The sequence below is a fragment of the Cornus florida genome, unplaced genomic scaffold (genome assembly GCF_030987335.1).
Source record: "Cornus florida cultivar Cherokee Brave unplaced genomic scaffold, ASM3098733v1 CherokeeBrave_3.0.0_Hap2_Chr04, whole genome shotgun sequence".
In the NCBI taxonomy this organism is placed as follows: Eukaryota; Viridiplantae; Streptophyta; class Magnoliopsida; order Cornales; family Cornaceae; genus Cornus; species Cornus florida.
In genome coordinates, this window is record NW_026775574.1 from 15074159 (window position 1) to 15180294 (window position 106136).

General features: G+C 36.0%; 1 protein-coding gene across 2 annotated transcripts; it reads right to left on the bottom strand.

Annotated features, from left to right (window-relative positions):
- Positions 1–35720: 35720 nt before the first annotated feature.
- LOC132302833 (CSC1-like protein At1g69450) lies at positions 35721–87391 on the bottom strand. 2 transcript variants are annotated; one of them, XM_059799814.1, is made up of 11 exons: positions 87110–87391; positions 83962–84308; positions 80577–80732; positions 78498–78561; positions 77940–78149; positions 75289–75480; positions 67256–67554; positions 52244–52520; positions 50540–50815; positions 48753–48986; positions 35721–36239 (listed from the first exon to the last, which is right to left on the bottom strand). In XM_059799814.1, the coding sequence occupies exons 2-11, from the start codon at positions 84240–84242 to the stop codon at positions 36078–36080; spliced, it is 2151 nt and encodes a 716-aa protein (XP_059655797.1). In that variant the 5' UTR covers positions 84243–84308; positions 87110–87391; the 3' UTR covers positions 35721–36077. The 2 variants fall into 2 exon arrangements, with proteins under 2 accessions (XP_059655797.1, XP_059655798.1); XM_059799815.1 differs by lacking the exon at positions 83962–84308 and having other exon boundaries at positions 87110–87390.
- Positions 87392–106136: the final 18745 nt, after the last annotated feature.

The following is a 106136-nucleotide window of genomic DNA, read 5'->3' on the forward strand; positions in this document are numbered from 1 at the left end:
ACCAGTCCTAGCCATACACTGACTCCAAAAACTAATGCAACAACAACCTGTCTCAAAACAAACGTAAGCCCTTACCACGATGGTAAGACTTCTACAATCTATCTCTGAATCTAAGGGTGACACTAACAATGCAATGCTCTCTCTACTCGAAGCATCTATCAATCGACTTAACCCCAAAAGCGTCATCGCGCAAAGAGAACTCAAAGAAAATGGCAACTCTAGCCATACAATCAGACAACCAAATCGATCATTACGACTGATCCCCAAAACAACCATCATCATTATCGATCAAAAGGACTACACCTGTTAGAACAAAAACCTAACGCTGATTCCATCCGAACTGCACTCGTACCTTGCTAGTATGGTAACATGACAGTGCCATACACCCGCCCACAACGTACCCGCCCACGAAAATTGCAATCTCAGAGGAACCTTCCAAAACAACCAAGGATCCCAAAAGGTCCAAAACCTATCCATGGCCTAAAATCAACAAATACAGTACTACGGTTGTGCCTAATGGCTTATCCCATGAGAGCCTAAACAAAAGGTGTCTCTCCACCTACCTCAAAACTAACTCTAGGTCAACAACAACCTAAACTACAATACAACCGTGACTACAATCACCATCAACCTTAACTCAAGCCTCAATGAACAATCTCGTGTCATGTCAAATATGTAACACAGTTATGCATATACAAATCTGATCTAGAATACATCATATGTCATGCTCTTTACATAATAATTAAATCATGCTAAACAAACGGCATACCACATGTAGAACGTAAGCACATAATGTAACGACCCTGGATTTTTCAACCCAGTGTGTCCTGTGATGACCCAAAACGGATCCAAAATGTGGAAGAAAAAGATAGAACAATGGTCTTTAGAGATACAACACTCCTCTAAGACACCAATGTGACCCTCGACGAGGTCACAAAACCCAAAGGAGGAAAATGCGGAAGCAACGTTTCAAAAACGGAAAAGAATGAACCAAGGGGCAAAATGGTCATTCCATACTGAAATGGGTGCCACTGTGCACACCATTGGAAATAAAATGAAAAATTAATAAAGATAGACTCAAGAATCGCTTGATTCGGGGTCCGAATGGCAAAGATATCAAGTTCTGAAGTCGAAGGAAGGGATACCCTATCCCGGTTCGAACCAAAAACAGACACTACCTTACTAAAACTTGAATAACTTGAGGTACAAGAAGAATCTGAAGCTATAATTAGTACCATTGGAAAGCTTATTTCAACGCGATCAATTTAGACTTAAGAACGGACCAATTCAGAGTTAAAACGAAGAAGTTATGATGATTTGAAGTCGGAGGTGCAGTGCTGAACCAAGACACACACACCCGTGAACAGTACTTCGAGCGCTCGAACAAGGACTTCGAGTGCTCGAAATTTGCCCCAAGAAATCTGCCCAAAGTTCGAGCGCTCGAACTCCCTATTTAGAGCGCTCGAACTCCTGTAGGCTGCGCCTGAAATGCTGACTTGAAATGCAATTTTGAGGACTTTCTGGGATTTTTTGAGAAAAACACAAAGAAGAAACTACCCTCAAAATCATGTTTTCTAGCCAACCATACCAAAAGAAAACTTTGTTTTTCATGTGAAGACCCCAAAATGCCCTTATGCTCAATTTAGGCTCAAAACGGCAAAAAATGTAAGTTTGCACCAAACATACTTTTGACCCCAAATGCACTTCTAGGCTGAAACGAATATGCACGCAAACGTAATAAGTAATTTTGAGCGCGTGGGAATGATCCGCGGCTCCTGGAAACGATCGATGCAAAATTCGACTCCCTGACGGCCAAAAAGGGGAAAATGAATTTGAAATGGAAATTTTGAAAACCAAAATTAGCAAATGGTTGGAAATTACCATTTGGCCCTTGGCCACACTTCATGCATGATTAATGAGATCCTACGGAAGAATCAAAATGGAACTCCCACACCCGATGCAAACATAGTGAGACAATAACTTAACATTTTTCAATAATTCATAATATATCATGAAGTCAAAACTATATAGAATACAAATACATGCCATTGGCCTCTGGCCTCATCTTATACATGTTAAATACATTGTAAGGAGTGCACTCATGTACACATTACATGTTTAAATTCAAATATACATATTTTGACATATAAGGCTACAAATGGCTTTTCAAGCCAACCTTTACAAGAAATGAAAATCTTCAAGTCCACCAATCATCCAAGCATGACGAGAATCGCAACCTTGATTCTTGTACCTGAAATATGCCCTAGTATCGTAGGGGTGAGTGACATAAAGCTACTCGTAGGAAATGAGCATGCATCGACCTATGTTTTACAAGTTTGCATGATTTAATTATTGTGGTTCATTACACCTAACGTCTATGTCAAAGGTGAGACTCAAGGAGCATCCTAGCTACCTAGGATCATTTCTAGCATCAATCACCTCATTCATGCAATTTTAGCAACATAGGGTCATGCTTACACAAAGCAACAATATAGGAGCATGCTTACACAAAGCAACAACATATAGATTCTCAAGGTAATCAACTTGAAGTCTAAAATGCAACATCAACTAAATATAATAATTTAGCATAATTAGAATATCTAATAACACACATCAAGACATAGGTTCTCTAGGTTATCAACTAGAAATCTAAGAGTATGAAATCAACTAAATATATCAATTTAGTATGGATGTACTTAACGACATCAAAATGATTCATTAAAATCATAAATATAGATGTACTTAACAACATCAAAATCGCCAATAACCAAAACCACAAGTTATAATATAAACATGATTGTTAACTTGGAATTGAATGCGAAAACAAATAGTGGAAGACTTGGACATCTAAGCTCGGAATTCTGCCGAGACCTCAATGGTTATTCAGGGCATTAACCCGCAGGGAAGACCACCCTAAGTGCGCACTATCTCAATGACTTAGAGGACTCACGTCCCCGTACTAGAGCCAATCCTAGCCATCTCAACTCAACAATGTTCCAAGATTCCAAAAATAAATCAAATAAGTTCATAACTTATACATAACTTATATAATGCATGAAAACACTTTCACAATCCATGCCTTAGAGTTTCAATTCTAAAATGACATACATAATGTCAATTACAAAGTGTGCAATTCACTACACATGGCATCAATATATTCTATAAAGAAAACATGTTCTCATGAATATAATTATAACAACAAAGTTGTCCAATGCTCAAAACACAACCAAGTGAATACATAACAAGTTCAAGTCCATGATTTGAATATAGAAACAACCTCTAAAATACAATAGATCCATGGAGCCATTAGATAGAATTTAATTAAACAAGGTGATTAAATTCTCTAGATTTCAAATAACCTCAAATTAATATATGTTAAGCAACATATCATGGTCTTTACATATATCAAATCAAAAGTGCAAGATAAGCAAGATATCATCAAATAGAATTTAATTAATTTAAATCAATTAAATCTCTAAATTTCAAAAGTTATCCAAATGATCTCAAATTAATTTATATCAAGCACTAAGTCATGGTCATACCATATATCTAGTCTAAGATGGATTACAAGCAAAACACAATTTACTAGAATTTAAACCAAATTAAATCCATTTAATCTCTAGATTTGAAAACTCATCTAAATCAACCCAAATTAATATATATCAAAGATCAACTCATGGCCATGCCATTTACCAAGTCTAAAATGAGTTATAAGCAAACTACCATTAATCATAATTTCTCAAATTAATACACTACATGCATACAAGTTGTATAAGTATCAAAAACATGCAAGACAACAAACATATAACCCTATAACATTCCCTACCTCACTAGAGAAGTGTCTCTCTATAATCCAAGGCAAAATCAACACAAAATGGCAAACCCTTCTAGGGTTATGAAGAGGAAGATGAGGGGAACAAAATGTATTCCCAAGTTCAAGCTTGGAAATCAATGGAAGACTCTCAAAAATCAAGGTCAAAGCTTAAGGCTTTAGGCTCCATCCATGGAGGCTAGGGTTTTCTTTACAAGAGAGGAAGGAAATGAAAAATGATGAAGATGAAATGTGAGTGGAGGGGATAGAGATCCTCCACTCGCTATGTGCTCTTACACTACCTCTCACACACACACTAATGCAAGATTAAATTGTGAGCCTACACTTGTCACAAATCCAAGGCTCCACCCTAGGCTAAATCTCAAGCCTACACTTGTCAACCATTTAAGCCAACAAATGCACCAATCCTAGGCCAACAAGTGGTTAAATCTCCACCCTCCACATGTCCTCATCCAAGGCCTCAAAGTGTTTCCACACACATCACAACAAGTGGACCAATGAGAGTGTGACACTTGTCACACTTTTCGGAAATTGCAAAAAAATCCTTTTTGAAAATATCTTCCAAATTAAATTGCAAAATGGTCCCTAAGACGAAAAATAATTACTTTACAGTAATTACACAAAAACCCCTAAAGTTTAAAAAATTACAAAAAAGTCATGCATCTATACCCTTTACAAGAAAAGTAAGCACTTAGCATGCTTTTCTACAAAAGTGAAAATACACATAGTATGGAATTTAAATATCGTGGATGCATGCAAAACCGGAATCAAATCCGAACACGAAAAGTGAGGTTATGCCAACAAAGTGACAACCGAGAAAAAGACGAAAGTGAATAGTGTCACAAAAGTGAAAATGTGAAAATGACTCGGTCCTCAAAGGAAGTTGTCAATCCACCGAAAAGAGTCTCAGAAACCATTCCCGAGTACTCAAGATGACACTAAGTGACAAGAAACTGAACTCAGAAAGGAAAAGATCAACGGAAAAAAAATATCCGTGAAAATCCGAGAAAATGAAAGGAATGAAAATGACCGGGTCATTACACATAAACATGTTATCAAAGCAAAACATGTCATCATGAAGCATATAAACACATAGAGCATGGAAACATAAGCATGATATGCACCCAAAACCCATCGTCCAAGGTATTCAAACCTAGGAGCTCTGATACCACCTGTAACGACCCGGATTTCTCAACTCGGTGCCTTAGTGATGAATCGGAAGTTGACCCGATAACGGACCCGAAATGCAGAAGCGAAAGAAGCCAAATGACCTCAAGAGATGTACGTCATCCCTAAGGCCCCAAAATGACTCTCCATGAAGCCATGAAACTCAAATGAGCTAAGCAAATGAAGCAAGAATGCCTAACCCGAAAAGAGATGAACTAAGGGCAAAATGGTCATTTCTCACTGAAAAGGGTGCCACCATGCACACCATTGGAAGGACAATGAAAAATGAACAAAATTAGACTCAAGAATCGTCTGATTCTGAGTCCAGGCAGAAAAGATATGAAATTCCAACACCCGATGCGAAAGTTATGAAACAATGACTTAACATTTTCCAATATTTTCATAATAAACTTTGAAAACAAAAGTGCATAGAAATCGAGATACATGTCATTGGCCTCCGGCCTCATCTCATACATATTAAATACATTGAAAAGAGTGCACTTACGTACACTTTACATATACGAATCAACAAATACAAGTTTAAACAAATAAGGCTACAAAGAGGCATCTTATGCTAACACTTGCATAAAATAAAAACATAGAAACTGTAAGCCATCCAAGGAGCAATGGAATCTTCAAATCCTGAGTCTTGTACCTGAAATATGCCCCAGTATTGTAGGGGTGAGTAACATAAAGCTACTCGTAGGAGATGAGCATGCATCGACCTAGCATTTTACAATTTTATCACCTTCTGGTAAAACATGTTAAAGGGGCTCATGCCACCTAACGTCTATATCAAGATGAGACCCAGGAAGCATCCTAAGCTACCTAGATCATTTCTATCATAATCACATTGTTCATGCAATTCAAACAACATGGAAACATGTTATACAAGGTAACAAGATATAGATTCTCAAAGTCTTCAACTTGAAATCCAAAATACGAAAACAACAAGTGTGGGTCATGCCACCTAACGTTTATATTCAAAATGAATCTATAAGGTTATTCCTAAACTACATTTGAACATCAAAACACAAATTATGATATCGATGCAATTTAACCAATAATGGAACTTCCAATACAACGCATGAAGCATGGTTTCACAAAGCTACATCTTAAGCTCAAAATAGAAAATCAAATAAGGAACAACAAGTTACGATATCATCTAGTTATCAACTTGAAATGAAATACGAAATCAAACAAAGTGGATACTTGGACGTCACGCCGGATCAGACCGACAACATAGTTACTTTAAGGTTACTAGCCCATCGGTAACCTCCCTATGTGCGCACTAGACTGTATAGAGGGACAATCCCCGTACTAGAACCAAGTCCTAGCCGTAGCCAAACAACGACATCCCCAAGTTTCCAAAATCAACAAATTGTGCAACAACGTATATATATCAACATGTATATACAAGATATCAACTATTTACCAAGCACAATCCAAATTTTGGAAACTTATACAATACATGCTCAAAATTCACAAGTACTATGGCATGTAAGATGTCAAATATAAAGTATGCAATTCCTTACACATAGCAACAATATAACATATTCTCATAAATATAAAAGTAACAACTATGTTATCTAATGCTCAAAAGTAATCAAGTGAACATACATCAAATCTAAATCCATGATTTAAATATAGAAACAACTTCCAAAATGCAATTAAATCCATGGAGTAATAAAGTAGAATTTAATTAAACATAAATAGTTAAATTCTCTAAATTCCAAGTTAATCCAAATAACCCCAATTTAATATATATTGAAAGACATGTCATGGTCATCATATATATAACATCAAATGACAAGTTAAGTGATTAAAACACTTGAAATAAAATTAATCAAGCTAATTAATTAATTTCCTCTAGATTTTTAAACAATTCTAAATGCCCTCAATTTAATCTATGTTAGAGAACATGCCAAGGCCTATTTAAATGCCACATTATAACTTGATTTAATGCTTGATACAACCATGTGAATTAAACTTTCACTAAAGATAAATATTAAATAAAAGTTGTAATTCTTAATCAAATAATCCAAATTTAATATATGTTAACCAACATAACTAAGCATAATTTCCTAACATGTTACAATTCAAATCAAAGTTATACATCATCATATATTTTAAATCTTATACAAAGAAATAAAAATTACTAACTTTCTAGATTTGATACAAGGCATACATATATGTTGTATAATCATGGCAAACACACAATACAACACACAAATAATCCTAAAACATTACCTACTTCAATTGGAATGAAAATCCCAATTACCACCGAAATGAAATCGCTCCAAATTTTTGGTCCGCAAAACAGATTTTTCAGCTTGTTACCTTCAACTTGTACAATTCATAAAAAATTCAATTCTAACCCAAATTGAATGAATCCAAAGCCCAATGAAAGCTTAAACACTGTAATTTGATAATATAAATTTAGTTTAACAAAATATTTTCCCAATTGAAACAGTTTTGACCCACAACTTTGAAACAAATTCTGCCCAGAAAACACATTTTCAGCCTGTATCTTCCAACTTTGAAAATTCATAAAAAATTCATTTGACATCCAAATTGGGCAAACCTAATTTATTTTGGAATTAAACATAAGAGAGTGTAAAACTGAAAATTTAAGTCATGATCCAATGTCAATAGGTTAGTGAAATAAATCATCTAAAAATATGTTTTCCAGCTGCAATAAAAACATGGACATCAGATAGTTTCGGATTTTTAAAAAAAATTAGAAATGCTCTAAAATCGCGAAAAAATTCTGAGTAGTGTAAAACCCATGGGGGAAGTTCCAGTAAAATTTCAAGGCAATTGAAGCACCACAGCTCCATATAAAAAATTCATTTCCGGACTGAAAAGGAAAAGCTTCAAATTTCCAGCAACTACCTTGCAACTTCAAAAATTCATAACTAATTCATTTTAAATCCAAATTACATGAAACCAAAACTAAATGAAAGCTAATTGAGTATATTTTCATATTCTATATTTAATTTAATAAGATTAATTTCAAGTTAAAACATTTTATGGGCAAAATAGAAGTCCTTCTCTTTCATGCATGTAAAACACTCAATAATGACATAAAAATACTTCAAAATAATAGATCAATACCTCACTAGAGAATTGAATCTCTAGATACCAAAGCAAAACTAGGAGTTAGGCTAGATCCTTCAAGGGTTTTGAGGAGGAGGATGAGGGGAACAAAAAGTATTCCAAGTTCAAAGTTCCAAGGTGAGTGAAAGGGCACCAAAAATGAAGTCAAAGCTACTAGTCAAGCTTTTCTCCAATGGTGGCTTCCTTAGGGTTCTTGAGAGGAAAGTGATGAATGAATTAAAATGTGTAAACCCTAAGCTAAATTGGTGGGCTTCTCCACTCACTAGGTGCTCTTGTACTACCTCTCACACACACACTAATGCAAGACTAAAGGTGAGTCCTACACTTGTCATGAATCTAAGTAAGCTTCCAAGATTAAATATTAACCCTACACTTGTCAACCATCCATGCCAATAAGTGCACCAATCCTAGGACAACAAGTGGGTGAATCTCCAACCTCCATGTGTCATGAGATTAAGCCTCCAAGTGGTTCCACCACAAAATCAACAAGTGGCACCATAGGAATGTGACACTTGTCACATTTTTTGAAAATTGCAAAAAGGTCCTTTTTGAAAATATCTTCCAATTTAATTTACAAAATGGTCCCTAAGACGAAAAATAATTGCTTTACTTAAGTACCCAAAAACCCCTCTAGTTATGGATAATTACAAAAAGTCTTGTTTTCATGACTTTTGCAAAGAAAGTAAGCATTTAATATGCATTTCTACAAAAGTAAAAATGTAGATGTCATGGAATTTAAATATCATGGACGTATGCCAAGCCGAAATCAAATCCGAACACAAAAAGTGAGGTTAAGCAAGGAAAAATGAAAAACGACTAAAGGACGAAAAATGGAAAAGACGAAAAAATGAATAGTGTCAAAAAAACAAAAAAAAATGTGGAAATGACTCGGTCCTCAAAGGAAGTTGTCAATTCAAAGGAAAAAGTCTCAGAAACCATTTCCGAGCACTCGAGACGACACTAAGAGGCGGGAAATTGAACTCGAAAAGGAAAAGATAATGAAAGCAAAATTTGAAGAAAAAGGGAAAAGGAAGAAAATGACCGGGTCATTACAGCTATCTTAGCCAACTAAAGAAATGATCACATCCTTACCCTCAAATTAGCACACAAATCTAGTCACGATCATCAAAACAAAGAGTGGACCTTTTATTAAAGTTTTATTGTTCTAGGTGCGCTTATTCTTTTCACTCGATTTTTATTATTATTATTATTTATTTATTTATTATTTTTTTTATCCCTAAGGATCAAAGATGGAAGCATGGTGCAATGTGTTGATCTATTAAGCTTTCTAGCGATCCATGAGGTCGAACGTTAGGTCAATGACTCCCAAACCAGACGGCTTTAGGGCACTAGGTATTCAAACAATCTTAAGAACTTACAAGCTCAAATCAACTAGGCTACAAATCAAAATAACCTCCATCTAATCATTTTTCACTTCTCACCTTTTGGGAGAAGTCCTCACTTTTTATTACTTTTGCAACTTTTTTTTTTAAGTTATTATTAACCTAGAGTTTAGGCCCTCTACCTTTCGGTTACTCAATGAAAAGGGTTTGTTATCCACCTTTATCAAGAATGAAAATTTTCAGTGCACTACTAGCTCAATTGGGATATAACCAATTCAATAATCAACAAAGCATGTACCCCACAAATGAATGCTAGTGTGCGCCTGCGCTAGTGTAGAATCCTATAGTGAATCTCAAAACAATCACAAAATCAGGAAGATGTGGACCACAAATACAAGCAAGATATCAATCTTTCGAAAAATTTACTCCTAAATGGCATCCACAAGGCATACAAGGAGTATTGGACTCTCTAGTCAAGCAAATTTAAAATTTTAAGCAATATAGTTCTCAAAAGATTAAAATCATAGCTAGTTATGGACTAATCATAAACATTCCCTCAAATACACAAGTCATGCTTAAAATTTGAATTGAAAGTAAATACTGCAATTAACACCATTACTCCCAAACTTAAATGGCACAATGTCCTCAATGTGTAAAGAGAACAAAGGAAAGAGTATACCAGTGTAGCTAAGGCGAAGAATGGCCGGGACAAAAGTATCCAAAGTGGGTGGTATAACCTCCTCAAACTTGGGATTAACTGTAGTCCTGAAAAGATGGCACTTGGATAAAACTCATTAGATAACAAAATGAATAATAATAGTGTGCAGTGGACATGCAAGTGTAAATAGGATAAGAATTGAAGTAAAGAGAGAGGAAAAAGGGTGTTCTTGAAAATTTGGGCAGCACTCTCTTTCACTGAAGTCATTGGGATGCACCTGGTGGAGTCAATCACAGACAGATATATCAATACAAATATATGACATCCAAATTATAGTATGTATAGAACGATAAAAATAATGTACATCACAATGTCTGGGCCAATAAACTGGCTGCAAAAATATCATAACAGTAGCAATGTATCACAGATATATGAAATGAAGGTATAAAGATAGAGATCAGGAATATCATGCTGAGGAGGTAGGACGGGCAGGGCGCTTTGCGGATATCTCGGGATATGTCTCGTAGCGCAGTCATGACATCCGTACGAAGAAATGAAATGTCAGCTCGAATAGAGACACTGTCCGCTCGGATAGCGACTAAGGCATCCTCCAAAGCCTAGATACGCTATCCAAGGCCGGGTGTCTATGCTGGAGCCTCAGGTACCACTGGATCAGGAAAATGATGTGCATTCTAAGCCTGCTCCGGGAAATGTAATGGTGACCCCGCTGGATAGTGATGCTGTAGATCCTCTACTGGAGGCTCCTGCTCCAAGTCAATGTCCATATGTACTGCAGCCGCTGGTGTGACTGCTGGATCGTCTGCTGCTGGCTCTGCTACTGCTGCTGCTGCTATCTCCTCCTTCTCAGCTGCTATCACAGCGTCCTCCAGAAGACTCTTGATAAGAGCATTGTAGCTCTTATTCCAGTCCTTCTTGCCAAAGTGGCAAGCTCTTGTCTCTGGGTGCTCATCTGAACGGAATGGATAGCCTTGATCTCGCAAGATCTGAGTAATAAGGTGGCCAAAATGAAGGTACTTAGCCCGCTTAGGCTTGGCCTTGCTAATGTAGTCCGCGTAGAGCTTCATCATGACGCTCCAATATAAGGTTGGAATAGAAACCCAGTACCTTATGTAGAAAGCATATAGGGTAGTCAAATAGTCGCCTCGCCTCTGAATCTTGTGGCTGGCCATAAACACGTTTCGGTACGAGACCAAATCAAAGAACCACAAATCATCGGGCGAATAGGTCCGAGTAACAAATATCTCACCCTCACTGAAATGGCCTGTAAGTGCCACAGCCATGTCTACATAATAAGGCCTCTTCTCCAGAATTGGATAATCGAGCTCAAGATTAGGAGGGCAAACTTGTAGGCATCGGCAAGACCTGGCCAGCGTCTTCACTGTAATGCTGATAGGATGGCCATCGACCGTAGTGCACAGCTTCGCTAGATTACTTGGGGCAAGTTAGAGGTTCTGGAAGAACATTAGAACAAGCCTCTGGTAAACTGGGTATGTGACAGGGGCTAGAATAGCTGAAATGCCCCTTCGGTCTATATCCTCGTAGGCTGCCCGGGTCAGAATGTACCGGGAGAAGAAAGAGATGTCGAAAATTGACTCATATGCCACGGTAAGGTGTGAGTATCTTGGCAGAGGTCTATCTAAGGCCTGGCCTGGATGTGCATGAGACAGAGATGGAGAAGGTGATGGTGTATGCTCAGCCTCATCATGGGATGATGAAGATGCAGAAGCTAAGACTGTAGTCTAGAGTCAGCTGAGGGGGATTGAGCTGGATCTGCCTCGATATAATCCTCTAACTGCTCTGGCTGCTCAGCCTCAACAGGCTGCTTTGAATCCTGGACATGAGATGATTCTGCCTGATGCTCGGGCTACTCCTGAACATGAGAAGGCTCGCCTGGCCCCTCTATCCTGGGCCTGACTCAGCGTGGATGATGCCTAAGGGCAACAGTCTTTACCCTAGCCATGGTCTGCAAAACAGAAAGAAAAACACTTGCAATATAAATTAGTACCGTCATAAAGAAATGAAGCACAATATATAGAAACATGTATGTCAAATAAGATAGACAACACAGAACATGAATCTACGTAAGTGATGATGGAGCTAAAAAAACAGTGACATTAAGTGAAGCATGCTAAATAATATAAGTATAGAATGCATCCAATGTGGTAAAAATAGGTATTGGGCATGTATGAGATAGCATAGAATCACAAAAGAGAGTGTGTGAAGTGTGGGATGGAAATCTGCAAAGTTCGATCAATCACAAAAATGTGACATCGATCTCTATGAGATTGATCTGAGATAAGTTCAATCGATTTTTGAATGATCGATCGAAGAAAACTTCGATCGATCGAATTGGTACAGGAAATTCGAAAAGTCACAGATCTGTGATGTGGATGGCACGGGGGCACCCAAGCAAACTTGTTGGGCCCTCTCACACAACAACACAACAAAATTGGTCAATTGTTTGGCCCGTGACCCCCAAAATTAATTCAAAAATGAAATATATATACAAAACCATATATATATACATATATATAAAAGCTTGACAACTTCAAATATGATAAGAAATAATCATGGCATCTCAAGATCTAACAAGGAAACGTCAAAATCATGTAGATTGAGGCTCGAAAATGGAGATTAAAAACCCAACTTACCAAGTCTAGCGAGAAAAGTGGTTCGAAGGAGAGAGAGATGAGATCTAAGATAAGGGACGGTGGTCTCACCGGAGGTGAAAGAGGTTTGCAGCGGCGAGGGAGATGAGATGAGGGTTTGAGATCGATGTACAAATTGATCAAAATGACCATAGGGTTTTATTTTAAAAACTGGTCCTGACAAGTTCGATCGATTAGGGAAAATTTCCGATCGATCGAATATAGATCGATCTCAAAAATGTTGAGATTGATCTCCCCTCACTAAATGACAAATATATATATATATATATATATATATATATATATATATTTGAATTATTTTGAAAATTTTGAATATTTACAAATTAAAAAGTAAAAATTAAAATTCAAAATATTTTTGGATTTTTGGAAATAAAACAAAAGAAAATTGGTTTTGGGATTTTTTTGAAAATTTTAAAATGAAAATAAAATAAAATAGAACAAGAAATTGAAAATAAAAGTGAAAAATAAAATGAAAATATTTTTGGAGTTTTTGAAGATAAAATAAACAAAAAATATTTTTGTATTTTTGAAAAATTTGAAAACTTTTTTTTTTTTTGAATTTGAATTTAAAATGCAGTCAAAACAAAAGTCAACAAAGGGTACAGATTGATCAAGCTGAGATCGATTGAGAAAATGGTTCGATCGATCGAATAGGTAAAAACCTGCCGACAAGTTCGAACGATGCACAGAGAGGCCTTTTTCATGGATCTCAAAAATCTTCTAAGTGTGGAGTGAAGATTGATCCAAGGATAATTTCGATCGATCTTGGAGTACTCAGATCGATCGAAAGAAATTTTCAAACGATACACAGAGAGCTGATTTATGCAAGAAATTTCAGATCGATGGAACAGAGCAATGATTGGATGCTGGGATGGGTGTTCAATCAATCGAACCTCATTTGAAAGTGCATGCATACTCAATTAAAATCCTAGCCATATGTATAAATTCCAAAACAATCTAGACGACGCAAGAAATGAAAGATAAAATAGAAATAAGGGAGGAATAGGGTTGTAAACCCTACGAAACATTTACTAGTCTTTAACGTCTCTAGCAAGACATTGGGCTCTTTTAGCCTGGATCAAATATCTTGTTATGCAACCTCTTCTTAATGGGGTGATAGGTACTTTGAATTCCACCAAACAAACGGTTCTCTAAAGAACTTGTTGGATTAGGTTCAAAGGAGATTGTTGGTCCTTTGTCAATGTGATATTTGGGCTTCCATGCCCTCTCAAAGCAAGATTTTGAAACATCATTCTTTAGTTTCAAGGTCAAAGATGAACTTTTTGAAGTTTTGTTTTCAAGCAAAGATTCCATTCTTTCACATTCATTGTCTAGACATTTTTCTAAAACACTTACTTCTTCATGCTTGTCAAATGAATTTGGGATCGGATTGAAGATATTTAACTTCACTTTCATATGCCTAAATGAGATTTTCATTACCCCCGTCCTACAATTGATGTTGGCATTTGCGGTTGCCAAGAAAGGACGACCAAGGATAACGGGAATTTGGCTCTTGGGATTTGGAACCGATTCCGTGTCAATGACAACGAAATCGACCGGGAAGAAGAATTTATCAATTTTAATTAAGACATCCTCAATGATACCCCTAGGCTTTTTGATGGATCGGTTGGCAAGTTATAAAACTACCGACGTCGGTTTCAAGTCTCCTAAGCCTAATTTGACATATACCGAGTATGGAAGAAGGTTAACACTTGCTCCTAAGTCTAAAAGAGCCCGATTGATGACATGGTCACCAATGACGCAAAAAGTAGTAGGTGAACCGGGGTCCTTGAACTTTGGGAGGGCGTTATATTGCAAAATAAAGCTCACTTGCTCGGTCAAGACCACTTTCCTAGGTGCTTGGCTCTTGTTCTTCCTCTTTTGGGTGCAAAGATCTTTTAAGAACTTGGCATAAGCTGGAATTTGCTTGCATCCAAAAGTGGAAGATTAATCTTCACTTGCCTAAACATTTCAATGATTTCATTGGTCTTGGTCTTTTGTTTATCAAGATAAATGGATCCTTTTAAGGCATCCGAAAATTGAGCTCTTGGTTCAAAAGTTTTTTCAAAAATTTGCTTTGAAGAATCTTCAACACAAGAATTTTTAAAATCCTTTTTCAAAGCTTTGTTCACTTCATGTTTCAAATCAATTTTGAACTCACTTTTCAAATCAATTTTGAACTCACTTTTCAAATCACTTTCTAACACTTTCTCATTTGAATGATCATGCATATGCAATGAAGGAGGAATATGATGAGAAACGGGACGGGTGTCAACTTTTGGTTGCACCGGTTCACTCTCTTCATTGGGAATACCTACTTGGTTGTCCCCAATCTTCCCACTTCTCAAGGTTATCACCACATTGACATACTCAATTGTGGGACCTTCCGATGAGGAATGAGTCTCCACAACACATTGTTGCTTTGGTGGTGCATTCAACGGCATTTTCCCTTTCTCTCTAGCATTTAAGGTACTAGCTATTTGCCCGACTTGGGTTTCTAGCTTAGCAATGGATTGAGAATGGGAATGAAGCAATTGAGTGTTCGCCTCTAGAGTGCCTAGAGCCGTCAAAACTTTCTCTTCAAATGCGGGACTCCTAGAATTTCCTTGAGAATATGATGGTTGATTAGGGAAATGAGAATTAGAAAATTGATTTCCATGTGATTGAAATGATGATGATTTAAAACCTTGGAAACCTTGGCTTTGCATTGGTGGGGGAATATACTTCCCTTGAAAACCACCTTGGGGAGGGTTTGAGCTTTCCCCTTGGCTTTTCCAAGAAAAGTTCGGATGGTTCCTCTAAATTGAATTGTAATGAGTGCCATAAGGATTATTCCCTTGATTAACAAACGTAGCATTGACTTGCTCATGGGGCTCACTTTCCACATGTCCATGGGGATAATTGGAAGTAAAATGCAAGACACTTGAACAAGTCATGCAAGATTCATTAGATGCACGATGATGAATATAAATAGGGGAGGAAGATACTTGATTCGCCGAATTTTGGTTGATCAAAAATTGATCAAACCTTTGAGATAAGGATTTCATCTCGGCGGCTATATCATTGGAGTTGTCAACTTGGTATAAGCCAACATTCTTCCTTCCACTTAGGTTTCCACCATTTTTAGAAGATAAGGACCTATGCATTGAATTCTCACTCATGCTTTCATACAATTGCCATACATTATTTTCATGCTTATCAAGATAAGAACCACCCATGGATACATCAACCATACCCTTGTGATTATCCTGTAAACTTTCAAAGAAATATTGAACTAGTTGCCACTTAGGTATGTCATGATGTGGGCACTTCCTAAGCAAGTCATTGAATCTTTCCCATACCTTATGAAACATTTCCCCATCCCCTTGAGAAAATTCTCTAATTGAAGTTCTTATGGCATTGGTCTTAGAAACCGGATAGTACTTTTTCAAGAACTCCCTATTGCATTTCTGCCCAAGAGGTTATCGAAAAAGGCCTAAGGTTGTTGAACTAATATTTTGCCTTATCTTTAAGGGTGAAAGGAAAAAGTTTAAGTCTTAAAACCTCTTCCGGCATGTCCGTGTATTTCACGGTGGAACACACTTCAAGAAACTCATCCAAATGCTTATAAGGTTCTTCACTTGGAAGTCCATGATAGTTAGGAAGCATTTGAATGGTTTGTGGTTTGATTTCATAGTGATGTGCTCTAAATGGAGGCAATTGAATGCAAGTGGGTGCATTATATTCATTAGGCACATAATGGTCTTTTAAAGCAAGAGGAGATTTACAACCGGTAGTGCTACTCGAACACCGTGGTTAGCTTGAATCATGGGAGGTTGTGGAACAAATATTGGTTGAGGCATTCCCAATGAAATTTGGCCTTATTGTTGTGGTGGAATAAATGGTCTAGGCATGCCTAATGGTACTTGGATGTTTTCATGATACACATTAGGGTGGAGGATGCCTTGTTGGTCTATGTGACCAAGGTCCTCCACATGGTCATCATTCAAATTCTCCATTGGTGAAATGGAGTGATGAGAACTACCTCTTCCCCTAGGATTATGAATAACCGATTCAAGATGAGAATTAAGAGGGACAAGAGTAGGATTTAATGACCTACGACCATGCATGCACTAGTAAAGACAAATAACAAGCAAATAAGCAAGTAACAAACACTTCACCCCCACAACAAATCAATCAACAAATCTCCACATACAATGATCCCATGCTCCCATGCTTGAACAACATGTAAGGAAAAGTAAATTGCCTCCACGCGGGCTCACGATTTATCTAAGAAATGAAAAACAAGCCTCCACGCGGGCCCACAATTTAACAAGAGCTTTAGTTAGAAAGATCTCATAAAGGGTCCTTAAGCAACTTCATTTCATTTTCAACTTCCAAGCTTTGCTATGCTTTGTATTTTTTTTAGATTTTTAGTCCTTTTTATGCTTAGCTTAGCTCCTTGCTTTGAATTCTCCTTTGCTCAACTTCCTTCACTCAATTCACCTAGCCAAATAAGAACAAACACAATAAGTAACCAAAAATAAAAATAAAGTAAAGACACGATCAAAAGAGCACTAATTCCTAAATGTTTCCAAAACACGGTGTTGCCAATTCAATCCCCGGCAACAGCACCAAAATTTGACGGTGGCCGTTCCTATACGCAAAAATAATGTAGTGAATGCACGGTTCAAGAAAAGCCTTTTGGGTCAAGTTTAAATTTATAAAAACCACTACTACTAACATAGCAAGGGTGAGTAGGGATCGTCCCAAGGGATTGGAGGGCTACTAGTAATGGAAACAATGCTTAGGGTTAGTAGGTCGAGTGATCAAAGGTAAATTGTTTGGTTGATTAAACTACAATTAAGATTAAACAAGCTCAAGATAAAACAAGTAATTAAAGGATAGAGAAAACAAGAGAGAGAGGTCTTAGGACTTAGAGATCACCACTAAGTATCACCTTTCTATATACTCAATTCATAATTAATGAGGGAGAAAACATATGTTGCAACAATAGTGAGTGTGTGTGATTGTTTCAATAAGCATGGATGACCAATTAAGTATATATTGTTTAAACAACACAATGAATAGCACAATATATCAAACTAAGCCATTAATCCTTCTTTAAGCTCACAATCCAAACACATCACATAATTAGAGAAATATACTACTTGCATTCATAAGTATGGAACATCAAACAACAAGCATGGATTGTCCTCCCATTTAACAACTAAGGTAACAACACTACATCTAAGCTAATGACATGAAAATTAAACTAATTAAACTAAGGGAGAGGCACAATTCATCAAGAAATGAGTATAAACCATCAAATAAACCACAAGAGCATTCTATTAAGCACTATGTCTTGACAATCTCTAGATCTATAGCATCAACACACATAGACATGCATCAACAATACAAGAGATAGAGATAAACATATGAACATCTATTCTAGCATACATAGACATATGGATATAATGAAATGATCAATTGGAATAATTAAACCACACAAATCATTGAATAAACAAGATCAATGTATATAAAGATGTTAAAACATGTATTACAACACAAATCCCCTAAAAAAATACATAAATCAAGGTAAAGAAAGCATGCTTAGGGCTAACTCTAGCCCCAAGAGGATGTCTAGCCACTCATGAATGGTATCCTCTAACCCTCAAGGGCTATCTCCATGGTAGAAATGCTTTTCTTCTTGAGTTAGATGGAAGACCTCCTAAGAATGTGTTTCTAGCCTCATTTTCTCTTTTCTTCCTCTTTAAGAATAATAAAAAAATTATATCTATCAACTCCTCAAAGCATATGTGTAAAAGTGGCTCATAATCCTTATATAGGTAGCTCAAATGTCACACCCAATGGTCTAGGCTCGTCCACAAGGGCTCCTCCAATGATTGCACCATGAGACAACTTTTAATGAGCTGGAAATTAATTTAATTCGCACTTGAGAGGGTTCGATTGATCGAACCTATGCTGAGATCGATCAAACTTGGCTGAGATCTATTAAACTTTGGCTGGATCGATCCTCCCATGGCGGCGCCTTTTCGGATAAGGACAGATCTGAGATATTTTGGGGAAAAAGACAGAAGTGGTAGGTAGGGTGGTACAACAGGATAAGATGGAATCTTTTCAATCGATCTAAGAATTGTTAGATCGATCGAACTTTGTGGGATCTTTGGATAAGGACAAAAGAGCTTGGATCCATCTTGGAGAGTCTAGATCAATGAACTTTCGATCGATCGAAGTATTCTTGAGATCGATCGAACATGCTGATTTCCACACTTTGCTTCATTCTGCTTCCACTTTGCTCCTTTATTCCATCCAGCTTAAGTTAGCTTCTTTTAAGCCCTTATTTGGCTGAATTGGCTTATTTTGGAGATAAACACCTAAAAAGGACAACAACACGAAATTAGTCTAAAACGAGAAAGTAAGATAGATAAAGGTCCTAGAATACCTAAGCTTAAGGAGTTTAAATGTGCACTTTTCAGCGCTTAACAAGTATAATTCTCTAACTTGTTAATGTGTTTGATTGTGAGCTTAAAGGAAGGAATAATTGATTAGTTTGATATATTGCGCTATTCATTAGGTTATCTAGACAATTTATACTTAATTAGTCATCTATGCTTGTTAATTCAATCAATCACACATATTAGTATTACAACACATATTTTGTAATACCCCTAATTTAAAAGGATAGACCTGGAATTTATTTAATTGTTTACGTTAAGTTTTATTTATTTAAATGATGAATTGGTTGGCATTAATTGTGATTTAATTGTAACTCTTTTTTATTGATTTTGATTGTTTTATATTTATTTATATGTTTAACTGTTTATTTGCAATTTTACTGGTTAATTGTTTAGTTGTGGGAATTATTTGCTTTAATTGTTATTATTTATTTTATTTGAATTAATTGATAGTTTTAATTTTTGGGTTTAAAGTATATTAGGTAGCAACTTGTTAAATGAATTTGGTTTATTAAATTTAATTAGTTTCTAGTTTAAATTAGTTTCTATTTGAACGTGGCTGTTGGGAAGGTTGCACATGGATGGTTATACATTAGAATCATAGTTCACAGCCGACAGTGCATTTAACCTAGTTTTCTCTATGGGCCGAGCAAATCCACTTAGGGTTTAAGAGAGTCTAGGATTAATATGGCCTATAAATACTCCTCTAGGGTGTCTGCCTAGGGTTTTTAGAAGCATATTATGCCATAGTAAGACACAAAGAGTTTAGAGACGACTGGGAGGAAAACAGAGAGTAAATAGAGGATTCGCCGGACGATTTAGACGAACGTCGGTGTAAGGCAAGTTTTATCCTTACTCTCTCCCTTAGGTTTCGTGTTCTTTGCATTCTTAAACAGTTCTAGGATTAACTAAATCAACTAAACACATGCTCTGTTCGTGCTTAAACTAGAAACTGATCTGTATGTCTTGTATGCTTAAAATTCTGTTAAAACGTGATAGTTGCTTGCATATCTCTCTGTTTAAACATATGTATGTAATGTAATAAAGACTTAAACGGGACTGGGAATATGTTGAGATTGGGTTACAGCCTCTGGAAATTGTGACGGTGAAGTAACAGAGGCGTAAAACGGAGACAAATGGCGAAGAAACGGGACAGAGAGGGAGAGAGCCGGTTCTCCCTTGGAGAGAGCCGACTCCCTTTTTATGTGGAGGCGGCTCCAAAAAGTGGAGCCGGCTCCAAGGTCTAAAGGAGGTGGCTCCACTTTTTGGAGACGTCTCCTTTGGTGCATTTTTATTTTTTTTTCTTTGTTCCAGTCAGTTTTGCATGCGATGGTTGCTTTTGAAGTTTCCAGTTGAGTTCAGGATTTAATATGAAAGGTCTAATGGATGTATATGGTTAGATTAAGGCTCCAGATGTGGTATTAATTAAGTCTATGGGCTTAGAACAGTTTCGACCATGAGGAATTAATCAGACAGTTTCACTATGTTTAGGAATTGGAAAGTTAGTAATGTTTAACTCTCTGAATTAGTAGTCTTCTGAGACGAACGATATAATTGTAACATGCTTAACTATATATCATGATTATGTATCTGAATGATAACTGTTCTGAATGAGTTGGTGTGGAATAATACTAAGAATTAAACCAACTTGGAATAAATTAAGAATTATACCAACTTAGTATTACTGGATTTTGGGGAAATACTATAAATTAAATATGTCTATATGCTTACAGTATTTCTGTTCTTGATGTTTTCATGATCGTAGTTGTGTCAATTATTGGAGTTATGAACTTAGTTGATAGTTACTTTGAGATCTGTAATATCAACTGCTGGCTGTTGAATGTTATTAAGATTTAAACTTAATAGTATACCGGATTTTATGGAACTGTATGTACTGAGCATGTTTATGTATATACTTGTACTCTACTTATCGATGCTTACATTACTACTGTTGGTATCAAGTGTGGGATGTATGGATTTAGTTAATGTTTACTTTAATTGTTGATATTATCAACTGTTGGATGATTGGATAGTATACACCGGTATGGGACGGTGGTATACTAAAGGCGGTTTGGATTCAAAATACCAAAACCTACCTACTCTGGATTAAGAATTGGATTAACTAAGAGTTAACTCCTATTGATTGTAGTGTCATGGCAACAACTAGTTGAGCGGCACTACTAGGATTCGGGATGGACTTTAAATATATTATTATGGTACCTCGATATGAGCTTGAGTCTCAGGATCGACGGTTAGGGAGCGTATATGCATTAGGATGCATAGCTGGATACGATGGTTAGAGGTGTACCCTGTTTAGGTTTAGGTACACATGCCCACTTCATGTGCATTTAGGCATGTTACCTCTATTCAGGTTGAGACCGGCCTGTAGTCCAGTGAGAGTCCTTTAGTATGACTATATATATACCTACAGATTATTAGCTATTGTTGAATTGTTTAGGATGCACATGCGTATCGGGCCTCTGTTTGGATTGTAGAAGTATAGAATTTGCGCGTGGGCCTGACCCACTTCTATTTTTTAGGTACACGACAATTCCAGGCTTAGACGTGTTCGTGCTGAGCAGAGGTCTCTATTCACTCTTCCGACGATGTAGGATTCTCTCCGTAGTTTGTTTCTAGATGCTTATTACATTTGTTTTATTTTCGGTTGGATGTTTAATAGGGGTCCACTAGAGATGGATTCCCGAGTTGTAAACTGATAGAGTTTTGGAGTTTGGGTTTGATGGATTTTAATAATTATAATATTTTGCGGATTCTATTTTTAGTTCCTTTCAGCTTTAATTTTATTTCTTAATTCATTTTGCATTCCGTGTTCATTATAAGATATTAATTGTTTGATATCCCTCGGGTTTGGGCCTGGGCCTGATCAACCCGTGTCTCGGATCCGAGGGGTATCACATACTCATTCATTACATATCCATGTTTGTCAAGGCATAGTGCTTTAATGGAATACTCTTGTGGCTTGTTTGATGGTTCATACTCATTTCTTGATGGATTGTGCCTCTACCTTAGTTTGATTAGTTTAATTTTCATGTCCCTAACTTAGTTGTAGTGTAGTTGCTTTATTTTCCTAGATGGGAGGACAATCCATGCTTACTATTTGATGTTCCATACTTATGAATGCAAGTAGTATAATTCTCTAGCTTGTTAATGTGTTTGATTGTGAGCTTAAAGGAACGAATAATTGATTAGTTTGATATATTGTGCTATTCATTAGGTTGTTTAGACAATGTATACTTAATTAGTCATCAATACTTGTTGATTCAATCAATCACACATATTAGTATTACAACACATATTTTCCCTCATTCATTACACATTGAGTATCTAGAAAGGTGATGTTTAGTGGTGACCTCTAAATCCCAAGACCTCTCACTCTTGTTCTCTACCCTTTATTTACTTTAATTATTTTGTATTGATTTTGTTTTACATTGTAGTTTAATTAATTAATTAATCAACCCACCTTTTGATCACTCGACCTACTAATCCAACCTTGTTTCCCTTTCAAACACGCATCCGATCCCTTGGGATGATCCCTACTCATCCTAGTTATATTAGTAGTTAGAGGTAGTAGTGGCATTTTATAAATTCAAACTTGGCCACTCTTTAGCACGTTTAACTGGTTGTCCACAACACACACCAAGTTTTGGCGCCGTTGCCGGGGATTTGGCAACGCCGTGTTTTGGAAACAATTAGGAATTAGTATTCGTTTGATCGTGTTTTTACTTTTTTTATTTTGGTTACTTATTGTGTTTATTCTTGATTGGCTAGGGGAATTGAGCAAAGGAAGTGAAGCAAGGGAGAATTGAAAAGCAAGGAGCTAAGCTAAACATAAAAAGGCTAAAATCTAAAAAATTTGCAAAGCTAAGCGAAAATTGAAAAATGAATTGAAGTTGCTTAAGGACCCTTTGTGAGTTCTTTCTAACTTAATCTCTAGTTAAATCGTCAGCCTACGTAGAGGCAAGTTTTCATATTCCTAGATAGATCGTGAGCCCGCGTGGAGGCAATTTACTTTTCTTTGCATATTGTTGAAAGCATGGGAGTATGGGATCAATGTATGTGGAGGATAGTTGATTATTGATTTGTTGCGGAGGCGAAGTGATTGCTACGTGATTTTTGCTTGTTTTTGTTTTGTTTTGTTTGTGCATGCATGGTCGTAGGTCATTAAATCTTACTCTTGTCCTTCCTAATTTGAATCTTGAATCCATTGTTCGTAATCCTAGAGGAAGGGGTAACTCTCATCACTCCATTTTACCAATAGAGGAGCAACATGACGACTATGTGGAGGACCTTGGTCACATAGACTAATAAGGCATCCTCCATCCTAATGTGCATCATGACAACATTCAAGTCCCATTAGGTATGCCAAGACCATACATGCTATCACAACAACAAGGCTAAGTTCCATTGAGAATGCCTCGGCCAATTTTTGCTCCACAACCTCCCATTATGCAAGTTCATCAAGGTGTTCGTGTAGCACCACCGGTTGTGAATCCTCCCATTACTTTGCATGATCATTATGTGCCAAATGAATATAATACACCTACATGCATTCAATTGTCCCCATTTAGAGCACATCACTATGAAATTAAACCGCTAACTATTTAAATGCTTCCTAACTATCATGGACTTCCAAATGAAGAACCTTACAAGCATTTGGATGAGTTTCTTAAAGTATGTTCCACCGTGAAATACACAAACATGCTGGAAAAGGTTTTAAGACTCAAAATTTTTCCTTTTACCCTCAAAGATAAGGCAAAATATTGGTTCAACAATCTTAAGCCTTTTTCAATAACTTCTTGGGCAGAAATGCAACAAGAGTTCTTGAAAAAGTACTATCCGGTATTAAAGACTAATGCTATGAGAACTTCCATTCGTGAATTTTCTCAAGAGGAAGGGGAATTGTTTCATGAGGCATGGGAAAGATTTAATGACTTGCTTAGGAAGTGTCCACATCATTACATTCCTAAGTGGCAATTAGTCCAATACTACTTTGAAAGTTTGCCGGATAATAAAAAAGGAATGGTAGACGCATCTATGGGTGGTTCTTATCTTGATAAACATGAAAAATGATGTTTGGCATTTGTATGAAAGTATGAGTGAAAATTCCACGCATAGATCCTTGTACTCTAAAAATAGTAGAATTCTAGGTGGAAGGAAGAATGTTGGCTTGTATTAAGTTGACAATTCCAATGACATAGCCACCGAAGTCAAGTCTTTATCTCAAAGGTTTGATCAATTTTTGATCAACCAAAATTCGGTGAATCAAGTGTCTTCCTCCCCTAATCATGTTCATCATTCATCTAATGAATCATGCATGACTTGTTCTAGTGTCTTACATTCTACTTCCAATTGTCCCCATGGACATGTGCAAAGTGAACATCATGAACAAGTTAATGATGCATTTGTTAACAAAGGGAATAATCCCTATGGCACACACTACAATGCCGGGTGGAGGAACCATCCAAACTTCTCTTGGAAAAGCCAAGGGGAAGGCTCAAACCCTTCCCAAGGTGGTTTTCAAGGCAAATATGTTCCGCCCCCAATACAAAGCCAAGGCTCCCAAGGTTATAGATCAAATTTTTAATCACATGGAAACCAATTTTCTAACTCTCATTTTCTTAATCTATCATCTTATTCTCAAGGAAATTCTAGAAGTCCTGCTTTTGAGGAAAAAGTGTTGACTGCTTTGGGTACTCTAGAGGAACACTCAATTGCTTCATTCCCATTCTCAATCTATTGCTAAGCTAGAAACCCAAGTCGGGCAAATAGCTAGTACTTTGAATGCTAGAGAGAAAGGGAAAATGCCTTTAAGTGCCCCACCAAAGCAACAATTTGTCGTGGAAACCAATTCCTCATCGGATGATCACACAATCGAGCATGTCAATGCGGTGACAACCTTGAGAAGTGGAAAAATTGTTAACAACCAAGTTGGTGTCCAAAATGAAGAGAGTGAACCGGTGCAACCGAAAGTTGACACTCATCCCATTTTACATTTTATTCATTCTTCATTGCATGAGCATGATCATCTTATTGAAAAAGTGTTGAAAAATGATTTAAACAATGGTTTGAAAAATTCTTGTGTTGAAGATATTGTGAAAAATGATTTTGAAAAGGTTTTTGAGCCAAAGGCTCCATTTCCGGATGCCTTGAAATGATCCATCTCTATTGAAAAATAAAAGACCAAAGTGAATGAAATCATTGAAGTGTTTAGGCAAGTGAAGATTAATCTTTTGCTCTTGGATGCAATTAAACAAATTTCGGCTTACGCCAAATTCTTGAAAGATCTTTACACCCAAAAGAGGAAGAACAAAAGCCAAGCACCAAAGAAAGTGGTCTTGACCGAGCAAGTAAGCTCTATTTTGCAACACAACAATCTCCTAAAGTTTAAGGACCCCGGTTTACCTACTACTTCTTGTATCATTGGTGACCATGTCATTAATTGGGCTCTTTTAGATTTAGGGGCAAGTGTTAACCTTCTTCCGTACTCGGTATATGTTAAATTGGGCTTAGGAGATTTGAAACCGACATCGGTAGTTTTGCAACTGGCCGACTGATCCATCAAAAAGCCCCGGGTTATTATTGAGGATACGTTGATCAAGATTGATAAGTTCTTCTTCCCGGTCGATTTCGTAGTCATAGACACGAAATTGGTTCCGAATCCCAAGAGCCAAATTCCCGTTATCCTTGGCCGTCCTTTCTTGGCAACCGCAAATGCCAACATAAATTGTAGAACGGGGATAATGAAAATCTCATTTGGCCACATGAAAGTGAAGTTGAATATTTTTAATCCAACCCCGAGTTCAATAGACAAGCATGAAGAAGCATGTGTTGTGGAAAGGTGTATTGACAATGAATTTGATAAAAATGAGTCGTTGCTTGAAAATTGTATTTCCAAATGTTTGTCTTCTAATTTGATTTCAAAGAAAGTTGTTTCAAAAACAAGTGCTGAAAGGGCATGGAAGCCCAAGAATTGCATAAACCAAGGACCGTCAATATCATTTGAGTCAAATCCAACAAGTTCTTTAGGGAACAATTTGTTGGGTGGGATTCCAAGTGCTTTTCACCCCGTCAAGGAGGGGATGCACAACAAGATTTTTGATTCGGGCTAAAAGAGTCTAACATCTTGCTAAAAACGTTAAACAATAGTGTTTCATATTCCTCATTTCTATTTTACCTTTCATTTCTTACGTCGTCTAGATATGTTCTGGGTTCATACACATTGTTAAGGACTTTGATTGAGAATGCTTGCACTTTCAGTTTCAAATTAGACATTTAGTGTTTATTCGATCGATCTGAGAAGAAGTCAAATCGATTGAACAATCATCTTTGCATCCAATCATCTCTCTGTCCCATCGTGCGTAAATTTCCTGCATATTTCACCTCTCTATGTATCATGCAAAATTCTTTCCAGATTAATCCAATTCTTTCTCGATCGATCCAGATTTCCTTGGGATCGATCTTCATTCCATACTTAGAAAAAATTTTGAACCCATGAAAAATTAGCTCTCTATGTATCGTTTGAACATGTCTGCAAGTTTTCACCTGTTGGATCGATCGAGCCTCGATTGATCTATGTTAGATCGATCTGTGTGCTTCCTATTAACTTTGATCGATCTGTGTGCTTCCTGTTGACTTTGACTTCTTTTAGAATTTTTTTTTTGAAAAAAAAAAACAAAAAACCCAAAAATCCAAAAATATTTTTAATTTTGAAATTTGTTTTATTTTCAAAAATTCAAAAATACTGTGTCGTTTTGTGGATTCGATCGATCTGAGTTCCTTCATGATCGATCTGAGTTCGATCGATCTGATTTCCAAGTGATCGATCGAACTCATCGAAGATCATTTTTAAAAATATGACCCAAGGGTCATTTGGATCGATTTCAAATCGATCTCAGACCTTACCTCTCTTCCACCACTGTTCCATCTTCTTCCCAACCTCTGACGAGTCTCAGGCGACCTTCCAAGCTTTCCAAACTCGATCCCGATCTCATCTCTCTCTCGATCCACTTCTCTCCTCTCGTTTTGGGTAAGTTTTTGAGTTCTCTCTTTTGATTTTCGAGTTAATTTACATGGTTTAGATGTTGCCATGCTTAGATCTATAACTTCCATGTTTACTTGTTCCAATTTTTGAGTTGTTGAGCATGTATGTATATATATGTGTGTATATATTTTTGTATATATTTATTTTGTTCCGATTTCAATTTCGGGGGCCACGTGCCAACTTAAGTGACCAATCTTGACTTGTTGAGGTGTAGAGGGGCCTACGAGCTTACTCGGGTGCCCCCGTGTTGTACACGTCATAGATCTGCGACTATTCGAGTCTTCTTTAGAGTTCAATCGATCACAATCTTTCTCTGATCGATCTGATCTCGATCGATCTTATTCATATCCTGATCGATCCAACTTGGATCGATCTCATCTTTTGCATGATCAATCGAATTTTAATGTTTTGCATATTGATGCCCCTGCACCCTCCATAGTGTTCATGCTAGTTTAATTATGCCCAATGCATGTGTTTTCCACATTGGATGCATTCCATACTTATAATGTTTAGCATGTTTCATTTATTTGAACATTTGATGTCTATCCTTGGCTACATTATAACTTGCATAGATTTATGTGATTTATTCTGAGTTGTCTATCCTAATTTGACAAACATGTTTCTATTTATGTGCTTTCAATTCTATACCTCCTATACTATTTTCTATACTGACTACTATTGCAAGTGTTTTTCTGTTTTGCAGACTATGGCTCGAGTTAAGACTGTTGCCCGCCGGTAGTATGAGCGTAGAGTACGACAGTGAGTAGAGGAGCCAACTCCAGCTCTGTCTGAGTGTTCCGCCTCTTCTGCTTCTTCATCTTCATCTTCTTCATCAACCGATGAGGCTGAGCTTGTACCACCTCCTTCACCACCACCGGCACTGCCCGGCCAGGTCCGAGATAGACCTATCAAGAGATATTCACGCCTTACGATGGCACATGAGTCTATCTTTGACATTACTTTCTTCTCCCGGTCAATTTTGACCAGGGCAACTTATGATGATATTGACCGCCGCGACATTTCAGCTATTCTAGCCCCAGTGACCTACCTGGTTTACCTGCGGCTCGTTCAGTTGTTTTACCAGAACCTCCGATCGGCCCCGAGTAATCTATCGGAGTTGTGGACTACTATCGATGGCCATCTCATCTGCATTACTGTTGAGACATTAGCCATATCTTCTCGGTGCCTATACGTCTGCCCTCCTGACCTTGATTATCCTATTCTCCGGAGGCCATGTGACACAGACATGGCCGTTGCTCTGACTGGCAATTGTAGTGATGGCGAGACATTAGCCACCTGGACTTATTTGCCCGATGATTTATGGTTCTTCAATTTGGTTCTATGCCTAAATGTATTTATGGCGGGCCATAAGATTCAGCGCCGTTCAGATTTTCTTGCTGTCTTCTATACAAGCCATTGGGTTTCAGTTCCTGCACTCTACTGGAGTGTGATGATGAGGCTGTATGCGAGTTACATTAGCAAGGCCAAGCCCGAGCGGGCCACCTTCCTTCCCTTCGCACATCTGATTACCCAGATCCTCTGGGACCAGCACTATCTTTTTCACCCAGCGGAGCATACTGAGTCAGGGGCTTGCCGCTATGGCAAGAAGGATTGGAACAAGAGCTACAATGCTCTTATAAAGAGTTTAGAGAATGAGGCCATCTTAGCAGCTGAGGAGGCAGAGTTGGTAGGGATGGAAGCAGCAGTAGCAGCAGCAGATGATCCAGCAGACCCACCGGTGGCTGCGGACACACATATGGAGATTGACCTGGAGCGGGAGCCTCTAAAAGAGTCACCACATCACTCTCCGGCAAGGTCACCATTACATTCTCAGGAGCAGACTTAGGATATACCTCAATTTTCTGATCCAGTCCTCCCTGATGCTCCAACTCAGACACCCAGCCTAGGAGAGCGTATCCAGACCTTGGAGGATGTGGTTGTCTCTCTCCGAGCGGACATGACTGCTCTCCGCACAGACATCTTGACTGCGCTGTAGGGCATTTCCAGAGACATCCGGGGATCACGCTTCGCTAGACCGACTTCCTCTGCTTGATCTCTATTTCTCTTCCCTCATTTTATATATCTGTGATACATCACTGTTCTTTTGATACTGTGCTTATATTTTTGCGGCCATTCTGTTGGCCCAGACACTGTGTTGTACCTTATATTGCTTTTATTTTCTTTATCATATACATATTATTTTTGGATGTCAAGTTATTATATTGATATATTTATCTGTGATTGACTCCATTATCAGGTACATTCCAGTGATTTCAGTAAGAGAGTGCTGTCAAATTTTTTCAGGACCATCCTTATTCCTCTATCTCTTTACTTTATTTCCTATCCCACTTACACTTGCATGTCCACTGTGCACTGTTATTATCCCCTTTGTTATATGATGAGCTTTTATCCTAGTGCCATTTTTTCTGGACCACAGTCAATCCCAAGTTTGGGGGGGGGGGGGGGGGGGGGGGTTGTTGTACCACCCACTTTGGATATTTATGTCCCGGCCATTCTTTGTCTTAGCTGCATTGGTATACTTTTTCTTTTTATTCTCTTTGCACATTGAGGACACTGTGCCATTTAAATTTGGGGGTAATGGGTGTTCTTTGCAGTGTTTGTTTTCAATTCAAAATTTTGAGCATGACTTATGTATTTGAGTGATTTTCTATGATTGGTCCATGACTAGCTATGCTTTTGATCTTTTGAGGACCATGATACTTAGAATTTAAAAATTGTTTGACTTGAGAGTCCAGTACTCCTTGTATACCTTATGGATACCATTTAGGAGTACATTTTTTGAAAGATTGATATCTTGCTTGCATTTGTGGTCCACATCATCCTGATTTTGTGATTGTTTTGAAATTCAGTCTAGGATTCTACACTAGCATAGGCGCATACTACCATTCATTTGTAAGGTACATGGTTTGTTGATTATTGAATTGGTTATATCCCAATTAGGCTAGTAGTGCATTGAAAGCTTTCATCTTGACAAAGTTAGATAACAAACCCTTTGCACTAAGTAGCCGAGATGTAGCCTCATCAAGCACTGAATTTTTCATGCCAAAAGGTGGAGGGCCCAAACTCTAGATTAATAATTGAACTTGTTTCCACCAAAAAAAAAAAAAAAAAAAAAAAAAAAAAAAAAAAAAAAAAAAAGAGAATTGTAAAAGCAAATAAAAAAGTGAGGACTTCTCCCAAAAGGTGAGAAGTGAGAAATAATTAGATGGAGGCTGTTTTGATTTGTAGCCTAGTTGATTTGAGCTTGTAAGTCCTTAGGGGTGTTTAAACACCTAGTGCCCTAAAGCCGTCTGGTTTGGGAGTCATTGACCTAACGCTCGATCTCATGGATCGTTAGAAAGCTTAATAGATCAACACACTGCACTATACTTCTATCTTTGATCCTTAGGATAAAAATATATATATATAGATCGAATGAAAAGAATAAGCGCACCTATATTAATAAAGCTTTAATAAAAAGTTCACTCTTTGTCTTGATGATCAGTACTAGATTTGTGTGCTAATTTGAGGGTAAGGATGTGATCATTTCCCTAGTTGGCTTAGATAACAACATATTTGATGCCGGTCCACTGAAAAAGAATTTTAGAGTTATTTTGATTTGCGTGATCATTTTCTTGATGTGTGAAGGACCATACTTGTTTGCTTGATGTTGAGATTTTGGCAGATTGCTTGGAAATGGTTGAAAAATTGCATACTTGAGGTAGTTTTCTCCCAATGCTTATTTGCAATATTGGTGCCTCTTTTGTGATAATGAGCTTAATGTTTGTGGGTATCATTTTTGGAAACCCCCACGAGACTTCACTCGTCCACTAGGGGTAACCTAAGGGTTTAAAAGGCTTGTTGCATATGCTAAATGCAATCGTGTTCCCTACAAAAGTGGCGTTATCTATTTATTGCTTTCTAGTTCATAGTTGTATAATTGTTCATTTCATTCCTTTAATTTGTAGTTTATTACTTGAGACTAGCAGTATTTAAGTTTGGGGGTGTGATGAGCGCTGAAAAGTGCATATTTAAACCCCTTAAGTTCGAGTATTCTAGGACCTTTATCTATCTTATTTTCTCATTTTAGACTAATTTCATGTTATTGCCCTTTTTAGGCGCTTATCCCCAAAATAAGTCAATTCAGCCAAATTAGAACATAAAAGAAGTAATCTCAAGCTAAAAGGAATAAATGAGCAAAATGGAAGCAAAGTGGTGGAAAACAGCAAGCTTTGATCGATCAGACATATTTTCGATCGATCTCACAGTGATCGATCCAGCCTCACCAAGATGGATCAAACCCTCTTGTTCTTATCCTCAAGAATTTCCATCTTCGATCGATCCAACATTCTTCAGATCAATCGAACTTTTTTGATCTTATCCCCACCTACCACTTTTGTCTTTTTCCCAAAACATCCCAAAAATATCTCAAATTTATCTTATTCTAAAAAGGCGCCGCCAAGGTTTAATCGATCTGGCCATACATCGATTGATCTAGCCATAGTTCGATCGATCTCATCAGAATTCGATCGATCGAACCTCCTCAAGTCCGAAATAAAACAGAGTCCAGCTCATTAAAAGATGGCTCATGGTGCAATCATTGAAGGAGCCCTAGTGCACGAAACCTGACCATTGGGTGTGACATTAGAGCTACCTATATAAGGATTTTGAGCCATTTTTACATATCATATATCATACAACAATAGAATAGAGGAGAGAGCCTAGAAATTAGAGAGAGACATACACCATTTGGGAGTTCTTCCATTCATCTAGGGTTTCCATTAAGGAGAAGGAGATCATTCCTACCATGGAGATGGACCTTGAGGGTTGGATAACTTCATCAATGAGTGGCTAAACATTTTCTTGGGGCTAGAGTTAGCCCAAAGCATGCCTTTTAGACCTTGATGTTTTGTATTTTGAGGGGATTTGTGTTATAATCTTGTCTTGACATTTAATTTATATATGAATCTGTTTCCACAATGATTTGTGTTATTTAATACTTCCAATTGATTATTTCATTCTATTCATATGTCTATTTATGCTAGAATAGGTGTTCATGTATTTATATCTTGGTTTTATGATATTGATGCATGTCTATATGTGTTGATGCTCTGAATCTAGAGATTGTCAAGGCATAGTCCTTTAATAGAATACTCTTGTGGCTTGTTTGATGGTTCATACTCATTTCTTGATGGATTGTGCCTTTACCTTAGTTTAATTTTCATGTCCCTAACTTAGTTATAATGTAGTTGCCTTATTCTCCTAGATGGGAGGACAATCCATGCTTGTTGTTTGATGTTCCATACTTATGTATGCAAATAGTATAATTCTCTAACTTGTTAATGTGTTTGATTGTGAACTTAAAGGAATGAATAATAGCTTAGTTTGATATATTGTGCTATTCATTAGGTTGTCTAGACAATGTATACTTAATTAATCATCCATGCTTGTTGATTCAATCAATCACACATATTAGTATTGCAACACATATTTCCCCTCATTCATTATACATTGAGTATCTAGAAAGGTGATGTTTAGTGGTGACCTCTAAATACCAAGACCTTTCACTCTTGTTCTTTACCCTTTATTTACTTTGTATTGATTTTATTTTACATTGTAATTTAATTAACAAATCATCCCACCTTTTGATCACTCGATCTATTAATCCGACCTTGTTTCCATTTCAAACACGCATTCGATCCCTTGGGGTAATCCCTACTCACCCTAGCTATATTATTAGTTAGAGGTAGTAGTGGCACTTTATAAATTCAAACTTAGCCACTCTTTAGCACGTTTTAGCTGGTTGTCCACGACACACACCACTCATCAAACCGTGACACTGCTTCGGGAAACTTGGAAAGAGAGCATCTGTGCCAGGCACCTAGGGTCGGATTGATTTTTTCCTTCTTTTTTTTTTCTACTTCAAGGCATATGATTATAATGCATCATGCATACATTCTGGGTTTCGTTATCAATTAAAATATTTACATTAAAATTTAATTATCCTTTCTTTTTTTAGGGCCTTTCTTTCTTCAGAAAGTTTGTCGTACTCTTCCTTTCATTTTGTACACTCCCTGATCCATGGCTCTTTATCAACAGTAGACATTGCATTCCATGTCTGTCTAGCAGATTTGTGCACCGCATGCATCACTGCCTTCGGTAACCTGTCATGTTTTGAGTGCTCTATCTGGTACTTTCTAATGCAGTCGGCCCTTCATATATGCATTGCATATTATCACAACTTATTTTTACATGTATTATGTATGAATTGCATATTGTATCAACATATTTTTCTAACACGTTAAAACAATTAACTTCCCCAACTCAGTTTCACAATTCATAAATTAATAATAAGAATCACAAATACTTTCAACATATATGTAGGAAGATTTGCATATTTCATCACCTATTATTTGTAACGCAATACAATACAAAAGTTGGACAGATCAATTTATTATGCTCACAACTTATCTAAACATGTATCATGCATGAAATTAACTTGTTATTTATATTGCATCAACATATTGACCTAACAACTTAAAAAAAATAACTTCCACAACTCAATCTCACAATTCCTAAATTAATAATAACAACCACAAACACTTTCAGTATATGTAGGAAGATTTCATATTCGGAGATAACAAATTATTATTATCACAACTTTTTAAAACATGTATCATATATCAATTGCATATACCATCATAATATTTTCCTAACACGTTAAAAAAATTAACATCCAAAACTCAAGTTCACCATTCCAAACCCAAAAATCTGAAATAAATTTCTAAACCCTAAAACAAATCGATACATAATCAATGTTTACCTATACATTAAGAACACTGTGGGAGGCCGGTTCACCAATTCCTGCTCACCATCGGAAATAACAACACTGCTTCGTCGTTCACGTGAGGTTTGTCCTTCATGTGAGACGTTTTCTGTTCTTGTGTCGTCGGTAGAAATTGACTTCTTCTTCTTAGGTAACTGGAACGTACGTTTATTCATTTTCGTCCTCGCTATAGATTTTAACCTAGCCATTAAATTTTGAAATCTCGAAGTTCAGACGAAGACGAAGAGGAGAGTACAGGAGTTGGAAGGAAGATGAACAGTGGAAGGTTCAGACGACGCGACGAAGACAAAGAGCAGAGTAGAGGAGAGATATTAAGATTCTGTAATTTTACCCAAAGGTAAAGTTAAAGGTAATTTTTAATAAAATTAAATTAAATGTAATTGTAAATTATGTATTCTTATACGTATAATGTATAAGTGTATAGTGTATTAGTATAAGTGTATGGGGTATTCGTACATGTGGTAAATGAAAATAGTACATTAGTAACTTTTTTGTGTAAATGCTGACTGGATGCTGACTGGATGATGATGTGGCAAATGGGCTGGTTTCACCTCAGCCCTTGGATCTACACTGGATCTGCTCCGGTGAGAGGTGCACCGGAGCAGATTCGCGTCCCCAACGAAACTGGCTGTTTACAAAACGCTTAACAACACTTACTTTACATGTTATAACATCAATGTTCGAGTTCTATTTAAACAATGATTGTAATTTGTAAAAAATTGTATATATCCAAAGTTTATCTTATAACTTTAAATTTAAATGGTGGTTCCTTGTTACCCAAAATATATGCAAATGTATTTGGTTGTGAGGTACACAAAATAACAACAATTTTTCCTTGTTTCATACATGAACATAGACCAATTAACAAGAGGGAGATAAATGAAAAGTGATAGCTAATGGAGTAGAGAAGAGATGAGCATGGTGAGAATCTCAGCTTTTTGCAATGATTATTATTTTTACCAAGAAACTCAATAGTGAATACTACCGGTTCTTACATGTCAACTAAATTCTTTAAGAGTACGTATCTTCTGGTGTAACAGTACCATGTTGTACAACATAAATGACCATATCATCCACGTGTAGATAATCTAAGTCATCCCCTACCGTACAACATCTTGTCCTTACAACACTCAGTTTCCTTCTTCAGTGCATGCATGTTTTGCAGCTCTGGGACAATACCCTCTAATTTTCTGAGTTTTTTTTTTAGAACGGAGTGAGGGCATTGTCAAATTACCGACAATAATTGAGTTGACCATTCATTAATTTAGGGAGTAAACATAGCAAAACAATGCTTTAATAGTTAATCATCAAATTGAAAAGAACAAAAAAAAAAAAAAAAAATTACAGAAAAGTTTGTGGCAAAATCCATAGAATTCAGACCTACTAGATGAAAATGTTAAAACCTGCTGTTTGTTCAAACTTCAAACTGTTTGTATTTCAGGAAAGTTTCAACATGGTATCTGTGTTATAATTCATTTGAATTTTAGGTAGTCGAAATACACTTAAAAGTAAAAAGAAATAACTAGTTTGATTCCTCAAAAAATAAAAAATAAATAAATAAATTATTTGATAAGTTTTGCTCATCATCTTTATCCCCATCATTGTTATTTTCTCTTGTTTGGGAGGAGGGAATGAAAGAAAAAACATCATTGCAGCAATCACCAACACTTGAAACTTCGTCCCTCTGACCTATAAGACTACACTTTTATAAACTTGTGAGGTCCTGAACATACATGAACAAGATTCCATGGTTTTTACAAGCAAATTTGCCCAGAAATAGTACTTTTGAACAGAAATTTTGTTCCCTGAAGGCAAGACTGACAATCTAGCATGAAAACGGCTGTATGAAAACTGGCATTACGGGTGACCTCAACATGGTAAATAATGACATATTTTAGCTTCAAACTTCAGCAGAAGATAGAAGGGGAGAGCTACGGCCGTCGGAGTTCTTGGAGTAGTGGATTGGCACCAAAGCTGGATCTTGATAGGCGGTCACCAGCTTATCATAAAATTCAGTCATTGTAACATCATTGCAGTCTTGTCTGTCCTTCTTAATCAAACTCTGGAAAAAAAAAAAAAAAAAAAAAAAAAAAGAAGATAAACACCATCAAGGTAATAAATTGAATGGAAATAAAAACTCAGACAGGATGGATGGTGGTGGAGGTGGAAGGAATGCCACAAATTGGATTAAATGAATTTACTTTGGACATGCTTGCCAGGAGTTATTTGATACTGCTGTGAACTCAAACTTACCTTTCCAAAATTATGTTTTTGAAGTTCCAATTACCAAAGAGGAAGTATAAATATCTCATCTACTAATCTAATTTTTTTTACCCAGTGACATTATGTTCTTGCTAGCTGTCAAGAAAGTAAAATATAAAATTAAAATCTACCAATGGCGGAATGACCACTAAATCTCTAGAAACCCTTCCAAACACATAAGAAACAGGAAAAAGAAACAAAAGGTAACATATCTTAACCCTAATTCTCTAGAGGGCTATGGGAAGTTTATATTACAGAGAAAACTGTGGAAAAATACGAGTTAGTATCCTTGATTAGTGGTAGGTTAGCACTAGAATTGTGTAAATATTTGTTTTCTAGAGTTTAGGGATTTGTGTAAATATTTGTTTCCTAGAGTTTAGGGATTTGATTGATAGAGAATCAGGGATTCCTGATTATAGGATTTTCAAAATTTAGTTAGTTGTTGATTTTTCTCTCTGTAATTTCTTATATATAGCCCAACAAAGGCTCTTGTAAAAATATTAACAGATTCAATATAATTGAATTCATTTCACCACATGGTATCAGAGCCGTAAGGCTTGGATTTCCTGTAAAAAAAAAAAAAAAAAAATCAGTGGGTTTTTTTTTTTTTTTCTGGTCATGCTTTCATAGCCAATTTTCTCTGTGACTTGCCTTCATCGCAATCATTCTCTGGCAATTTCTTTTGCCAATTTTCGCATAACCCTTCTGTCCGGCCTTCATAGCCGATTGTTGAAGAATGTCAGAAACTACTGTTCAATCATCCCAATCACCCGAGGAAGAGCAGGTTCAGCGCTCCATAAGTGAACTGCAGAATATTCACCGGTGTACCGACTTAATGGAAGAAACTACTTGCAATGGTCTCAATTGGTTCAAACTTTTCTGAAAGGAAAAGGGAAATTAAGTCACTTGCTGGGAACCTTGAGAAACCATCTTCTGGTGCTTGTTCTTTAGCCCTCTCAGGTGAGTCTTTATTCTCCCTTGGATTAAATGTTTCTGATAAATTGTTTGTGGATTCTTGGATCATAGACTCGGGAGCGCCATAGACCACATGACACATGCCTCAAACCAGTTCAACACTAATACCCCATGTCCTAGCAATAAGAAAATCACTGTTGCTGATGGAACCACAACCACGGTTGCTGGTGTAGGAGATATCCATATCACTTCTAGGTCTTGTTCTTAAAAATGAAACTTTAGCATGGGCTCATGAACGGACACCTTTGGCCAATTTGATTCGATGGAGAGATAAACCAGTGGCCCTTTCCATTGTGCAAGCAAGATTGGTTGGATTAGCCCACTTTTCTGTAGGTTATATATTTACGTATGCAGCTTTCTTGATTGCCTCGACATCGGGTAAATTTACATGTTCCTAAATTGTCCGCTAACCTTGTGTCCATTCAAAAGCTTATTAGAGACTTACATTGTCATGTTACGTTTTATCCCTCTTACTGTGAATTTCAGGACCAGGATTCGGAGAGGAGGATTGGACGTGCTAAGGAAAAGGAAGACTCTACTACCTTGAGACACCGAGCCTTCCGAGTATGATCAGGACAAATTTATCCTCTTCGTTTCTCTCTTCTTCCAATAAAGATGTCATATGGTTGCATCATTTTTGTCTCGGACATCCTTCTTTTGCAATTCTAAAAATCATGTTTCCTTCATTGTTTAAGGGATTAAATATTGGAACATTTCATTGTGATATTTATGAGTATGCAAAACACACTCGTGTAGCTTTTCCCATTAGCAATAAAAGAAGTTCCTCCCCTTTCTATTTAATACACAGTGATATATGGGGACCCTCCACAGTCCCAAATGTTTCTGGTTCACGGTGTTTTGTGTCCTTTATCGATGATTGCACTAGAGTCTCTTGGATATTTTTACTCAGAAACAAATTAAATGTGAGTAATATCTTTCTCAATTTCCATACAATGATCCGCAATCAGTTTGGTACCAAAATAAAGAGGTTTAGGTCTGATAAAGCGAAAGATTATTTCAATCAAGTCTTGTCACCCTTCTTTCAAAAGGAAGGAATTATTCATGAGTCATCTTGCATTAATACTCCACAACAAAACGGAGTAGCCGAAAGGAAAAACAGTTATCTCCTAAACACTACTAGAGCACTCTTGTTTCATCAAAATGTACCAAAACACTATTGGGGGGAAGCAGTACTTACATCTGCCTACATCATAAACAAACTTCCTTCACGGGTTTTAGGGTCAAGAAGTCCAATGGAAGCCCTTTCCAAATTCTACCCCGACCTTAGTGCCACAAACAACCTTACCCCTGGGATATTTGGGTGCACTTCATTTGTTCATGTCCATAGCAACAACCGGGGCAAATTAGATCCTACAGCCATTACGTGTGTGTTTGTAGGATACTCGTCCACACAAAAAGGTTACAAATGTTTTCATCCTCCTACCAGGAAACTCTATATCTCGGCTGATGTCACATTTACAGAAGGGAAACCGTATTTTATTGAACCTTATCTTCAGGGGGAGTCGTCTATCATGGAAGATAAGGATTTTTTCCAGCTCGCTTTACCGTCTTCGTCTCGTTCACCATCTCTCTTACCTGTATCAAACACTCAATCCAACTCAGTACCTGAGCCTGAATCTCTTGTTTTGTCACCTATGTCTCCTATTGTGTTTCCTGTGAAGGATAATATGACTCTTAATCACGTACGGTATGAGAAAGGGAAGGTGTACTCGAGGAAGCAAGGTCCAGCTCCTGATCCGGTGCAGGCCCAAACCTCCAACTTGGCTCCTGAGAATGAGGTAATTGTATCTGAACCTACTCCACTTATAGAACACCAGCTCCCTGGACCTCAAATAACTGACCAAGATTTGCCCATAGCCGTGAGGAAAGGAACTCGAGAGTGTACCAAACGACCATTATACCCTTTATCTCATTATGTATCCTTCAAGAAATTCTCACCAACCCATAGGAGTTTTCTCACGAGTCTAAATGAAATCTCTATTCCAAACACTTTATCTGAGGCATTATCCAATGAAGAATGGAGGAAAGCAATGAGAGTTGAGATGGACGCATTGAAAAAAAATGGGACATGGGAGGTGGTTAATCTACCAAAAGGAAAGAAGGCAGTAGGGTGTAAGTGGGTTTTTACCTTGAAATATAAAGCTGATGGATTATTAGAGCGCTACAAAGCACTAGTTGCTAAGGGGTACACTCAGACATATGGAATTGATTACCAAGAGACCTTCGCTCCAGTTGCAAAAATGAACACTGTAAGGATCTTGTTGTCATTAGCAGCCAATTTTAATTGGGAATTACAGCAGTATGATGTGAAGAACGCATTTCTACATGGTGACCTGGAAGAAGAAATCTATATGAGCATCTCGCGATGATTTGGAGGAGTTGAAGGGAACAAGGTATGCAAGTTAAGGAAGGCCTTATGCGGTTTAAAACAATCGCCCTGTGCCTGGTTTGGGAGATTTACTAAGGTGATGTTAGTTACAAGATACAAGCAGAGTCAGGGAGATGACACTTTTCATCAAACACTCGGTTCCAGGGAAAGTCAAGGTCTTGATAGTCTACGTGGACGGCATAATTATGACTAGTAATGATGAGAAGGAGAAGCAAGCCTTGAAACAATGTTTGATCAAAGAATTTGAGATAAAAGATTTGGGGAGATTGAACTATTTTCTAGGGATAGAAGTGGCTCATTCTAGACAAGGTATCTTCATCTCGTAGCAAAAGTATGTCGCCGATCTTCTTAAGGAAACAGGAATGCTCGCAAGCAAACCAACTGCAACACCTATAGAGCCGAACCATAGACTTAGAAAGGCTATTGGAGATCAAGCAGTAGATAGAGAGATGTACCAGAGATTAGTTGGAATATCTTGCCCACACCCGGCTGGACATAGCATATTCTGTTAGCGTCATCAGCCAATTCATGCATGACCCCAAGGAGATTCATCTTCAAGCTGCCTACCGTGTGCTTCATTACTTGAAAGCTAATCCTGGGAAGGGGATAATGTTCAAGAGAAACTCTGAGCTTGTCCTTGAAGCCTACACAGATGCAGATTACGCAGGGTCCCCTATGGATCGGAGGTCTACTTCAGGTTATTGTACATTCCTTGGAGGCAATTTGGTAACATGTCGAAGCAAGAAGCAAAATGTTGTAGCCCGGTCAAGTGTAGAAGCCGAGTTTAGAGCAATGGCACAAGGTGTCTCTGAGTTGTTATGGCTGAAGATTATACTGGAAGACTTGAAGATTAAATGGAGTGGACCAATGAGACTCTACTGTGACAATAAATCAGCAATCAACATTGCACATAATCCAGTGCAACACAACCGAACTAAGCACATCGAGATAGACAGGCATTTTATCAAGGAAAAACTAGAAAGCAGATTAATTTGCACACCATACGTTCCCACGGGAGGTCAAATGGCAGATGTTCTTACAAAGGGGCTCAACCGTGTTATCTTCCAAGAAATTATTTCCAAGCTGGGAATGGTTGACACCTATTCACCAGCTTAAGGGGGAGTGTGGAAAAATACGAGTTAGTCTTCTTGATTAGTGGTAGGTTAGTACTATAATTGTGTAAATATTTGTTTCCTAGAGTTTAGGGATTTGATTTATATAGAATCAGGGATTCCTGATTATAGGGTTTTCAAAATTTAGTTAGTTGCTGATTTTTCTCTCTATAATTTCTTATATTTAGCCCAACAGAGGCTCTTGTAAAAATATTAACAGATTCAATATAATTGAATTCATTTCACCACAAAAACTGTAGAGCAGAATAGAAGATTTTTTTTTTTTTGGTTATCTGACCTAAACTTACTGTATTGCACGAATCAAGATCCGAGTGATTCCCTTTCAATTCAGAAAGATCAGTTAAGATTCTCTACAATATGGAATTCGTTAGCAGTTCTTATTTGAGACTGGAGAGGATCAAATCAAACACTGGGATTAGAATCATAAATCATAAGATTTTAACAATTACAATTATGATTGTGAAAAGATTTGATCAGCCAACAAATCAATCATGATTGTCATCCCATCAATTTGAGGGGGAGTGTGGATAATATAAGTGTCAGCAGTGATTGTCTTGGATACTAGTTTTCAAAGCCAGGATGCTAAAACTTGAGCAGACCATAAAGCTAATAATCTACTAATCTAGTTCCTTAAAACTACATGGCACTACGCTCATTTTGAAGCAACAATGTAGCAAAAAGAACATATCTATTATTATTTTATTTTAATTTATTTTAGTAAAGTTATATAGTACTAAAACTTAAAATATAAATTCCATTTGTTTAATGCATGTCGAACCAACATGTTGGACACGCGCCTAGCAGGCATATATACAAGAGTCTATGTAATATAGATTGATATGGACAGACTGAAAAGATCTTAGGGTCCATTTGGTTCTAAAATTATGTGGCTTCAAGAAATGGGTTGTTTTAGAGAGGTGCTGGAGTTTTTTAATTTTCCAAGGTGTAACCAAGTTTTGTATTCACAAAAGGTAAAAATCTCTAGAGGACAATTGAACGAGTGAAATAGGATGGTTTCATTTTGGGATTGTGGACGTGATGACCGTTTGATGAAATGATAAATATGAATAAGAAGGAATGGACGGTTGGCTTATTAGGGGAGGAAGTGGACAAAAGAGTTCAAGAAAAAGAGGGTTCATACAACTAGAGTCCTAAGATACTAGTTAGAGATTAAATTCAAGAGCTTTGTGGTCAAGGGTATGGTGTATTTTATTTATCAAAAAAAAAAAAAAGGGTATGGTGTATTTCTGGAGATTTCATATAAGGAGATTGAGATATGACCTCTACTTGTTGGGATGTCTTTCGAGTGAAGATGATGGTAAGACCCTTTCGGACTTTGAAGAGGTAAGATTTTGAAGATTTCTAATGGAGATCAAGGGCATATATTTTAAAATTTTATACCCTCTTTTCCTGATGCCCTTCCAAACACTATAAATGCAGTGATTATTCACCTTTATCATGCACCACCATCCCTTGTACTGATTGTATTTAGTAGTCGCCACCCTTACTCCAAAAAATATACTTGTGCTCTGCACAAAAATTTCCCAATGAGGCCTGATTGAACACGCTCCAAATCTCTACACATCAGAATTGCATTTAAGCCTCTTTTAAATCCTTGACATAAAGAAGAGTACTGTAAATCTCTACACATCCTTCCCAACCACCCTCCAACATTTCTTAAGAAACAACGTAGTTATCCATCCAATCTCAGAGCCTTATTTCTAATGAGCAACTTCGTCCTATATAGGTCCTCCTAGCCACTCTGTGTCCTCCCCATCAATGCTGTTAAATATCATACTGTCCAATTTTGGGTGTCTTCCACTCTTCCTACAGATTTAAAATACAGTCTGTAATAGAACCAAATGTACTTTCCGTAATCTCCTTCCTCTAACCTTTCTACACTATATGCTATGTAATCTGTAAAAAGGAGCCACTATCAATTATCTTAGTGCAAGTGAAATCAAACTAAAAATAGAAAGTAAGAAGGATTTTGTGCTTGCCACTGTCTTAACACAATTGATTGCAACTTGCAAGTATAAAGTGGCAATGACATATAAAGTAGGATGGTGATTTGGTATCTGGTGATATGGCGTGATCTGCAAATTAAGATTAATCTTAACTATCTTAACTATAATACTAATAAATTAATTAAAGCAGACAAATATTGATATATCGTAAAGACAAAGATTAATAAATCTGTTCTTGGAAGGAATATTCAAGGACCCTAGATTGAAGACAAAGCATGCTAACTCAAAATCGACCAGTATAGTGATTGGCAATGTGGGGGGTTCTATTGTTTTCTGGTTGAAGGAGATTCTGATGGGTGGTGGTAGGATGGACAACGAGTCGCATTGTTACTTTGTGGCAATAGTATTTGGTTGTTGGTTGAGAGAGATCGTCGATTTTTCCTCTATCTTACAGATAGCAAATAGATTGAGTCCTGAGAGCAGGGGATGAAGAGGCTGAATTCTTGTATACATCTGGCTTTCTCCTTAACAAGTTAGGGATGTCAACGGGGCGTGTTCGGGATGGGGGCATCCCTATCCCAAATCCCACAAATATAAAGCTCTTCCCAAACCCGTCCCACCCCATCCCACATCAGTCGGGGTGGCTTCGGGGATACGTATACTTTAAGAAAATCAATTCAAACTGGAACAACTTTAAGATAAATTTGTAAAAAAATCAAAATATAGACAAATACTAAATAATCATCATAGCCAAAAAAAAGAAGTTAAAATTTAATATTTCCATGAAAATGAACGAAAAATAAAACATATAGCTAATAAAAGAATATTTATTTATATATTTATTATTACTTGGGGCTCATTCGGGGAGGGACAACTTTTAAAACTAACTTCCCAAAACCGCCCATAACCCTATTAGAATGATCCCAAACCTGTCTCAATAGGGATGGGACAAGGCGGGTAATAATGCTCATTTGTAATAGAAAACAAACAAATAAATGCGCATTAAGTATTACTAATGTAGAAACTGAAGGAGAGAGAGACTGATGAAGGTTGCAATATACGTATTCTCATTCCATTACCCTAAAATGAAATAAGGAAAATATATACAAACATAAGAAAGGCCTAATTACATAATGGCCACAAACTATAATTACAGTTTGGTCTAACATAAATATATATATATACACATAAATATTCCAACACTCCCCTTCAAGCCGGAGAATATATATTATATAATCCCAGCTTGGAACAAATAATCCTTAACCGATTATGACCCAACGCTTTTTGTAACATATCAGCTAGTTGATCTTCAGACTTTACAAATGGCGTAGAGATGTCCCCACTTAATATTTTTTCTCGAATTAAGTGACAACTTCAATATGCTTGGTCCTCTCATGGAACCCAGGATTGGATGCAATGTGAATAGTCACTTAGTTATCATAAAACAATGGAATAGGAGCTTTGACTATCAATCCAAGTTCCTCTAGAAAATGTTTTACCCATGTCAACTCACTAGTGGGTATGGGCCATTGCCCTGTACTAAGCTTCAGCACTAGACCGATCTACCACTGTTTGCTTTTTACTTCTCCATGTAACAAGGTTTCCTCCTACAAAAGTGCAGTAGCCAGTAGTAGATCTCATATCTGAATGAGAGCCAACCCAATCAGCATTTGTAAAACCTTCTATCCTGAGATGACCATTTGATTTATATAGCAACCCAGAACCTAGAGATTGCATTAGATATCAGATAATCCAAAGAACATTCCAATGTGGTACTCTAGGAGCTCCCATAAACTGACTTACGACACTAACTACATATGAAATGTCAGGCGTGTGATAGTGAGATAAATTAATTTCTCAACTAGACGTCGATATCTGCTAGGGTCGTCAAATAGATCGCCCTCATCTGACAAAAGTTTTATATTTGGATCCATAGGAGCATGAGCAAGATGACTGCCTGACATACCTGTATCTTCTAATAATTCCAACATATATTTCCTTTGAGATTAACTTATACCTTTCATGGATCTAGCAACTTCAATACCCAAGAAATATCTTTAGTGTGAAACCAATTTTGCAACAACAATTTCAACTTAGCAATGCCTTCGGAATCATCACATGTAATCACAATATCATCTACATACACCACAAAAAAAATGAAACCAACTTTAGTGTGCTGGTGAAATATCGAATGATCTATCTCACATCTATTAAGACCAAATGCTAATGTTGCCTCTGAGAATTTTCCAGGAGGTAAGGGAACAAGATCCCATGTCCCATTACGATGAAGGGCATCCATTTCATCTACCATGGCTTTACGCCAATCTAAATTAGAAAGAGCATCCCGCAAAGTCTTAGGAACAAAGGTAGCAGACAATTTGGATAAAAAACAGGATAAAGATGGTGATACATTACTATATAAGACAAAGTTAGAAATAGGCTATGCAGTAACACAAGACAGAGAACCTTAACGTAGAGCAATAGGTAAAGAATCAGACACAATAGATGGTGTCGGGTCCAAAGGCTCCGAAGAAGATGGAGGAACCAAATTAGGCAACTTGGGTCGCCGAGTATAAACCTTCAATGAGGTGACAGATCGGGGAGGATCAGGTGTAATGGGAGTGGGAGATACAGAAGGAAGAGGTGGCAAAGATGGCTTAGGAGTAATATCGAGACGAAGACTGTAATCAGAAAAATATAGGACCGACTCGAAAAAAGAAACATCCGCACTAATAAAGTATTTTTGGAGAGGGGGACTGTAACAACGATAACCCTTCTGAGTGCGAGAATACCCAAGAAACACACATTTAGTGGCACGGGGGTCAAGTTTGTCAAGACCAGGTCCAAGGTTATGGACATAACAAATACATCCAAAGACTCGAGGAGTAAAAGCAAATGGTGTGGAATCAAGAAACAGGATTGAATGGGGAGATTTCCCTTGTAACACAAACGATGGCATACGATTAATAATATGACAAGCAGTAAGAACAACACCACTCCAAAACCAACACCACTCCAAAACCGTTTGGGAAAATGCATATGGAATAAGAGGGCACGAGTTACTTCCAAGAGATGACGATTTTTACGTTCAGCGACTCCATTTTGTTGAGGAGTATGAGTACATGATGACTGATGAATGATGCCTTTAGCACAAAAATAAGTCTCAAAAGGGTCTGAGAAATATTCTTTGGCGTTGTCAGAACGTAAAATTTTAATGGAACACCCAAACTGAGTTTTTATTTCTTTACTAAATATTTGAAAAATAGAGAATAACTCAGAGCAATTTTCATTAAAAACAACCAAGTCATATGAGAATGATCTTCCACTAAGGTCACAAAATAACGAAATCCAGTAAAACATTGGTCCCCATACATCTTAATGAACTAACTGAAAAGGACTAGCATCACGATATTAACTCTAGGTTTGAAAGATACATGTCAATGCTTACTAAGCTGACAAGCTTCACAAGACACAGACAAAACACGGCTAAGACTTGGGACTTGACGCTGCAAAACAGAGAGTGACGGGTGGCCAGGGACGGAGGCATTAAGAGACCAGTGGGGGCAATTGCCCCCACTGGAATTTTTTTTATTTATATTATACCCCTTATAAAAAAATTATTTTGAAATATATACCTATAAAAATTAACCATTGCCCCCACAAAATTTTTTGAAAATTAGCACTATTGCCCCCACAAATTCACATTGGGCTTCTTTAAAGAGAAAGGGCCAATGACCCAAACCACTGAAAGTATCAATTTAATCATCAAACACGTTACACAGAAGGTTATTATAATGGTTTGAATTTTTTTTCTGCTTATTATAATGGTTTGATTTTTTTTTTTTCTTCTTGTTATTAAAGGTCGCCCCCACTCACATAATTTTCTGGATCCGTCCCTGCGGGTGGCCAAGACGACAATGCCACTGGAAAGGAGACAAAGAGGATTGAAGAGCAGTGGAATGATGCTCAAAATCAAGGTAATAAAAGCCATCTATTTCATGTCCTGTACCAATTTCCTTCTTCGTCGTAAGATTTTGAAAGACACAACATGTGGGATAAAATGTAACAGAGCAATGATGAGTTTTAGTAAGTTTACTAATAGACATCAAATTGAAAGGAAATTGAGGAACATATAGGACAAACAAGAGAGACATGGAAGAACTAAGATGAATTGTGCCTAAACCCAAAACTTTAGTTGATGAGCCATTAGCAAGAGTAACACTTTGAGATGGACTGACAGAATGAAAATCAGATAATAAATGAGAACTACCAGTCATATGATCGGATGCGCCAGAGTCAAGAATCCAGGGACTGTGATAGGAAGACGAGACATGCAGGCGTACCTGACTGGGCGAAAGAAACCATGGTAGATGAGATGGATGTTTGTTGCTAAGTCGTAAGCTGAGTATACTCAGCACAGGGAATAGTGATCATGTTGGAATCAGCAATCTGGTGAGAGCCAGTAGGTGGAGCAAATGAATGAGAACCATCCTCTGTAGAGGACACCTGATGTGCATAGGCAGAGGATTTTGGGTTCCCATGAAGGTCCCAACAATACTTGACATTGTGATTAGGAAGACTGCTGTGAGTGCATGTGTTCGATTCTCTGCTAGGTATAATAGAATGTGTAGTAGATTCTGCCATTTAACCAAGAGCAGATTGAAGAATGCACACAAAAAAAAATAAAAAATAAAACCTAATATAGTCCCCATTGCCGAATGAAGCAACAACACAGAGAGCTCACTGTCCTGAGAAGAAACTAGAGGCAAAAAATCTGAACTGAACCAGGTCTGCCGGGTCAACACACGGGTCGGGACCTCAAAATGAGTCGGAACTTCAAATGAATCAGATCTGAAACTGGGTCGGATCTGCAAACCTGTTTAGATGTACACTCGGCCGGGATAGGCTAAGCTGGTTTGGGACAAACAAATACCAGTAGCCAAACAGCCCACTTCTGCTGCTTCTTCTTCAACAAAGTCTGCAACTTCCGGCCAAAAAAGACGACGGCAACCACTGACCAACGAACCTAGTCTCGCGAAGCTAGCAAACACCTTCACCGATGTATGAACCAAGATGACGATCTGATAATGAAGCCACCACACAGGCACGATGATGACACAAAATCCAAACTAAGTCCGTCTCAACACAATCGATGACTCAACAGACGACAACAAATAGCGACAACGAACACCTGTGATGGAGATGGTGACTACAACACAGGGAGACGCTATCGAGTAAAAATTCCACTCCGGCGTCAACAAAGAACTGGTCGCGACGAGGAAACAGATCTGAAATTTCACGATCTTTAAAAAAAAAAAAAAAAAAAAAAAAAAAAAAAAAAAAAAAAAAAAAAAAAAACCCTTTCTATGATGATGAGGCCAACCCAACACACAGACTCCCTCTTCTTCATGGCGATGTCCACAAAGACCTTCAGGCGGCACCGATCGGTGCTCTGATACCATGTAGAAACTGAAGGAGAGGGAGACTGATGGAGGCTGCAATAAACGTATTCTCATTCCATTACCCTAAAATGAAATGGGGAAAATATATACAAACATAAGAAAGGCCTAATTACATAATGGCCACAAACTATAATTAGAGTTTGGTCCAACATAAATATATATATATACATAAATATTCCAGCAACTATTAATTCCCTTTATGTGTCATTGATTCATTATCAACTTTTGCATAAGTGCCATATGTTTCTCTTTTCGAAACCCACAATCTCAAAATTTGGATGCTGATTATGCATTAACCAATCTGCAGCCAGTTAAACAAATTTGGAGCATTATTAAGTGTAACAAAAATGTTGTGGTTAAACATACCTCAGCAGAGTAGGTAATAAAAATGGGTAGAAAGCGTTTCCGACAGTACTCGTTAAAGAGAAGAGTGAAAATTGGAAGAGGAAAAATTAAGGTTGATGCTAGAGAGAGCTTCTTCAGTGTAAAGATTCCCACTGCGATAGCATGCATCAGTACCAGAGAGAATATCATTGAATTATGGATAATTGGCCAAAACTTCCCACCAGTTTCATACATGGGTGCATATACATTGATGAACTGCAAAAGTAAGTTCACAGCATGTCAGTACAATCTATGACCAAACTATTTTCAGAACTCTGAACAATTTAGGACAATCCTGGAACACTAGTTAGCTTGAACAAAAGTAATTCAAATACACTCACACACACAGGTGTGTTGTGGTGGGGTGGGGGGAACTACTGAGCATAAAACACTGGCTGACTCATCATGGTCGCATATCTGGATATAATATTAATGGAAAATTATTCATACAACCCTTAGAGGTTCTGCTTTGCTCCTGGGATTTGTAAAATTCTAATTGGTCAATCCTCTAGTTCACTAAAATTGTCATGGATTTCCCCATCGTCAGGTGATCATCAAATTAGTGATAGAAAACTCTGGAACCACTAAAGTTTTGCTTCAAAATGACACTTTTCCCATTGACTTGTTAAACTTGAAGAAAAACGTTATTAAATCATTGTTTTGAAAGAATGAGATTACAATCACAATATCAATGAAAAATTATTAATAAATAAAATAAGACTACAATTAATCTTTCTTAGAAATTAATGAGTAGGATGAGGTTAAAAACATCAGTTTCAAACAAGTTTTTTTTGTGCGAACATTTTGCATCATTGCTTTGATTAAGGAAGGTCTGTGATATGTCAGAAAACTTGAGGGTAACCCTGAGGGAGGTCTATCTTATTATCAAAATACTCACACATGGTACGTCAATTTTCTCACACTTGTGTTACTTACATGAGCAAACTCTGAAAGTCTTTTGTAATTTTAACCATTTCCGCTTCAAGTAGTAAATACTAAAAAGTTCATATAATATATTTAACTTATTGTCCTTCTAATTGTTGTGTAAAATTCTGAGCTTCATTAAATTGTCATAGAAAATGGTCAATGTGGATAATATTATATTGATCCAGTACATGGGACTGTGTATAACAACATATATATTTACCTGAGACCCAGTGCAAAAAAAGCCATAATGACCATTTATCAAAATTTTGCAAAGAATAATTGTGATGTTGTGGCCCGAATTTGGAGCCGGGTCGCATTGTGCCCCGTTGGGTTCGGGGGTACGCCCCAAGGAAAAAATTTGACCCGTTTTTGCTCATGAGTCGTGGACCCTAATTAGTACTCTCTTGTAGCCCAATATATATGAGTCTTTATGGTTTGGAGTGGGTTGTGAGTGAGACATTGAAATTCGTGCAGAATAGAGAGTGAGGGGCTGAAACTTGTAATTTCCGATTTTACACATAGTGAAGACTTTCGCAGGATCTCCACCGCGGATGTAGGCTTTGCCGAACCAAGTATAAATCTTTGTATTCTTTGTGTGGTGTGTTTAGTTTTCTGTCTTGTTATCGTAATTGTTGCTTGGTTCACTGCGTTTGTTGTAACAATTATTATAGAAGCAGAGAACCAAGCTTGACCATAACTCTTCTTTGCATGAGTCATTTGTATTCTACTTCTACCATATATAAACTGAAATTAAACATGAGACCATACCTTAAACTGAGAAAAATCAAGGATAATTTTAACAAAAAGCATTAAACAAAAGAACTGAAAGACATTCCACTAACCTGATTACGATAAATGATGTATGCAAGACAAAAGTAGACCAAGAGAAAGGGTAGAATTAGAGGAGCCAGAAAGAAATATGTTATACCAAGAAGTCCAAAGAAAAGAAGCCTTGGAATGTCCCTGTGGTAAGGAAGAGATGGAACTTCAAATTCCTCATCTTTACTTCCAGTGAAAGGTTTACTTATTAGACTCCAAATAAAAGGGATTATGCGAAAGAGTTCTGATGAGGTACTCGTCCATCCAGAAGTGACAACATAAGCAATGAAGAAGGATGCCTGCAACAAAAATTAGCTACGTCATAATAAATTTAAATTGAAAACTGATTTTCATGAGTCATGACAATAAAAACCACTTGTATTATGAGAAAACATTGGTTAGAAACTTGGCTGTTCTCTATTTTCTTTTTTTTACGTGTTCTGTTCTGTTTTTGTTTTGTTTTTTTCTTTTTTGGTAATGGAGAAATTAAATTATAACTTCAACACAATCAATTTTTTCATTATTCGTTAAACAATTATGGTGATACTTCCTCATGTCACATCATAGCTTTCCTTGCCAATCTTTCAGAATCTGCTTGATGAAACATGCTTATGGATACAGAACAAAAAGTGTCTGAAAAACCTACATACTTTTGGAATACATTACAGATACCGTGCTTTGAAGCAGTCAACTTGTTTCTATATAGAAGGATAATCATAGCATGAAAGACTTAAATACACTTTCAAAATTCTACCTATTATTCAGAGAGATTTTCCAAAGTCACAAAGTTACCTTGCAGTAACCATCATGTTCCCATCAAACAGGTAATCCATATAGTACTTCTGAAGCTCTCTCTTCATGAATCATGATCTATTTCAATCTTTCTGAAATATCCATAACCATATCCTAATTTCGTTTTTTCATCAAAGCCAACAATAAAATATTAACACCCTTTGCTCATATCTGGCCTCATCTCTGTCTCCATTAACCACAAATGGAACACCCTCTCAATATACAACCCCTAATTTAGAGATAATTTTCTAGAGCCACATCCTTACCCAGAATCAACTTCACCTATTACCAAGCCAATGGCTCTCTTTCCATGATCATTCTCAATCCTCCCCAAATTTCCACATCCATTTTCCTAATTTGATTTAAACAAGCCAACAATAAGATTTGAATATCCCTTTGCTACTTCCTCTTACAGAATATAATCCACCAAGCACTACTTGAACTCATCCCACCAATCCAAAAGAGAGATTGCAAATTGTTTACATATATTTACATTTGTTGGAGCTGAATATTTTGAAATGATTTGAAACTTCACAATAAAACCAAAAGTAGTTCCCTTTGTCAACTTAATACTTCATTTTGGAAAAATTATGGATGATGCTTTAAATAAAAATTCAAAAGTTGTAAATACATAAAATAATTAGTTCAGAGGACATCAACTGGGGACAGTCAACTATAGGAAGTCAATTTACCCTATAAAAGTAATTTGAAGTTGAAATACCAAAACTTATGTCATATTTAATCCTTTGAATCAATTTAAGGGAAAGCATCGAGTATATTAGAAATTAAAATACTATTGAAAATACAGTATAATAGTATATATATCATAAATTCAATAGATAGCATCAGATCTTGCATTAGTCCCTGCATTTTCTTTACTAATTTCAGATAGAAAATATAAATATTTATCTATGTGGATGGAAAAATATTCTCACCTGTGCTGGAACAGCAACAGCTAGCTTTGAAGGAACATTCTTGGGGTCAAGAAAGATGGATATTTGAGTTAAAACGGTCCCGGAAAGTACATTTGCAAAATATACATTCCATATTGTGAACCAAAGTACTTTATTACATGCACTTTTCTCAATCCCGCTATTAGAGATGCATCCTTGAATGGAAGATAAGAACTTCATGATGGGAGGCACCGCTTTCAGAAACAACATAAGAATGAGGCTGGGAAGATATCCGGTAATTACTTGACTGAAGAATGTTCTGCAAGACCACTCACAAACTTAATTACTTCACATCATATAAGAAATTGATGATTACATGAATAAGATCTGCATGTGAGAACATTCAAATCTTTAACCAATGACAATGCAGTATGTTGTAAACCAATTAATACATATTTATAGTTCATATAGTATCTGTGGAAAGATCTAGGCTGAATTGTTAGGTAATTAGTTAGGGAGGATTTTTAGGAATTATCCTAGTTAGATAGTTGACTTTTTAAAAATTTACATAAGTGGTTCCTATATTTTAGGAATTATGATCTGTATATATATTTTCCTTAGATAGAATTTGTAATACACTTCTAACATATGTGATATGAAAAGAGAATATCAGAATTTATTCTTTTTCACCTTTGTGTTCATGGTATCAGAGCCGCCCTCACTAGGACGGTAAATTACTCCATTGTTCTGCTGATTATCCGATAAAATCAGCAAACATTCATCGTTAATTTTGGTCATTTATACCAGAATTATAGAAGACTTATTCTTCTATTTCTCTTCGTCGTTCCTGGACGATTTCTTTGGTTAAATCTGCGATGTCTGGGATCTCCACTGAGGAAGTTTCGGTCGATTCTTCAAATGCTTGGAAATCCCAGATCACTTCATCCGGTTCAGGTGACGACCCAATCATCCAAATTACCACTCATTGGCTGAATGGACATAATTTTCTACGGTGGTCTCAATCCGTAAAGTTGTTCGTCCGAGGGCAGGGGAAGATTGGTTATTTAACTGGTGCAAAGCAGGCCTTAAAGGAAGATTATCCAGCATATGCCGTTTGGGATGCAGAAAATTCCATGATTATGTCATGGCTAGTGAACTCCATGGAATCGGAGATAGGCCAGACATTTATGTATCTCTCCACTGCCAAAGAATTATGGGACGCAGTGAGTGAGACATACTCAGACTTAGGCAATTCCGCACAAGTCTATGAAATTAAAACAAGGATCCGAGAAACAAGACAAGGAGATTAGACTGTTACAAAGTATTACAACATATTACAAGGTTTGTGGCAAGAACTTGACCTCTTTTATGGTTTTGAATGGAAGTGTGTAGGTGATAGTGCCTAGTTCAAGAAAATAGTTGAGAAGGAGAGTGTATTTGAATTTTTGGCTGGACTCAATGCTGAGTTAGACAAAGTGAGAGGATGTATTCTAGGCAAAGAGCCACTGCCTACCACTAGAGAAGTCTTCTTGGAAGTTAGGAGGGAAGAAAGCAGCGGGTTGGTGAGGATGGGAAAGAAATCCTCTAGCACTCATAGTGAGAACTCTGCACTCAATGTAACAGCCACTGAAATGGCAGCAACTGCATTTAATCCAAAACCAACAAATCACCCACAACGGAAGATTGACGAGAAAACCAAGATCTGGTGTGATTTCTGTAACAAACCAAGGCACACGCGAGAAACATGCTGGAACCTACATGGAAGCCAGCAAATTGGAAGGTAGGTAGATTTGGAGACAAGAATAGGCATAGAATGCAGGCTACTACTGAAACCAAGACATCTTCATTCAGTAAGGAGCAGCTTGATCATCTCTCCAAACTGTTGAACCAAACTCAGGTTTCAAGTGTCTCCTCAAGTTCTCTTGCCCAAAAAGGTAGCTCTTTAAGTGCTCTCACTAGTTCTTTAAATCCGGCACCTCGGATCATTGATTCTGGTGCATCTGATCATATGACTAGTTTATCACATTTGTTTAGTACAGATTTTCCAAGTTCTGGTCACTTAAAAATTCGTATTGCTGATAGTAGTTTGTCTCCAGTTGCAGGAAAAGATTCTATAGTTGTCTCAGAAAACCTTGTTTTAAAATATGTCCTCCGTGTGCCTAACCTTTCATGCAAACTTTTATCAGTTAGTAAACTCACCAAGGATTCTAACTTTGTTGTCAAATTTCTTGATTCTCACTGTGAATTTCAGGAACTATATTCAGGAAAGATGATTGGCAATGCTAGGATGGTCGATGGACTCTATTATTTTGGTAATGAAATCTTCAAGAGTGGACAAGCTCAAGCTGCAAATAGTAGCGATATTTCTATTTCTGTTAAAAGTCAAATAATGTTATGGCACTATAGGTTAGGCCATCCCAGTTTCTCTTACTTAAAACATTTGTTTCCGTCCCTGTTCAAAAATTTAAATCCTTTGTTATTTCAATGTGAATCTTGTCAATTATCAAAGCATCATCATGTTTCTTATCCATCTCATTTATATCAAGCATCCAAACCATTTTATTGATTCATAGTGATGTGTGAGGGCCTTCTCGAGTTACGAATGTGACTGGAACTAGGTGGTCCATCACTTTCATTGATGACCATACTAGAGTGTGTTGGGTATATCTTTTGAGAGAAAAATCTGAGGCTTCGAGAGTGTTTAAAGAGTTCTATGCCATGATTGAAAACCAGTTTCAAACCTGGATTCAAGTATTTAGAACCGACAATGGAAATGAATTCTTTAACTCTATTCTTGGTCATTTTTAGAAAGAAAAGGGTATTTTCCATCAATCCACTTGCTTTGATCTATGAAACATTTCATTGCAAGTGATTTATAATTGATAGAAAAAACCTGCTAGGGTTTGCAACCTGTAAGGGGAGTTTGCAGCATGGAGGAGGGTCAATCCTCCTCCTCAACACCTCCGGCAAGAGCTCCAAGCCGGAACCCTACCCCCAGTAAACCTACATATAGTAGTTTCTTTGATGAATCCCAATCTTCTTTCAAAACCTTGCAATATCATCATGAATGTCATGGTGCAAAATTTTCCATCACAAACAAAGATGTGGCTGAGGAAGTTGCATATTAGCGTTCATCTGTTATTGGATACGTAATGGGAAGTAAGCCATACTACCCATACTTCAAATCTTTTGTGGAGAAATACAGGTCCAAAGACTTCACATTAGTTTACCTTAAGGATGGCTTTTTCATGGTGCGATTAAAGAACGACGATGATGTCCAGAAAGTTTTGTCTAGGATCCACACTTTTGAAGGAAGGGCAATCATCTTTAAAAAGTCGTGCAAGAATGTCAATTTCAAGAAGGAAGTTCTTGAAACTGTACCGGTGTGGCTACGTGTTTACAATCTACCTGTTCACTGTTGTAATGAGATTTCTGTGTCTAAAGTGTGTTCATCCTTTGCAAGGCCTATCTATATGGATGACCCCGACACTACAAGAGACAAAGGGCTTTTTGTCAGAGTTATGGTAGAAGTTGAAGTTAAGGAATCTTTACCAGAAGCAATGGTGGTCGACATACATGGCACTGATTGTGATCTATCTTTTGAATATGAATGGAAACCAGTGGTTTGCAAACTCTGTAGTAGAGTGGATCACACAGAAGACAAATGTCCAAAGAAAGTGCTACAGTCCAGACTCCAAACCTAGAAAAACTTTGGATAGGTGGGTGGTTAAACAAAAGAGAAAGTCGGTCGAAGGCAAGATTGTGGACAAGATTACTGATAATATACCTGTGACAGATCTGCAAACAAATAATACTATTGTTACGAAGAACTCTTTTGCCTTGTTAGAAGATAACGAAGCTATGGCCCAGGAATTTGAAAATGTTGCTAGTCCTGTTATGAAGAAGGTTAATGTTGTCCAGCAACAACATGTTGAATCTAAAGTTGATTCTCCAAGTATCTCAAGTCTTTAGAAGGAAATTGAAAATATACCTGAGGTTGTCCTTCAGCAGCAGGTACAAGAGGTGGATGGTGTTGATACGGAGAAGGAGGATTCTTCTGTGGTGCCAAATAGTGTGCGTGACGAAGATTTGCAGGAGGATGCAGATAGCAGGGATGTTGGTACTACGTATTTGACTCCAGCCAAGGTTAAGTGTAAAAAAACAGAAAAGGAATTGGAGAATGTTATCTTATCAGAAGATGTAACTTTAGGAGGAGGAAAACAGTCAAGGAAGAGAAACAAACCTGTTATTCCCCCTTCAGATAGAGTGACCAGAGGAAAGAATGTAGGCAGTGGTTCACTGTCACAACCCTTTGAATGTTAGGGTTTTGGAATGTCCAAGGTCTTAATAGACCTCCTATGAAGAAGGAAGCTAAACAATGGATTTCAGATCAAAAGTTTGCTTTAGTTATCCTTGTGGAAACTAGGGTTAAGGAAGGTAAATCTCTTAGAATACAGAAGAAAATTTGTCCTCACTGGACTTGGTTAGCTAATTACAGGTCTAATTATTTGGGAAAGATATGGGTTGGATGGAATGGATCCATTTTTTATGTTATTTTACTGCATGAAGATGTACAATCCATGCTGTTAAAGGTAAAACATTTGCAAACTGGTTTAATTGTTCATGTCACTGCTGTATATGCTGCTAATAGAGTTGGGGAAAGAAGGGAGTTGTGGAAGGAATTAAAGGGGCAAGCTGCTATAGTTGATGGTCCTTGGATAGCTTTGGGAGATTGGAACATTGTACGATTCAACTCTAAGAAGAAGGGAGGTTTAAGAATTCCTCAAAGCAGATTGGATGAATTTAATAGTGTTAATTATGATCTAAAGATGGATGATATCCCTATTAATAATGGGGATTGGTCTTGGTGCAACAAACAAAATCTGAGTTCTAGAATTAATGCCAAGCTTGACAGAGTACTGACTAATGACTTTTGGCTGCGGCAGTATTCTGATACAAAGGCTTCCTTTACTCCTGCCTCATTATCTGATCACTATGGAATGGCCATTAATTGGCATTTCAACTGTTCAGAAGGGCCAAAACCTTTCAAGTTCTTTAAAATATGGTGCATGCAAGAAGAGATGAAGCACATTGTGGTAAAGGCTTGGGAAACCATAGGGGCAGGTAATCCATTCCATGTCCTTCAACAGAAACTTAGGGCTGTAAAGAATGCAGTTAAAGAATGGAATAAGAATTTTGGAAGTGTTTCAGATCAAGTCAAAGGAGCAAGGGATAGCTTACACAAAATTCAAATGGAGATGCTTTTGCAGCCTGCTACTCAAGATAGTATAAACACAGAAAGGGAAGCCTCTGGACATCTGCAGTATGTTCTTGATCTTGAAGAGATTATGTGGGCTCAGAAATCAAGAATAAAATGGATTAAGGAGAGGGACATGTGTACGGCCTTTTTCCATAATATTGTTAAAGAACGCAGAGGGAAAAATGCTATTGCTCAGCTACAGAATGTGAATGGGGAAGTCTCCTCTGATCCTAATATCATTAAAGAGTGGTTGATTCAGTTTTACACTGATCTTTACAAACACAGATGGGGGTATTTTACAAGAATCTACTCCAGCTAGGAAGAACTTAAATCAAGAGGAATGTTGTATGCTGGATAGTGTTATTTCTGTTGAGGAAATCAAGGGAGTGATAATGGGATTCCATCCTGACAAAGCTCCAGGACCAGATGGCTTCCCAGCTAGATTTTATTAGTAGTATTGGAGTGTGGTTGGGGCAGATGTGATTAAGGCTGTGTTATTCTTTTTTACCACTAGTCAATTTCCTCAAGGTATCAATTCTACATTCCTTGCTTTAATCCCCAAATTGAATCATGCAGATAAAATCTCAAATTACAGACCTATTGCTTTATGCAATTTGGTCTACAAGGTCGTTGCAAAGATTTTAGCCAACAGATTGAGTGATGTTTTACCTAAATTGGTTGGCCCTGAGCAGGTTGCTTTCATTAAGAATAGGAGATTACATGATAATATTCTTTTGGTTTCAGAACTGGTAAAGGATTTTGGAAAGAAATTTGGTGATTCTAATTTGGCTTTAAAAGTTGATTTGAAGAAGGCTAGCTTATGACTCTGTTGATTGGAGTTTTATTTTAAGCAGACTGAAGGCTCATGGGTTCAGTGATCAATGGATAAAATGGATTACAGCTTGTTATCTCTTCTTCAAAATTCTCTGTTTTGTGCAATGGCGTGCCTGCAGGTTATTTTTCAGCTTCTAGAGGGATTCAACAAGGCTGCCCTTTATCTCCACTGTTATTTGCTTTAGTTACTGAATATTTCAGCTCTTTAATGACTGAGTACATAGATAGTGGGAGGATTAAACTTTGCAAATCAGTTGTCAATACAGGTTTGAAGATTTCTCATGTATTTTATGCTGATGACCTTCTGTTGGTGGTAAAGGCTGAGATTTCAACAGCAAAAGCAATTGCAGAATTGTTCAGAAAATTCAAAGCAGCATCTGGTTTACAGGTTAGTCAAGAGAAAAGCTCTGTCATTTTTTCAAAATCAGTTAGATGCAAGAGAAGATTGGCTGCTATTCTTCAATTTCAAATGGAAAATTTCCCTTTCAAATACCTTGGTTTACCCCTGTCAAATCACAGTTAAGGGCAGGAGAATTCAGTAGCTTGTTGGACAAAGTTAATGCCAGATTAGCTCATTGGAATACTATTAACTTGTCTTTGGCTGGTAGAGTGGAATTGATTAAATCAGTTCTGTATTCCTATTTGTATCACTGGTTGTTTGGTTTTAAAGTTCCCTGGGGGATTAAAAATCAGCTGAAAAAGAGGTTTAAACTTTTTCTTTGGAGTGGCAAACAAGACTTGAAGAAAATTTCTCAAGTAAAATGGAGTTCTATTACCGTCCTTGTGGATGAAGGGGGTTTTAACATCAGAAAAATCAAAGACATTGATTTTGCTGCAAAAATCACCTTGCGTTGGGATTTTCTGCAGAAAAAGGACAAGCTTTGGATTCGATGGCTTCATGCTATTTATTTAAAAAGGTCTTCTTTTTGGAATGTGATTGCAAGGATTGGTGACTCATCAATTTGGAAGCAAATTCTGGAAGCTAGACAGATTTTATTGGATAATATAGATTTCAAGGTTGGGAATGGTTTGTCTTTCAAACTGTTAACAGATCCTTGGTGTGATAATCAAACTTTGATTCAAAGATTTGGTGCTACTATGTTCAGGCAAACTAATAGAGCAGAGACAGTGGCTGTCTTAATTGAAGATGGAATTTAGTGTATACCTTTACATTATGCTGTTGAGGTTCGAACTGCAATTCACAGAATTGCTTTGAGGGCTGGTACTGATACTATTTCTTGGAGGCATGGGGGTTTTTCATTAAAATCTGTATGGAATGTTTGTAGAGCTAAAAAACAGAAAGTGAATTGGAGCAAACTCTGTTGGAAAGGCTGCAGACCAAGGGTTTCAGTGGGAGTCAGTATCATTTTGCATAACAAGAATTTATCACTGGTTAACCTTCAGAAGAGAGGATTTATCCTAACAGCTATCTGCCACAACTGCTTTGAGTATGAAGACACTAATGATCATCTTTTCTGTAATTGTATGTATGCCAAAGCTATTTGGAGTAAGCTGTTCATTTTGATTAACCTGCAGTGGCTGAGGGTCAGTTCTCTTAGTGAGATTGTGGATTGGTTTGTGGTGCAAACTAGCATACATAATACTAAGTCCAAGATTTTGTGTGCTCTCTTCGCTGCTACTATATGGAAGATTTGGTTAATGAGAAACTCAGCCCTTCAGATGCAAAGATGAGGCTGATTATGTTGTTCAATCCATCATTTGGGATGTGCTTGCATATCTCAATTTTAGTTTACATGATTTGTTAACTGTTTTTTCATTATAATGTTTTTGATGTTGTTTGGTGACTACTGGAAATGGGCTTATTCTAGCTCATGTTTTGTAAAAGAAGGTATGCCTTCTTAAAATTATTGTAATGTACATTCTTTTTTATAAAATCTCCACATTCAGGGAAAAAAAAAAAAGATGGGATAGCTGAGAGAAAAAACCGCCATTTACTTGAGGTTGCTAGGGCAATAATGTTCACTATGGGGGTTCCTAAATATCTATGGGGTGAGGCTGTTCTTACAGCTTCATACTTGATCAACAGAATGCCAACTAGGGTGTTGAAATTTGAGACGCCCCAAAACAGCTTGCTGTCAGTTTTTCCCCATATTAGGATCTTCACCTCATTACCTCTTAAAGTGTTTGGATGCACTGGTTTTGTACATGTTCATACACGGGACCGTTCAAAACTTGATCCTAGGGCTGAAAAGTGCGTGTTTGTTGGGTACTCTCCTAAACAGAAGGGTAAATTATAACCTCACCTCTAAAAAATTCTGTGAGTATGGATGTGACCTTTTTTGAGACTCAACCCTATTTCACCAAAAATGCTCTTCAGGGGGAGAGTAGTGAGAGGGAAGACCATTTTTGGGAAGTGTTGGGCTCTTTACCATTGCCGAGTGTATCACCAAACTCTACCTTACCAACTAAACCTAGTGAACCCACTATTTCAACCTCTCCAAAGCCTATTGAGTCAAACATTATAGACTACACTTCAGGGGGAGAACCACTTCAAATCCAACCTCTCTGAGCTCCTTGTTTACTCTCAAAGAAGGAAGGATCAAAATAAAGAGCACCAACCTACTACCTGCCAAGAAAATTCTCCGGATAAAGGCAACTTGAATGAAACAGATATTTCTGTCTCTAATCCATCTTTAATTCCTGAAACCAGCAATGAAGCGAGCCTTTCTCATGACCTTGATATCCCTATTGCACTTAGGAAGGGTACTCGCTCTTGTCCCATGCATCCTATTGCTAAATATGTGTCCTACCATAGATTGTCTCCAAATTATAGAGCTTTTACCACTAATCTCTGTAGTGTTTCAATTCCTAGAACTATACAGGAGGCCTTAAATCATACTGAATGGAAGACAGCAGTTATGGAAGAGATGAGGGCTCTTGATAAGAACAAAACTTAGGAGATTGTTGAGTTGCCAAGGGAGAAGAAGACCGTAGGCTGCAAATGGGTGTTCACGGTCAAATATAAGGCTGATGATGATATTAAGAGATACAAGGCGAGACTCGTAGCTAAAGGCTTCACCCAAACATATGGAATAGATTACCAGGAAACCTTTGCCCCGGTGGCAAAGGTAAATTCCATACGGGTGCTGTTGTCTCTTGTTGCAAGCTTGAGTTGGCCATTGCAGCAGTTAGATGTAAAGAATGCGTTCTTAAATGGTGAGCTAGAGGAAGAAGTGTTTATGAATCTACCACCAGGATTTGAAAATGATTATGAAGCTGGAAAGGTGTGTAAATTGAAGAAATCGCTATATGGTTTGAAACAATCACCCAGAGTATGGTTCGATTGATCAATAAAGCTATCAAGGGTCATGGATATCGTCAAATTCAGAGTGATCACACTCTGTTCTACAAACATTCAAGTGATGGTAAGATAGCCATACTTATTGTTTATGTGGATGACATAATCTTAACCGGATATAATAAAAGAGAATTGGAGGATTTGAAGTCTTTTCTTGCAAAGGAATTTAAGATAAAAGATCTTGGAGCTTTGAAATACTTCCTAGGAATGGAATTGCCAGATCCAAGACAGGGATATTTGTCTCTCAAATGAAGTATGTGTTGGATTTAATTATGGAGACAGGTTTATTTGGTCTCGGGAGCCCAATTTAAAGTTACAGGCAGCAAGTGCATAAAAAGTGGTGAACCAAGAGCAATTCCAAAGGCTGGTTGGAAGACTCATTTATCTTTCACACACTCGGCCAAATATTGCCTTTGCAGTGAGTGTTGTGAGTCAATTTATGTACTCACCAGGAGAAGAACACTTTGAGGCAGTCTACCGGATTCTCAAATACCTAACGGGATCACCTGGAAGAGGTTTGTTGTTTGAAACCACGGCCATCTAAGGATTGAAGCCTATACCGATGCTGAATGGGCAGGTAGTAACTTTAAGTGAGTTCATTGAGAACCAGCAATGGAATACTGCTAAATTTGAAGGCTGCAATCCAGAGGTTCTTCGTTCCTTAAGTATAAAATATATGGAAGGAGTGATCAGTTGGTGTGGCACACTTCTGGTTTCACCTTCAAGGCTGCTTGGGAAGAGAAGAAATACAATATAGAAGAAAAAGGGGAGAACTGTGTAAAGGCTTGAATGAGATATTTAAATACTCATTCACAACTCTCATATTTATATACTAAAAAGAGCACATGTTAATATTACAATAAAGGAAACTAAATAAAATCATTGCATATTCTTAGGGCTGCAATCGAGCCGAGTCAAGCCGAGTAGTGGGCTGTTTGAGCTCGGCTCGATCTGCAGCAGGAGTGTTCGAGCTCGACTCGAACTCAAATCGAGCCTCAGCTTCATTGTTTGAACTCGGCTCAACTGTGTTCGCCAAAAACTCGAGCTCGGCTCAAAATTCGTTTATAATATATATATATATATGAAACGCACAAAACACACATACAACAACACATCAAGAAGAACCCTAGACATCAAAGTCTGAGATCCCAAAAAGTCTGTTATAAAATCTGAGATCCCAAAAGAAAGTAAGAACAAGGAAATTGGGAGTTTTCGGTAAGGAGTCAAAGGAGAGAAAGGTAAGAGCCCTAGACATCAGCACCGCACTTCGCATCAATCTTCTCTCAACAATACTCCGCTTTCGTCTGTAAGAGATATATATATCATGTGTGTGTGTGTGTGTATAGATATATATATAAGGAGAGAGAGAAAAGGAGAGAAGAGGGTTGAGTGGTGATGGACGAAGGCGGTGAAGCCACCAGTGGTAGATGGAAGGGATGCCGGATGTAGAAGAGAGGGTAGATGAGGGAGTGAGATCTTGGCGACCGTTCTTCGTTGATGGTTAGGGATCGTTGCCTCGTTGGTGGTCACTGGTCAATGATGAGAGAGAGAGAACAGATTGAGATGGAGGCTGAGATATCGTTGCCTCGTTGGTGGTCACTAGTCAATGATGAGAGAGAGAACAGATTGAGATGGAGGCGTATTCTGTCAACCCTAAACATAACATAAAAGGGTTTATAAACAAAGACAAGAAAGGTGTATTTGCATAATAACCACAAACTCTATATACAATTACAATATGACCCCAACATAAATATATATCTACATATAAATGTGTTACATACAATTAAAATCTGACCCCAACTTTTATATATATTATAATTGGGTATGTATATGTATGTGTGTGTGTGTATATATATATATATGTTATAATCGAGTATGTTCGCGAATGCATTATCAAGCTCAGTTCGTGAACGGTTCATGAACAAACGAGTCGAGCCTACCGATGTTCAGGCTCGGCTTTTTTGATGAATCGAGCCGAGTAATTCATGAGCCGAGCCCGAGCAGTTCGCGAACAGCTCGGCTCGTTTGCAGCCCTACATATTCTATGCCTAGACATATGCGTAAATAAAGGCAAATCCATTATTTGTGGCTATCATATCTCAGATAATATGGTAAGTCACATCCCATGATTTGCGCCTATCATATCTCGGCTAACACTCCCCCTCAAGTTGGTGCATGGATGTCTGAAACGCCCAACTTGGACAATGCATCCTTAAACACGGTCTTGCTAACACGTGCAAATCTGATTAGCGATGTTTTTCTGTCAAATGAAGTGCCGATCAACAAATCAAACTGTCTCCTCAGACCATAAACATTCAACAATGTCTCCTCAAACCATTCCCCTTTATACATATGTTTAAACAATGTAGATGAAAGAATCAACAATATCTCCTTAGACCATAAAAAAGCAACCACGTCTCAGACCATTTCCGAATGGGTGGTTTCGAACTTACAATGCCCTCATTGAGGTCGGACAACCCTGCCTGCGGACACCTCCAGGATGGGGGATGTCTCCTTAGACCATTCTTGAACGGGTGGTGCCAAACTTGCAATGCCCTCATTGCAGTGGGACCCCCCTTGCTCTGATACCAACAAGAAATACATTATAGAAGAAAAATGAGAGAATTGTGTAAAGGCTAGAATGAGATGTTTAACTACTCATTCACAACTCTCATATTTATATACTAAAAAGAGCACATGTTAATATTACAATAAAGGAAACTAAATAAAATCATTGCATATTCTATGCCTAGACATGTGCGTAAATAAAGGCAAATCCATTATTTGTGGCTATCATATCTCAGATAATATGGTAAGTCACATCCCATGATTTGCGCCTATCATATCTCGGCTAACAGGAAGCTTGTAGAGTGAAGAGACCAGAGGTATTCTGGTATAATTTATGCTGGAATGGAGGTAGGCCTAGATGGTCGATTCACACAACTCTGGTGTTACAACAGGCAATTATTACAAGTTCTTATTTACAGAAGAGAGGAATCTCATTGGCATCTAGATGTGTATTTTGTTTGAAGAATGAAGAGACTATTGATCATATTTTCTGTTGTTGTGATTACTCATGGCAAGTTTGGACTGGATGAGATTTGTAGTATCAATGTTCAAAGATTCATGTCCCTCCAAGAGTTGACAGTGTTTTTCTCCCAGAAGTTCAATGCAAGAAGCTGCAAAAACAAGTTGCTCAGGCTCTTATTTACTGCTGCTTTATACTTTCTTTGGATGGAGAGGAATGAGAGATTTCATAATTCTAAGCTAACAGATCCAGATAGATTAGTCAAATGTATCTTATGGGAAGTCTTGGATGTTTTGGTGTAAACCTTCAAGACATTCTTTGATTATGTTTTTCATTTGTCAAGGGGTCTGTCCTTGATTTTTCTTCTCTTTTTAGGAGTATGTTCCATTTGTAATGAGGGTTTGCCCTCATAGTCTCTTTGTACCATATTGTTTTATCTATAAAATTTCCTCCATTTAAGAAAAAAAAATATTAAAAAGGACATAATTTTTTTTGTAAATAACGATCCCTCAAACAGACAGCAACTTTAATGTCCTTCAACTGGCCCAAGTCTCTATGGCTAGCATCACCATTTTACAATGTCACATTCCTCTGATAATAATCTCCCAGCTTATTGTATTTGATTTACTAATGCTTTACTACTAAATTGGTTTGATGAAAGTAACGACATGAGATTGGGAACAGAGTGAGGGAGTGGGAGCTTAATGTTTAATCTCTCTCAGAGTGTCTTACTGTTTATATTAATCACGATAACATCCCTAGTAATTCTAAATAAGAACAAGCAAATTGTATCTTAAAGCATCTAAAGGGCACCCAATGTGGAAGATCTGTATTAATGCCTTAACCATAGCATTACTAGTTCCTAGATGTTGATTGGTGATCTAGATTATAGATTAATAAAAAAAGTACTGTATATTTGTTGAAGGTAATATCATAACATGGACCAGAAAAGAATGACGCCTGGTGGAAAGGTCAATTGCAGGGGCAAAATATGAGGCTATGGAAGATAAATCATATGAGATGATGTCTGAAATCTTCTTTGCAACAGATGGGGATTTTGGTATTGATGTTGCTTTGTAACTCTTCCTGAGAAATAGGATACAATACATAAACAACAATATGATGTTTAGTGAAAGGTGAAACCGTGAAAGACACTGAAGTGGATGCCATTATCATAGAATGTGGTGATAAGGGAACAGAAAGAAACATGGTTATCAAACCAGAATCAATTACAATGAGATAGATATATATGCTACAAGTAATATTATTTATGCTCATATTGGGCTCGCCTAGTTTGCTTCTGCTCAACTTTGCTTGACTTGTGGACAGCATTAGCAAGAGTTGGCCCTTTATATGCGTTGCATTGACTCAATTTTTTTTTTTTTTTTTTTACTCTCTCTCTCTCTTGTTTGTTTGACATCTACGTATACAAGTTCACATTTGGAGAGAAGAAAGGAAAGAATATATGCAAAGGCACTGATGGGGATGCCAGCGGCTAGGTATTTAACATGGATAAGTTGTTGAATATTGAACCTAAAACATAAGGTAAGAAGTGATTCAGTGCCTGAAATGTCTGATTAGGCAATAAAGAAAATGCATTCAAGATGTCCTTGTCAAACTAAATAATAAAACGCACATTATTGGAATGGAATCACTTGATTTTATCGTGATGGAAACAACTTGGTATTGAGGCATGAATTGTACAAGCATATTCTGACAAAACGCAAGATTCCCACATATTTTCATATATACTTAAAGTTGCATGATATAATCTTGACTCCATAGATTATCCAAGAACAAGATAACAAGAAAGGTAAAGTGCATAGCTATGAGTAAGATGCAAATAAAATCAACCTTGATTAATCCTTCTGCCAGTAATGGCAGTCTCATAGAGAACCTGTGGGAGACAACCAAGCCTATGCTCCCCTTCAGTCAATATTAAAAGTCATAATATTGAGCAAAGCCAAAATAAAAGGCTAAGTCTGTTCTTTAATTGTCTGGAAAAATAAAGGAGCTAAACTTATATCATACATTAAGGACTTTGGGTCTCCTTCAATTTGATAAAGACATAATCATACTTGACCAATATAGTAGCACAGTCATGAATGATTTCAATGGAATTAAAACAAAAAATAAAATAGAATACACTATTCATGAAGAAAAATTGTACTTACTGATTATTAATATAGTATATTATGTTGCAGCAAATTAGGCACTTGAACAAACTTTTCTGATAAAGGGTTTCCATGTATCTGAATAATTTTTCATTATTTTTTCAAACTCAACAATTTGTGCATGTCATAGAAAAAGACAGTTTCATTATGATGACTATGCTTCTAGTGATTACCCTAAAATCCATAATTGAAGTGACTCATGGCACCCTGCTTAACCTTATTTCTGTATCATGTAAATACTAGAAATCAATACCAAGGAATGCCCTCAAATATTATCCTTAGAAATTTATATGCTTTAGATATCTTTCAAGAGATGAAATTGCGTAAAACTGGAAAATTGATGATTATAAAGAAATAGTACTAGAGAGGAAGATTACTACGAATAATAACAATGAGAAGAATAACAATAATTAAAGATCTGGCAGTAACTCCTTACATAGTCAGGAGGCTTTTCAGGGACGGGAACCAAACTTCCAACTGAGACAGGTTAGTAAGACCTTGCACGATAAAAACAGGAATAAGGAACAAAATCGTAAGAAGTACGCATGCAACTATAACAACCAGCTTTGAAATCCATCTTTGCATAAATGATGAAGAAAAGAAAGGCCAGTAAACATCCTTTGGCTCAGGAACTTCCTCCATAATCCAGTGTGTGGGGTTGATGGATTGTGGTATGTGGGTAGCAATTGAAGCGCCATACCGAGACTTGAAGGACACAAAGGCAGCTCGGACTTCCTTTCATATTTAAAAAAGAAAAATGGGTAAGAAATGTATTATATATCAAATTGACATCTAAAAACTACCATATCCAGAAAGCACAAGTAAAAATCTCAATTTTTGTAAATTGTCAATCAGAACTGGAATTCAAGTTACACTCATGATTTTTTCCCAATTAACAATTAATAGTATGACATAACAACTAAAGAAGCACTGTGATGTGCATGACACTTTGCCAGGAAAAAAAAAAAAAAGCCATGTCATCATAGTAAAGCTACAACAATAAAGGAACAATGAAGGAGCAGCAGTTTTCAGTTCTCTTTTCTTCTTTTCATATTATGGTATCTTTAATTTTCAGTGATATGGCCATATCCTGCAATATTTTATGATTATGAGAACATACTAAATGAATGAAGAAAAGCTCAAATCACAATTGAGCTTTCACAGAATGATGCAAAAAACGCACACAGAGAATACACAAACAAATAGCTCTTCTAATCCTTCAAATAATTTTTTTTTTTTTTGGATCAGTAAGAATTGTATAAAAAACACTCAAAAGGGGAGCGTATCCCAAAGGAACAACAAAAAGCAAAAACCACTAAGCCTTCAAAGAGGCCAAAAAATCTACAATGTCCTCAATAGATCTATAATCTCTACCCAAAACCCAACAAAAAAGAGTGGAGACAATGGAGAATTTCAGAACAGAAATAGGTGACTCTTTTCCCTCAAAGTATCTCCTGTTTCTCTCAAGCCAAATGCACCACCAAATACAGAGAGGCGCAGCCCTCCATGCCTCTCGAATGTGAGCCCCCACAGAACAGCCTTTCCAAGCCTCAATCAAACCTCTAGAAGAGCCAGGCATGACCCACAGAAAACCAAACAGGCCAAGCATCAAATCCCAACATTCCTTGGCCAAAGGACAATGCAAAAGAAGGCAGTCCACTGACTCTTCATCCCAACGGCACATATAACACCAATTGAACACCACCTGATTCCTTCTTTTCAAATTATCCTGAGTCAAAATCTTTCCCAAAACAGAGGTCCAACCAAAAAAGGCCACCTTAAGAGAGGCCTTAGAACGCCAAACTACCTTCCATGGGAAAGGACCTTCAGGCTCTTGAGTGAGACACTGAAGAAAGACCGCACTTCAAAGCGACCCTGAGCATTGGGAGCCCAAATCCAAACATCAGAATCTCCGACCATAACACCCTACCAATACAACACCTCCAGAAGACGAATGGCATCGTCAACTAATCCTTCAAATAAATTTCAATCTTACCCAAATATTTCCGGCTTTAGGACCAATGTTTTTCTAGAAAAAAATTGTTCAATCCATTCCCTAACATCTTAAAACTTTTGAGGAAAGTGGTTGTACATCAGTATAATTGAAAGATACACAAAATAGTATACACTGATTTTTATTTTTTTTTTATAAGTAAAAATGAAATAGAAAGCGTTCAAAAGGGGAACACGTCCCAAGAGCTGTACAAAAACCAAAAAAAGAGAAAGGGGGAGGCCTATGGACCCAAAGAACCCAAAAAGTCCACGATTTAATCTAAAGATATACAATTTCTCCCCATAACCCAACTAAAAAGAGAACAAATAATAGAAAACTTCAACGCCCCAATGGAGAATGCCTCCCCATCAAAAGATCTTCTATTCCGCTCTTTCCAAAGACTCCACCAAACACAAAGGGTGGTCACCCTCCAATAATCGCGAGCATGAGCCCCCACCCTTTGGCCCCTCCAAACGTCAATCAAATCCCTTGAGGTTTGGGACATAACCCATTGGACGCCAAAAAGACCCAAAATAAGACTCCAGCAGTCATAAGGCATGGGACAATGCAAAAGAAGGTGATCCACAAACTCTCCGCCATTCTTACACAGACAACACCGATGTAGTTGTTATTTCGTTTATTTATCAAGGGTACTATTGTCTTCATGTCTACTTAATATATAATAGGTGAGAGGAGTGGACAAAACCCTAATCTGCGTGTCTCGCCTTTCACAGAATACTCCTCTCTCTTTCTCTCATCTTCTTCCTCTTCTTCTCTACTTCTACAAACCCTAACTTCTTCAACTTTAACTTGGTACTGTTTTTGGGAGTTTGGGGCTAAAATCTGTTGTAAAACCTTGTTTGGGTTCTTGGGCTGCAGGCTGTTGTTACTGTTTTGGTCAGATTGGGGCTGAAATCTGCTGTTAAATCTTGGAATCGGGTTGTTGGTGCTGCTATAAAACTGATATTAAAACCTATTTGCTTCTGAGTGCTTTGTGTGTTGATTCTGGACTTATACTCTGTTCAGCTGCTGGTTTTTTTTGTTTAAATATTGCCTATGGCTGAGACTAAGCCACAAACTATCAAGGATGATGATATGCCTAAGTCCATTACCTTGCAAAAATTGAACGGAGTTAATTATCTTTCTTGGGCTCATGCGGTTCAAGTTTTTCTACGTGGGCAAAGGAAATTGAAGTACTTTGACTGAAAATCCTCCCTCTGATGAGAAGCAAGTTGAAGATTGGGCGTGAGGATAGTGTTGTTATGGGATGGCTCTGGCACATTATCGAACCCGAGATTTCTAGTACAGTTGCATTTTGTGATTCTTCTAAGAAGATTTGGGACTCTATTGCATAGTCAATTTCACACCAAAGTAATGTTTCTCAAGTTTATGAGTTGTATGAGAAAAATTTTGCTACTAAGCAGTCTGGGAAACCATTGTCGGAATACTATAGTACCTTGAAAATTTAGTGGGATCAGTTACCACAACATCGACCATTTGGTACTGATTTAGAGCAGCAGAAGAGGCACTGGCAGCTATTTATGATTGCTTCATTGCTATCTAGTTTAGATACAGATCTTTGTGGCTTCAAAGATCAGATTCTCGCTAGCTGTCATCTTTGGGGCAAAGCTCCACTGTACCTCCCATAGAGTCTTCTGCATTAATCTTTAGCAGTGGAGGTCGTGGTGGTTCTCGTGGTAACCATGGTGGTTGTGGTTTTCGTGGTAGTTCCTGTGGTGGTGGTCGTTCTAATGGACGTGGTGCCAGAAAGTGTGATCATTGTGGTGGTACAAATCACACGGAACCATATTGTTGGGTGAAATATGGCAAACCACTCTCTAACCCTCCAGAACACGCAAACACACACAGCACAAAGCTTACCCCAACTACTGCCTATCTAGTTCATAAAGAATGTCAAAAGACAACATTATATAGGTCAGTCAAATATTAAAGTTCTGTGGTAAAACATAAAACACTAAATAGGATGTTTCAAATTAGTCAGTCTTGGATCCTAGCACTAGTGATCTCCTTAATGAGGCCTTTTTATGGAGGGTTTGGCATCATTACCTAGTGTCACAAATCTAAATATAATGCTCAAGGAATCACCCTTCAATCGCAAACACATAGTAGTTCACTAAATATGTGTATTAAGAATGTTGAAATTAAACGTTCAAATTAAATATGGTGATGATGAATAGATGTGAAACCTTATAATTGAAAAAGAAACGGCATGTTGTAAGCAACCTTTTCTCCTTGCTGGACAACGAGGAAAACCAACATTTGAATAGTTATTTAAGGGGATGCTGGATGAGTTAAATTCATATCATCTCTATTGAAGATTTAATAGAGGAATCAGTGGAGGAAAATCTTTCAGTAATTGATGTTGTTTCTATTGCAAAGCATAAAACGGAAGCGAAGAGATAAATAAAACAAGTAGAACACACAATTATCACGTGGTTCAGCCACTAGGGCCTACATCCACAGCACAAAGAGCCTAAAGGGCTACATCACTTTTATTATAATCTCTCAACTCATATAAAATACAATGGTGGAGGCTCTTTTATATAGGAGAAGAAATTATGAGAATGGAAAGAATTAGAAAATAGGAAACAATGAGGATTTTTCTCCACTGATTCCTATGGTAACATCAAATCTTCAATAATAGGAAACAACATCAATTACTGAAAGATTTTCCTCCATTAAATCTTCAATACTCCCCCTCAAGTTGGAGCATGAATGCCCAACTTGCCATTGAGATGACGAGTAACAATAAGTGTGAATGATGAAGAGAGAAGACTAAGAACAATCCTACCGAACACACCAATAGCCCAAACAAGTCAACAAAAAAACTGCTAGAGACACAACAAAGGCGAGGATAATGCTACTGAACACACTGGCAGCCCAAACAAGTCGATAAAAACTGCCGGAGACACGACAAAGACGAAGACAATACTACCGAACACACCGGCAGCCCAAACAAGTCAACAAAAAACTGTCGGAGACACGACAAAGGTGAGGACAATGCTACCGAACACACCGGCAGCCCAAACAAGTCCAATAAAAACTGCTGGAGACACGGCAAAGGCGAAGAACAATACTGCCAAAAAAACCGGCAGCCTAAACAAGTCACAAATAACACCAAGAAACCCTTAGCAACATTTCAGATGCCAAGGGAATACCCCAAAATAGGGGTCCGAACCTAGGAAGAGAAATTAAGCTCTTATAAATGGAAGCGAAGAAATAAATAAAACAAGTAAAACATACAATTATTACATGGTTCAGCCACTAGGGCCTATATCCACGGCACAAGGAGCCCAAAGGGCTACATCACTTTTTTTATAATCTCTCAACTCATATAAAATACAATGGTGGAGGTTCCTTTATATAGGAGAAGAAATTATGAGAATGGAAAGAATTAGAAAATAGGAAACAAGGAGGATTTTTCTCCATTGATTCCTCTAATAACACCAAATCTTCAATAATAGAAAACAACATCAATTACTGAAAGATTTTCCTCCACTGATTCCTCCATTAAATCTTCAATTGTTTCCTATTATTGAAGATTTTGTGTTACTAGAGAAATCAGTGGAGAAAAATTCTCCTTGTTTCCTATTTTTTAATTCTTTCCACTCGCATAATTTCTTCTCCTATATAAAAGAGCCTCCACCACTGTATTGTGGATGAATTGAGAGAGTATTATAAAAGTGATGTAGCCCTTTGGGCTCTTTGTGCCGTGGATGGAGGCCCTTAGCATCTAAAATGTTGCTAAGGGTTTCTCGGTGCTATTTGTGACTTGTTTGGGTTGCCGGTTTGTTTAGCACTAATGTTCTTCGCCTTTGCCGTGTCTCTGGTAGTTTTTATTGACTTGTTTGGGCTGCTGGTGCGTTTGGTAGCATTGTCTTCATCTTTGCCGTCTCTCCGACAGTTTTTTTCAACTTGTTTGGGCTGCCGGTGTGTTCAGTAGCATTGTCGCCCTTGCCGTGTTTCCGACAATTTTTTGTTGACTTGTGTTGGGCTGTCGGTGTGTTCAGTAGCATTGTTATTCGTCTTCTCTCTTCTCTCTTCATCATTCACACTTGTTGCTACTCGTCATCTCAACAGCAAGTTGGGCATTCATCCTCCAACTTGAGGGGGAGTATTGAAGATTTAATGGAGGAATCAGTGGAGGAAAATCTTTTTGTTTCATATTATTGAAGATTTGGTGTTACTAGAGAAATCAACGGCGAAAAATGCTCCGTGTTTCCTATTTTCTAATTCTTTCTGTTCTCATAATTTCTTCTCCTATATAAGGGAGCCTCCACCATTGTATTGTGGATGAATTGACAGAGTATTATAAAAGAGATGTAGCCCTTTGGGCTCTTTGTGCCGTGGATGTAAGCCCTAGTGGCTGAACCACGTAATATATGTGTGTTCTACTTGTTTTATTTATTTCTTTGCTTCCGTTTTATGCTTTACATAATCTTCAATAATCTCCTTGCTGATGACACTGAAATTTTAAAGAAAAGAGTTTAAGTTGTTTTACCTTTAATCTAAATTTTATTCGTCTCTTCAGGCAATTGGAGGTTAGATACTGACAGGTGGTAATGGTATCCCTTCCTTCAGTAACATGTATGCCTGGCTACTTCATGCTTTGAGTGGATCGTCATCCTCTTCTTCAATCATTGTGAGAACTGAAAAGATAACTCCACTTTAATCAGTTAGTCAGGTAATCAAAATTCTTCCCAAGGTCGTGGCACTAGAAATAGAGAGGCTCTACAAGATGTTATGGCAGTTTTTGTCGCCATAGGAATGTCTTTTGTGATGCTAGAGATCATGATGGAGGTCGTACAGAGGGACGTAGTCATGATCACAGGCAAATGTGCTCATTGTGGTCAAGAGAGTGGTATTGTAGATAAATGCTGACATAGTAGACAAACCATGGGCTACTCGGACCAATTGAGTGATGTTTTCCTTCGACACTAGTACTTTCATCAACAGAGGGTGACTACTGTTCCCAGTGTTCCAACAAGTGCCGTCCTAGCGGTTTATGACCATCCAAGTAATGTTGCTTATTTAGTATCTTATAACTTGTTCTTTTGGGCCATTGACTCAGGAGCTTCTGCTCACATGCTTGTAAGGCCCCTGAGTTCTATTGATTGAATACTTCTTCTTTTTCTAAGCCTTCCATCGTGCTAGCTTTTGGTCATTTATATAATATACCTGGTAGTAATTCTGAATCACATCTCAATCCAACATCAGTGCATTGCATCCCTCAGTGTTCTTTTCAAATGTCTAAAGCTTTTAACTGCTCTATAACATTCTATCCCTCCTTGTGCCTTTCAGGGCCTTGAAACATGGGAGACACTTGTTAGAGGTTGTAAGGAGGATGGCATTTACCATCTGTTATTATTTCACAAATTTCACATCAATCAGTATTGATTGAGTAAAGAGAAGCAATCCTAGTCAAGGTTTTCTTATTACAACAAAAGAATAGGTAACCCACTAATTTAGTGGGGAAAAGTTGGGTAACACACTAAAACCAACCTAGTTCAATCAACTTCAGATAGCCTTGTGAGTGAAGGTTTCTTTTTTCCATCCAAGGAAAGAGGTCAAAAATAGAGAAATACTGACAATCAGAAGATATGAAGCTGCAAATCTCATCTTGTCAAAAGAATGGTCAACAAAGTACTGTTTTACAGTACTTATATATCCAAGATGAGAATTCACTGGAAATAGGATCTGTATAATTTGGGACAAACAAATACCACTGCCATTGCGTCACCACCGGCATCATCACCTTTGTGCCAACCCCAGCACCAGTTGCAGCAGCACCAACACATATACCCCTCTATTATTTAGTTTTTTCGTTTCCCTTGTAATAAATTTCTAATGGGACCTCTACATACATCTGGGTGCATAAAGCTTGAATTCTGAAGCATGAGTAGTGAGCAATACCCAAATTACAAACCACCAAATGTATTCAAAACCAATGCATCTTAAAACCATATTCGAATCAACATTCAACAAATCCTAATATATGCATACACATCGTTATTGATAAAACTACTCACGTAATATACATGCAATACGACTTTAAGTTAACTTCTGAAAGGAAAAAAAAAATACGACTTTAAAGTTAATATAAAGAATATAAAAAGTCAGTAATGTAGAAGTGTATCCACATGGAAAATTAGCATCCGCAAAGAAACAAATCAATTTCATTTATAGCAGTTAATGGTACGAAGCTATTGTTGGAGGTGATCAAATTAGAATCATAATATTCAAATTCACCAATTACATTTTTAACAGTACAACACAAACTTCTTTAAATATTGATGATACATTTCACAGGATGCATATTGATGCATATTTTCATTCATATCATGTGTAAATATCAGTCAAGTACAGATTATGCATTCATGCACACAAAATGTACATATGTATCTAGGCACCCAATGAATTGCTGGAAAAAGACAAGATAATAGTTAAGGACATACTTCCCCTGCAAATGAAACCTCCGATTGCTCCAATCTCACATTCTCCTCTAAATCTTCTAACTTCTTTTCATAGTGCTCTACAAGATCAATCTTGCGTTTAGACAGTCCACAACAGCCATTGTGCTTAAACTGCGGTAGAGTTGGTTCTGTTTGTAACCGGACGAGCCTTCTATACGATTTCTTTGCATCATTCTAGACAAGGACATGAAACAGTTGTAAAACATCAAGGCATAGGTAATCCAAGAGAGTGAATCATATATACAAGTGAGATACATTGCACACCCTTTAATTATTGAGTGAAGTGAATGAAAACCTAGAATATCTACATTATTATACAACAGAAGCTCAATTTTCATGCAGCAGATCCTTTGATTCTTGAGGGGAGGAAAAATCTAAAATTTTCGCATGTCTTATATCTGATTTTTGTGATTCTAAGATTTTCTGATAAGGATAATGTTAATCTCAGAAATGTCCAATTTTATGATTTTTAACGTATCTTCTTGGTAATTCAAGGACTAAATCCAATTCTTTAAACCAGGAACCTTAGATAACTTGAATCCATAAGGAAGTTCATGCAGACTTCTTCCTGCGAATCCCCATATTGCTGGTGGTGGTTGTAATATAATTGAGTGTACACCTGAAGCACAAAATTCACCTTGTAATCTATCAACCCATAAGCTGTGTACTTCACAATCTAGGCCATTTTAACCCTACAGGCTGTGTCAAGATTTTTTGTTTATCTTTAAGAAGAGTGACTGGAACATCTTTGAAATCACTTCAAATCCAGAAATTGAGTAGCCTAAACCTTCGAAATCCAATTGGAGTGGTGGATCAACTAATGTGCACATTCCACTTACCACTATTTCTCCCATCTTTCAATGCCTTCCGCCCATGACTGCCAAGTACCTGAAGAAGTGCCTACCCGCTCAAACCTGACAAGGGAGAGGAGAATAGTACAGCCTCGAGGCAAACAGCTCCTTTCTAAACTCAGGGAAGAACACCTAGCCCAGCTTTCTTTCCAACCCATTATTAAGCTAATAGCTGCCAGATTTTCAATAAGTCAGGCTATCCCTTCAAGAGATCCAGTTTTCCTTTTACGGGTCAATAAGTTATGGGGGATTCTGTTGGGTAGAAGCCCGAAATATCTTTTTTAAGATCTTATCATTTTTTTTTTTTCACTTGTAAGATGGTAATGAGAAGATTAAAAACGAAGCCCATTTGAAATCCCACTATAGTGATGCCAATAAAAACAGAAAATGAGAGACCCAGAGTAATGAGAAAATGACTTGTAACTGTGAAGCTACAAGGTATCATACACTGGGTATTATGAAATAACGAAAAATTTTGTAACTCTTTTCTTTCTCTTTTGTTTAAGAGTTTCAGCAACTCCATTTCAATGTGCCATCAATATTAAGTTAGGGAGTTAGACATAATAAGCATGAAGCTGGTGGAGTTCGAGGCGAGGATAGAGAAGGAGTCTCTTCAATTAAAATCTCTCCTTGAAGGGAGGATTGGATTAGATGAAAATTTGGCAAAAAACAGAAGGAAGGTCACATGCATAAAGACATGTTTTGAGGACATGAATATGATGAATATTTGCTACTTTTTTCTAGATAGAGCACACCTGAAAAGGATCCAAGAGTCCTGAGGAATACTTGGATTGATTAGGGTGCTGGGTATTGAATGTAGCACACATGCAAGACCAAATAATTCAAGAGGAACCGGAAAGGAGAGTATGAGGGTAAAGAGTTCTGAACTGTCATGTACCAGCATCCTAGCGGTCAGGTAGGACGTGGTGATTTTTCTTGGTATGCAAATGAACCTCATCAATAATAAAGCTTTACATAATTTTCCTATCATAATTAAATTTATCTCATAAAGCTAAAATATCTTGTCACACTCATGGGCTCTTCACCTGTAACAACCAGTAAGTTACCTAACATTATATAGAAGGGGGCCTAAGTCTGTACATTTCACATGCCATTCTGCAGGATATGATCCATCTTCAGACCAGGATGTGTTTACCACATGCATGGTAAGCATAAAAGAACCAGCAATTTAAAAAAGACGCCTAATTTTCCTCTAGGCCATGCCATTTTGTTCTGGAAAACTAATATAAGTATACTGATGGCTCTGACATTTGGCAATATGTTTTTGGCAAACAGAGATGTCATACTTATGCCTACTTATCAAAAAAAAAGAGATGTCATACTTATGCCTGTTGTCAGAACAAGAACAGAATGGATGTATTAATTCGGGTATGGGCTAAATCATAAAGGGTCCTAAAAAGGAGATGTGAGCCCACTATTAATTTCCTTGTCACATCTTGATTATATTTCCATTCTGTTAGACACGGTCAAGACATATGACATAGTACATGGTTAGATTTCAAAATGCGTAGCTTTTTTAAACAGATACCTCCTTGCTTGATCAAAAGGAAACAGAAAATTTGCTAAACTTGAAATGACTTGCCATAATCAAGTACTACTTGCTGAGTCACATCAAAATAGTAAGCAAGACTATAAAATTTTGAAGGATTTATCAACTAAACTTATCACCATTGAACGTAGACGTGACAACAGAATAGCAACTAAGAGTTTCAACAAAGAAAAGGAAGAAGAAGAAGAAATAAAGACCAAAAAAAAACTTACAATAAGATCTCGAAGTTTGTTTGTTCGACGAACCACCACATGGGATAAATATGTAGAAGGATGATATTCCGTGAAAAAGCTCTCAACACTGTTGCTGACACTGCTCCCAGTAGAAACAGGGATACTACGAACTAAAGTGGTGAACTGATGGGGCTGAGGTTTGGATGAATAGAAATAAGCCATCCTCTTAGCAGATATGTAATTGTATTCCTGCAGAAATATATATAGTATTCCGCATGAATCAACTCATGTACAACTCATATCCCCCATAGATGCCATCACTCAAATATCCTAGTATAACTTTTGAAAAAAAATTACATCTTTACTATCAAGTGGAGAAGCTCCTGAAGATAGATTCCTTACCAAAAAACTATAATTTACTACCAGGACATGGATACAACAAATTGTTCGAATTGGAAAATAGAATCATAATTTTATATTTAATAGGATTGGTGGGAGTCAAATCTTGTAAAAAAATAAGGTGTCGTAGAGCAATTCAATCATGTTAAGAAATGTTCAAGACATCAGCAACTACAGTTGTGCAAAGGTATGACTTACATAATAAAGAAGATAACAAACAAAGATAGTGACGATATATACAGCACAGAAGTGTATCCATAACCTGCCACAGAGATCAAAAGCTTATGGTGAGATTTTTGTCACACTTCGCTTGCCTACACAGTACAAGGATATTCCATCTGCAACACAAATATTCATTGATTTCTTAGAATTCATATAATGATAAAAGAAAATCTTTTACTCTTTGTTAACAACCATCTACTCCAAAAGCTTAAGCTATTAGAGAGGGTGTAAGGTTAATATTGAAATCCTTCAACACGCCCCCTCACGTGTGGCATTCTTTTGGTCTAACACGTGTTTCAATTTTAATTATCAGGGTGAAGACGAGGTTTGAACACAGGACCTTGCCTGCTCTAATACCATGTTAACAACTATCTAGGGCAAAAGCTTAAACTAATAGAGAGGGTGTAATGTTAATATTTAAATCCTCCAATAATATTAAATCAGACTCTCTCACTAACTTTTCTCAAAGGCACTGATAAATCACTTAATTTGAAAACTTATAATGTTGCAAGGTTTTTGAGTAGATCCACCAACAATCAAATAGATAGTTTTCCGACTGGGGATTATCAACTGGAAATTTCTTTACCAAATCAAAGATGCCTAAAATTTCACTGGACCAATCAAAATAAAGCTCAGATGAATTGAATCAATTTCAGTGCACAAATGCCTAGTTTGGATTGAAAATTACAAGTAATACTCTAATGTAACTGGCAAGAAGAATCTTCAAACAAAGCAAGTCCCAAATACTAAAATCGATGCACCTTAATATCACACATTTGATTAGAGTAAACTTCATCATATAAATAATACCTTAATATCACACGTTTAATTAGAGAAAACTTTATCATTTGAATAATAATAATAATATCTTAAAAAGAAGAATCTTGCAGGTCCTGTAATGGGTTGGTGCCAGTGAGAGCAAAGCATATGGAAGAAGTAAAAAGTTGTAGCAGTAATGTAGTTGTGCAGTTTAGTTAACATTCTAATTCATTCAAAGCGGAGACTTATCATGGCTTTATCATGTATGAGGCTCTGAGCACAGTTATCTTATCCTTTTTGGATCATCAACAATAGTGTCAAAACAGGGGGGCTAAGCAATTTGCCGAAGCTTTTGGATGGAGAAATACATTTGTAGGATAGCATTCTGCCTTAGAGGGAAGCACCTGCATGAGCAGTGATGGACGAAGGAAGCGAAAATAAATATGGATATGCAAATATACTTTCAGGCCTACAAAGAATTTCCAGCATTCTAATACAATGCTTCCAGTCAAATTTCAACATGCAGCTGGATGTCCTATATAGCTATCAAGTCTGCAAAACTGTTGTCTCTGACTTTCGGAAAACCTGAATCCAGTCAAGCAATGACTTAAGACTGCTTGAGCCTTGAACAAATCAAGATTCACGTACTATAAATTGTTAATGGAATTGAAGTACATTAACTCATTCCTCCCCTTCTATTATAAACAAAGAATACCGATGGACCACAGAAAACAAGTACTTGATAATTTAGACAACTTATTGAAATGCAATACTTTTTATTTTCTTTTTTTTCATAATTATTGAAATGCAATACTAGAATAGCTTGACAAGCAACTAGACAGTTGTTATACAGAAAACATTCTCGAAGACCAACTTGAACTTCATCACATAAAAAGAGCTCAAAGTGAGGTTCCATATATAGTGGTCGGTAACCTCAGGTTCGTGTCTATACCACTGGAATTTTTCGGACTCTATCAATGATGGAAATAGATTCGAGACAAAAAGGATTACCCAAGAGTAATTTTCCCTAAGAAGAACATAGTTTCTAAAATCTGAGACTCGACTTTATTTTATGATCAACAAATAAAACAGGAAACAACAAAACATACTCGTACAAGTTAATTTTAACCCAGAGTGCCTTAACATACATACTCGAGTAACATGGGGACAAAGCACCTGGTCAGGTAGGGCAGAATGTAGTTGAATATTTTAAATAAAATTATCTCTATGTTCAGCTTCATTACAAACAAATGTTAAACTAATAGTAACCTTTTCAAAAGACAAGATAATGATCACCTTTTTGAGCCATTGTTTACATTTGAAATGCTAAATACGTCCAAAGAATCATTTGTCAAATTAGAAAAGTCAAATTCCTGAAGCTGGTTCCCCGAGCAGTTGACAGGAAGAAGAACAAACACTCCAATAATCCCAGCAACACAAAATACTCTCAAGCTGCATAATAGAAAAAGAAAGAAGTTGCATGAAGGGGAGTTATAAGAAAGAAATATATACCTGAAAATATCAAACCAGAACATGAGAAATAATACAATAGCAAAAGCACAAGCAAAAACAACAGTAAATATTGTCTTGTGATGCAGAGTAAAAGAAAATAAATAGAGGAGACCAAGGTGGTAGTGGTGGTTAATTCACATTCAGTAGCCCAATATCATTGATATTGACCTGACTCTGCGAACCAATAAGATACTAGTGCCTTGTGTTCTATAACTGAGCAAGTAGGAGGCAAGGGATTTCCTACCTATGCACCTAATTGGTGAATATGCAATTGTCTGGATGTGAAAAGCAACACACCAACAGTATTAAATTGTTTTACTGTTTTGTTGCTCAATAACTTCTTATCGGTTATAAGCACTTCATTCAATAATGAAGAAGGAAGAAGGAAGCATAGCCCACAACAGCCCCCACTAAGTTAATTTCATCTTTTACTTTTCTTATGGTATTCTGCAATTCTCACCCAACTTTCCTCTTTAAATCATTCTTTTGTGCCCCCTACCCTCTAATGGTCTCTCCCCCAAATCCCTTGTAAGCATGCATATGTATAACAAACAACCAACATGCCAATATTTAAGAGAGATCCAGGCACATGCAGGGAGATTTGTTATTTTTGTTTTAGTATAACTTTAGACACTCCAGTTTGCCTTATTACCCACTAAAAATTTCAACCAAACCATATGATTCCAAGACCACAAGGAGTAAAAAGCACAATCGAAACATAATCACCCAAAAATAGGCATTAAAATCTCAAAATCCAAAATTTTAAAAACTATTTCCAGACTGTACTTCTCAATGCACTCTGGCCCTCCACTCAAGACATTTACCCAAGGTTGGCCCTAAGCTTAGTAAAAAGTCCCTGAATTAAGAATAAACAGTAGACTCCCCAATTTTCAACTTTGACTTCAATGTTCATACCTCTAATGATTTTAAAGTCAAAAATAAATTTTAAAATTGAATTCAGCAGATTGAAATTTAGGGGGTAGCATTCAATTTAACGTGGAACGCCCAAATCGACATGAAAGTCAAAATTCGTAAAGCTAAAAGCTAACATTCATACTTGCCAAATTTCAGCCCCCGAAAGGTGACAAAAATTGCAAATTTGAAAATAATTTTTCCGGGGCATTGTGAGTATCATGTAGAATTTTTTTTTTTTTTTTTTTTTTTTTCCCGAATTGGTACTCACACACACGTCTCCACTGAGGCTTGAACCCCTGACCTCCCTTTGGGAAGTAAGGGCCTGATACCGCTAGGCCACTGGCCTGTTGATCAAGAATTTATTTTGAGAAACTCATGCCATTTAAAGCGGAAAAATAAAAACAGTTTAAGGAAACAGAATTTTATTCTTCTGAAGAAGAGATAACTTTTTATTCATTTATGATTTAATTTTTAAAAATATTTTTTTTGAATTCAAACTGGTGAGTGTTTTCTTATGTACATGTTTTATCTTAAGTAAATGAAGAATAAATTATAATAGTGTAAAACAAGGGCATATTTTTCAGGTAAATAAGCACAGGAATAAGCAAAAGCACAAAAGACCAAACAAGGACTTATAAAGAATATCAACACGTGCCAAGACACCAGGGCAGGGGCTTCACGGAGGATGCAAAGCACATTGCCACCAGGCTAGCGTCGACTGTTGAGTGCAAATCCAATAGCAAAGTCAAAACAGTGGCAGTGGCAGAAAGTGATGACATAGTCCTATGCCAGGAACACCTGAGTGACAACCAAACTGCCCTTGGCTACACGCCACCCTCAACTTAGCGCCACAAAGAATTTTAGCAACACTGCCTTCCTATTAGCGGCACCACAAAAGCAAAAAGTCAAAAATGCATAAATGGGTGCCGCCTTGATCCAAGCAGGATCGATAATGTTGTTAGTGTCACCTCCCAAACCAACAACGACACAGAGTCTACAGCCAATGCCATCCAAACACGTTACCACAATCAGTCAAAAGCCCAATACAACCCCCAAAACACCAAATTTCCCATTTTTACCCCTACAATTCTTTTTGCACTTGTAAATGCACCCACCCTCCTCCATTTAACACACACCAAGTGGGAGAGAGAGAGAGAGAAATAAAGAAAGAAGAGGGATTCCATCCTTCTTCTAGGTGGTTTCTCATATCTTTCTACATCAACATGCTTTCCAATTCTTGCTGTCCATTACTTAAAGCCCTACTTTGGGTTTTCAAGGTGCAGTCTGGAGTTAGAAATGGGGTGACTAGTTTAAGACTAATGTCTTACAAAGTGCATTTTTCGTAAGATAGCCCCAGTGCATTTTTCGTAAGATAGCCCCAGAATGCTAGACTGTTTTCCACGATTTCTGTTATTATCCTCTGCATATGACATATCACACTAGCATTCTCTACTTCTACTCCTATCTCGGGAACATTATTTTTCAATCTTTCCATGTCTGCTAAATCCAAATTTAGGCTATCGTGGTGCAGTTCATGGTAGTTTAAACGTTGACCAATGATAATGCTTCTTCATCATGTAAAAGTTCCTCATCAAATCACCTCTTTAATTACGAAAGAAGGCAATTGGATGCCATGGGGGTTTTTGTTTGTTGGCTCCTGTGTACAGCTTCAGTTATATTCTTTGATATGGATTCCTCAATCCTCTCTTCTTTGTTCCTTCTTTCTATTTTTCCTATTTAACAAATCGGGGTTTATTATTCCAGAGAGATACAGAGATAATAAAACAAAACCTTAGAAGTGAGCTCCTCCTTCCTTGCAGGATATAAAATTGAACTTGACAGGTTCTACTAGATTGTTTCTCTTCTTTTCTTTTCTTTTTTTAATTTAATGGAACTATGACCGTAATTAAATATCAACTGGTGAGGATTCTTGCTCCCTTAATTAGGCTTCAAAAACACAAATCAAGTCAGACCAGTAGGCGCCAGTGAGAAAAGGAAGATTGGTTTGTGTAGAAGGTAAGAGACAAAGCGGTCGATCAAAACTGACACGGAACGAAGTAATAAGAAAATATTTTAAATTTTTCAATCCAATAGGAGAAATGGATTATGATAGAAAAGAGTGGAAAAAGTGAATCGTTGTCGACCCCATTTAAAGTTGTTTTCTTATCCAACAATAAAACAAACCTTTTTGTAATTTTCTTGGGAGGTCTTTCTGGAGAAGTTAAAAACCTTCTGAAGAGAGGATCGAAATTACCTGAAGATGATAAGGCGCATGAATACCACAGCATCCAAGCCTGAAGATGAAAGTAGTTCCTCTTCGGAAGGTCGCCATGCCGACCTCACCCAACCAGGATTTGGCAATAGCCTTTCAAGGTTAAAACTATTTCTTTGCTGTGACTTCCCATCAGCAAGCAAGCGTGGTGCATAAACATCAAAATTACTTGGTTGTCTCCTCAAAACAGAATACAATATGAAAAACATAACACAAAGGCCAAAATTTATTCCAACAGATGTTATAAGGGCAGAAACAATCATTTTAAAAAAAGAATGTCAGGACCTTTGTAGGGATAACTTATCAAATCTTCACAACCAACAACTCAACTGCACGAAGTAATAAAAAATAATCAATCATACCGAGTAAAATGCACTTCGCGTGAATTACAAAGAAAATAAAATGCCCAAAATATATGAATTGCAATATTAGTAAAACTAGAAAAATATGGGGATATAACGAATCAACCGATTAATAGATGGCAAAGAGTGAACACGTTTATAACTTTGCCTTGATTACTCAAAGAAAAGAGAGTTTTGAGATTATGTCACTCATACAATTAAAGCAAAATGGGTTAAGTGGAATAGCGCTTTAGCATATTGGACGAGCAATGTATATTTATAAAGCTAAAAGAATTTTTTTATAAAATAGTTATAAGCAGACCATCTATGCTTTATGAGACTGGAATGCTGTGCAGCTAAAAGCATCATGTAGCGGCTATTGGGATGGATATGTGACGAGACAAGAAAGAATAAAATTAGAAATGAATGCATTCTAAAAATGATGAATACAATTATTGGAGATAAAATAAGAGAAAATTGACTATGATGGTTTGGCGAAAAGTTTGAAAGACCAACAATTGTACTACTAAGAAAGAGTGACATGATCCACATTGAGGTTAGTTAAAGGAAAGTAAATATCAAAATCAATATGGGCTGATATAGTGATATAGTAAGGAAATACATGGCAGCGTATGACTAACTGAAATTATGGTCCCACGCAGAGCTCGATGGCAATATAATATTAAGAGAGGTACTATCATTGTTAACTGTTGCTGCCTTTGTAAAACTGATGGTGAGTCCGTGGACCATCTCCTTATGCACTGTCCTGTTGCAACTGATTGCTGGAATCTCATATTCGGCATTTTTGGTGTTCAGTGGGTAATGCCTAAGCACTCTTTCCAAATTATTAATGCTTGGAGAAGATGCACTGTTTCTGGTCATGCTCGTGATTTTTGGAGGATCGCCCCACACTGTGTTTGGTGGTGTATTTGGAGAGAGAGAAATAACAGACACTTTGAAGGGAAGGAATCGTCTTTTGCAAACCTTAAGTCTCTTATTCTACGCTCTCTTTTCTGTTATGTTAGAGGCAGCGTTTGCTCCTCGATTGATGAATTCTTTGTTCTATTGGACTCTGTTGGTCCGTAGGTTTGGCTTCTGCTTTTCGTTTTTCTGTATTAGGGACGCGTTTCCCTTTTGAACGTTTTTCTAATATATCTTTACTTATCAAAAAAAATAACATTAACTTCATAGATAAGAAATAGTTGGAATAAGGCTTTTGTGAGTAGAATAGGTTTGAGTTTAAGCACAAGAATGTGCAATAAATCTACTGGTTTTACTCATCATTTTGACTTTTTGAACCTGTCGATAGAGACAGGAAGAGGAGGGTAAAGGAGAAGAAGAAAAAGGAATGTGGTGCATCATCTCCAAAACTGTACTTTCTCTTATCACTTACTGAAGGGAAATCAAGATGAAAAAACAATGCTTAATCTTTTGTTCAGTGCTGGTCCAATCCCAGACATGTGGCGGAGATGGACTCGTGAAGAAGCAGTAGCACCCATGGTTCTTTGGAAAAGTTGGTATAAGAGGAAATGGCTAAGGCAAAAAATGGATGAAGCAGCTACAAGTCAAAATTACCACTCCACAACAGCAGTTGATAACAAACATAAAGTAAGAAACAAAGGCTAAGATTCTCAAATATGGAGAGAATTCATTAAGAGAGTGGTAGGAGAACAAAATGACAAGCAGAAAGTATTCTGTAACTCATTGCTTGGTCTCAATTTAATAGAAGGCAAGAGATCAATAGCGAATATTAAAAACCTGAACATAAGGTGAGCAAGGCTGTGCTATAGGCTCCCCTACCATGTGTGATTCTAGTGTTGCAAAAGATTGTCTAAAATTGTTAAGATTCCTAAATATTAAAAACCTGAACATAAAGTGAGCAAGGCTGTGCAATAGGCTCCCCTACCATGTGTGATTCTAGTGTTTCAAAAGATTGTCTAAAATTGTTAAGATTCCTAAATACTCTGGAATTATGGAGGAATCTCATAAGTCAACAATGCATAGTTAGTAGACCAATTGATCACTACGCTATTAAGGCCAAACTTGGCTGCTTCAGCATTTAAAAGTGATGTAGGTATTCTAGGCAGAGATAAGACATAAATATGAGGATCTAAATTGCTATAATGAAACTTAATAAAGTTACAATGAAACTTAATAAAATTATAGGAAGCAAAATTTGAAGAACTATTCAGTCCCAATCCACCAATATGAGAATCAAAATCCAGAAAGACACCTATTTAATATGACTAGGTAGCTCGAAAACTGAAAATCAAGATTAGGCTGATTAGCCATGAAAATAATGAAGTTGGGGGATCATAGCAGTGAAGTTGACTTCAATTACTTGAAACAATTTACAAAAGTTTAAAACATGCAAATCCCAGTAGAGCCATGATACCCATTGTTGCCCAAGTTGAACTTGAGCATTGACCAAGTTGCACTTGGCTTGAAACCTTGGAGTTAAACAGTCATTTTAATAACACACAACCAACCCATTTTTTTTATTTTTTTTTTTTTTGTGGGTAAAACATAACCAACCCACTTTCAATTAACATGCTTTAAATCTAAAGAATTTCCAAACACCCCACTTTCAATTATCATTCTTCTAAATTTAAAGAATTCCAAGTTCAGAGCTTTTACAAGTATTCACAACATTTAACAAACAGGCTATAAAATGATACTAATACAAACCCTAGAACAAGCATTTTAGTCAAATTTAAGTGATGTTGAACACTGTTGAATACAATAAAAGCACAAAGAAAGTAGAGAGAAGCAAGAGTAGAAATCCAAACCTGGTTTGGTACCAGATGGTGTAATGCATGAGCTGAAGATTGAGCGTTTCTGTAACAAACCCAACAATTGATATGGGTTTCACTGTGTGTTTGTATCAATAGGGATATGCTTCTTGGACACTCTAGTTGCGAAGGTACTATACAGACGAAGCTTCTTTCCTTGTTTCGGTGTGCGTGTGAAAATAGCGACTGTTTCATTATTTGGGCTTTGTTTTGTTTACTGTTTCCTTTGGCGAAGTGGCTGTTGTTCATTGGATGCAAGTGAGATTATTGTTGTTGTGGCTCTTGTAGATTCCGAAGGAATGGTTGTTACACCAGGTTTTATACACACAACAGCCAGTCAAACTGGTTTGTTAGGCGGAGAACATTTGACCTTTCTCAATCCAAACATTTTAGGTAAATTACACTAAAACCTAAATACTTGACGCTTTCTATAAGTAGATTGATGATTGCTCTTCGCAATGCTTTTGAAAATTACGGTTTTGTGCATTAAAATAACGCAATTTTGATACATAATACAATTTCAAAGTGGGTCGTGTGGAGCCCCAAGCGAAACCCATGTGATAGTCTAGAAGATGCATAAAAGGTTGGAGAATATGCACAAATATTTTAAAATATTAAGAAGACAATATTAAATTTTATTCATGCAAATGAATACTACATCATTAAAAAAACACATCAATATAAATACAAAATTAATTCAATAAAATAAATTGAAAATAGTGGAGGTAACAATGAATCACATAATTTAAACAATACAAATAATCTCAATAATATAATATTAACTTTAATAAAGATTAAGATAAAATCATAATAATAAACTAAGAAATAAATAACTAGCCTACATAATGAGAGAGATGTCGTCACTCTCTTAAAGTTATATGGTCTTTTTACGTGTAAGTGATAGCAGATCAATACGACTCCAATATATAACCAATACTCACCGATGGTTTTCTCTAGACACGTCCGAAGAGAAACAAAGTGTATTAATTTTGTCATCAAAATTGTTTTAAACATTATATAAAATACTCTCAAATATCAATGGAAAATGAGATAAAAGAGAGTTTTAAAGGAACCGCAACGGTAGAACACTCATTTTTATATATTTACAACTCCTCAAGCCAATAACGCTATAGCACTCTAGCATGTCACATTACATAGAATGGTACAAGTTTTTTATATGTTTAAAACTTGTAACGGTTTTATATTATCAATATAGGATTAATAATAAAATAATAATAAAAATAAATAGAATCATAATAATACTTTAATAATATTTATAAAGTCCCCTCCAAGAGAAGGAGATCCACTTTGCTCATTAAGAGATTAATTAATTAAAGACAAACGAAACAACAATTGAGAGGTAATGTGAAGTGAGGTCGCAAGCTCTCGGTTTCTAATATGTATTATTCGTCGACGTTGAGTAGAAGTAAAAAACATTCTTGAATGGGTTATGGACCAAATCGAGGCTAAAAATATATTTTGACTTAAATAATGAAGATCTAGCGATATTATTAGAGCATGTATTTTACTACTTTGAATGTATTTCTTGCTTAGATAAATATAAAAAAATAATTAATGTATGTTTGGGTAATTATTCTACTTGTTTTGTTTTATTTGGCCAATCCAAGTATCACTTGCATTATTTATGCATTAACCAACCTCATCTAACAGTGACAGTGATACTTGGATTGGCAATAATGGATTAAAATTGATAACCACCCTCATCTAATAGTGACAGTGAAACTTGGATTGGCTCAATTATTAGTTACTATGGGCCATACAGGACCGTGAAGGTTCACAAAGGCCCACCTGAAACTAAACTTTTGACTAACAATATGGGCCAGAAAACGAACTGGACATTGGACTTTGTCCACAAATTATGACGTACACTACCATTTGGGTAGATCTTAGACAGACATCCTTATTGGACGCTGGCACAAATTACGATATAAACTCCACCACTTGGGTAGACCTTGGGCAGGCACCTTCGGTGGGATGAAAGTCACTAACCTAGACCATGGGCTTTCTTGATCGCCCATATGGACCACGTAACAAAACTTTGGACTGAACATTAGATAGGGGCCATGCCAACAAAAGCAACAAATTATGAGGTAGGTTCTTCCACCACTTGGATAGATTTTAGACGGACACCTCTTAAGTGGAATTGATGTCACCAACCTAGACCATAAACTTTCTTGATTACTCATATATCCTAGGTAAGTATGATGATCTCTTCGTCCGATGTGGGACACATGACTCAAACTATTAACACTGTGACTCTGTCAACAAGCCCTAATTCACTTCTTCTTCCAAGTTCCAACTCTGAGAAACTGAATTCATACAAGGTATTGAAAGCAACCAATTTCAGAAGTATACAAGGTATTGCTGTTTTATATTATCATCTGGTCTTGACCAGTCTTTGTTCTCATGAAGAAGTTAGAGGTGGTGTTAACTGATAGATTCCAGTACCGGAGATCAGTAAAAGCACTTTTGGAGTTTTGGCCTCGTAGAAACTGAATTGTGTAGCTAATTTGTTTCTCAGTCATTCTATGTCAAGCTAATAAATTCTCATTTTTGTGAGGCTTACTGGTAGTTTTACGCGCAATGCAAACCAATGGCTCTGCAACAGAAAGGAATGATCAGTGTCACAGTACCCATTTCAATATTTTGGATGGCAACCTGAACCCCATAACATCTTTATTTTGAATTTTTTTTTTTTTTTTTTTTTTTTTTTTTTTCAGTTGTTTAAAATCTAATGAACATTCTCTATCCATGTAATAGGAAGGTTCATGTACCTAAGTATTGTCTAGTGTTAATTAGCATCTCTCTTTATTTCTTCTTTGCCATTGGCCAGTAGGAGGTCCTGGAGGAGAAGGAATAGGGACACAAGAAATAAGTAAAGAACAGGGAGAATTGATCTTCTTTTGTTTAGTTGAATTGAGAAGGAAAAAAGTGAGGGAAAAGTGAAAAACTAAAAGCAAAGAGAAATAAAGAAAAAAAAAATAGAGATAAAAAGAAAATTAGAGATTTTACCAACCCAATATATATATATATATGTATATATATATATATATTTCAGAAATTGTTTTTCTTTTCTTTTATTTGGTTAGAGTAAAATGATCGATACTTACTGCAAGGTTACAAATCCAAACTGTTAGTATTGAGAATTGGATATAGGGGTGCATAAAATATCGGTGGAACTGTTAAGAACCGGAACCAGGTGCTTTGGACTAGGAACGGTTAAGAATCAAAATTGTACTAATAAATATATACATTATTTTTTAATTATATAATTACTAACATATGTGCCTATATTTAATGGAAAAAAAAATAATATATACATATATATATGCCTATATTTACCAACCATATATACATGTTTATTAATGCATGTTGTGGTCCAAGGTATTGCTAAAAAAAGGTAGGAATTGGAACCGAACCGAACCGAAACCGTGAAACTGGTTCATTCCGATGCTGGTTTCATGTTCCGATGGTTTCGATTTTGGTTCTAATTTTTAGTAACTGTTAAGAACAATTTCGGTTATGCCAAAAACAGTACCGAACTAAACAGTATGCACCCCTAATTGAATATAAATGCAGAACTAAGTTTAACTATTTTTTAAATGGTGAAATGCTTTGATACCCCCCTCATGTTTGATTTTATTGCTCATAAATTAAAGTTGTATAAAAATTATTTTGACACCTAACTTTTAGAGTTAACAGTAGTTTTTTAACCAAAAAAATATATAATTTTACAATTATTCCCCTTGTGATATTTAACTTCACACGTACATCATTGTTGACATGTGCAAAAGTGCATAACAATATTGAGGTTTAAAAACGGTAGGGATTTTTACATAAAAATGGGCTTAAGGCCCCATATTTACTCAATGACTGAGGTAAAGTTTGATAGTTTCAAAAAATTTAGTTTGACCCAAAAGTTGAGTTGGCACATGAAGATTCACTGTTTCATATTTGTGTTGACTAAAATACCCTTTTCAATATTGAGTACATTGACCTTATTGTCCTTTATTTCCTCATCCATTTTACCTTATTGCTCTTATTTTTTCTTAACCCAATTTAAGCTATTGGAGACCAATTTAACCCAATTTACTCGTCAGTTTAACAAACCAGCTGGGAGCCCTAACCTTAACATTCCATTCGTGCAGAGCCCACACCCTCACATAGTTTACTCTTGTCGTTGTACTTCTTATTGGTGGTCCATGTGCTTCTGTGAACTGAGCTTAGTAATTTGGTAAGTATTCTCTCTCTATCTCTCTATTTCTCTCTCTCTCTCTCTCTCACCCATTTTGGGTGGATCTCCCCCGATAAATTGGAGTTGCATATCCAAAGAAAATTGCGTGATCTATAAATTTTTTTTGGTAGAACGAATCTAGGGTTTGTATTTATATTGAAGGCTTTAAATAAGAATGGAATTAATTAATTGATTGTGTTTGAACTTTGAATGACGTAGTATTTTTTATTTTATTATTATTATTTTTTTTAAGCATGTTGAAGGCTTAATTGATTTTATATTGAAGGCTTTAGATGAGAATGGAATGAATTAATCAATTGTGTTTGAACTTTAAATGTTGTAGTATTTTTTTTTTTTTTTTTTTTTTTTTTTTTTTTTTTTTTTTGAGCATGCTAAAAATTGCATGTTCCATTGGGTTAAGTAATGTTTTATATTATTAATCCCATCATTTTTGGATGATCTTCCCATGAATTAATTAATGTACGGTGGCATGAAATTGGTGTAATCTGGGAATATTTAGTTCAAAATTGTTGATTTATAAAAAAATAATAATAATTATTATAATTTATTTATTTTTTGGGAACCATTAGCTTCATAACTTTTGTGTTTTAGTTGAATAATTACAGTTGATTTATTTCTTGTTTTTTTTGGATTACTGATGAATTAGAAAGTTATTGAATGTGTGAATTAATTGTTCTATTACAAGGCTATAAATACCGCATCAGTGATCTTTTACTTCACATGAATATTTGCAATCTAAAAACATTTTATATCAATTTTTTTATTTTATTTTATAGATGACCAAGAATACATCAAGCTTGCATTCAAGTTAGGAAATACTCTAGTTCATATAATTTTATGAAAGAAAATTTTAAATCCTTTTCATGGTCATTGGCAAACTGCAAACATAATTAAAAGATAAGGGTTATAATAACTGAGGAAAAGAAAGAACCAAAAACAAATCCGGGACAATAACTTAATTTCTTTTAGCAACAATGATATGACACAAACCTTGTAGCACTAGGGAGTAAGGCCCTGCAAAGACTTTCTTCTTTCTACTATCTTTTCTCTAAATCACTGTGAAAGAGAGAGAAAAATGTCAATGCAAAACAACAGTAAAAAACAATGATGTGCAAAGATAAAGGCCTGAAAATAATTGCAAAACAAGATTTTAGTAAGGTAGCTGAAGCTCCCCTCACTGTTTACCAAAATAAACACATCTAGTTATAAGATCACATTTACTGACTTGTTAATATATTTTCAAATCTCTTTAACACGCTTGTCCTTTCCTTCAACTACATCACATGTTATATAAACAGTGTTTCCTTTCCATAAACAAAATTTATCACCAAAAACTGCCTTCTACATTGCCATTACATACATAATGTAAATTATCGATTCAACTATACTATGGGATCTGTGGATTGTCCCAGTCGAGACTGCACCCTTCAGCAATGGCAGGTGGATGTGGCACTGACTTTGTTGTAGTGACTTTAATTGAAAAAGTAACTTCATAATATGTAATTAGAATGGTGAAAAAACTGTGGTTTATGTTGTTCATAAGAGAACTGGCTTCTTAATGCATTAGGAACCAAATTAGTACAAATAATTTGACATCCAACAAACCTAATAACCAACTGATTAATAGAACTGCAACTCAAAGTAGTATTGATGTCTGGATATAATGCATATACAATAAGTTTGGCTGAGAATATGAAACTTGTTTAAAACTTATATAGCATGAGTCTATGGCATACACTGAAATAGATATGATCATTTGGAAGAAGTACCCAATCTCAGACTATGAAGATTAATTTATTTTCATTATTAAGTCCTCAATTTGCCTTCTTTAATTTCCATATCCCGCTAGCTGTTACTGTTTTCCTAAATTACTTATTTTATTTTTATTTTTTTTTTGGCTCTTTTGTCTAGATGTTGTCAAATCATCACATGGCTAAAATTCATGTAATATCTGTGAATTGGGCTCTATATTAGAAAACATATGATGACATAGAGAGATATGTGATGTGATATCCCTCGATTCTAGAGCCACGGGTGATCAAGTCCGAGCACAGATCCGAAGGATATCAAACAATTAATATTTAATCGAACACAGAATACAAAATGAATTTAAGAAATAATAATAAGCTGAAGGAATACTAAAATTAAAAATCCTCAAATATAAATATTTAAACTCTGACAATCCAAACTTCATAAGTTTACAACTCGGGAATCCATCTCCAGTGGACCCCTAATAAAAATCCAAACCGAACGAAAATAAATAACTGAAGATACAAGCCCAAATCGAATATCTGGAAAGAAATCCTACATCGTCGGTAGAATGAAAGATCGTCTCTGCTTAGCTCGAACAAGCTTTAAGACCTCAAACATCCAATACCTGAAAAATAATAAGTGGGTCAGGCCCACTAGCAAGTTCTATACTACTACTACCTAAGCAGAGACCCGATACGCATGTACATCCTAACCAATCCAACAATAACTAAATAGTCCGTAGATATATATATATATATAATCACACTACAGGACTCTCACTGGACTACATGCCCGTCTCAACCTGACTAGCAGGCATCATGCAAAACGCACCTGAGGTGGGCATGACTACCTAGACCTAGCAGGGTACACATCCAACCATCATAGCCAGCTATGCATCCCAATGCATATATGCTCCCTAGCCAACGACTCTGAGACTCATGCTCATATCGTGGCAACATAAAAATATATTTAAAATCCGTTCCAAACTAAAAGTGTCACTCAACTATTTAGTGATCTGACACAAAATACAAGTAGGACTTAACTTTTGTAGTTAATCCATCCCTTAATCCAGAGTAGGTAGGACTTATCGTTTTTGAGCTAATCCCCCTAGTATGTCACCGGTGCATACAAACCATCCATCCAATGTTGATAATACAAATAATGAGATAAAATCAATATCAATCAATCCATAATAAGTATAACACCATCCATCCAACTGTTAATAGTACAAATGATATTATAAATATCAATATCCACACATCTATAACAAGTACAACAAGAATATATAAATTGCAAGCTTGTCATATATGAACAACACATGATTCTCTAACAGTTTAAGAATGCAGATAATAAGTATAATCCATTCTTTAATCCCCTATCAGCATACTAATATCAATATCAAAATTAACATGCTCGTTTAAACTACTCCATATCATCCGGTTAGTTGATTATACCTAATGACTTGTAAACATCAACTAATTTCCTGTTAAGCATAACCGACATTATATTAATTGTGATGCTTAATCCTATAACACTGTCATATGATTTAAACTTAAAATTCCTAGTTCAAATGCTAATTTTAAAACAAGCAACTTGAATTATCCGCATCACAGTAATATTGATCTCTTTCCTAAGAGTTTCTGGTTGTTCCTTCTTTTAGCTTCTTATGGAAGATTATGAATTACCAGGCCTTCTGAAAATTTAACACAAGTTTAGACCCTTCTGAATACCTTTCGAAACACTCTATTTTCATCCTAGAATGTCAAGAATTCAATCCCCGTAGCCCAGGTCTCGCAGAAACTTAAAATTGAAAGCAAAAATCAAAGGAACCGGCTCCGTAAAAGTTGGAGCCGCCTCCACAACAAGGTAGAGCCGGCTCCCCCATGATGGAGCCGCCTCTAGACTCCCATAGAGCTGGCTCTACCCTTTTATTGAGCCTGCTCTACTCTAATTAGAGCAGGCTCTTCCCTTGTGCGTCTTCGTTTCCAATTCTGGCGATGTCCGGCAACTATATTCCTCAACCAAAGTTTATTATTGATTAAAACTCAATCCTAGAGTGTTCCAAAGTTAATTAAATTCATTATTCATTAATCAAAACTAATCGGAACAAGAATTTTTCCAAACAGATTTAAAACAAGCCAAAAACCCAATCGGTAACACACACGATGTTGAACAATTTCTATACAACCAAAAATTAATTTAACGGTTTACTTTCACCTGGGATTGTATTAACGATGCACAGAAACATCTTCCAGAACTATTTAAACTCATTAGACATTAATCAATTATCATTAGAATAAGAGTTATGCAAAACCGTTTAAAAACGAACAAGTTACAGATACAGAAAACACATACTGTTTTAAAAACCAAATAACCGTGCAAATGAAGTTAAAACAAATTAAATTAAATTTATTTCATCCTGAAATTTAATTAGGGATGCAAAGAACACAGGCCAAAGAGGTAGAGTTAGTATTAGAACTTGCCTGTGAGATTCAGTTCCAAAAATCTCAACGTCTTCCTTCTAAACTTTTCCGATAACCCCTTTTTGTTTTCCCCTCTCTGTTCTCTCCCAGATTCCTCTACACGTCTCTCTATTTTCTCTATGCCGTGAATTGGGTTCTCAAACCCTAAACTGAAACCCTACATGTATTTATAGGCCACCTTAAATCTAAGTCCACCTAAACCTTAAACTGAAACTCGGCCCGTAAAACCCAACTAGTTTATAATATCAATGTCGGCTATTTATGTATATACCATACATGCAACCAACCCTACAGTCACGTTAAGTTTAGAAAGCAATTATATTTAATAAAATAAATACATTTAAACAATTCATCAGTTAAACTTAAATCAATTAAAACAACCCTCTAATTAAGTTAATTAAAACAACCAAATAATTACTATAATTACACTAACTAAAATAGAACAATTTAAATAAGTAAATTCAATTAAACTCATAACAAAAACCCCAATAAAGAAAACAAGTAAATAATAAACCACAATTAAAGCAATAAAATTAACACATATGCACGTCAACAAGTAAAATTGCATTAGAAACAATAAAATAAATACCAGGACTATCCTTTTAAAATTAGGGGTATTACATGTGAGGTGTAGTCAAATCATCACATGGCTAAAGTTAAAAATAGTGGTGCTAGGTGCATGAATTATTATAAAAGACACCCCTTTCATGCCAAAGAGAGAGATGTGTAAGTCCCTTTTGTCAAATCATCACATGGGTAAAATTTATTCACATGTCTATGAATTGGGCTCTATAAATAGATATATAACATATGCACAAAACCATAACATTAGCACTAGTAAATCTCAGTTGTTGATGTATAGAGCGAAAGTATATAGAGCGAAAGTACTCGTTAAGAGATGCATGGATTGAAAATAGTTGTTATACATTCTCAATGGTTCTCAAAACTATTCCATTTTTAATTCTTCATATCGATGGTTCATTTTTTTATGTAATGACGACGGCATATAATCATCGTTTCCTCCACCGTGATTTGGTGTGTATTTATTTTTTAATGTGTTTAAGTGTGTATTTATTTTTCCTTCAATAAAATAAGTGATTGTGTTTCTACAAATGTATCTTGTATGAAGTTGAGAACTAGAGAATTCCCTCATGGAAATATAAATGGTTGTGTTGTGCTTTGCAATGTAATAATATTTAACAATACTGAAATCTCGCAGTGGCCAACGTTTTTAGTGGACCTTCTTATGATTCTCGGGGACTTTCTTATAATTAATTCGACTATTTTTTTTTTTAATTCTTTTTTTTTTTTTTTAACTTTAAATGTATAATATTTCGATATGTTTAGCTGTATATTGAGATTTGCTTAAGGTAAAATAAGTCATTCTATATCCATAAACTCTTCTAAATATTATCAAAGCTAAAATAAAGATTCTTGCATTTCATAAAAATACTACATAAATATAGCCATATATGCATTTACATAGGGGGTCACGGGCTTTAAGTGACCATTTTTTTACAATGTATAGGGGGTTACGTGCGTTAAATGACCATTTTTTTACGGTATATAGGGGGTCACGTACCTTAAGTGACCATTTATTGTGCATAAATGGAGATCGAGAAATTGTTGTGGATTGAGTGTTTGAACTAGAAGAACATGAGTTCTCTTGAAGGGTTGGAACTAGTTACATTAAAAATCAAGTACATTTTCTCCCGTTACCTTCCCCATGTATGTAACTGGAAGTTGCCATCTGATGTTATATATTTAAATCAGTTGATCCTTGTAATAGTTTCTCTTGTCTTGGTTTTGTTTATTTCTGTATGTTATTTTGTTGGTACTTTTTCGTAGTAGTTTCTTCGCTGCATTTTGTTTGTTAATGATAATGATATCCATTTGATTCATAAATGATAATCTTATTCTTTTCCTTTTGTTATTAGCATATTGAATTTGAGACTTGTGTGATGAAGCTACTTGCTTGGATTTTGTACCATGAACAATGAGGTGATTTTTTGACAAGTGCAGACTAAAACTCAAGTGCTAGAAAGTTTATAAATTTTTCAACAGCAATGCTAGGAAATTGATGATTTTCTTGACAAATGGATTTAGTTCCTGTTTTGGAACATTGATGGATGGTGAATTGTTTTGGAACATTGCTGAATGATGAATTTTTTTATTGTAATATGAATTTTTTCTTGTAGTGATAGGCACACACATTAAAGCACAATTTGAAAAAGTGATGGATGAAATAATTTAAAGAATATCCAAATGATAGAAATAATTTATAGGAGGAAACTATAATGATCATGGAAGGAAAATTAGTGAATGGTACTAGAAAACATATGATGATACATGTTAAAACTAGAACTAACATATGATTTTATGATATAGAGAGATTTGGGAGGATCTGTCAAATCATCACATGGCTAAAGGTGCATAAACACGTGAACTATTATGAAAGACACCCATTTCATGCCAAAGAGAGAGATGTGCAAGCCTCTTTTGTCAAATCATCACATGCCTAAAATTCATTCACATGTCTGTGAATTAGGCTCCATATTAGAAGACATATGATGACACACATGTTAAAGATAGAATTGTGATATAGAGAGATATGTGAGGTGTTGTCAAATCATCGCATGGCTAAAGTTAAAAATAATGGTGCTAGGTGCATGAACACATGATCTATTATGAAAGGCACCCCTTTCATGCCGAAGAGAGAGATGTGTAAATCCCTTTTATCAAATCATCACATTAGTAAAATTCATTCACATGTCTGTGAATTGGGCTCTATAAATAGATATATGGCATATGCACAAAACCATAACATTAGCGAGATGTTGAATGCAACGGATGTTTGATTTCATTTCCTTTTAAAGGTGAACATTGATAGCAAACAGTCAAAATATGTTCCAATAAACCATCCAACACATAATCACATTACACATATATATAATTTTAACCCAAAATAACAAACCATCCAACGCATTACTAGTAAACATAATTTCATCCCCAAACTGACAAAGTTTCATACATTCAAATTTGTCTCACACTTCTTGCACTTGCATTTTTGCTCCTTGCCTTCTTCAAGAGAAAGTACATCAAAAGAATCCCCAAACATAAGTGGGTCTTCTTTTTTGATTTTGCAGCTTCTTTTAGTTTGAAATTGAATATTAGTAGCTTCCATCTAAAAGTTACAGCAAAATAAAAAGTAATTAGATTTTTCTTATAGCTCCAAGAAACTTAAAAAATGTTAAAGTTCTAATCTTTTAACAAAACATGATTATATAATCCTAATATGGTGGAAAAAAAAAAAGAAATAACAAATAAATATAATTGTGATAAAGAAAGTAAAACAGAACATTGCATGATTCAACTTTGAAAAATTATTTCAGAATAAACAAAGATTGCAAAACAATTTTTTCTCACAACCACCATAATGATTTTTTGTTTGCCACCTCAATTATATATGCAACTATTTCTTTCACAGCATATACTCCCAATGATGCATTTGCATATTGCATTAATTCTCAAATCCATTATACATATACTTCCAAGGATGCATTTGCATATTGTATTAATTCTGAAATCCATTATTGACAATAGCACATATAAAAATAAAATAAAAAAACCTCCATTTCTCCATTTTATTGGTCTGTTAAAGTCCCTTTTATCAAATCATCACATGCCTAAAATTCATTCACATGTTTGTGAATTGGGCTCCATATTAGAATACATATGATGACACACATGTTAAAGATAGAATTATGATATAAAGAGATATGTGAGGTGTTGTCAAATCATCGCATGGCTAAAGTTAAAAATAGTGGTGCTAGGTACATGAACACGTGATCTATTATGAAAGACACCCCTTTCATGCCAAAGAGAGAGATGTGTAAGTCCCTTTTGTCAAATCATCACATGGGTAAAATTCATTCACATGTCTGTGAATTGGGCTCTATAAATAGACATATGACACATGCACAAAACTATAACATTAGCGAGATGTTGAATGCAGCGGATGTTTGATTTATTTCCTTTTGAAGGTGAGCACTGATAGCAAACAGTCAAAATATGTTCCAATAAACCATCCAACACATAATCACATTACACACATATATAATTTCAACCCAAAATAACAAACCATCCAACGCATTACTAGTAAACGTAATTTCATCCCTAAACTGGCAAAGTTTCATACATTCAAATTTGTCTCACACTTCTTGCACTTGCATTTTTGCTCCTTGTTTTCTTCAAGAGAAACTATATCAAAAGAATCCCCAAACATAAGTGGGTCTCCTTTTTTTTATTTTACAACTTCTTTTGGTTTGAAATTGAATATTAGTAGCTTCCATCTAAAGTTACGGCAAAATAAAAAGTAATTAGATTATTCTCATAGCTCCAAGAAACTTAAAAAATGTTAAAGTTCCAATCTTTTAACAAAACATGATTATATAATCCTAATATGGTGGAAAAAGAGAAATAACGAATAAATATAACTGTGATAGAGAAAGTAAAACAGAACATTGCATGATTCAACTTTGAAAAATTATTTCAGAATAAACAAAGATTGCAAAACAATTTTTTCTCACAACCACCATAATGATTTTTTGTTTGCCACCACAATTATATATGCAACTAGTTATTTCACAGCACATACTCCCAATGATTCATTTGCATATTGCATTGATTCTCAAATCCATTATGCATATACTCCCAAGGATGCATTTGCATATTGCATTAATTCTGAAATCCATTATTGGCAATAACATATATAAAAATAAAATAAAAAAACCTCCATTTCTCCATTTTATTGGTTTGTTACAGTCCCTTTTGTCAATTCATCACATGCCTAAAATTTATTCACATGTCTGTGAATTAGGCTCCATATTAGAAGACATATGATGACACACATGTTAAAGATAGAATTGTGACATAGAGAGATATGTGAGGTGTTGTCAAATCATCGCATGGCTAAAGTTAAAAATAGTGGTGCTAGGTACATAAACACGTGATCTATTATGAAAGACACCCCTTTCATGCCAAAGAGAGAGATGTGTAAGTCCCTTTTGTCAAATCATCACATAGGTAAAATTCATTCACATGTCTGTGAATTGGGTTCTATAAATAGATATATGACACATGCACAAAACCATAACATTAACGAGATGTTGAATGTAGTGGATGTTTGATTTATTTCGTTTTGAAGGTGGGCATTGATAGCAAACAGTCAAAATATGTTCCAATAAACCATCCAACACATAATCACATTACACACATATATAATTTCAACCCAAAATAACAAACCATCCAACGCATTACTAGTAAATATAATTTCATCCCCAAACTGACAAAGTTTCATACATTCAAATTTGTCCCACACTTCTTGCACTTGCATTTTTGCTCCTTGTTTTCTTCAAAAGGAAGTATATCAAACGAATCTCCAAACATAAGTGGGTCTCCTTTTTTTTTTTTTTTTTTTTTTTTGCAGCTTCTTTTAGTTTGAAATTGAATATTAGTAGCTTCCATCTAAAAGTTACAGCAAAATAAAAAGTAATTAGATTATTCTCATATCTCTAAGAAATTTCAAAAATGTCAAAGTTCTAATTTTTTAATAAAACATGATTCTATAGTCCTAATATGGTAGAAAAAGGAAAATAACGAATAAATATAACTGTGATAGAGAAAGTAAAATAGAACATTGCATGATTCAAATTTGAAAAATTATTTCAGAATAAACAAAAATTGCAAAACAATTTTTTCTCACAATAACCATAATGATTTTTTGTTTGCCACCTCAATTATATATGCAACCATTTTTTTCACAACATATACTCCCAATGATGCATTTGCATATTACATTGATTCTCAAATATATTATGCATATACTCCCAATGATGCATTTGTATATTGCATTAATTCTTAAATCCACTATTGACAATAGCATATATAAAAATAAAATTTAAAAAAAAACCTCTATTTCTCCATTTTATTGGTCTGTTACAGTCCCTTTTGTCAAATCATCACATGCCTAAAATTCATTCACATGTATGTGAATCGGGCTCCATATTAGGAGACATATGATGACACACGTGTTAAAGATAGAACTGTGATATAGAGAGATATGTGAGGTGTTGTCAAATCATCATATGGCTAAAGTTAAAAATAGTGGTGCTAGGTGCGTGAACACGTGATCTATTATGAAAGGCACCCCTTTCATACCAAAGAAATAGATGTGTAAGTCCCTTTTGTCAAATCATCACATAATAAAATTCATTCACCTGTCTATAAATTGGACTCTATAAATAGATATATGACACATGCACAAAACCATAACATTAGCGAGATATTGAATGTAGCGGATGTTTGATTTATTTCCTTTTGAAGGTGAGCATTGATAGCAAATAGTCAAAATATGTTCCAATAAACCATCCAACACATAATCACATTACACATATATATAGTTTCAAACCAAAATAACAAACCATCCAATGCATAACTAGTAAACATAATTTCATCCCCAAACTAACATAGTTTCATACATTCAAATTTGTTCCACACTTCTTGCACTTGCATTTTTGCTCCTTGCCTTCTTCAAGAGGAAGTATATCAAAAGAATCCCCAAACATAAATGGGTCTCCTTTTTTGATTTTGCAGCTTCTTTTGGTTTAAAATGAAATATCAGTAACTTCCATCTAAAAGTTACAACAAAATAAAAAGTAATTAGATTATTCTCATAACTCCAAGAAACTTCAAAAATGTCAAAGTTCTAATCTTTTAACAAAACATGATTCTATAATCCTAATATGGTGGAAAAAGGGAAATAACGAATAGATATAACTGTGATAAAGAAAGTAAATCAGAACATTGCACGATTTAACTTTGAAAAATTATTTCAGAATAAACAAAGATTGCAAAACAATTTTTCTCACAACCACCATAATGATTTTTTGTTTGCCACCTCAATTATATATGCAACTATTTCTTTCACAGCATATATTCCCAAGGATGCATTTGCATATTGCATTGATTCTCAAATTCATTATGCATATATTCCTAAGGATGCATTTGCATATTGCATTAATTCTGAAATCCATTATTGACAATAACATATATAAAAATAAAATAAAAAAACCTCCATTACTCCATTTTATTGGTTTGTTACGGTGCATGATATTGCCAAAGGGGTGCTTTAGAATTTACCTTCTAGATAAAATAAATATATAGATAGTTTTAGAAAAGTTAAAATGGATAGAAATTTTGGAAGCTTACTTGAAATCAAGTATATCATACTTAGGCTCAATAATGGAGTAAAATATGCAAATGGTTCTATTGCTTTCAGATTGATTAAACAAAATTAAAGTGAGAAAATAACCTGTAAATCAGTTTCAATGTTGTTAAGATCTTCGCCAGAACCACCCAAAACCCAAAGCTGAGATAAGTTGAACTCATTGGGCTGCTGTATTTTGGATTTCCAAACATTTATGGTTGTTTTTGCTCCATAAAACTTATATTCTTCCACATAAGCTATTGCATGCTAATGTCCCCCAAAATTTCCCCAAAAGAAAAAAATTGCAATTAGTACAAACAATAATCGCCAAATCAAGAAAAATGTCAGATGTATAACTTTTATTCAACAACAAAGATGTGTTTTTATAGGGCATTTAGTGTTTTACCTTTCAGAGTAGTAGCAGCAGTAAAATATAGTCATGTCAACCTCTAAAAAAGAGAGTAGTTCAATACAGTCATATTGCTCTTTGTCATATGCAGATTACTAACAAAAGGGTCACCTCCAAGCATATGTTCTTTGTCAGTACAATCGTAATGCTTTATTTTGATGCTATTTTTGTTCATTTTCTTTAAATATAAAGACACTAACATGGATCTGAAAAACATCCATTCAATTTATACATGTTTCATGTCCAAACCATATATTATTCAAACTTTGATATCCAAGTTTTCCATTGTTTGGTCATGGCTACACAATATATATAGAAATGTTGTATTGGTCAATAACAGAGTTCTGTAGGCAATGAACTTGCAAAGAATGAAAAATAATTCCATATTCTGCTCATCACAAGTAAACTTTGACTTCATGTGGTAAAAATAATAAAATACTTTTGCTCAGGTGGTTTAAGTCTATTATCTGCACCACCCGATCCAGATTTTGACTGCAAAATTGCTTGGATCCATAAATTTTTCTGAGTTGCACCCAAGTTAACTTCCCCCTTGATATTCTATAAATTCCAAAGCTTAATGGCCCAAGTAAAACTAATCAAAAGACCAATTATAAAATGAAAATAAAGTTAAGTGCAAATTTAAGAGCAATTGATGGAAAAAACTTGTGTGCATATACAAAACTGAGAGCAAGAGAGTAATCATTTTTTTAAAAAAAAAAATTAGGTGCTTCAGTGCTCATTTGAAATTTGCTAGCTTACACAAGCACTATCAAAACACTTTAGAGTACTCATATATTCCTAATTCATTAATTTAATACACATTCCACGGAATTAATGCGAATAAGCAGGTTAATGATAGATAAAACACACTTAAACATCACTTTTACCAATGGAATAAATAAAAGGAAAAAAAAAAAAAAAAAAACGTGTGAGTAATTATATAGCTACAAAAACATTCATGTGAAAGAAAAAAAAAAATTTGATATAAAATGTTTTTAGATTCCGGATATTCATGTGAAGTAAAAGATCACTAATGCGGTATTTAAAGCCTCATAATAGAACAATTAGTTCACACATTCAGTAACTTTCTAATTCATCAGTAATCCAAAAAATAAGAAATAAATCAACTGTAATTATTCAACTAAAACACAAAAGTTATAAAGGTGATGGCTCCAAAAAAAAAAAGTAAATTATAATTTTTTTTTATAAAAAAAATCAACAATTTTGAACTAAATATTCCCAGATTACACCAATTTCATACCACCGTACATTAATGTACTCAATATTAAAAAGGGTATTTTAGGCAACACAAATATGAAACAATGAATTTTCATGTGCCAACTCAGCTTTTAGGTCAAATTCATTTTTTTGAAACTATCAAGCTTTAACTCAGTCATTGCGTAAATATGGGGCCTTATGCCCATTTTTATATAAAAATCCCTAAAGTATCTAGTTTATATACCTCATATTATCTCACACACACACGCGCGCACACATATATATATATATATAAATATTAGAACTCAAAAGTCAAAACGCCTCTCACTCCCTCTTCCTATTCCCTATCAAATTTTCACTTATTTAGAAAAAAAAATTCCCCATATAAGTTTCTTATTTTTATTTTTCTTTCTATTGATAGAGTTTCTGTTGACAATTGACATGATTGACTATTTCAATTTTCAATAAAACATTGTGTTTATATATATACATTATTGATGATTTTTTGTTTTTGTTTTAAGGCATGTAATTTTTCATTTATTTTTATCTATTTTTTTTTTTTTTTTATCAGTGTTTTTTTAAATCTATTTTCATTCTTTGAACCCCTTTGGTTTTTATTTTTTAATGCACCTCTTACTTTAATTTAATTGCGTACATCTAAAATAGAAGGAAAATGATTTTTGTACCAAATAGTTGCAATGAATTTCTAGACTTATTCTTTTAATTGGTCAATTATACAACAAATAAGGGAAGTGAAGTCCTCCACTTACTTGTATTTGGTATAAATAGCCCATTAAAAATTATTCGGTTACTTCACTGCAAGTGTTGTGTGTGAGTATCACTACTCAAAATAGAAAAAGTAGTAATAGTCACATCGAACACTTGCAATGAATTGTCTTACGGAATAATTTTAAATTGGTTATTTATACCAAATACAACTAAGTAGAACGCACTGAACACTTGCAGTGAATTGCCTAATTAAATAATTTATAAATGACCAATTAAAAGAGTAAGTCTAGCAATACATTTGTAATGAATTGTCTAACCGAATAATTTTTAATTAATTATTTATACCAAATCCAACTAAGTAGAGGGTTCCAATTTCTTATTTGTTATATAATTAACCAATTAAAATAGTAAGTCTAGTAATTCACACTAATCACTGTAATTATTTAGTGCAAGAATCATTTTTCAAATAGAAAAACACATACACATTTATGGGTTATAACTTATAACTTATAGACACTTTGATAAAGTGAGATTATGGCCAAGGATTAATTTTTTGCAATTCTAAATAATCCAAATACTTTGATAAAAATTGTGTTCGAGATTTTGAGTAAAGTCAACCAAGCATGCGGGGAGTTTTAGGCTTTCATTTTCACTCGTTTGATACGTTGGCAATAAAGGCAAATATGAAGAAATGTTAGAGCATTTAAAAAAATAAAATTAAAAAAAAAAACTCAAAAACTAAACCGTTTTTTGAAAAAAAAAAATACTACATATCATATAATTGTTGATTTAAGATAAGATTTCTTTAACCAAAATCAAGTGAAAGTATTTGCTTTTCTTAGGAAGAAAATTAGAAAAGAAAAGGAAGAAGAGAAATGAGAAAGAATTAA

Excerpts from the sequence above, each read along its gene's own strand:
- LOC132302833 (XM_059799814.1), bottom strand. The coding sequence starts at position 84,242 with ATGATTGTTTCTGCCCTTATAACATCTGTTGGAATAAATTTTGGCCTT. Across the intron at positions 52,521-67,255 it reads CTGAAAAGCCTCCTGACTAT|AACATTCTTCAGTCAAGTAA; the intron begins GTAAGGAGTTAC and ends GTGGTCTTGCAG. Across the intron at positions 48,987-50,539 it reads ACATCATTTATCGTAATCAG|TTCATCAATGTATATGCACC; the intron begins GTTAGTGGAATG and ends TTACTTTTGCAG.